Source organism: Lycorma delicatula, chromosome 4, assembly GCF_047948215.1.
Source record: "Lycorma delicatula isolate Av1 chromosome 4, ASM4794821v1, whole genome shotgun sequence".
Classification (NCBI taxonomy): domain Eukaryota; kingdom Metazoa; phylum Arthropoda; class Insecta; order Hemiptera; family Fulgoridae; genus Lycorma; species Lycorma delicatula.
The window spans coordinates 109,733,592-109,871,596 of record NC_134458.1 but is presented as its reverse complement, the minus strand read 5'-3'; the positions used below and the strand labels follow the sequence as shown (position 1 = coordinate 109,871,596).

At 29.9% G+C, this 138,005-nt stretch overlaps 1 protein-coding gene across 2 annotated transcripts; it reads right to left on the bottom strand.

The window, feature by feature from the left end:
• Window positions 1–38,019: 38,019 nt before the first annotated feature.
• Atg1 (serine/threonine-protein kinase unc-51-like protein Atg1) lies at window positions 38,020–113,472 on the bottom strand. Of its 2 annotated transcripts, none has more exons than XM_075363906.1 (19): window positions 113,177–113,472; window positions 102,458–102,550; window positions 93,682–93,732; window positions 90,641–90,673; window positions 89,174–89,210; window positions 86,072–86,122; window positions 85,718–85,843; window positions 84,029–84,102; window positions 79,207–79,367; window positions 73,346–73,512; window positions 70,344–70,419; window positions 68,955–69,111; window positions 55,837–55,920; window positions 51,541–51,649; window positions 51,093–51,200; window positions 49,090–49,157; window positions 45,449–45,778; window positions 40,280–40,415; window positions 38,020–38,808 (listed from the first exon to the last, which is right to left on the bottom strand). In XM_075363906.1, the coding sequence occupies exons 1-19, from the start codon at window positions 113,276–113,278 to the stop codon at window positions 38,729–38,731; spliced, it is 2,043 nt and encodes a 680-aa protein (XP_075220021.1). In that variant the 5' UTR covers window positions 113,279–113,472; the 3' UTR covers window positions 38,020–38,728. The 2 variants fall into 2 exon arrangements, with proteins under 2 accessions (XP_075220021.1, XP_075220023.1); XM_075363908.1 differs by having other exon boundaries at window positions 68,955–69,102.
• Between the last annotated feature and the right edge of the window lie 24,533 nt (window positions 113,473–138,005).

The following is a 138,005-nucleotide window of genomic DNA, read 5'->3' as shown; positions in this document are numbered from 1 at the left end:
CATCCATTTAATGTTTATTACCATTCATTTTATCTGAATGTAACAAAAAAATGTTTATCTTAATATTATAAAATAATTAATAATTTTAAATAGCTCACATTGAATTGTGATTCTAAACTTTCAGGAGCTGATGTTATTTTTAGTTTTGATGTTTCATCCTCAATTGGTATTAGCCATCTTGAAGTGCCTGGGAAATACTTTTAGTATGTGGTCAGAGTGTATTTCATTGGTATTACATTTGTTTGTTCAGTATACTGTTTTTATGTAATATCATATTTTTCAATTGTATTGAGATTACAGTTTTTATATGCTATGTGTAAAATTTACTCGTGACTATATTTGCATATTTGCTCAAATTTTTTATACCATGACATTATCTATTGACCTCTAGAAACATAAGAACAAATCACTTTGTTCTTATGTTCACTGTGTTCTTACACAACAGGACGCGTCCTGTTGTATAAAGTGATTTGTTCTTATGTTTCTAGAGGTCAATAGATAATGTCATGGTATAAAAAATTTGAGCAAATTTTTCCCTCTCTTAGGACCAGCCTCTACTTCTTCAATTAATGAAAATAAGCAATTTTGCTATTGTAAACAATTCTTTTTTATATCATCCCTTTGGAACTGAATAAAAATGTCAATAGTGCTAAAGCAATCTAGGCCCTTCAGTTATGAAAATCTTTACTTATGGGTTTCCTGATAATCAACATAAAATATTTGACAAGGTTGATTATTCTGAAATTTAAACATACATGATTAATCTTTTATGCATATTCATTACAACATTTTCATGTGTTAGTGTTTAAAAAAAACTTTTGCAAAGAAACCCATTTGTATTGCACCGGATACAGTCATTTTTTTCTGCAGAAATACGGCCAGATTTAAAAAATAAGTAATATAAAATTCACTAATTGTACTAGGTTTTTGGAAAGATAATCTGAAGTGACTACGCTGTTTCATCATCAACCACAAAGCTAACAGTCCCTTCAATCTATTATTTATGTTAGTTTTCTTAAAGTATATTACAATAAAATTATTAAACTAGAGAATGAATTGTTTAAATGTTATTTATTTTTAAAAGTCTGTAATTGGTATGTCTTTTTAAAATATATTAATAATTAGCCTGTATAATTGACATACCTGTGTAGAAACTCATAATTTTCAATAAATAAATAGCATTAGAACAGAAAGTGTCTTCTTTGTATAGAGATTTACTTTATATAATGTTAGTAGAGGTGATTTAAACCAATAAGAATCAAACATGTAATCAGAATGATATCTAAGTCAAAATATAAAGACAATATTTTCTGCAACCGATGATAAAAAGGTAATCAATTATAGAAACAACATGTGTTTAATATTTAATAATAGTAATAATCAATTCTGAATAAGTTAATCAATTGTTAATTACATGAAAAGTAGCTACATATGATTTACTTCATTAGTCAGTTATTGAAGTAACTTCATTATATATAAACAGATTGATCTATTTATTTCTGTCATAAGCATTTATGTTATTGAGCAAAACTCCACATGTACAAGTTCTGTGTTCCCCTACTCGAGCTGAGTTTTAGCAGTAACCTTATTTATCTATTACTACTCTATTGGGATTAATTTTATAAATTGAGCCATGTGTAATGATTACATAGAAACTTCAACCCTCTCCAATTATGTAAGCTAGGTTTTTTCCTAAAACTGCTATTTTGCAAATACATAACAAGAGATTATAGGGAAGATATCAAGTTTAATTTAATTGAAAGGAAAGAAAATTTAATTGTTGGATTTGGAAAAGCCAAATTAGAGTATGTAAAATAACAATTACAGATTAAGGAATTAATATTGCTACAAGAAAGAAAACCTTGAAGGAATAAGTTGTAGATGGCAATATGCAAGACTTCATAGCAGGGTTGCTCAGTAGAGCACCCTAGAATTTCACTTTTGAGAAAGTTTTCAAACCATTTATTGTAGAATACAAATCCCACAAGGTTTTTAATAAAACTTTATTTGCTAAATCAAAAGAGAGCATTGTTAAATTTATAAATTAATTTTATTTGTGACTGTTAGGTTTGTTGGATAAAAATTTAATTTCTTCATTGAAGCCTGGACTAAAAGTATTAGGTTTAAGTGTACAGTTAATAAAATAAGTATATTTGGCTTGGTTGTTTGCAAACAGTAATGGAATTGAATTAGTGTTGATGAAATATCAGTATTAATCCCAAAAAATTTCACTTTCTTCATTTTGATGAGTGCATGACATGGAATAAACATTTACAAGAACTCAAATTTGTTATTTTAAAATGTTAACTATGTTACACAGTAGCATAATAATATTATATATAAAATAGATATTTAGGTATGAAATTAGCAACAATAATTGGGATGTAAATCAGATAAGTGTACTTCACTTCTATACAACTTTGCTAAGATCTTGATTCAATTATGATTCAGTGGTTTACTCCTTTGCCTTTAAAGATGTTGTATCCCTTCTATAAAACTTTCTTCAACTTGGTACCAATGCACTCCTTCCTTTCCAGCAATAAGTAGTTTGCTAAAGAGTGGAAAGTCTGTCTGGTAACAATTAGTCAGCTAATAATGACTTACATGTAAAATGATTACATGTAACTACATGATTTTACAAAGTATCACAATAGAACAATTGCTGTGGGTGTTTGAAAAAAGCATATATTTCCCATATGTGACACACCTCATGAACACCTGCTACATTCTATGAATATACATTGTTAGCATTTCCATTTAAAATTATTATATTAAAATTTCTAAACTTAAATGAAGTATTATAAAACTGATACTACTATCTTCAAGTGTTCTAACAGAAGCTTTACAAATTCTTTATAAACTGAACCCAGATGTAGTGATATACACTGAGTCCTATGTTTTTTGTGGGAACTGCACCTCTACACACAAAACAGTGAAATTATGTTTGTCTATTATCAGCAACCACAATAAAAAACACATATATTGCTTCATTTTGGTTCCTAGCTAGTAGAAATCCCAGGCAACGAAAAACTGATAAAGGTATAGGATGAATACAAAAGTTTCATTTTATATCTGCTATAATACAAATTTCTTCATATGATCGCTAGCATCCTCTGTTCTGTTCTGCTACCGAAGTGGCTAATTTTACATGTCTGGATGTGGCCAATTAGTTTTTATTACAGAAATAAAATAAAAACACATTGAGCATGAGACTATAGTTCAATGTGGTTTACACATTTACTATAAAGGGTGCTGTCAGCAAATCTAAAATTTATGCTTAGCATTATTTTCTTGAGACCAGCTATCTTGTTCAATATGAAATATCAACTGTGGAAGAGGTTAGAGAATATATTCTAGTTTTCTCACACTCCATAGTTAACCAAGAAATATGCTTTCACTTGTAGCTAGATGGTAAATCTATACACTAATGCGCAAAGTCTACGATTTCTTGCATAGGGCAATCAGTTGACTGAGCTGATCCAACAATTTGTTCATGGATTTAACACTACTTGATTTTGTATGGCATTTCATTAAGATACATTTATCTTCAATCTTGCTGACATCAAAAATCAAATCCTGTCACAAAGTGATGTCTGGGTACAGAATTGAGTTTGACAAGAAACTGATTTCAGGTGGGATAACTGCTGTAACATCATTAGCACTCAAATGGTATTGAAGTAACTGTTTTATGAAAAATGTTTGCTGTAAAATCACATCTCAAACAATTTTGAATCTCTATGCCTCCCTAGTTACAAAGTCCTTTTTGAATTACTGTATCACCCAGATGCAAGATGTAAATTAATTTTGCCGTTTCAGTAAATTAGTTTTGAAGTTTTATGTACGTTTTAAAGTTAGAATATCTTAACATTATCAATCAATCAAACATATCTGTACATTGTTATCGTCAGATTTAACAAACACAAAATTAGTGTTTATAGTATTTATATCACCAAACAGTAAACAACAATGTAACAGGTAAACAAGATTTGGTCAATACAATAATATTATTAATCTACTCTACAGTACAAATACCAAACATAAATCAGTACTTAGTTCAAATGTTAAAAAAATTCATGGGATGCAATTATCTTATTAGCATCACATAGTGTATAACGAAAATTGAGAAGAAATTGGGATGGAATAGGTGAATATAATTAAAAACTAAGGAAAAATGTTACTGATATTATTATATAATAATTCCTTTAAATGTAAATTAATTTTGCTGTTTCAGTTTATTTTAATTTTATTCCTGAACATTTCTTCCTTTTTTGTATAGCTACCTTTGCTATTAATTATATTTATAAAAAAAGTTATAATAATGGTTGGAAGAATTAAAGTTAATTATAAGGGATTGTTCAATATCCATGTTGAGTTTATTTCTAAAGTGGTGAGAAAAACATATTTTTCTATGGCTATATTATAACGTTTGAATTATTAGGCTGGAACTTGTATCATAATGAGGGTCAGTATGAAACAGATTTTCATTCTGATACAGTTGATTAACCAATCAAAACCTACTCTTTTCAACCACTGACCAATCAGAAGTGGGTATTGTTTAATGTATCAACAGTTTTTTTTTTTTTTACTTTGAATTTAATCTGTTTTAGTAGTTGGCAAGATTAGGTTAATTTGAAAATACACAAATAGGTAATTAAGTTTCTATATTACACTATTTACAATTTTGTTCATTAGTTCAGATTCTGTGGAAGAAATGTCTTTAACACCGATTGATAATAAAGAAAAGGAGAACTTATGACTAAGTATTGCCACAGAAGTGTATAGTTTTATTTTGAAAAAAAATATTTTGTAAATAGTATATTCTATCTTTGATTTAAATCAATAATCCCAGTATTTTCTCAGCTTTATTAAAAGATATGGTATGCCAACTCTCTATAATGGCCATTAATGCACTCTTGTGAAGTTTATCACATGAGCCTATAATGAAAGCCATTAATGCACAAATGTGAAGCAAGTTACGTTACAAGCTTCGGTGAGTGTTGTAACCTTTGCAAAAATGCATTAATGTCAGTTATAAAGAGTTGCATAATGTACTATTATTTGTTTTTCAGTAATTCCATGTCACTTTACACTATTATTATTAGTGGATGGAATTAGCTTGTTTACCATACACTCAAGTTGATGTAATTAAACAGAATTCACTAAAAATGAATTTATTCTAAACAGCAGGGTCCTTAACAGCAAACTATCATAATCTAACCTGATAAAAGTATTCCTTTGTAGGTTGATTGCCCCTTTTCTTATTCCTCTTCACTGGGTGAATACCAAAGGAATTTATTCAACTTAACTTTGGTTCCATGTCTGATATCATGGTGTTGGCACCTTCTATTAGCTAGCAGGAGAGCCACTGCTTTTTTACTGTAGTCCACACACATAAAAGAAGTAGGGATTCTGAATCCTATCCAGGGATTGTGCAGAAACAAACCAGTGAATTAAGTGCCTGCATGGTTAAGCCTACAAGCTGTAATAAGTGATGTTTGATTACAATTCTCATACTTAGTTTGAAATTACTAATTCAAGGAAGATGTGACATTCTTTTTTTCAGTTATGCTCTTAGGAAACTGAAAACTTGTCTTAATATGACCCCATAAGTAAAATGTCTTTCAGTTGTGTTTCAGTGCCTCTTTGCGTGCGGGAACATTTTCACTGAATAAAACATACACTGTTTTGCTAAAAAAAACATTATTAGAGAAATATTTAACAGATCAAACTAAGTACTGCAATTTTCCATTTAATTTAAAGTGATGACTTGTTTGTTTACTATATAAGGGTGTCCCATAAAGAACGCAACTTTTGAGATGCCTGCCATTTCTGTTCTAGTGAATTGGCAGCACTGAACATTACACGATTTTCAACTGTTGTCTTTGTGGTTAGTAGTCATGGACTGCCAAATAGCGCATGATCATCTGTTTTCTGTACAGGGAAGAATGGAGCGCTTCAAGATGGAACAGCGTGTTGTCATAGTAAATACTTATCACAAATGTGGTGAATGTTGTGCAGAGACTGTTCGCAAACTCCATGGAATATTTGATCAATGTAATGCACCGAATAAGTTGACTGTGATGAGACTGACTGCTAAATTTGAGAAAAACGGTTTGGTTGTGAAGATTATACCCGGCAAACATTAAACGAGGGCGTCCTCGTTTAATGTTTTGTGTTTAGTCATTCTGCGGAAAACATCGTTATCGTGAGTGATAATGTTGCTGTAAGTCCGGTGAAATCTATTTGTCGATGTTCAGAACAATTGAATATTTCCAGAATCAGCATGCAATGAATTCTGAAAGATCTGCACCTTTGGGCCTATAAAATCCAACTGACACAAAAACTGAAGCCAAATGATCATGAAAAGGGCCAAGCATTTGCCAATTGGGTGCTTGCAAAACAAAGTGTAGACAACAATTTCATCAAGAAAGTAATGTTCAGTGGTGAGGTGCACTATCTGTTGAACTGCTTCATGAGTAAACAGAATTCGAGGATTTGGGGCTCAGAAAACCCTCGAGTAATAATGGAGAAGTAATTACATTCACAATGATTGACTCTGTGTGTGGCATTTGGGCTGAGGGTGTAATTGTGCCAGACTTCTTCGAAGATGGCGCCGGAAACGCATTAACAGTGAATGGCAAATGCTACTGCAATATGTTAAGAGAGTTTTCATCAATAAATTTGTATGTTATTATGCACTCAAAAGTTGCATTCTTTATGGGACACCTTACTTATATATTATATTAACACTAACTTCATAACCAAATATATGATTTTCACAAGCATGCAATGAGAAATAGCAGAGGTTGTGTAAGATGGTTGTTTATAATTTTGAACATTAATCAAAAAACCTGGTATACATGAAAAATAAAGCAGTATATTTAACATTCTTAGTAGCAAGTACTGTTAATTTAAAGTAAGTTATATGACTGACTAGTTGATTTTAGATTTATTTTTAATATCAGAAATAACAATGTATTAATACTTGTTTGAAAAAAAAGAAAAGAAAAATAATGGGTCAACTTAAAATTCTGTTTACTGTGATCTTTCTTTATGTTCATTTTAATGCTTAACTTCTGCTCATAACTGTTAATTTCTAATTTAAGATAAACTAATCAAGTACAAACTTTACACGATTGTATAATTTGACAGATGTGTAGTACTTGAATACACATACAACTGTTGAACTTGAACAATGAGCAAATTGTTCAAGTATGTATCACATATAAACCTATGTAGTTTACGTATGTTATGTGTCTTTTGACAACTATCTACATTAGTTTATTTTATACAAACAAATAGCAGCATAAATAAAATTGGTACTATTATTTTATTTAATTTTTGAACTTATATGTATCTTTCTTTTGCTGGCAACATTACAATATACTGTAAGATTTATTGATGAAAAAAACTAATACTGCATATAAATGTTGCACAACTCATTCATTGCAATATCAAGTAATTTGTTTTTTTATGCTTAGTCAAAAGAAAAGAAAACAAAGTATTAAAACAAGGAAGAATTTTTTTAGTCGTCTGTAAGTTGATTAACTTGATCCTATCCCCAATTCTTTTCTGTTCTGTAATAATGTTTTAAACAAGACATAGTTTATTACATCCTCAGTTGGTTACCTGTTTTGTATGTTCTAATCTTTCTCTTCTATAATTTTTGCTATATTGCATAAAGTCAAGCTCGTGTGTTAGTTATGTAATGCTAATTTTGCCATGTTTAATAAGAGTATAATGGTTACAAAAGTTTGAAACAAAAGCGCTTTTTGTATTAAGTTGAGAAAGAAATATTTTTGATTGAAATTGAAATTATGATTATTGCATTAATTTTTTCACAGCAGTAATTTTACAATCTTTTTGTGAGTTCCAAGTGATAATGATGGCTACTACTCATTTATTTATTGAACTTTTGATAAATTGTTTTAAAATTACATCATAAATAATAATCTGCTATAAGACATATTTCCTTGTTTATGTCTAATGTAAGAAGGAGGAACTAATGGTACAAAAATTATATAGACTAATTGAAAACTGATTTTTTTAAATTTTGTATTGTTTTTTAAAACTAGATGAAGTTGATTTTTCAAAATAACAATTTTTAAGTAAATTGTGCTTCTAATTTTTCCTAGAATTTTAACAAAATTTTTAGAAAATCTAATAACCTTGAAAGTTCTCACATGCTAAAAAGCTTCTAAAGCCTATATGGCTGAACGTGACTTTGCCAGTTCAGAAACTGGAATCTATTATTTCTGATTCAATGATGGGCAAGCACAAAAGGTTTGTCAGTTGAAAAATAATGATGAAACTACCATTTGTCTTTAAGTAGCATTTTATTCTGCATAAGTAGGTTCTTTGTGGTCAGATTATATAAATGGAACAATTTGTGATCAACATAGTAAATCTGATATCTCAAAAACTTTTTAAAGAAATTAATAGTCAATATAATACTTATGCCGCACAAATTCAACAGCCAGATAGAGGTAAGGTTCTCACGTGTTTTCAGGAAGTTATATACCATAATGAACATTTTTTTATTTGAAAGGGACGTTTAATTTCCTTAACTGCTAAATTAATTAAATAATGACAAGGAGTAAACCAAACCATGACAGTTCCAGTATCTTCTGTAAATTGTTTTTTTTTTTGGAAAATTTTTTTTTTTTTGGAAAAACTTGTGGTTAAAGTAAATGCAATGAAAAATTCCCTCAAACTACTAAGTATCTCCAACCATAGTATGCAACCATTAATCAGTACTGAAGACATACCTTTATTCTTTAACCCAGTTTTCAGAATCACAAGGCAGTGAAATCATATGTGACATTTATTATGCAACCTTTTCAATACGCGAATGTGGAGGAGATTCTCAACTCGTTAACTGAACTTGAAATTTTAATAATCAGAGTTTGAAACGATTTAGCATTAAGAACAGAATTTAAAGAAGCAAACTTTTGGAGTTTAATCAATGTGAAAAATTTATTAAATTGTTCTAGAGTAATAAGTTGAGTTTTTGAACTACCTAAAAATTATTTTTAAAGTAAATAATCACTTTTCATTAGTAATATTAATAAACACTTCCTCTATGAATCATGAGATCTTGCCGTTGGTAAGGGAGTTTGAGTGCTCAGTGATACAGAGTAGCTGGACCGAAGGTGCAACCATATCAGAGAGGTATCTGTGGAGAACCAGACCAGAAAGAGGGTAGCAGCTCTTTCAGTAGTTGTTAAGGGCGTAGGTCAGGACGACTTAAACAGCCATATCAACATCACTCAGTCCACTGAGTACTGTGCAGCTGAAAGCAATGGAAAACTACACCTGCTTTTTTTCCAAGAAAATGTAGCTCTCTGCATTTTCATATAGCAATGATGGAGGCGTCTTCCTTGGTAAAATATTCCAGAGGTTAACTAGTCCCCAGTTCAGATATCCCGGTGAGGACTACTAAGGAAGGAGTCACCAGAAAATTAAAAAATAACATTCTACGAGTGGGAGTGTGGAATGTTAGAAGTATCAAAAAGGTTGGTAGATTAGAAAATTTAAAAAGGGAAATGGATAGGATAAATGTGGATGTAGTAGGAATTAGCAAGGTTCAGTGGGAAGAGGGAAACGACTTTTGGTCAGGTGATTTTAGAATAATTAACTCAGCTTCAAATAACGGGGATACAGGAGTAGGTTTCACAATGAACAAGAAGATAGGGAAGAGAGTAGAGTATTTCAAAATGCACAGCGATAGAATCATTGTAATAAGGATAAAATCAAAACCTAAACTGACAATGATTGTTAACATCTATATGCCTACAAGCGCCCATGATGATGATGAGGTAGAGTGTGTATACAAAGAAATTGACGAAGCAATTAAACACATAAAAAGAGATGAAAATTTAATAATTGGAGATTGGAATGCAAGCATTGGAAAAGGCAAGTAAGGAAATATAGTTGGGTGAATACAAGCTGGGCAAAATGAATGAAAGAAGGGACCGACTTATAGAGTTTTGCATGAAGTATAATTTAGTAATTCCCAACACCCAGTTTAAAAATCATAATAGAAGAATATATACATTGAAAAAGTCAGGTGATACTGCAAGGTATCAGATAGATTATATCATGGTTAAGCAAGATTTAGAAATCAACTCATCGACTACAAAACTTACCCTGGAGCAGATATTGATAGTGACCATAATTCAGTGATAATGAAATGTAGATTGGGGTTTAAAAACCTGAAGAAAAGGTGTCAGATAAATTGGTGAATTTAGAGAAGCTTGATGAAGAGGAGGTAAAGAAGAATTTTGAGGAGGACATCACAAGAGATCTGAGTAAAAAAGATAAAGTAGAAAATGTAGACGAAGAATGGGGAATGTTAAAAAGGAAATTCTTAAATCAGCAGAAGCGAACTTAGGTAGAACAAAGAGAATTGGTAAAAAACCTTGGATATCAGAGGATATATTGCAGCTGAAGGATGAACATAGAAAATATAAGAATGCTAATAATGAAGAAAGTAAAAGGAACTGTCGACAATTAAGAAATACTGTAATCAGGAAGTCCAAACTAGCGAAAGAAGAGTGGATTAAAGAAAAGTGTTCAGAAGCGGAAAGAGAAATTATCATTGGTAAAATAGACAGAACATAAAGAAAAGTTAAGGACAATTTTGGGGTACATAAATTAAAATCTAATAATGTGTTAAACAAAGATGGTACACTGATTTATAATGCAAAAGGAAAGGTCGATAGGTGGGTGGAATATATTGAAGTCATACAGAAGAAATGAATTAGAAACTGGTGTTATAGAGGAAGAAGAGGAAGTCGAAGAGGATGAAAGGAGAGAAACAATACTGAGATCTGAATTTAAGAGAGCATTAAAAGATTTGAATGGCACAGAGACTCCTGGAATAGACGGAATACATGTAGAATTACTGTGCTGTGCAGGTGAGGAAGCAATTGATAAATTATACAAACTGGTGTGTAATGTTTATGAAAAAGGAAAAGTTCCGTCAGACTTCAAAAAGAGTGTTATAATCATGATACCAAAGAAATCAGGAGCAGATAAATGTGAAGAATACAGAACAATTAGCTTAACTAGCCATGCATCAAAAATCTTAACTATATTTCTGTACAGAATAATTGAGAGGAGAGTGGAAGAAGAGAGGAGAAGACCAATTAGGTTTCAGAAAAAGTATAGGGACAAGGGAAGCAATTTTAGGCCTCAGATTAATAGTATAAGGAAGATTAAAGAAAAACAAACCAACATACCTGGCATTTATAGACCTAGAAAAGGCATTCGATAATGTATACTGGAATAAAATGTTCAGCATTTTAAATAAATTAGGGTTCAAATACAGAGATAGAAGAACGATTGCTAACATTTACAGGAAACAAACAGCAACAGTAATAATTGAAGAATATAAGAAAGAAGCCGTAATAAGAAAGGGAGTCCGACAAGGATGTTCCCTATCCCCATTACTTTTGAATCTTTACATAGAACTAGCAGTTAATGATGTTAAAGAACAATTTAGATCCGGAGTAACAGTACAAGGTGAAAAGGATTTAGAAGAAACAATGAACGGCATGGATGAAGTCCTACGCAAAAAATACCGCATGAAAATAAACAAGAACAAAATGAAAGTAATGAAATGTAGTAGAAATACTAAAGATGGACTAAGCAGGAATGATATAAAATGCCGAATAGCACAGGCGAAACAAGCTTTCAGTCAGAAATATAATTTGTTTACATCAAAAATTAATTTAAATGTCAGGAAAAGATTTTTGAAAGTATATGTTTGGAGCATTGCTTTATATGGAAGTGAAACTTTGACAATTAGAGTACCTGAGAAGAAAAAATTAGAAGCTTTTGAAATGTGGTGCTATAGGAAAATGTTAAAAATCGGGTGGGTGGGTGGATAAAGTGACAAATGAAGAGGTGTTATGGCAAATCGATGAAGAAAGAAGCATTTGGAAAAATAAACTAAAAGAAGAGACAGACTTATAGGCCACATATTAAGGCATCCTGGAATAGTCGCTTTAATATTAGAGGGTCAGGTAGAAGGAAAAAATTGTGTAGACAGGCAACGTTTGGAATATGTAAAACAAATTGTTAGGGATGTAGGATGTGGGGGTATACTGAAATGAAATAGATAGGGAATCTTGGAGAGCTGCATCAAACCAGTCAAATGACTGAAGACAAAAAAAAAAATTAATAAATAGAACTACAGAAACATATATTCTGATTCTGCCTTACAAACTATTTACCAAATTTATGGAATTTTCTGAACAGATGCAAACCCAACCAGTTCATTATATTTATATTAGTATTAAAAAAAAAATAAATAAAATTAACTTTATAAACACTAATTAGTGTTTCATCAATTTTGTGAAAAATAAAACTTTTTTTGTGCAAGTTTCTTTTATACATCTGTTCCTACATTAAATATTATTATGTTAAGCTAATGTCAAAAAATGCTGTGAAGAGTTTACTTTTTTTGTAGATAATATTAAAGATATAGATAGCCTTGCTGATTTAATCTTCAGATGGATTTCAGCAGTAGAGCTTTTAAGAAGTTATATTACACCACTGACATAAATATAAGATAATATTATTTTATACTTTATAATAAAATATTTTTGTAATATATTAAGACCTAACTTGTAAAAAAGAAAAGGATGAATTGAAGACGCAAGAACAACTTAGTACAATATTTTATGCTATTTTATTTAAATACTTAAAGGGAAAAAGAAATACTGGAGTACAATTCAAGAACTAATTTAAGCAAAATTTTTTTATTAAACCTTACATATAATTTGTTTATTAAGTGGCATTTCCCAACTCGCAGCAGCAATCAGTTATTCAGTTGCTTTGGCAATTAATTACCCCAGGCTTTTTTTATGAACAAATTAAAATTTTACCTATAGCTATAATTTTTTCATGTAGCTAGTTAGAAATTTGGTAAACACACTGATACTACAATAAAAACAAACATATCATATGTGTTAAGAGTATCTGTTTACTACAGAGCATACAGTGTAATATGTGTTTCACAATTTTTTTGGTTTCATTACATGCCTGGAAAGAGTATTTGTTTCTGGTGCAAATATGTTTTACAAGTGATTAAAGAATAGAAAACAAGAGTTTTTAAAAAGATAAAAATGTTCTTTTTCTTAATATATAATTTATATCATCCACATTAAAAGTATGTGGTTACAATATAGAACTAATACCAGTCAGTATATGTGTTAGTATAGGAATAAGTGGAAGCAGGAGGAAAGAAAATTATAATAAACATAGTTATTACATCATAAAAATTTATCATTCATATCTGTAATAATTGTAATTATAACATTAAAAGCAAAAGAATAAACATACAAGTTGCATATTATTTTAATAAAATGCAGGATGTACAAGCTCGCTTACATTATATCAGGTCCCAGACATAAAACAATGAATTATATTTTACAAATACATAAAATAACATCACTACACATCAAATAATAATTATTACAATACTGTCATATCTTATGGAACAACATAGTTCATTTTTAAAGCTTCATTAATGAAAATTAATGTGAAATAATTCTGTAGAGACCCTTCAAGTTCTGAATTCATAATAAAAAAAATCTCATATGACCAACATAAGAAAGATGTACTCAAACAATAACATAGTATACCAATCCATTTTTTGTGTGTAAAAAAGACCACCTGTAATTGAGCTCTAGTTACCATATTTTTGATTATCCTTTTAGTTAACTTTCTATTCTGAATAAAATGAGATAAATCTGAGGTAAGGAAATTTCAAAATGAAGCAACTCAATAAAAAATATGCAACTTTAATGAAGTTGAAAAGTTGTGCTGAAACGTTCTCAGCCAGACTCATTTCTCTAAATCTAAGAGCAAGTTTGTCACTAGAGCTAGAAATAGTGTAATTGTAAATAAAATATAAAATATTTGTAAACTAAAAAATATATCAGTGATAAGTGTGGAATATGTAAGAATTTAATTTTCAAAGTAACTCCAAAGAACGTCCATGAGTGCATTATGTGGATATTGAATAACAAGTGCCCATCATGTTTAATTATGAAAACTGGTACTTTGACTTTCAGCATGAAAATTTTGTGGTCAAAGGTATAGCAAGATTTAAAAGGCCCTACACAAAATTAAATCTTGAAGCTGTTAATGTTTGATAAAATAGAAAATCTCAGCTAAAAAAATTGATTTTCCAGGAATGCAATAGGTTTATGTTTCATGAAGAGACTGTTGGCCAGAAGGGTTACATTTGAAGCTGACTAGAAGGGAAACATTTGAATGCAGACAAGGAACAAAAGCAAGAACATACCTCTAAATTTTGAAGTGTTTTGAGCAGTATAATCTGTTTCAATGACTACTTTCTATTAATAAAACATAGTTACGCTAATGTCATCTAACGGTTAATGAAGCAGTGTTAGCACTGGGTCAAAGCTGAAGGACGTTTAGGTCCATAATTCAGTAGGGAAAGGTCTTGCCAAATGCTTCTGGAATGCTTAGTGATTCTTTCCTAGTTATGGCCAAGTAATGAGTTGGCATACTACTCATTAATTTAATGTGTTAATTACAGGAGTTACTGAAACAAGAATAATGAGAGAAACTACTGAGATGTTCTTTTTGTAGAATGTAGTTTGAAAGACATGAAGTACAATAATATTTTTAAACTTAAACTTAATTCAGTTTTATAATTCTAGGTCATTAACTTCTGGGATACCTGAGAACTTTTTGCATCTCCTCATACTGCATTATTATTTCACAATTTTGTAATAAGGTTACAGGTACAGAAATTTTTAATAATGAAAAGTAGAAAGAGGAAAATAAAGAATTAGCTCCATTAATTCTAACAGGAAAAATTTCAAGTGTTCTGTTAATTAGAGCGCAAGATTAATACTGAAATAACATTTTATTCTAAATGAAACCCCATGTTAAAAAACTTCATTTTCAGTTAAAATCAACAGTATCAATAAATTCTAAATAATTACTAAACTATATCAAGGGAGAGAAAGGGAAGAAATTTAATACTAAAACAAAATGTAAATTACACATAATAAGTAAAAATAATGAACATAAATGCTAATGGCTTAGGGAATAACATAAAATTTTAAGCGTAATTGTACAATATATAACAATGGAAAAAATTATGAAAATTTATAGCTGCAGTTTCTGTATTTACTACTTTTAGTTTTCAGTATATTTTCTAATAATCTTGAAGTTGTAAATATTTCCTCTCAATCATTGCTTTCTTGATTTGATGAATCAGCAGACTTCTTTTAATTTTAAAAATATAAAAAATAAAAGAATTGGATATCATCTGCTTATTTTTTTAATGGTAAAATTCTTTATTATTTTAAAAATACCTTTAAATTTTTAATATAATTAATTAAGTATATAAATATACATAATAAACTTTCTGGATCTTGAAATAAATTATCCATTGAAAAAAATAAAAATAATCAATTTTATAATAATTTAAGCCATCTTTTACTTAATAACCCGAAGTTCTTTTTTCAAAAAATCAACTAAAAACATCTGCAAACAAAACTAGTGTAACTGGACCAGTATAATGAACTAGGGTAATGGATTTCTTCCAATTAAGAAGAAAGAATGAGAAAATAATAATGAAAAGAACCCAGAAGGAACTAAAAGGGATCCTTTTCTCAGACTAACAGGTTTGTTTAACAATCTGTTCTTTATAATACAGACAATGGCACCTCCAGAAGCTGTTGTTCGACCAGAAGGGTTCCAGAGCGGAATAAGAACTTATGGGAAAACGTAAGTGCACAGACAATGAATATTATTATGCTTTAACAGTTAAGGGATAAGGCAGGTACTGGAGACAGGCCAGGATATAGAAATACTGCCAAGAACCAGTGGAGAGAGTCAGTAGTTCTGCGAGGCAGTGTTTAATGCGGTTGCAGATAGTGATATCAGTAACCATGTGGTAACAGCAAATGAAGAGTACGTCATGAACATTCCATTGTGGACAGTGGATTAATGCAGGAAGTTGTTTGGCTTGTTATTGGTAAACAATAGTGGAAGTTGTCAGTAGAAGAATACATATATTTTCAGTTAACATGAGTAGAATATGACAGTATTCTACTCATTCATAAAGTGTACAGTAGTTCCATTATAAACAGTCTACAAATAATAATATTTGCAGAAAATTGAATTATATGAACTTTAGACTGTTCTAGTGTTATCTACTGTTCTATTGTTTTGTTGTTGTTAATGCAATATTAGGTATTAATGTTACACTAACATTAATCATTATAATGTCTTTAGTAAATTGACTCTATTCTAATTTTTTTAATTTACCTATCTTTAAACAAATTTTGTCCTTATTTGAATATTATTGTAATATATTCATTATTCATCATTATTATTTTCTGTTTTTAGAGTAATAAATTTATCTATAAAAAATTTTTAGTTTGTTAATCTCTTAATATCCTAGTCTAACTGTGAACATGCAACACTATTATAAACTGGATGTACAATTTTGATTTCATCAATTCTATACTCATTAGTTACATCGAAGTAATGGGTGGATTGTATTACAAATAATTATTAAAGAAAAATTTTTCATGTTTTAATTCTTCTGTTAATAAAAAAATGTCACGTTTATATTTACTACAAAAAGAAAAAAATATAACCGTGATTCAAATAAAACCAGAAATTTTCATACCCAGATTTAAAAATGATTGGACAAAACAATGAAATTTCATGATATAAACAATTCATATTTTAATTAAGTTCATTTTTTCATTTAAGCATTAAAGTATCTGTAAACTAAAATTTTCTAAAACATTTCACAAAAACAAAGTTAGAGTAAGCATTATAATTTTAAAAATTTAACTTACTCTTTCTCAAGAGTTGAAGGAATAAGACAAATTGAAAAATTCCATGTATGAACATCAAATTAAATTTTTTTAATTTTTAATAATATAGTGTTCAACTTAAAAGAGGCCCCCAAAACTTGGTTTAGTTTATAAATAGTGGTTTATTAGCAAATACATAATTTACAGGAGTTGAAAATGAAGTCCATACATTTCTATGCACTTGTCAACACATTTGACCATGTTCCTGGCTACTCTTTATTAGCTGTACCCTGTCTATTTCCTGGATGGCATTAGTAATGTTCGTTTTCAATTCCTCCATAGTGTGTGGTTGCTCCTATAAAAAATTTATCTTAAGTAACCCTACAGAAAGAAATCTGAACTAGTCAGATCAGGGGATCTTGGTGGCTAAAATCCTTTAGAAATGATTCTTCCACTGAAAACATCTGTAGCATCTCCATAGTAGAGCGAGTTGTATGGAAAATGGTGCTGTCCTGTTGCAACAGCAGTCAAGCTCATCCTCTTGCAGTAAGGGTATGAACTGTTGGATAATTTCTTGGTAGACAGCAGCTCCACAGTTTTTTCAAAAAACATGGGTGATGTTTTTTCAAAAAAACAAGTTATTCATCACCTTGAAACTGCACATCTTACTACTTTTTATGGATGTAGGGGAGATTCAAAGAAATGTCGACCTGAGACTGTACAAGACTACACTTCATTTACATTCATACATATCATCCTAAGTAATACCTTATGGTGGTTTTGGAGGCTAAACAGAAGAGAGAGAGAGAGAGAGAGAGAGAGAGAGAGTGGTTGGGTAGTTCTTAATATTAAAATACCCACAAAGGTGAAACTACACTTTATCTGTAAAAGACACTTGATCTAAAATGCCAATGTTGCTTCTACTGAAGTTGTCTAACCACTGACAATAGTGAACCCTTTTACATCAGTATTAGATCATGGAAGATGATCATTCAATATGGATAACATTTCAGCATTCTCCTTATTGCAGAAAGAGCTGAATCTAGTGAAATGTTCTTTTACCGGCTTAGTCTCCTCAAAGATTTATGAGGAGATCTTGTAACTGCTGCTTTAATGTCCTGTATGACCTGCCTCATCAAAACTGTCCTTTATCAGGCACATTTCTGGTCTAACATCAACCTTTTTTATAAAATTTTTTAACTAACTTCTGAATAACACTTTTCACTGGTGCTTTTTTTCAAAATTCCATGACAATTAACATGAGAGTTTGTCTGTAAATAAGTTTTCATTACAAATACACATTCTTCTACAATTAACCGCAATTTAGCAAACAACACAATATTATGCAACCATTTTCAAACAGCAATGCTCGACACAGACTGGCTATAATCAAATGGACCAGCAATAGTCTTTCCCAATCCAGCTCTAGTTGTACAAACATCTACATTATTTTACCCATCTCACACCAATATATGCATTTAGTATAAACTACTCCCGCACCTTACAGTTTTATCGATTTTACAGGAACCACTTGTTTTAAAATCATTTCTTCTTCTAAGCTATGTGTCGAAAACAGTTCTCTTATGCGGAAAAGGTAAAAAAAAAGAAGAAAAATGCACATTTTTACATGTGTCAGATAGAAAAGTTACAAGCAGGCTCTTGGACCCCGCCACAATTGGTAATCGGTGTGACAACTTTTTAGGCCTAAGAATGTCAACATGTCTTAAAACACTAGTTATTTTGTTTCATTCAAGAGGATTATTTCTTTAAAAATTCATTTTTAACTTTGTACAAACAATATTTTTTTATTTATAACTGCCCAGGAGTAGAGGTCAATGTTACATATGCACAAAGGAAGCATCATCAAAAAGAGCAAAGGATAATGTGGGCAGGCAATTTCAATATTATCATTCCTGGAACAGACATGCGTGCAAGAAGCATTCAGAAACTGCATCCAATGTGTTCCCTCATGTGACTCAGAATGAATGTGTTTCAATTTACAAAACAATCTCTTTAAAAACAAATACATAAAGTAAAACCTTTTTTTAAAGTAAACTCTATTAATTGTAATTGTGCAAGCCCTAAAAAGGCATATTTTAATAATATGTAGATTAATTAGTGCCATAACTAGGTTAGTTTATATTTTATTGATACCAATGACTGCTGTGGACTCTAGGAACCCCCGTTGGTAAACATTGTAACAACAAAAAAGCTTGGTAGTCTAAGGGTTAATGACCATTGTATGATGTTTGAACTTAAATGTACTCTCAACATAGAATTAGTAATGTAATTTGGTAAATTAATAAAAAGAACATCTTTTAATTCATGAATGAATATGTATTACTGACGTTTACTAAGGATTTTTACAGACTGAATTATTATATGACAAATATTTAATATTGTTTGGCTGTTTTATTTAAAATTTTTATTTTAGTGTATTTTGTATTTATATTATAGTCAGTACTTCTGTGGAAGCAATTAATTAAAAGATTTTACAGTATAATAGGCTATAACTCATAACTAAGGTTAGTAATTACAGAATGGTTTACAAATCTTAACAATAAATAAATAAAAGAAATAATAACAAAAAAACGCAATCTGATTTTAATAAACACCTCATACCAAAAAACTATATATATTCTGGAAGGTGTAACGCATTATGAAAACACAACGTGAAATTCCATTTTACAACTGAAAGTACTGTCATAAATTTCTCAAATTAGGTTAGAACATACAAATATGACTGATGATATATGTTTGTCCTTGAGTACTTGAGGAATGTTTGGGATGTTGTGACCAATTGCTATTTTTTTACTGTCTTTAGATAGAGTTTTCCATTTTAGTATAAAGTACAATAACTGCACGTCTAGATAGTGATTATAAGGTGTTCTAACTTAATGTTATAACATTAATCCTTTACATGCACTGTTGTATGTATGTAAACCTCTTTTATAAACAAAAAGTGTTCATACAACGCTGCTTTTAAATGTAACACAATCAAATATGCTAAACAGCTTGGTAATAGGGCAACAGAAAGGCTAACTATAACCTCCAGCAGAAAAAAATTATACAATAAGAGTAAGAATTAAAGTATTTTATAAGAAAAGAAATTTATCTAAACCTGAACTGTAAAGTGGCTTGAACTAGAAATTAAAAAAAATTCATTTTTGCTTTTTCAAAGAAAATGATCATGCAAAAAGCTAAAACACAAACTGTAATTCTTTTTCTGACTGGAAGAACTTCCCGGTGCTACTAATTCATTAAACTATATAATTTAATTTAAGTCTCAAAATTTCGAGTTGTCTTCCATGGAAAGGACTGATAGATTCAGAAATGGTTATTAGAAAAATAACAAAATTACAATAATTGTGTTTTAATTCTGTAACACAAAAGTCAACCCCCCCCACCCCCTTCCAAAAATCGTCGTTCCTCAAACTCCATGTACCTTCAGTGCATGGCTGGACATTGAAGGTCACAGATTGTTGCCATTGTGCGTGCTACTGTTCTGCATCATTTTTAAATTGGATCGTCTGGTGGACTACCGCCTTTGTATTTACGTTTCTAGACGAAGCTTTTTTAATTATGTCAGGGATATTTTCAGCCTGATTGATGTTATATTGGCAATTATTATAAGTATGTATATAAACTCTTTGCACTTTATATTTTAAGTTCTATTTTTAACATTTGGCAAGCAAAATGCACCTTCAAGATAATCACATTTTAAAGTAGAATGTGACAATGACAATATTTCTGACTCTGACAATTGCACAAGTGAAATTTCTGACCATGAAGAAGAAATTCATGAAAATGCAGATGACATGACACCAAGCCAGACTTCAATCCTGATAAAGAAGGTGTGACTCAACCTCTACTTAAATTTCCTATTCTGAGGCATGAATTTAGATATTTAGAAGAGGAAGAGGAAGAAAGTCATTTAGAAAATACTGAGCTCTAAGTTGAAAAGAGATCAAGGGAAGGAAAGTAGCAGACTGCTACTAAGAGAAAACGAAAAGATACTCTTACTGATGATTGAAATGAAAATCCAACAAGAAAAAAGAAAAGAAATAACACAGCATTGCCTATAACATTTCAATGATCAGAAAACAATCCTCATATTGTTGAATATACTAAAGATATTTTGAAGAGACAAGGTAAAAAACAACAACACAAACATGGTCCACAAAATCTATTCAATCTTCCAACAGACCAATACGTCATGTGGCCAGAGATATAGTTCACATACAGAGGTATCAAAAGAAGCAGCTATGAATTTGACTAATCCAAAAGAAATATTTACCTTGAATTTCACTGATAAAAACTAGCATGCCATGAAATCTACAGGGTATGCACCATAAAACCAAATCGATAATGTAACCACTGCAGAATTGGTAGGTTATGTTGGAATGAAATTTTATGAATATGGATAAATTAAATAAAAAAAAACATAAAACATAATTTAAATGTTGAATTTATTTACCTTATTGTTACAAAAGATGCTCAAAATTACCACCCTGGTAATTGATGCACTTTTGTGCTAAACTGATCATATTGAGTTGTCTTGACACAAAATGTTGTCAATTGCATTGATTTCTCGTTGAATGTTCACCTTCAGTTCATCAATATTGTGGGGATTAGATGCATAAACTTTCTCCTTTAAGTAACCACAAAGGAAAAAATCGCAAGTAGACAACTCTGGAGGTCATCATCCTCTGCTTACAACTCGTTCATTTGTGAAAGCAGCATGAACACGATTCAGTGAAATGTTTGATATGTAACACACTCCGTTGTTGGAAGAAGCTGTATTCTTTTTCATTATCAGTCAATTGCGCATAGAATTCTTTGAAAATGGCATCTTCTGAACTGGCAGTAACTCTCCTTTCAATATCAGCAATGGCTTTTGGGGTCCTAATGAAAGGTTGCCTATTTCATTTTACATTTGAAACCGAACCTGTTGTACACCATTTTTTAACTAAATTGTGTATACTACTCTTCATTGGAATACAGGCATTTAGAAATTCTTTACTTGACATGATTCAGAACGAATATAGGCCTCAACTCTAGATATCCTCTCCTGGATTGAATAAGGCATTTTTCTTTTTCTGTAGAACCACTGTAAGGTATTATTTCAGAGGATGAATTGTATGGATGTAAATGAAGTGTAGTCTTGTACAGTCTCAGGTCGACCATTCCTGAGAAGTATCGTTAATTGAAACCCAACCACCAAAGAACACCGGTATCCACAATCTAGTATTCAAATCCATATAAAAGTAACTGTCTACTAGGATTTGAACATTAGAACATTCGACTTCGAAATCATCCGATTTGTGATGAGTTAACCACTAGACTAGCCCAGTGGGCTGAATAAGGCATTTTACACAAACACAACTGCACTGACGCATAAAACCACCTGACAAATGACAGCAACAATCAGTAGTAACATATACTTCTACTAGTTGTGTCAAGAGTGTTTGATAAATAGTGTTGGGTAGCGTTTTCATTATGGGTTTGGTTTTATGCGGTTCACCATGTAGAATAATTGAATATGCTAATATAACCGTAAGGAAAAAACATCTAGAATATAGTGAAAAAACTTTGACTGTATCAGACTTAACAGAACTCGAATTCCATGCATTTCTTTGGTTGCTTGTCCTATCAGCAGTACAGAAAAACAATCACCTGAACATTAGAGAAATGTTTGAATATTGTGGTGACAGGTACACGGCGCAATGAGTTCTGAAAGATTCAGTTTTATTTTGGAATGTTTTTGATTTGACAACCCTGGAATCAGGGACAAAGGATAAAAGAAGATCATTTCACCACCATCAGAAAAATCTTGGACATGTTTGTTGAGCTGTAAGAATCTGTACAAGTCAGGAAGCTATGTAACCATCAATGAGCAGCGAGTTGCCTTTAGAGGACACTGTCCTGAATGAATAGGGTTTATTCAGATGTACATGCCACAGAAACCCAATAAATATGGCATAAAAATAGTAATATTTGTGATACCCAAACACAATATAAGATAGATGCTATACCACATATTGTGATACCCAAACAAAATATATAGTATATATTTAGATGCTATACCAGTTTACTACTTATAAATGCCTAAACACAGTAGTTTGTCTATAAATGTCTACACACTGGTAAAGCAATGTGAAGAGGGCCTTTGCCCATGGCTCAGTATTTTGTCATGAAACTGTCACAAACCATATGAGGATCAAACAAGAACATCACATGTGACAATTAGTTCACATTTATAACATTGGCTAATGAACTTTAAAACCAGAAAATAAGCTAACTTTGATAGAAGCAATGCAGAGACAAACCTGAGCCTCCTAAGGAAGCTATAGACTTCAAATCTAGAGAGGTTGGTACAAATGTGTTTTGCTTTGACAGGGCTAAAACACTTTGTCCTATCAAATAAAAGTGAATAGATCAGTTGTTCTGCTTTCAACTAGCCACAAAAATCTTACAATCAATGAATGCTGCAAGAAACCTGATCTAATAGAAAGTTATAATGCAACAAAGGGTGCTGTGGACGCTTTGGACCAGATGTGCAATAACATATGCAGCTGCAAGACATGAAGGTGGCCCTTGTGTATATTCAACAACCTTGTGAACATAACACTAGTAAACTCAAACATATTACATGTATTGAATTGTGTTACAGCAAACTCTAAGCCTCTAAATAGAAGATCGTACTTAAAAGAAAAGCACAATGACTTACTAAAGTCGTCGCTCCAAAGAAGAATCCTAATGACAAACTTACCTACAGTTCTGTGTCGATCTAGTGCAACAAATCTCCAGGTGGATGTTCCAAATGCAGTTCAAGAACTTCCCCAACAACAAGGAAGGAAGATTTGTGGTGCATTCTGCCCCTCAAGACTTAGGCATATGACAAAATATTTTTTTCAGTTGCTGCTCAAAAGCCATGTGTGGAAAGCATCAAGCCAGTATCTGCTCGAGTGTTTGAAAACCTTGTAAATGTGATTTGTAATAACAATAATATATGTTAGATTCATTAAAAAAAATTTTCACAGTAAAAGTTTTTTCTTTTTTCCTCAAAGCAGTCTGTCAGACTAGACCTTTTTAATAACGCTTGGTACAAACCACTTTTGTAATCTAGGGTTAAATGGAAAACTAAACATACTGATGTTTCAGCGGAGTTTTTGTTCATCTACACATTAAAGGATTACAGTTATTCTTTATAATATTTTCTCACTTATATACATGATACTTCTGATATTATTAACGGATTTAGAATATAATAATTTGTAGGGATAAATGTAAGCAAGAAATATTCCTTGCGTGAAAAAGGAAGAAGTGAATTTCCTTTCACCAACTAAAAACTATAATTTGCAGTATGTGATGCTCGACTAGGATTAGAATTCAGCACCTTCTGGAAAAAATGCTATCATTCTACACAAAGCTTGCATGTATTCCTTTACATCTAAATAAATATAAATACAATAAACTAAAGTTTCATGTGAAAGTATTGAAAAATCCAGATAATGGTTTCTTAAAGAACAGCAAAATTACAGTTGAAATTTAGCTGAAACTAGGAGCCACCTGAAGAAATAAATTATTTCTAATTAAAATAGATTACAACTTCAATCCAAATTTTCATGTTGTCTCCCATGGAAAGGATTAATAAACCTAAAAAATGAATTTCTGAAGGATAACAAAATTAAAATTATAGATTAAAGGACGAAAGGTGTTATCTAAAGAAATAAATTATTTCTAATTACAATAGCTGACAACCATCAAAATTTTACATGGTATATATTAGAAACATTAACAAATCCAGATAATGGTACTTGAGGATAAGAGAAATTACAATTGAAAATTAGATGAATTAAGACACAATGTAAAGAAATACATTACAGTAATTTTGCACTAATCCGGACTGACTTAAAAACGTACTACTAATACCAGTAAGATTTCAGACCTATAAATGCCTTAATAAAAATTAAGTAAAGATAAATGCTATAAATAATTGCAGTAGTAATTAAATGTATGTAGGTGGTAGGTCATACAGATCTTAATAAGATAACTAATGACTTTGTTTACTATCATACATAACTTAATGACTGATACAGTAGTACAGCAACAGAATTCTGTACTGATGGAAGAGAATTACAATTTATTAAAATAAACATTTCATGTTTATCTACTAATGCACTGTTTTCAACAAATAATTTTAGACTTCAGTCGAATTCAATCATTCATTTCAATTCATTCAAATTGTAATAGATGACCTTGGGAAATAGAATTACTCTAAAGAAAACCAAACATGGGCATCTGGATGAGGCTTTGTACATGTGGTTTTGTCAGAAATGCAACCAAGGGGGTCCAACCTCTGGGTCGATTCTACAGTCAAAAGTTCTAAGTTGCAATAAAAAAATTAGGAGGTGAATTGGTTATTTACCACTAGTGATGGTTGACTAGCAAGGTGGAAAGAATGACATAGTAAACACCTACCAAAAATCTATGGTGAAAGTCTTTCTAGTGACAATGCAGCAGAAGTTTAAAAACAAATCTATTAAGTTTATTGGTGAAGAAAATTTAACTCCTGCTTAAATATTTAATGCAGATGAGACTGGTTTTATTTTTTTTAAATGTTACAAACTAAAACAATGGTTTCAAAACCTGAATCTTTGGCAAAACGCCATACGTCTAGTAAAGAAAGAGTGAGACTTTTAGTCAGCAATAACACATCAACAAGATTAAACTTGCCATTTTTACTTATAGGGAAGTCTATTAGACCATGCACACTAAAACATTAAATAAATGATAAGTACATGTACAAAAAAACAGCTTGGATGAGTTAAGGTATTTTTAAAAAACTGAATTAAGGGAACACATATGTTCCCTTAATCATCAAACATATAAGAGAAAAAGGATTAGAAGGTGGTTTTATTCATTGACAATGCTTCAATTTATCCAGCAGAACAGATGAGATATGTCTACATCAAATTTCAGCCTTCAAATTTAAGTGTTCTCATACAACTGCTCAATGAAGGAATCTTTGAAGAGGCAATATAGAAAAAAATTTTGTACCACAGCTTGGAATGAAACTGATAAGATAACCCTAAACAAAAAATGGAATAACGTTTGACCAGTTGTCAAAATGGAAGAATCATGCACTGGATCAAATTTGGAGCAGATCAAGGCTCGTCAGGTGTATCCACCTGATTCTGTATCCAACCTGAGTAAGCATATATATACACGCACAAAAAGGAGTTAACCATTTTTAATGGTCTGAGAGAGCTGACGGAAATGTCGCAACCGTTGGAAGTCATCACGCAGACCATTCAGACCGAGCCTTTCAAAGAACCCGAGATGACATCCTAAGGGCGGATTTGACAGACGAGGAATTGGCAGATCTGTTGCCACAACATCCGAGTGCAATGGCAGAGTAAATCAACTGAAGAGCCTCCCAGTTGAACCCGGCAATATTTGTAGTTTTGCCAGTTTGGGGTGTGCACAGAACATTGAATAAGAGAAAAACACGACACTGTACTGAAGCCTGGTGAGCTGGTATGTGATGTCACATCAATTATGGGCAAAGAATCTGCTTCCTTAGACATAAGTTTAAGGGTACATTATAGATCTGTCGCTGGTGATCAAGCTATGGCAATGGTAATTCTGAAGGCGGCAGGTGCTACAGAAATCAGAGGCACTGGTATTTATCATATCCACAGGATACTTAGGTAATCATATAAGGAAGCTATTGGTATTTTTATTTAGAGATCGGGCAGAACCGCTGAGCATTGTGGTGTCAAGGCTGTGGGCACTGTGGGCCAGGCTCAAGTGGGTGGCCTGAAGAAAGCAACTATTTTGTCAAAGGTGAGTGTACTTTAGTTACCATAATTATTACTATTCTGTCTTTTGTAATTTAGTTTCTTTTTCAGGTTTCTATAAAGCATGGATATTTTTACTGTTATTTATCAGTATTATTCAACAACCATGAGGGTCACAATCAGGGGTCCAGGAGGTGGAGCCCTATGGCTACACAGGAACAATGAACAAAGCAGTGAGCTCTGCAGAACTGGGGTAGGCTCCATGGACTCTGTGAATCAGTTCTGGGTTCATCTAGACCTGGGCCCTGAGGGTGGTGCCCCCTGGATAGTCGGTCAGGTGAGCAAAGGAAGCCCTGACCAGCTAGAATACATACTTTTTTTTTTGTTTAATTTTACATATGTGTCTTGTACAGAAGACTTCCACTAATATTTGCTGGTCAACAAGAAAATTCCTCAGCGCACAATTTTCTACATCATGAGCAACAATAGATTACAAGCAATATAATTCAACTTCCACTTAAACAACAATTAAACATCCTAAGAAAGAACCTAATAGTGATCCTTTACACAAAATCTGCCCATACTTCAATTTCCTAGTCAGAAATTCTCCTCTAATCACATCGCACCACACAGTTGAAAGTTGATAAAGGCGTATGTAGTTTTGGTGGAAGAATCCTCTTCAGAATTTATTTGAAGAATAACTGGACAACAGCATAAAAATGTTTTTTATTTGTGAGGCACAGCGTGAACATGTACTGCATGTGTTAAGCTTTGCATAAGGAGAAGACAGAATTGTGGCTTTTTTTTTTTACAAAGATTTATCCAGAATTACTTAGGAAAGGACTGTTTACATGGACCGGTAGAGCTCTCCTTAAGTGTTTCATAATGTGAAAGAAGTTGATGATGATTGTGGAGACTGTCTAATACAAAAAGCCTTCCAAAAAAAAAACTGTTATAAATAAAAAACTACAAAAGTATTTATGCATAAACAAATGCTTAATTGAAGGGATCTTTCTCTCTACAACCTATGATGCTAGCACAAGTATTACTATTTGCAGTTAAGGCAGGCCTATTGAAAAAAATAAGTTCAACATATTTCATTTAACAGATACAATGTTGGGGTGAATAGTCAGACCAAATGATGGCTTGCTATTCCTTCACGAGCATGCATCCAGTATTGGAACCAATTAAGGCACCAATTCATAGAAAACTTTCTTCCAACAGACCAGTAAAGTAAGACCTACAAGATGTGGTCTGACACTACAAAAACAGCAAAAGATAAGTGAAAAAGAAAACACCTTGGTACTGTACAGATTGTAATTTTGGCTTTGTATTCCAGTGTTATAAGGTCTAACATACTTTATTGTTGACGTTTTATTTTTTTGGCACACACTCACTGGCATAAACACTATTATTTACTATAATTTTCTAGAGATAAATTTTAATTTTATGTATTTACATCTGCTTTATACAAACAGATGTTTCATAATGTGACTATTTTTTTAAGAAAGTGGGTTTGTGAATACATAAAAATAATAGGAAGAGGTACAGAAAACGTAAAATTAAAAAAAAAGCAAAAATCTTCCTCTCAGATTTTTTCAACAGTTAAGGTGCATATGGATAGGCAAATACTACTTTATTAGATTGTGCAAAAAAAAACTCTCTTGAATATCAAGCCATGAGTGTATTCCACAGGGTGGTAGTGAATGCTTTAATATAAATTTAAAGAGGCCCAAAAAAGGATTGTAAATTGTTTTAGCAGGCAATGAGAAACAGACTAACAGTAAAATTCATTATGAGCTTAAAATGGTTTGCCTATTCATACCTAATATATAATTCCTCCACCTAGTTTTTAAGAAAAAAAAAAATAGAAAATTAGACAAATTAAAAAAAGTACCTGATATAATTTTAACCACCATCTACTTTGAAGAGTCCATTAGTGCTGCAATGCTCCACTCCCAGAAGTTCTTCCAGTGCTAGAATTCTTCGACTGTATCAAGTACTTTTTACGACTAATACATTTTCTGTACAGAATCAAAAAACAAACCCTTTGACTTGAGTTTCATCTTGTGTAAAAGGAAGAAGTTTAAAGTAGGTGGAAGCAATGATGTGAGTAGCTAATAATTTACATTCCAGAATTCATGTCATATATGTTGAATGACCTACCTAAGATAATTTAGAATGTTAAATAAGAATTTTACATTTCTCCTAACTAGTCTTCTTCAATATTAGGGAGCAACAGTTCTTCCATGCCATAGAACTAAATCCCATGATCAGTGATGATTCTTGTGAGTATGGGTCATCCCAGGCTTGGTAAAAAATTTTGATATGGCAATCATTCTGCTCAGGGGATTAGAACCACTGCACAAACACAGTAAGTATGTGATGCATGTTTAAAAATGCCTGAGAGAATTGTCTATACTATTGTAAATGACACATTGAAGATTTTGGACTCCTTCAGAAATTTTTTTGTTTTTTGTAATCTAACAGTCCTCTTGCACATGCTACCTAATTTTGTTTACAAAGTTTTGCTTGTATAAGGATTTTAACCAATCAAAACGACTTCTCCAGCTCTTTCCTTTATAGCCATAAACCAATTGGATCATTTCAAAGATTTTCAATTTCTGCATTAGATACAGAATTTAATATTACTTTTGCTCCAAAATAAAATCTACAATGGAATTGTATATGCCCTCACACATATGGGCATAAAAATGCCTTTAAATACTGATTTTGATGAATAAAGAATGACATCATTAATCATGCTGACACATGAAGGGCACTGACTACCAATGCTGCACAAATGATCGTTCTGAACTCTGTATACTTTTTATAGGCCTAATCTCAGAATTTATCACACCTTATAAAAATTTACAGTTAATTATTAAGTATATTTTATTTTTTCTTTATAATATAAAGAAAAAAATGATAAAACAATGATCACAATGATCTTTTTATTAATTATTTAGAGATTAAAAAAATTAATGCTGTTATTCACAATTTGCTTATAGGGTTTAAAATCCTTTTATTATTACACGTTCAACCAGTGCTTGATGTATACTGATGTAACTAAGATGTCTTTAAAGAATTATACTATTAATCTAACCTAACTTTTACTATTACAAAAATTATAATAACATCACAATTCATATTCTAAAAGAAATATTAAGACAAAAAACAAAGAAAAGAAAAATTTACTAGTAAATTTAATAGAAAATTCAATTACATATAAAAACAACTATTCTTCTCATAAAACAAATGACAATGAGATTAAACATTGCAAAAACCAAATAAAAATTACTTTAAATTTATTAAAGATAAAAATAAAGAAGAGAAAGAATAAGTATTTGGTACAAATCATGATATTAGTCAAAACGAAAATAATTACAAATAAAAAAACTTATGATCTAGATTAAAAATAATGTTGACAATAAAAAAATACACAATATATTTAGGAATACATTCATGCATATAACAATATTTTTATAATTGTATTATTATAATAATAATATAATCTATCATACTTATTACTATGGTATATTGATTATTTACATGATATAACAATATATATAATATATATATATATATAGTAATATATACAGTAGAAAACATTGAACATGAAAAGACAGGACCAAGAGTTTTTACTTACAGACATGATGAAACATAACACACTAAAATTATTAAAGTTATTTTGAAATGTTTTTTAAAAGTAAACTACAGTATACTTTATTTGGATGTGAAAGTTGTAAAAACTTTACTTCTGTATAAACTAGTTTTTACTCCTTAGTTTGTTGAGTGTTCATTTAGATTTAGAATTTGTTTTAATGTATTTGCACATTTAAAGTTATTCAAGAATGTTTAATTTAAAATCTTTGTTGTTTATGTGTAAGATTACGTTCAAAATTTAAGACACATATACATTAACTTCAACAATAACATCAAAATTTTATACAGAATTAGTAAAAGATATTTTAAACCATACATTCTTGACCAATCAATGATACATAGAAAAACACTAAATGAACAAATACAATTTACATTTCTCTCTCTCTTCCTCTTCTCACTCACTCATACACATACACTTCTGACATATTACAATAAAAAAATTTTCAAAATTCAGTTTAAACACCAGGTCTACAACTAAAAGCACTCCAATATTTAGTGCTCCTATAAAAAATATCTGAATAAGCTTTAACAAGAGTGAAAACTAGCTCACACACAGGTAAAGTTTTGGTATTAAAAATAACAACCTTTAAAATCTTAAACCTTAAAATGAAGTGTATTGTAGATTATTTCTAAAACCTTGATCTTTTTCAGCCAGTAATTCATGCACATCAAAATTCTACGTAATTCCTCTTAAAGCAATAATTTCCTTGATATTTTAAAAGTAGGGGTTATTACTTTTAATTATTTAAAATTTGAACAGTTATTTCTTTCATGTTAACCAAATTTTGTGCTAAAGAAACAAAGAGAAAATAGAGTGAAATAAGGTAAGAGAAAAGAGTGCATGAAACATATATTTTATTAATAATTGTACTAAATAGCACAGTAATAAATAATATGTATTTTGTACCCGTAAACTTAGATAAAAAATAATTATCTTCTGGTTTAATTTTATCATTGTATACATAATTTTTTTTAAAGTCTGAAATGCTTTTTTCTATGCAACTATTCATTATTTTATTTTACGTAAATTGTAATAATTTATCACAATCCAAATTGGCATAGACAGATTGTTGAACATTGCTTTATAATGTAAGCAAACCATTGACAGCAGCAATCAGTAAAATTTTACAATTATGAATTTCAATATACGGTTTAAGCCAAAATAAATTCTCTTTCATACATAGTCCCATACTTTTGAGAAATTAAAAAAATTAATGCAAAACTGACACAATAAAACATTTGAAGAAGCATAAGCCTAATTTTGTTTCTATTGTTTTTAGATTTTTTAACTGTCAAGCCAATCTATCTGGATTGGGTGAAAAACTATTTAATTACAAATGGCATACAGTTCTGTGCTGTTTGTAAAGAGTTGCATGCATCCAGAACATTTTAACACAAACTTTTTTTGGCAAAACTTATCAACCATAATATTGAATGAGATGCTTACATTACATAATAAGTTTGAGGATCTACCACATAAGAAAAAATTAATACTTATAAGAAAAAAGCAATAATTTCTTAGTTATAAGAAAAAAGCAATAATTTCTTCAAATAACCAAGCAGAAAGTTTATAAAGACAAAATAGTAACCAAATGATTCTACTTTCTCTCTTTAACATAGAGTAACAGAGTCCTAATATAAAAATAATTATTTTAAACATATATTGTTTGCATTAATTAAAATATTATTAGTAGAACTTTTAAATTAACCGTAAAAATTTTAACTGCAAACATACCAGCGTGACTGGGCAGAAGCTGAATAATGTTCTGTGTCAAACCATTATTCTGTATTTTCAGGTTAAATGTTTTCAACAAAATAATTTTTCTAATTATTTACTGATAATACTTATTTCAAACAATTTTTTGATTTCATTCTTAATAACATTACCACTATGTACAAATGGTATCACTTGCACACAATTATGAAAATTCATGAAAAAAAACAAAAAAAAAACCTGACAAAAACAATGATTTTTTTTTATAATTACTTAAAATAATTATTACATTACTTGTCATATTATACATTTTTACAGTTGTATTAAAATATTCACCACTTTAGGACAGTAACTAAATTTAATAATAATCATTATAATTAAAAACTATTTATGTATACATATGCATTATTAAAAAAAGCTGCAATAATCAATTAAAAAGAAAAATCAAACACTAACCATCTAACTACCTTGTACATTAATTACTTTATTTTAAAAAAATGTAAAATAAATTTAAAATTAACTGCACCCTACTTAATTATTATTAATATATATATATATATATACACAATGATACTTTTTATATACACACATTAATGAATGATATACTATAATTTGATATAAAAACTCGTACTTCTAATAATTATTACAACATATATAAATTATTATGAATACTGGTCTTAATATCTTATGTTTTCATGTTTTATTTTTCGTTATATGTAAGTGCGTATACACAGTTTGTCCAGAAACTTGTTTATAAAAACTTTCCAAGAGATCAAAATAAGTAACTGAACATTATTAACTAGTAGGAACTTTTTCTTTCGCTTATTTCCACTGTTTACAAATGACAGTTGAAAAATTTCTGAAATTATCCATTACTGGTTAAAATAAAGCTACAGTTTAATAATAATTAACAGATTAGTTATATAACAAGCACATTAAGATAATGTAAATCTGAACATTGCATAATGGTTACTTTACAATGCTTGAAAAACAATATAAAGAAGTCATTAATCAAATGCAAAATGTACTCAATAATAAAAAAATTACTTTAATAATATTCATACTCTTTTTTGCACAATATTATATCATGTACTTAACTGAATGACAAAAATACTGTGCCAGCAACTGCTCAACTAATTAAATTATAATTATCTAACATTTCTCAAAACTGGAAAAAATTGTCCAAAAAGTGGATATTCTTTACTTACTGAAACTGAAAATTTGCCTAAGGAATATTTTATAAGTTTTTGCCAGAGATCAATGACATTACTTGAGAACCATAATGGAAAATAATTCTGTCAGGATTTTCTTTAATTTCTAATGTCAAAAAAATGAGGAATTAAAATCCAATTTTTTCTAAAAAAACTTTTCTTGAAAATTTCTAGACAAACTTGCATAAACGTACTTGTGTAATATGTAAAAATCTGTTCTATAGCAAGGCTTGTCATCAATGGTTAAATGACCTTCGTCACTCCACAGTAACTGTTGAAACTTATAATGTGAATTATTATACTACGTAGTAAACATAGTTTATATTATCTGTAAAAAAATTTACTGATTAGCTGGCATTTCTCTTTTATATCTACTATAATCTAGCTTGTCAAGCTGACCACCTATATTCAAACTTTACCATAAAATAGGCGGTTTCTCTCTCTAACTGTACGTCTGTGTATATGTTTGTACATCAACTTCATATAAAATCAATACACATTGGCAAGAAAAAATAAGGCATAGATGTATATATACATATTCTAATACTAAATAAGTTTTAAAATATTTCATTACACAGAAATGAAAGAAGAATTATTTTAGTTTTAAAAAAAATATGTATATTTAAAGAACTTTTATTAATATTTAAAGAACTAAAATAATTTAATTTTTTAAAATTATTCATACTACTTTAAATTAAAACAAGATGTGAAAAAAGAATCTAAATGATATGAATATATCTATATATATATATATATATATAGACAAATTCATTTTTCATAATTTCTGACCTAAGATTCATTAAATAAGGTCTTCTGTATATTTATTAAAAAATAAAACTTAAAGAAAAATACATTTTAATTTAAAATCATAAAAAAAATTATAAAATTTATATTGTATATAAATGAAAATATGTACTAATTGAGAAGATTATAAGTTGTTTTTAATGAATCAAAGCTGAAGTCAAGGCATGGTGAGCCAAAGAGCTTATATTCCTTATACTTACAAGATGGTTTTTATTGAATAGTCTCTGATGTGTATAAAGGGTTTTATTTGTATAAATCTTACACTGAAGTGAAATTTGGAACAAATATTATTTGTATTTTTTTTTTTTTTATTTTAACCATAAAACCTTAATTACACAGACACATAATAAAGTATTTTTAAGGCAAGTATAAAAGATATGATTTGGTACTGATAAATATTTAGTACTGTAATCTGGGATTAGAAATAAAATTCAATTTGAAAGAAAAAATTCATATAGTGCAGATACCTTCATGCAATATCTTTCTAAAGACTTGGAATTTGAAAATATAGATCTTTCTACAGACTTCACCTATAGGTAAAGAGGTAGAATCTGCCTTCAAGAAAACTTCTCATAAACAAACATAAATCAGCTCTAGTAACAAAATGATAATAACTAAATTAAAAATAAAGAATAAAAAAATCATATTTTATCCTATGATACTTAAAAAACAAATGATAAATCACAATAACTGAAAAGTTCATGAACTGCTTCTAAATATTTACTTGTCAGAATTCTTGATAATAGAATTATTATAAACATTAAGTACCCAACTTAAAAGCTTCATTTTTACAAAAATTACATATAATTACTAATTAGAATTTAATAACTAGAAATTAAGGATCTTAGACAAGATGCAGACAGGTAAAAAATGGATAATTTTATAAAAATCCTGAACAGGGGAAATAAAATTGCTTAATATCATCACCCACCAAAAGTTAATTTTGCATCCATAGAAAATTAGCTACCCTACTGGAATCATGGTTATACTTGCACACATTTTAATAAACAGCTATCGTGTAATACTTATAAAACAGCTTTAACATAAAGATCATGGAAAATGAAAAAGTGACTAAATTTATAATAATTTATTTTGTATAACATATCCAAGACATCTAATTAATGACGTGGAACATATGCTAAGTACATTGAATTTTTCAGTAGTACCATACAGAAGAGGTTTTTATTTTCCTTTCTTGGATTTTATTAGTTATTATATACCTTTCTTTCTTTTTTCCTGCTTAGACTCTGGTAATTACCTTTCAGATAATACTTCAGAGGATGAATGAGGATGATATGTATGAGTGTAGTGTAAATGAAGTGTAGTCTTGTAGTCTCAGTTCGACCATTCCTGAGATATGTGGTTAATTGAAACCCAACCACCAAACACCGGTATCCACAATCTAGTATTCAAATCCATGTAAAAATAACTGACTTTACTAGGACTTGAATACTGGAACTCTCGACTTCCAAGTCAGCGGATTTGGGAAGATGCATTCACTACTAGACCAACCCAGTGGGGTTAATTATTATATACCTGAGAAATGATTATTTTTCATAACTGAAAAGTAATAGTGGTATACAAGAGCAATCAAGAAAGACAAACAATAAACTATGCTGTGTGATAGGCAGAAGAGTACTTGATCATGTCTAGTGAAAGACATTAAAAAAAACAAAAAAACATAGCAGTTATTGTGAAATGTTGCAACTAAAATAAAATTTATATAATTTGATGTAAATCAAATAGTACAGTTGAACAAGGGGATTGTCGTGCTGTGCTTCATGAAAACCTGTTCTGTCTGCCTGTGAAATAATACCATTACTGAACCCAGATGAGAAAATATGGACCACTAGTCTACAGCCAAGGTTTAGTTATAAGAAATATATATGTTCCAAATCAGAGCAGATTTTTTTTTGGAGGTAAAATTTATAATGGTCAGTGTATAAGGAGGAAGTTAAGAGATCACCCAATTCATAAGCAGCTGAATCCTAGAGAAGGGAGTTCTTGAAGCAAGAAATGAAAACACAAGAAATGCTCAACAACAACAAAATTTTACTTACTTTCCTAGGAATATTATGTATAGATATACAACAAAACATTATTATCCATTTACCCACCTTGAAATGTTTTGGGATGATACTAAAACGAAAAAGTTCATGTCTTTTATCAAGGCATGATTAACTGCCCTAATTCACGAAACACATCAGCTTTTAATTCTATGCCAATATCTAACAGTTCCATTAAAGACTATAGTAAAAAGGTTATAAACTAAGTTAATAAGACTTCTACGGAAATTTATTATAATTGACCTGAATATCAGTTGTTTTTCACATTTATAAACAAGCCTAACCATATCTACACATAGGTGAACTAATTAAATAAAATGAATCCTCCAAATTCCATTATTTCTATGTAAAAAAAAAAAAATATTGTAAAAATATACTATAACTGATTATTAAAAAATAAATATAGTACTGAATATTAAAAAAAATAATAATTTTCATACTTGACATCACATCCTATGAATTTATTTAAAAAATGAAAGTAAAAATGTTAAGTTGGATTAAACTACATTTCATTTTATAGAAATTTTTATCTAAACTGCAGAATGACAATGAATTAGAAATGACAGTATGTATAATGATATGTAGGATCAAATCTATGTCAATCAATGGTAGGCAGGAGTAAAAGACAAACTCTTAATGTTACATTATAGAAAAAAAGATCGTTCAGGCAACTCAAAGTTAGCAAAGATAATGTAGATGTCATTTATGTATTGTGCATGAAAATTTCAGGAAAATCTCTTACTTGCCAAAGTTTGACACTTGACAGTCCCAAGACTGCTATGTGAAAACTTTATAATAGATTATAATTATTTACTACAAAATTCAGCTGGTTGATAAAATTCAATCAGAGAACCATAAAAAAACATTAAGATCTTTATATAAATAAAAATAATATGATTGATTAAGATAATATTTCTAGAAACATATTTTTATCTGATAAAGCTGCATATCAATTGGCATTTGTGTTAACTACTGAATTTGGAAGTCAACTGCTTAACATATATAATTTTGACTGTTACCTGCGAGTCATTATGAGAACTAAACTGAAATTTAATATCAATCTGATGACTGTTACACTGACTCAGATACAACAAAAGTATTTTTTTTTATTATAAAAATACTATACTCCTCCATTAAAAAATGTATGAACATTCTTAACACTGTCCTTCATTAAAGGACAAATAACAATTTTTTTATGAATAATTCTTTTATAGATGTCTGAAAGTGAATAATAATTATTCATTGACTTCTCAACATAAATAAGGAATAACTCCTATGATTAATGTAAACAAAAAAATTCAAATGAAACAGTGAGATTTAAAGCAAAAACTTATTTTTTTAAAGTAATGTAACTGGCTGATTACCATATTTTTTTCTATACATTAGAAAGTGTACGGTTTTACATGGTAAACAACCGTACATATTTTTTACTATTAATTATTGCACAAATATGGTAACTTACATTATTGTCAATGGTAACAACAGATAACCTAACTAGTACAGTGAACAATGAACAAACAAAATCATAATTTTAGCTTTAAATTTTTCAACAATAAATTATACTTTTAAGAAATAGGCATACTAAGAAATTCTGAGAGTAGGAAAAAATGGTGAAAGTTGTCAGCAATAAATATAAAAGAATTAACAATATTTAAAAAAAAAAACATCAAATAGAATTATTAACAAAATATTTGTCACATCTTTAATTAATTATATGTTACTGGTTAACATACGATCATAAATCAGACTTACTATACAACTATGCACTGAAACTTGTATGATCAAGCAGCAGAAAATTATCTAAGCTGAAGAATAATAATCATAGCTGAACAGTATATAAATAATTTCTTAGGAAATTAAATCTATTCCAGGTACCTTCCAAGAAGTCCATACGCGACAATAAATCATATATATATATATATATATATATATATATATATATATATATATATTCAAACCATTAAATAACAAAGAACTAATTTATTTTTTAAATCATATGTTTAATTAGAGCATTTCTTATTTAAAAACACAAAAAATTAAACAGTAACCTTTTTCACAACTTTTAACACTTTTCCATTAAGAAAAAAACCCATTGCCAATAATATCTAATAATCATACCTAAATATGTATTTTATATAATAAATAAAATTCTACTTTAATTTAACAAAAACTATTAATTTTAAAAATTAAGGCAAGTGATGAACATTGCAACAGATAAGAAAACTTTAAAGACAGTTCCTATTAGAAGTTTTAATAAAATCAGTCATAATAATCTGTATAAATTTAAATTGGTGTACTGAAATGGTAGCACATTACATTAATTAATTATTATAGCTTACATACTCTTCTAAGAACCAAAAGGAATTTCATAGAAAATAACCCAATATAACAAAATAAAAAACAAATTTGTTATTTTATCTGACTTATGCATTGACTTATGTATAGTAGTATTGCAAAGACTGGTGGGGAAGGGGCAAGCAGGAATAACAATAATTATTATTATTACTTTTCAAACAAAATTATAGAAAATTTTTTGGTCTTGATGCAGAAAGATAAACTGACAATTAACAACCTACTTCACCTATAAATGTAGACTTATGTATACATTCATCATAAATGTACAACAATAATAAAAACAATTTCAATTTGTTGATGTATTATTTGAATAAACATAACCTTGTTGTTGTAATACACTGAGTCTTTTTTCCACAGCATCTTTGTCTGTAAAAAGACATAAAAAACTAAAGTAACAATAAAAAATATACAAATTTTTTACATATCCAACATAAAGTACTTTTCAAAATTTATCTAAAAAATTAACCCTTATCAATTTATTTTTATCTTAATAAAACTACTTACTTATATGTATGCAGATTGTTTTTTTGTATACAACTCGACATAGACCTCTTTGTATACATTCTTTCACATCTCAAATTTTAATTAAAAAAATACATTAAATTAAGAAAGTTTGAAAAATGCTGTTTGATAATATCAAGACAATTCTTTTTGCCAAAAATTGTTATGGAAAGAGTCACTGTATTGTATTGTATTTTCCATATGTTTATTACTCGATTCTGGTTAATTATCTGTCAATAGTTTTAAAATTCATTTAAAATATGACATCTACAGTAAAATTTGGTACTAGTTTTTTATCACACAGATCTTTAAATAAACAGGCAATTTTATGAGAATTTATACAAACTGTATTGCATTAATGTATTCCAACTTCATTGTTTAATGATTAGAATTTTTTTTAATGAATATTATTAATTTAAAAGGTTTTTTAATTATTCATCATAAACATAATTGTATCATCATGGAAAATACAATCATGATATATGAAATATATAATAGCTTTCTAAATTTTAACACATGTGTAGAATACATAATGAAAATATTTAAATATATTGTGATTGCTTATCTAATTGAAAAATTTCTTCAAAAAGGATTTCTAATCCTATAAAATAAAATTAATAAATATTTATTAGTTATTTATAAATGTAGTTGAACAACATGCAGACTAATGAAATAGTCTGTCCAAATAATAGTTCAAGTGTAGAATATTGAAATAAAAGTATGAGACTGTCTAATTACATTACATTATGTGCATCACTGAAAATAATATTTTTTGGGAGGATACCAATTTATATAAGTTGATGACAATCATTTAACTATGCATTAAATTATGAGGGAAGATTGATAAATAATGAACAGTAAGTAACAGAAGAACAAAATATCACATAATAGCAGGTGCTATCTTGTAGCTACAGCATTTAGAAGCAGTTTATGTGGATGAACTGTGAACAGGTAGGAAAATTTCATGCATTGGAAGGTAACAGAACACTGTGAGTGGACTTCACAGTGATTCATCAGTTTCAGTGACCAATGTGAAATGAAATTAATGAGAAACATTAAAATACTTGAGAAGACATGAATGCATATCATGTTTGAAAATCCTGCAGCATAATAATGCTCAGACACCATAATTGTGTACTACCTTGAGAAGTTGGAAAATTGAAATTAAAAGCCATTCCACACCCTCCTTACTAAGTGGATATGAAGTTCTTGTTAATGACAAACTAAATAAACTTTCAACTGCTTAATACCTTACAAAAAATGTTATAATTTAAAAAAAACTTCTAAACCCATAATAAAATTTTAATTGGCTAATCTGATTAAAATTATTACTCACATTTAGTTAATAATGCTCTATCTTGATGATGACTAACTTGCTGACTTAAGCTATGCAACAATATCTGAGCTGTCTGATACCTCTGAAAACATTCTGCTGGATTACCAAACAATTCATCAAGTGCTGCAGACTGACACTGAAATGTTAAGCATAACATTGTTTTTAAACACAACAAAAATAAACTTGTTGATTATGGCGTTTACTACTGCATTTCAAAATTTAAGAGAACAATAATAGTCTGATATAGTTTTCTATATAGAATAAAACCATTAAATACTGTACAAGTTTCAATTAATGAAATTTACAATCTTCAGTGGGTCTGGCTGAACTGTTTGTATTCTAGTAGATTATACAGGTCATAGAACCTGGGTTGGAAATGTTATTCTTTCAGGAATCCTGTATCTTTTCTTGGGTAAGTCTTGAATTTCTGGAGGAAAAAGTAATTTTTGAGTAGACAGCTGGTTCCCACCAAATTAAAAATGTCCCCAATCTCCTGACAGGTTGAGGGTGAGATGGGGATCTATTGTCTGGATAAGAGCTTGAGCTTTCCTTAAGGTAATAATAATACCCAACAGTAAATGGAAGATTAATTAGAAATAAGGACAGAATTATGTCTGCTAGACAATAATGGGAGGTTAAATTTGTTTTATAATTACTGAATAAATATATTTTTAAATTTATTTAATAAGATTTTTTTTTTAATAAAACATTTAATTGATTGTAACTTAATACACAATTAAAAAAACAAAATTATTTATTTACACATTTTCATTACAAAAATAAATAATTTAATGAAATGTGAGATAGAAAATTTGGTTGCAAAGGTAAAAAGCACTTTTATGCCAAATAATAAAATTAAAATTTTAATCAGAAAATTATTATTCCAAGTAAACAAACATCTGACTGAACTGAGTATGCATGAAAATATATGTTACCGGATATGATCACACTGTAAAATACAAAAATTATACTAAATCAAAATTCTTACAAATATGCTTTATATTTGAGACACAAATTTTGAGAAATTTCAGTATTTAAAAAAAAAAATATCATTTTTTAATGATTAATTCACTCTATAAGCTTACAGCTTATGTATGACAATATGGAGTTAAAGGTAATGTATGAAAAATGCTATGCCTCAGGATAAAAGGTTGAGATACTACCATTATCCTAGTATTTGGCAGAATGGAAGTAGATTTGATTATACAAATTGAGCAACATAAAACCGAACCCATAACAAAACTGCTATCCCACACTATTTATGAAAAACTCTTATACAATTAGTGCGACTAGTGGATATATATGTTATTACTGATTGTTGCTGCTGTTTGTCAGGTGATTATGTGTCAATGCAGCATAAATTTTGTTGCAGTGCAGTATTGTGAGTGCAGTTGTGTTTGTGTAAAATGCCTTATTCAATACAGGAGAGGATAAATATAGTTGAGGCCCATATTCATTTTTGTTTGAAGAATCACGTCAAGTATTCATAGAAAAATTTCCGAATGCCTGTATCCTAGCGAAGAGTAGCATACATGATTTAGTGAAAAAATGGCATACAATAAGTGTGAATTTAAAAGCAAAACGAAATAGGTAACCTTCTGTTAGGACTCCACAGGCTATAGCCAATACTGAAAGAATTACTGCCAGTCTAAAAGAATCACTATGCAAGTTATCCCAACAATCTGGTGTTAAATACATATCTTGTCGTATTGTCATCATGTCATCTTGGCATGAATTAAAATTGAAACCATACCGCATTACAACTGGTGAAACAACTGAAAGAAACAGGCAAACCGAAATGACTTGGATATTGCAACTGGCTTCTCAAAAACATTGTTTTTGAGACAGATAGACCCGATGTCATACTTCATGTCAGATGGTTTCATTTATCCAGCCACGTGACAGGTATTGGATGGTGAGGAATCAATCATACACGATATTTGAATGACCACTTCACGATGAGAAAATTGGTTTTTGGTGTGCTGTTTCTGGTAATTGTATAGGGGACCAATATTTTTTGACCAGACTGTCAATACACAAGTTTGCCTCAATTTTCAAAGAATTTTCTGCGTAATTAATTTATAATGAAAAAAAATACAGCTTCTTCCAACAAGACAGAACAACATGTCACATGTCAAACATTTCACTGAATCATGTTCATGCAGCTTTCACAAATGAAGGAGCTGTCAGCAGAGGACGTTGGCCTCCACGTCCCCAGAGTTGTCTACTTGCGATTTTTTCCTTTGTGACTAGTTGAAGGAGAGAGTTTATGCATCCAATCCCCCACAATATTGATGGGCTGAAGGTGGATATCCAATGAGACAAAGAAATTGACAACAACGTTTTGCGTTAGACAACATTCAATATGATCAGTTGAGCACGAAAGGGCATCGACGCCCAGGGTGGTCATTTTGAACGTCTTTTGTACCAATAAGGTAAATAAATGCATCATTTAGATTACATTTTATGTTTTTCTTATTTAATTTATCTCTATCATTCATAAAATTTCATTCCAACATAATCTACCGATTCAGCAGCGATTAGTTTTTTATGTTACTCACCTTGTACATTAAAAAAATTTTTCTTTAACGTAAAAAAGCAGCAGTGCCAAATAAAAAAGGGTTATTTTTGAGAGGGGTTTAAAATCCTTTCACAATTATATTTTTGGGTCTCATTAGAAGAAAATTTGACAAACTAAGGTGAAACATTTGACTAAAACTTTTAGAATTTAAATTAATTATATTTTTGATAATCATGATATTTTTTATTCTTTTTCAATAAATAAGGCAATACATTTGTGTATATATATATATATATATATATATTGATTCTATAACTACTATGCTGAAATCAAATAGAACAGAGCAAAGATATAATATGATTTAATATATAATAAATATATAATATGGAATATGATTTCTGCTTATAGTCTGACCTGTACGGAACTTTTTTTTTACACATTATCTAGGAATTTAAGAAGTATTCATCATATTCAAGTACACTATAATTGCAAATATTTATTATGACTTGATGAGTAGCAAAAAAACACTAATCAACATGACATAAATCATTCTCAAAATAATAAGTATTTTTATTTTAAGCAAAATAATAAGGGTTATAATGGAAAATAAAATGAAAAATACAAGTTATATCAATAAATTTTGCAAACTAATGCTAAAAATCATTTACTGAAAAAAGCCTTCAAAGTAATCTCCCTGACCTGTAAAGTACTTCTCTATTTGTCTTTTCATCTTTTCTCCATGGAAGCAATCATGAAATTGTCCCTCTGTTACCCCTGACAGTGCCTCTGATGTTGATTCTTTAATGGCCACACAGTCTGAAAATTATGCCCTTTCAAATCTTGGAAATACAAAAAAAATTACAGGGGGCCAAATACAGTGAGTAGGGAGGGTGTTCCAAGGACTTTGATGACCGTTTTGGCTAAAAACTGCTTAACAACAATGACTGTGTGAGGATGTGTTGTCATGATGAAGTACCCATGACTGGTCTTGCCCCAAATTTGTTCTTTTCTGCAACTCTTTCACTGACCCTGGGGAAACCCATTCTTAGAGCACAGTTCCAAGCAAGTCAAAAAAAAAAAAAAATCAGCATTGCCTTGATTTTTTATTTTGACTTCCTGTTTTTTTTTTGCCTGTAGCTCATCTGGTTTTTTCTATTCCATGCTCTGTTTCTTTATCTCAGGACTGTACTCGTAAATCCAAATTTTATCCCCCATAATCACATTTTGAAAGATGTCTCAAAACTATCTTGGCAAACATGTAAAAGATTTTCCATTAGTTTATCTGACAAGTTTTTTAGAACAATCTTTGCACAATAAAGCATTGTGCAAAGATTGTTCTAAAAAAAAAGAAGATTGTTCTAAGATTGTTGTTGAGGATGTCAAAGCGACATCCTCAACTCTTGCGTGAGAATGAGGCGACAGTTTGGAGTTGATGGCTTGCTCTCCCTTCCTAAACCTCACCACCCACTTGAACAAACTTCCCTTCATCACAAGATGGTCTCTGTAAATAGGGTTCATCATTCAAACATTTCCGAGTTTGTTTTACTGCTTTTACAAGGACTTTCATCATAACTCACTGCTCTTCAAATAATGATTGATTTCCATCATCACAAGAGCAAAACACATATGCATAAAAACAATAGCTATGCTCAACACAATGTAGAGAACTGAAAAAAATTGCATGACTGCATTAAATGTTAACAATCGCTGTGTCATTGCTGCCACCAACCTTCCAGTCTTGCCATCATGCTTACAATAAAATGAGTCTACAAATTTAATTGTCATATGTTGAGTAGTTTTCGGCTACCTTCTTCAGTAAACAAATATTTACAGCATATCAACATACCAAGCCTACTAAATTATAAATAAATTTGAGTCCTATAAAACACCTACATTTTGTTAATTACAAGCATTGGCTGTATTGTGAAAATCAAAACTTTTAGTAAAGCAATTCTGACTTCTGACTGATGTCTCTTAGACTGATTGCTTTACTTGTGTTATAACTCTAAAACAAAATGGAGTCAATAGTGTAAAATAATAGATCATACACATATTAGATTTTTATTAATTTAATAGAAATAATGTATTTATTTGTAAAATTTACAATGAATTACACTGAAGATATTACGGAAAATAAAAACTCATTTTCAAATATAGAAAATAAAGTAAATTGAAAGTATAGCAACAAATTAAATCCCTTGCTCTCAAGAAAATATTTAGTAAAAAAAAAAAATGAAAAAATAAAATTTGAACTTAATATTTAAAATTAACTTAAATTTCAACTTATATTTAAACTATATAAAAATATTATAGAACTAAAAATCAGTTTTGTTATCTGCCACAGGTTGTAATTTTATTTATTCTCCACAATTTGAATACTTTAAATAATTATTTTTCATTCAATTTCACAAGGAAATGTTCTGATGAAGCAAAAATCTCTGTGAAAGTAATAAATGCAAAAGAATACACAAATAGTCAGTAGAAAAATTAGTTGTATAAATAATTATATTTTGTTGCTTGGGTAAAATTTCCCATAAATCAACAAAATCTAACAGTAATGAAAAGAAAAGACCATGGACATACAGAAACTAAACTTATTTAATAAATAATAAAATATTTATTAAGTAAATTCATGAACAAAAACTCACCATATGTATTGCATGATTATACAAGATTTTATCAGCAGTAGCACTAGCATTTTGTAATAGACCTGGAGAATTTAACTGTTTACATTCATTTAAACATTGTCTAAACCTGGTATTTAGCTGACTAACAACATTTTTAACTGATGAAGATGGTTGTAAAGTTTTTGATCTAAGTTTAGTTGTAGCCAATGTCAAACCAGAACTAAGTAATTGTAATGCACGTACTAATAGCACCAAACATTCACTTCTTGATCGACCAGTCGCTACTTCAATAACACACTCACTTACAGCCAAAACAAAATTAAGTTTAGCTAATGTCTCATTATGCTCTCTCTGCAACAAAAATAGATAAATTTTTTTTTTAAGCTATTACTTAATGATGAATGAACTTTTATAAAAATAACAAAGTACATCATGCACACTGTGAAAAATTATAAATATACATTAGAATGTGCATATATATGCACACGCATATATATGCACACACACACACACACACACACACACACACACACACACACACACACACGCGCGCGCGCGCGCGCGCGCACACACACACACACACACACACACACACATACATACATACATATATATATAAATTATTTGACAGCATTAATAACTAAAAGTCATTATACTGATGAGAAAGGTAATGCAGAGTGGAAATTTTTCATAGTTGTTGAACAAAGGAATATAATTCTAAAACTCTGTAAAAACACCAAAAATTAAAAAAAAACTCTAATAATGATTTATATGATTAGAGGGAACCCACTGGATTTTGTTATTTTGAAATGAAAATTTATAATAAATTTTCTTTTATTACATTATTGTTACATTCAATTATTTACGCACTAATAGTTGAGTAATATAATTATGTAACAGTATGTTGTTGATGGGAAATTTACGAAAAACAAATCTTCTAGTTAGTTTTATTTGCTAATTAGGAAGTAAATAGGTAGATACTGTCTAATTGATTATTTTTTCTTTCTATTCCTAATGTGTAAATTGCAATCTATTTAACTTCTAAACAATCATCAATCCTCATAGCCCAATAGGACTAGGAAGATTTGTATAACATGTAAATAAAGTGTTGTCCTGCAGAGACTCCTTTCCTGAAATGTGTGGTTAATTCCAATCACTAGTAGTGTACTCCACTTTCTAGTACTCAAATCTATATAAAAGTTAACTTATCTTTACTAGGATATGAATTTCGGAACTTTGACTTCAAAAATTAATAGTTAAATAGCTGATCTGTGATGATCTTTACTTCAACTACCAACCCAGTGGGTTGATTATTATTAAAACAATTTTTACAGGTAATTTTCCTGGAGGTATTCAAAAAACAGTTTGTTTCTCATGAGAAATTTATTTTCCAAAATGTCTTTTGTTCATTCCATCTAATGTATTTAATGTACAAAACAAGAATTAAACGGACATAATAAAATTAGTCAGTTTTTTCTTCTTGGAAAAAAGTAAGGTAAGAATGTTCTTGAATTCTGTACTTTGTGGAGTGGCTGAATAAGTTTATATTTTATATATATATACAAATGTTCCACTAGCTGCTAAATCTCGATTTAAGTCTACAGCAGATAATTTTAGATAAATTTACATTTTTTCATTAACTAATCTTGTGCTGGAGTAGTTTTCTTTTACAGCCACATTTGCCTTTCCAGTTTCTTTAAATCAATTTAAAATTTCATTCATCCCTAATCCAACACCATACCCAGAAGCTATTTGTTGTTGAGTCATACTGGTATGCTCAGAAAGAGAAACAATTTTGTACACTTTCTTGGAATTATGTACATTATTATAGTAGTGAAAAAATTAATCCAAAGGAAATTTTGTTCTGTTGTAGAGAATTTCATTCTGTGGCAGACTTCTTACTGTTTGGTGTTTCAGGTTATGTTGTTGGTCCATATACAAACACAATTAGTGGTTTTAGTTTTTTATAATTCATTGTCAATTAGTTTTTTGTGACTTTGTGAGTTTCTGCTATAAGTTTGTTATTTGTTTCTAGTTAATACAATGGATATAACCTCACAAAAGCAGTCAAATATTGTTGCTCTGTCCCTACACACACAAATAACTCAAAGACATATTGCCAGTGAGTGTAGTATGGGGTTAGGTACTGTAAATGAAATGGTGAAAAGGTTTAAGGAAACAGGTTCCATCTCTCCAAAGAAAAAAGGAAAATGTGGATGGAAAAAGAAAACTACGCCTACACAGGATCAATTATTAATAAGAAAACACAAAATTAATCCATGATTTTCAGCTGTTGGCCTTAATAGGGACTTGAGAGTCAATGGGACTAATGTTTCTGATATGACAGTTCGTAGATGATTGCTGGCAGGGGGAACGATTGCTCGGAAACCTAAAAAGAAGCAGTTACTGACACAAATTATGAAGACAAAAACGCTTAAATGGGCAAAGGAACATAAATAATGAACATGTTACACGTCAAAAAAAGCAAGAGTTCTTCAAAAACAGAAAATTTGAGTGCTCTGTAGCCAGGGAACTCCCTTGACCTGAATCCCATTGAAAATTTATGGGCCATACTAAGAAAAAGACTTGGAAAAATGAATTGTAGCACAAAAACTTACCTTAGTTCAGTGATACAGGTTTGGTTTTGAGATGGACTATTTGATTACTAACAATATTACTATTGTACTATTTGATGTGTGTATATATATATTATATATATATATATATATATTATACATATATAATAATAATAATTTATAATATATACATATATTATATTATATATATTATATATATATATATTCATCATATATATATATATATATATATATATATATATATGATGAATATTATACATTACATAAGCAATTAAATTTTAGACTTTTTTCAAATTATAAATTAAAGAATTGTGGAGAGCCATGCTTCATGATTAGAAGCATAAACAAAGGTATGAAAACTTTGAACACATTCATGAAGAAAACATTACCAGAGAACTCAAGAAATGTATTTTATTTATCTATTCGTCTACATAACTGCAGGTCTTATTCCAATTAATTACCATTAATGATGAAAGATCAATTTTTGTAGCATTGAAAAACACAAAGTCTGACCAAAATTCGAACCCACTTTTAGATTCTGGTACTAAGATATTAAATAGTGTTTAAAATATTAAGGGACTTCTGTTAATAACATCCAGATATATATATAATGATCCATGAAATTCAGCAACATTTTTATATAATTGAGTTTACATTTCTCATTTTAATAATGTTTTGTAAAGACGTGAACATAGATTTATTTTTAGGATGGAAGTATTAAGGTAAGACTATCTTCCTTGAACTATACTAATTAAAATTGAATGATTTAAATGCTAGTTTATATGCATACATTTACTTGTAAGTATTTACCAAGGAGAAACCAGAACGACAATATATACATTTGCGAGAAAGAAAGCATAAATTAGGATGCTATTGGATCAAGTATGCCAGATAGAAGCACTGATTTTTTTTCAGCTACAAAGCAATTTTGTTTTTAATACAAAATACTGTTAAAATTATAAAGTATCAACATGTAAAAGGGAGTAATTCATCTATCTTTTTTTCGTAAGTAACTAGCAGTAAGTGTATTAATAGAATTCTTTAATATACATTTAAAAATATCACCTCTAAAATTGTTTCTTGAGGAAGTTCAGGAAACACAAATGTCATAGGAGCTTCCATAGTACCAATATCTGAAAAAATAAACATAACATTAATATTATTTTATTTATATATAATTAAAAAAGATCACAATAACATTATGTCCAAACAGATTTAACACTTTGACTGCAGGCTGGAAATTGTTAGAAATTAATAATTTTTTGGTTAAAATAAATTTTATAACTTTTAATTTTTTATTAAATCTTCTTCTTCATCTTTTCATCAGGGTATACGCGAATCGCCTGTTCTGTTCTCAAAGAAATTCACTTTTATACATCCAAATTTAACTAGCGATGATGTCTAGTGATGATATTTATGAAATACTACATTACTTCACACCATATACACTTATTTATATAGATTCATTATTGTTTCATTTATGAAAATAAATGTATCCTTGGGACTGTTTTTTCACCACCATTTCCTTAGTCTTTTATTTATTTTTGTTCAATTTTATAATATAGGTTTATGTACTATTTGATGTACATTATATATATATACATATATATATATATATATACACAACATGTGTGATTGGAAAGTTTTGAGACTGGGCTTGTAATTTTAAAATGGCTTATAGGCTACTGTGATGGATCTCCTTCAAATTAGTTCCATTCTGACTGAACACAGAGACTCTAACAGTGTTTCCACTTTTGGAAGCACTCCAGAAATTTTCTTTCTTAAGTTGTTAGACCCTCTCCGTACTTCTCTGGATGTCTTCAATTGAGTCAAATCGGTTCCCTTTCAGCAAAATTTCAATTTAGGAAACATGTAGAAATCAGCAGGGGCTAAATCAGCAGAATAGAAAAGTTGCAGGAGCACAGGAATTTGGAATTTAGCAAAAAATTCTATGATCAAGAATTACATTTATTATGCTGGTGCATTGTTGTGATGAAGGACCCAATTCTTCTTTCGCCAGAGTTAGATAAACCTAATTTATTATTTTTGTAATTTCTCTGATGTTCAAGAAATCTAGTTTTAAATAAAACACAATAAAGAAATACTTAAACTAGCATGCAAACCTAATAAGTATATTCTATTATATAGTTTACTATAGTTCTATTATATTAATAAAATATTTTAAAGACAAAATAATAATAAAATAAACTATCTGTGTAGAATTTATAAAATTAAATGTAACGATTGTGTTGGTATTTAATAAGAAAAACAAATAGGTCCTTAAATATAGCCGACGATCTAATAAACAACAAATGTTCTATTTCTGATATTAATACAAATTTTGAAATATTAGAAATTAAATAACATAAAATTATATACATTAGAAAAATATTACATATATAAATACAAACAAAAGTTTGATATGATAAAAATCAGACAGTGTTTGAGGAAGACGGTCTTATAAAAACTGTAACAAATAACAGCACTTGTGAAAATTAATACACAATTTCATTATTTTAGTATTTTTATTTTTAAACTTTAATATGCATTAACAAAATTATTTCAATCATGACTGAGGATGTGGAATCCCATGAAAGTACTTTTATGAAAAAACAAGATAAAATATGTGTTATCTAAATATTCTGTACTAGGTGATTTTTTTAACAGAATTTAAATATATATATATATATATATTGGCTACTATATATAGCAGAGTTAATATGATGGAAAATTACTAATGTATAGTACACTGGAAGAGAAAAATGAATGGTCTACCATCAACTTAAGAATTTTTCGTTTCAATTACTGTGACCTAATTTAACAAAATAAAGTTAATTTTTTCATGATCTTCAGCAATATTTCATTTAGTCAACATACACAATTGTATCACATATAAAAACAAGTAGAATTTTCAATACACTTGCAGCTCATTACTTATTGCTTCAGTTTGCTCAGTTAGGTTTACTTATAAAATAATAAAATAATACTTATAAAATAATTCTAGTGATCCCAGCATTAAGTCTGCAAGTAATAAAATATTTATAATGATATAAAACATTAAAACATACCTGGTAATGTTATTGCTCTTGAACTGAATGGTACGAGTGGTAACATATTATTTGTATTTATTGTATTAAGCGTAGCCAAAGGTCCAGTTAATAAAGGAGAACTAACAACTGAAAGAGAAAAAACACCAAGCCAACTTAGTACCAATAATGTGTCCTAATATTTAATATGTTATGCAAATATAAAATGCAGAAAACTAACATTTTATAAATGTATTTAACAATAAAATTATTTAATTAAAACATCAAAACGTATTTTAATACACATTGCATTAAAAAAAAAATTAGCCTAATAATGATGCAACTGTGTTACACATATACTGTAAAACATATTCAATAAACCGTATATTTATAAAATATAAAAGATAATTAATTAAAATCAGAACAAAAACATTATAAAAAAAATTCCAGATAAATATATATTTTTTAAATACACAGTATATTAACCAACCAGATCTTCTTAGAGGAGAATTTGTTGGTGTAACTGTCCATGTATTTACAGGTGGTGGTGTTTCTGAAGGTCGCCTACCTCCAGGAGGTGTTCCTAATACAAATTGAACCTGAAAACAAAATATATTCATAAATATAATATATATCACATTTAATTATAAAAAAAACATCACTTAACTAATTAGAATTAATAATTTAAAATTAAACAGAATATTTTAATGAAAATGAAGTATAGGTAAAAAAGATACCAACCCAAACCCTTCATGAGAATAGAATTGATACTTAGTTAGGGCAGTCGTGTTCACATATGTGCTCAGAATAACAATCATTACAAAATTTCTTCAGAGATAAATATTTAACTGAATATAAGGATTAAGACTAAATATTAAGTACTGGATAAGACCACAAACGTTCATTTAGCTGTTCTTTAGAAACTCTTGGCTACATTCCTGACAATCAAATTTTTCAATAGTTAAACGTAATATGTTTTAATCTCTTATTAGGAAATTAAGATGGCCCTGCAGTGCTAAGGCAATTTTTTTCTATCATTAATCAGTATTGATTTAATATATTTTACAGTAATTATTTTTAGTTTTTTAACTTAGAAAACCACTTTAAATTAGTTAAAAGGGCTCTTTTTGTGTTACATGATATATACTGTGTATTTGAGGTATTCCTGATGAAAAGAAATTCATTACAGAATAAAATTCAGTTTTTTTATTTTTCAATTAAAACAACTTTAAACTTTTTCTGAGAATGTTTTTATTGCAAGTACTGTCATAATATACTAATTTTTTTATGAACTTTGGTTTGAAATTAATAGATCACATTTAATATAGTTCAATGGACTTTAACAAACATGCTTGTTCCATTTGTACTATCATACATGAGTGTCTAGATTAGAAAAAAAATAACTTGTTGCTTTATAAATAAACTAGTAAAAACTTTTATTAATTTTTATTTTTAAAGCAAAAGGTAGCTTAAAATCTGCAGTATTCAACATCAAAATAAAATGAACATTTCTAACAAATTTTTAATAATATTTTAAAGTTAAAATGAGCAATATAATATATCCTTCTACTGTTAGATGTATTAATAATAACAGCCGATACATATACTTCCAACCAACCACAGAAAAGCACAGAAGCATTAAGCATTACACAGTGTGGTAAGAATGCTATATTACATTATCTGTAATAGATACAACGATTAATTAACAAATTCTGTATAGATTAAGAAAAGAATAAACACGTTTAAGCCTCTGAATGAGGCCACAAATCACCAGTAACTGATTAGAATGTAATACCCATAACAGAAGACAATTGTTTTGAATTGTCATACAAGTATGGCAATAAAAAGGAGTAGGCACAAGAAGGGAAATCCTCTTTTTCATTTCTTAACATAAATTATTTGTAAACAGCTGTATACATACTATGGGTTCTATTTTAGTGCTGTACAGTTTATCATCAACCTCCAATGCAAAATAGATTTTTCATGAATGTGAGTCCAGAAGTAACAGGAGAACATTAATTTTTTTCATTATTTTGAACCCTGCCTTTTTGAGATATAAAGATTTATTATCCCACTGAAAAAGTTCTGGTACATTTATTAGACATACAGAACTATATGGACTAGCTGTTTTCTTTCAGACTGGATAATACAACTTCAGCCCAAAATTCAGGGCAGCCTCAATTTCACATTTTACTGGCATTCTTAGTGGAAATCTATTTTTTTCTAGAAGGTAAGTCACACACATCTTTAGCAATATTTTTTTAGGTGCAACCACTATCTATTTATATGCAACATTTACACCTAATAATCTAAAAAAAAAAAATTGTTTATTAGTAGCCAGTTTAATAGAAATTCTCAACTGATTTGATCACATTTTTAGTTTTTGAAACACATTTGAACATTTTTTTTATTAGAGCCTTGTAGTTAATATTTAATAACCGGCAACGTAAAGTAATGCAGAGCACCACCATACATTGAAAGTCGTGAATTTTTCCATATTTTTTTGGCAAAACAGGTGCTTTCAATAAAAGAAATAATTAAATGTCTTATATAAAAATATTAAAACTTAACAGTTTTTTTCTAAATAAAAACTTATTTAAATAAAAAATAAAATATTAACAATCACTTAAAAAGATGCTTTAAAGATTTTTTCCTTTTTTTTTCATTAATGATAGTAGTTTATTATTTCCCAAAAAGTGTAAACACTGTTTACCACATAAACAGTTGACCACCCAATTGTGCCAGTTCCAATTGCCAGTAATAGGCACAACTTCCCAGTTTTTATTTCATCCATGTTACATAATAATTCTTACTCCTATTATAAAAACTCAGTTTTTTTAAAATAAAATTGATTGAAGAATGATGCAATAGGACACATGCTGCCAATTAATTGGTTCCTAGATTCCTGTATGGCTCAGTTTACGTGGCAGAATTACAGAATTATTTGTTAATGCTAAACTAATAATCTTTAATAGCAGTGATTGAGATCATAATATTCAAAATTAGGGACAAAATTATCAAGTAAGTAGGAATGAAACAATGGTTTAATGAAGAAGCACAATACATAACATTTTTCAAATTACGAGGGTTGTCAGAAACGTTTTGAGCCTAATATAGAAAGACGTATTTTTCCGTCAAATATAATTTTACTTTTCAACAAAGTCTCCTTTCAAGTTGATAAACTTTTTTCAGTGATGCTCTAAACTCTTTAACTCTTCCAAACAGTAGTTGGCAACTTTCTCTGCAAAATAGGCATTTACATATTCAATAACCTTCCCGTCCAATGAAAATCTCTTTCCTCCAAGCAAAACTTTAAGGTTAGGAAACAAGAAAAAGTCACTTGGGGCCACATCTGGTGAAAAATGGTGAGTGGTCAACCAATTCAAAATGCAATTCGTGAATTTTAGCCATGATGACTGTCGAAGTGTGAGCAGGGTCATTGCCCTGATGGAAAAGCATTTTTTTCTTATTCAAATGTGGTGACTTTTTGCAATTTCTGCCTTCAGCTTGTCAAGTAATGATGCGTAATACTGTCCCGTTATTGTTTTACCTCTTTGAAGATAATCGATAAACAAAATTCTGTTATTAGCCCAAAAAACAGTCACAATCACCTCCCCAGCCAATGGAACCATTTTCCCCTTTTTTGGAGCAGGTTCACCCTTTGCAGTCCAATGTTTTGATAGTTGTTTTGTCTCAGGAGTGTAGTGGTGGATTCTCTATCTCTGACAGCCTCTGCTACCTCTCTAACCTAATTCGTCGGTTGTCTGGTACCATTTGGTGAATTTTTCCGAAGATATCGGTGGTGGTTGCAGTTTTTGCCATCCCAAATGCTCATCATCAACCAAGCTGGTATGACTATGATTAAATTCAGCTGCCCATCTTTTCACAGAGGCAAATGATGGGATAGAGTCCCTGTAAACAGGGACATGCCTAATTTGCATAGGCATATTGCCTTTCAAATGCAAGTATTTAATCGCAGCATGACATTCAATTTTTTCCATTTTCACAAAAACACTCACAATGACTAACACACACAATTATCAAACAAAAACCGAATGTCCAAAATGGCTGAAATTTTAGTGAGTACCTTTAATACATGCACGAATACATTCCCTAACTTTTGTTGACAAGTGCTGCCATCTTCATGTTGAGGCTCAACACTTTCAGACAACCCTCATATTTAAGATAACAAAATATGAAGTGAGTAAGCTGCCTAAGAAATTATAGCTCAACAAAATATAAAAAACTATTTATTAATTTATTCAATAATTTTTTTTATTTACCTTTAATTAAAAAAAATTATAATAGAGATGTAATGGTAGTGCCTGTCATTTAGAGTAAATTATGTTTGGTCTAATATATATATATATATATATATATAAATCATGGTGCTTATATCTAATTTAAATAATAAAGTTGCAACTATTTAGATTTAACTGTTAACATTAGATTTTATAAACAAAATAATTTTTTTTTGTATATTATAAATATAAAGATTAAAACACTTTTCCTCTTTACTAATATAAGCAATAAACATTCATCAGAGTTTGTCAATTTCTCTTTATTCATCTCTGAACAAACATCTGTTTGTTTAAAATTAAAATTTTATAATTATTCTTATGGAAGCACTATAAATAAATAAAAAAATATATTGTCAATATAATTATTTATTTCTCTTTACTTCGCAATAATAATAATAAATTAAAATTCAGTTTAACACCTACATATCATAAAGAATTTATGATAACAATTGATTAAAAATAAACATAATAAAATTAAAACTTACAGATGGTGGAGATAATGAGCTGAGATCAGGTGAGGGCATTCTAGTACGCTGCATATTAATTGGCTGAGACCTTGGCACAGTACTCTGTTTAAAAAATAAAAAAAGTAAAATTAACAAACATTAAAAATAGACACAATAATTATTTAAAAACAAAATACTCAACAAAAATTATCAACACTTTGTTTCATTAAACAAAATAAATTTTATTATTATTAAAATTAAAAATTATAAGAAATGCAATATTTTATTATCTTTTACTATATAATGTCATAGAAACGAATGATTATTTATTTTTTATTTAAACCTTATTATTGAATTATGTAATCCCTAAAAAAGCATTATATATATATATATATATTTTTTTTTTTTTTTAAAAACAATTCTTTTAATAACCATAATCCTCTCTACCAATACAAATTAATTTATGGATCAACCCTAAGTACAGTACTTAGAGTTCATCTATTAAATATAAATTAATTAATTTTAATTAATTATATATCAACTCAATCCACCCAAGTACAGAAAGAAGACAACTCTTACCTTATTTGAATTTTTCATAATTTTTTAAGAAAGCACTTTAGCAGGATCCTACATCATCAGTCGTATATAATATTTATATAAAATTGCATATCAAACATAAAATTAAAAATTAAAATTACAGTTACATATACAAAAACATATGAAGTCAATTAAATAAAATAAAATAAAATAAAAACAAAAATATATAGACATGTATATGGCTAGCCAAATACTACAGTACTGTACTATTTAAATAAATATTTAATGTAATATCTATAAAGGTGCTGCTATCTACTGCAGCTTTTATGAGTATATCTCCTTCAAATTCCGTCTGAGTTGATTAAGTTGAATCTTTGTTTATACATAAAATATTTAACTAGATTTTTATTTATATCTCCTTTTTTAATTTCTAATATTTCCAAATTAGTATTAACATCAGAAATAGAATCTTCATAGTTTATGAGGTGATCCACAATATTAGAGAAGCCCAATTTTTTATTTTTATAGTACCATAATACCTAGAACGTTCATAAAATCTGGCTTTAAATGATTTATTAGTTTTACCTATATAAAATCCTCAAAATCATTACACTTTATCTTAAACCCACCATAAATTGTATAAATCAGTATTATTGTTTTTTTAGATATTTTATTATGTGGTTGTTAGTTTTATATGCAGATTTAAATTTATCCTTGTCATAAACTTTGGTTACATGTTCAACGACACTGTTAATTTATTTTAAGTAAACAATATCAATCTTCTGTGTGTTATGTATTGGTTTTAGTTATTGTACTATTAAGTTTTTATATTAGTTTATTAAGTTTTTCAAATGTCAAACAAAAATAATGAAATTGTATCTTCAGTATATAGGAAACCTACAGCCAATAAATAACAATTCATAGAAAATCAAATCATCCTTGGTCTCATAAAATTAACATATATGCAAATATGATTAATAGAGCTATCCGTACATAAAATAATAAAGGAAAATTAAACAGAAATGAGTACTACAAAATAAACTGAAATTCAAAATGGATAGAGTACTTCATTAATTGATAATATATATATAAAAAACAAACATCAAAACCTAATAGTACAATAACTTTAAAACCAATAAATAACACACAGATGACTGATAAAGTTTACTTTATGACAAGGATAAATTTAAACCTGCATATGAAACTAACAACCACAAAAAAAAATATTTAAAAAAATAATACTGATTTATACAATTTATGTGGGGTTTATAAGATAAAGTGTAATGATTGTGAGGATATTTATACAGGTGAAGCTAATAGAGCGTTAAAGCAAAATTTTATGAACATTTTAGGTATTATAAAAATAAAAAATTGGGCTTCTCTAATGTTGTGGATCACCTCATAAACTATAAAGATTCTATTTCTAATGTTAATAGTAATTTGAAAATATTAGGAATTAAAAAAGTAAATATAAAGGTACTTTTCAAGAAGATGCCCGCAGCCGATCTGTAGTTAGTCCGTTGTCATAGTTAGTTAGTAAGTTAAGTTAGTTTTAGATGGTGCCACTGAAAGGAGAAAATAAATAAATTAAAATTATTATCTAACTTTATATAATAAATAAATATAATTATAAATATAATCTAACCAAACTTAACCTTTGCTCGCTAACCTTGAGTAGCAAGCAAAGGTTAGCGAGCATAGGTTTAATTTGGTTCAATTATATTTATACATTTAGATGTATTTATTATATAAATTTACATATATATTTATTTATTTAGTTAGTTATTTATATACATTTATTATACAGTGCACCTTCAATTTACACGGATATTACATTCCGGAAAATTTCCGCATATAATGAAATCATGTAAATTGAGACTCACATTTAATGCACAAATAAAGGTTAGTTTCTCATTAAGTTATACATTAAATTATATAGTAAATTACTGTACTCAAAAAATACTGTACCTTATTTTACTATTTTATTATTACAGTATCATTGCATTATTTTAATGAAGAAATACAGGTTAGGTTCTTGTTAAGTTAAACAGTAAATTACTGTACTCAAAAAATACTGTACTTTATTTTACTATTTTATTATTACAGTATAATTGTATTATTTTAATGATATTACAGTACAATGTATGTACTGTAATAAAAAGAAAAAGAAAAAAAAGAAAAAAGAAAAAGAAAAAAAAAGAAAAAAGAAAAAGAAAAAAAAGAACTATTTACTTATTTTCTCCTTTCAGTGTGCCATCTAACAACTAACTATAAGAATAACTGAGTAACTACAGATCGGCTGCGGGCATCTTCTTGAAAAGTACCGATATAAATAAAAATTTAGATATTTTAGAAAAATATTATATATATAAATATAAATAAAGATTCAACTTGATCAACTCACACATTGAATTTGAAGGAGACACAGTCATACAAGGTGCAATAGATAGCAGCACCTTTATAAACATTACATGAAATATTAATTTAAATAGTACAAGTACTATGGTATTTGGCTAGCCATCTACATGTCATTATATATTTTTGTTTTTATTTTATTTTACTTAATTAACTTCATATGTTTTTGTATATGTAAATATAATTTTAATTTTAATTTTATGTTTGATATGTAATTTTAATTTAATATTACATACAACTGATTATGCAAGATTCTGCAAAAGTGCTTTTGTAAAAAAAAGATTTTACATTCAATAACAATATTTTATTGCATTTCTGAAATTAACATATCTTAATTAGGTGTGGAAAATAATGTCAATTATATGACGGCCTTCTTGTTGGACGCAAATTCAGAGCCTCTCCTCAAAGCTCGGCATGGCTTTCTCCAACATTTCATTCGACACAGCTTCAATTTCTTGACAAATGGAAATTTTCAGGTCTTCGACTGTGTGTGGCTTTTCACGGACACTCTTGATTTCAGGTAGTCCCACAAAAAGAAGTCGGAAATCGATAGAACGAGAGAGCGTGGGGGCCAAGAAACATCACCAAATTGTGAAATGACATGTCCAGAAAACATTTGTCAAACCAGTTCAATCAATGCTCTCACCATGTGAGCTACGGCACTATCTTGTTGGAACCACATTTCTCTCATGTTCTTTCGATGCCTTTCTAGTTCTGGATGCAGGAAGTTGTTTAACATGTCGATATAGCAAGCTGATGTCACTATAACTGCAGTTTCTCCACTCTTCAAAAAAGTAAGGACTAACTATCACTATTTTGAGACACCGCACCATACTGAGACTTTTGTACTGTGGAGAGGTTTCTGGTGTAGTTCACATGGGTTCTAAGACACCCAGTACCGACAGTTCTGCACATTAGCATAGCCATCCAGATGGAAATGGGTTTTATCACTCATTATTATTAGGGTGTTTGCATCTTCTGTAAGAATGGAGTTCATTATGTCAAAAAATTACTTGATTGCACAAAATCCCTTTCAGTTAGCTGCTGGACGATCATTATTTTGTATGTGTGAAATCTGAGATCACTGTGTAAGATGCGATGAAGTGAATGACGTGACACACTCAGCGCTACAGTCTGTCACCTAGTGGATTGTTTTGGACTAGCAAGAACTGCCCTTCTCACTCTGTCTACGTTTTCTAGAGTTCAGACTGAACGGGGAAGGCCAGGTGGTTTTTTCCTTCATAACAGACTTTTTCTCCTTTCAGTTTTTTTTTTTTACTTCTAAACAGCTCAACCAATTGGAGAATGGTGTTTCGATCTGGAACTCCACCTCGATGTTCGACTTAACAATTTTGATGGAAAAGACATTGAACTGTGACCACAGAATCACTGTTTCTAAAAAAACTCCTCGACAGCAAACACATGATGTTCTATGCTCCATCACTCCTCCATAGCAACAGAAACTGCATAATCTGAGCTGTCCACCAGAGGTCGCCAAAGGTTAATACCTCTACTTGTCCCTGAGTACTAGCGGTTTAAAAAACATGTGTTTCATCTGCTGCATATATATATATATATATATATGCAGCATATATATATATATATATAAACCCCTATATATAAGAGGGGTTTATATATATATATATATATAAACCCCTATATATAAGAGGGGTTTAAACATTTTAGAGAGCCTTTATATAGATAAATATAAAAATGGATTCAGCTTGATCAACCAACAGAGTATGAGATGACACGATTATAAAGGCTGCAATAAATAGCAGCACTTTATCAAATATTGTTAATTTTTAATTTAATCTATTTAAAATCCTATACAGTAATATAATATTGGCTAGCCAAACCACACACATACACTCATTTTTTTAACATATTTATCATTTTAACTTTAAATTAATATTTTTTATTATTTGACGACATATTTTTATATATGGAATTTTTACTTTTAACTTTAACTTTAAAGTTTATATCCAAAGTTTTAACAAATTTCGTTTTCCTAATGTTGTGTATTTATATGTTATTTTACATGAACAATTAAAAGTTTGGTTCAACTGAAGATGCAAGAAAATCGTGAAAGTACTCTTATGAATATAATGATATAAGGTAAGCGTCATCCTACTAATTTAATTTTATTCTGTACTTGATTGATCAAGTTATTTATATATATATATATATATATATATATATATATATATGTGTGTGTGTGTGTGTGTGTGTGTGTGTGTGTGTGTGTGTGTGTGTGTGTGTGTGTAAAATCTTTTGAAAATTCAAATAATTCATCAACAAATTGACTACTGTGCTAATCAATTTCAAACAACAATAATTTAACCACCAAACACAGTAACAGAAAAACCTAAAAAAAAATTAATACCAATAGTCGACTTTTGCATGATCCCACATCATCAGTCAGTACACAATTCTATAATTACATCACAAAATCATCACAAAAAAGAAATAAAAACGTAAAAATTTAGAAAACATAAACACCCTAACAACCACAAAATAACACAACTCCACTGCCATTACTAGAATGAAATTTTTTAGGTTTTGCTGTTACTGCGTTTGGTGGTTAAGGTAGAAGTTCATACATACGTGTTGTGATACAACTGAGATGTTAGTTTGTATTGATCAATAGTAAGTGAGCTTCAATACTAACAGTAGTAAAAAACAAACCAATAAAAAAAAAATGCACGTAGTAAATGTTAATGTTTGTTGTCAATGTATTTATTTAAAGCACTCTGTTCAATATGGAACCACCACTTATATGTTTTAGGATAGTAATATTTATATTCATTTGCCATTTCCATTTTATTTACTATTACTTTCAAAGATAAAACATTTTATTCTAATGCAAATGTATCAATGATTTATTTAAGGCAATAGTTCTTAATATACAACTATTTGAAAATGTACTTTTTTACTATATTAAGAGGCTCTTGCTGAACAAAGTAATACTCAAACTTAATAAAATCAATCAAAAATCTTATTTGCTTTGCAATTTCTAATACTTAAGTAACAGAATAACTATGTGATAAAATTTATCAACCATCTTCTAACTACGCCTATCTACAAATGCAGAAAAAAATTTGGCAGTTTTACAAGTAGATTATGTTTTAAACCTGATAATTTCTTTCAAAGTTCATCAAATGAAAATACTTTAAATTTTGACTACATACTCACATTTTTCTGAAATTATCTAGCTATAAAAAAAAATTAATAAAATAACATTAACAAATTATTAATTAATACACAGACAGCTCAGTAAAAGAAAAACTGACTATATATATATATATATATATATATATATATATATATATATATATATATATATACTGCCTTAACTAATTCACTTTTATTCATCTATAAATTCTTTTAAAAATATATTTAAACTATTGATGATGCATACAAAAATTTTCTTAATATTAAATTTCTACTAATATATTATTCATTCTGTAATGCTTTTTTAAAAGTTGTAAATCAATCAAATTTATCTATATGTACACATTATTATCTTAATGTACATTATCTTAATGTATTAATTTATTTAAGCACAGACTGTAATTATTGTAAACTAACAACTGACAATTTTTTCAGAATATTTTCTTTAATTTACTTTTTATACATAACATACACAGGCTACTTATACATAAAACTTCTGGTTGGGCATTACAAAAAAATAAATAGTTATGACAAGAAGTCATTAGCTAAACTTAAATATTGTCACGGCAGACATTCAGTTATCATTTTCATGTTCTCCAGAATAAAGGTATCACTTGTAGGGCTTAATATGATTGGCACTGAGATTAAAAACACATTCAATTTTTTAATTTTTGCAAATAATCATCTCTGGTCAAAACAATATTACTTGTAAAGTGGTAAATTGCTGAAAAATGGCCAAAATTCGGAAAGACAAACAAGAAAAGATTATTTATTAATATATAGTAACATGTTAATGAGTAGTAACTTATTTTCTATCTAATAGGCAACAATAGTAGAATTTTTTTTCTATATTTCACAGGGTCTTATAAAGTTAAACAATGTTAAAATCCAGATAAAACCGTGCTACTTTTTATTTCTTCTTTGAAGAAAAATTTCAGTAATCAAATGAAACAAGAAAGGTTAACAGAAATAAAATAATATGACCAATGATTTTTTTTTTAGCATTGTTATAAAGCAAGTATTGTCCAGAAGCGACTTCAGATTTTGGATTTAAGCCATTCACCAAAACTCTAAGCTGAGAACTCAAGATTGTAACCTCCAAGTGGTCCAGATGGATAGCTGGAAAAATTGTGGTAAATTTCTATAGTGAACTACATCAAAATCTCTTTCCTGCTTACAGCTGGGATAGCAACTCAAGATTTCAATCTCCTACCAATCAAGGTAGCACATTTGACAGTTAAAATATGGAAAATCTTCTGGGAAAAAAATTCCATTGTCAGCAGGAATAACATTGCCAAGAAGTTGCCACTCGGATCCAGTGAGGGCAACACTCAAAAGACAGTGACAGATTCGATCATCTGGAGGCCCACCTAAAAACCATACAACACAAAAGTCTCATAAATTAAAACACAACAAAATGTCCTACTTCGCCACCCACAATATTAAGTCTATTGCACCGACAGGTAAACTGAAGATTCTAACTGACATTTGTGACAAACAAAATTTTTATCATGGCTCTTCAAGACCTTAAAAATTGCAACCAGACTCCTCTACAAAGTCAAGGGTATTGGCTCTAGAAGGGCATTTTCAGGAAAAATGTCATAAAGAATTGTCTACAGTTTGCCTGCAGTTTTTTGGTAAACTGAAAACAACTGACTCATTCCTTGAGTTTGAATCACAATCTCCCTGCAGAGGAATTTTAACCTTCAAGACTATGAATAAAACTTACAAGATTATTAATGCACATGACCCCATAAATGAGAAAAATAACATAAGCAAGAATTCTGAGATCTCCTAGACCAAACTTTAATTAAGACCCCCTTCAAAACATGTTAAAATTCTAGTTAGCGACTTTAACTCAGCTTGGCAGGGAAAAGAAGTATAGACATTACTGGGAAATGGCCAGCACAAAACAATGTTAATAAAAATGGTTTTAGAAAAAAAAAAATTTTCAGAAACAACAGCTTCATCTCAAAATCTACATGTTTTAAAAGATTACCTTATAAATTTAAAATCTGAATGTATCCTAACTACAAAAGAGGAGTGGCAAATAAACCACGGTTTTATAGACAAAAATTAAGTTCTAAGAGGAACAGACTTCGAATCTGATCATTACATTGTAAGGATTAAGTTAAAACTAATCCCCCTTAAAAAGAAGAAACCAACAAATAAAGACCAGAGGAGTTCAATCCAACTACCCCCATAAACAATGATTCTTATCTTACAACAACAAAGAAAGAAATCACAACACTGATAACTCGAAAGAACTTTTCTTTAAAATAAAATCAATAACTGAAGAACTTGCTCCACTACAACTTAGGAAAACACCAATGGTGGAACTTGGACCACAGTCCAAGATCACAATCTTACCATCAAAAAAAAAACATCACACCTGGATAAATCACCAAGCCCAAAAATTTCAAGAAACCAATTCACCTTTATGTCTCTTTTTCTCTGTCTGTGTGTGTGTGTGCGTGTGTGTGTGTGTTCGCGCGCGCGCGCGCGCGCGTGCACGCACACCAAGCATCCAACAAAAATTAGCCAGTAAAATTATCAGGAATACTAAACAAAATTTCCATAAAAACACTCTTGCACAAATCTAAGAAACTTTCAGCAAAAATAAATCCCATGACTACAGTAAAACCTTCAGCAGGCACCTACAAAAATATGAACCTCCCACCTTAATGTTAAAGGATGGAAATGGAAAACTGAGCCATACTAACTATGAGAATGCTAAAATTCTAGCTGAAGCCTTTAGCAAACTTTTGAATTGTAATGATCCCGTGAAACTACTTCAAGTTGAAATCAACACATCAATTCTCTCCAAATCACACAAAATTAACCCCCTACTTTTTAAAAAATGACCCAAGAAATAAAAGAACTTGAAAATTAAAAGGCCAGCAGGGACGATCAAGTCTTCACAGAAATTTGGAAAAACACTAGCCAAAACTCCCTCATTGAATTACAAAAACACATGGTCAAGATTTGGATTAATGAAAAATTACCAGAACACTGGACCATGGGAACAAGCCACCTGCTTTTTAAGAAAGGGGACAAAGCAAACCCAGATAACTACAGAGGGATAACCCTGTTGGATTGTACCTACAAAATTCTTTCCCACATAATTCTAAACAAAATTAAAAACACATTGAAACTTCAGCTGGACGAATACCAAGGAGGATTTCAACCCTACAGAAGCTGTGCAGACAAAACTCTAAGTCTTAAATAAAATATGGAAAATTACAAACTTGTCCACAAGAAATTTTTTATTACCTTCATCAACTTTAAAAAAGTCTATCATTGCATTCACATGCCAATCCTACTTAAGATCATCAGGTATAAGCTATACCTGAAACTAGAAAAATTATCAAACTGACGTCAATAAAAACCCAATCCAAGGTGAAATTCTGAGGAAAAATGTTAGACCCCTTCACCATTAAAACTGGACTAAGACAGAGGGGACAGACTCTCCCCTTTACTTTTTAACATTGCCCTGAACTATATAATGAAAATCTGGCAGGATAAGAATCCTCTGAAAACCAAAATCAGAAGAGGAAGGCAAATTATTAAAATAAACTACTTAGGATTTGCCAACGACTTGGCCCTCCTGACTTTGAATATGAACGAATTTCACTCACAAATTTCTAGATAAAGAATCTCTTATGGAAAAACAAAATTTTTGGCCACTGACCCTCTCTGCACAAATAAAGTTAAAATTAATGGGAATGAAATTAGAGTAGCTCAGCAGTTTAAATATCTAGGGAATCAGGGAAATCATTGACTGCACATTAAAAGAAAGGTTCACTTGGCAAAACAGAATCTCAAAAATTAGAGAAGAACAAATTTTAACCTGGCAGACCTACAATAAAAAATGTCTTCAATGCATTTAAAAATTCGCAACTACAAGATAGTTGTTTTCCCAGAAGCACTGTACACCAGTGAAACTATTTTTCAAATTAATTAAAAGAAAATGTAGGATCATCAGAATCTATTTAAACAAAATTTGACCAGAAAAATGGGGTCTGGTGAATTCCCATTAACAAAACCGTATATAAATAAATTGACCTGCTTATCAGCATGATGAAGCAGAGGATTTATCATTTTTTCCACACCTTAAAAATGCCTGAAGGCCAAATTCTGAAACTTTTTCTCAGAAATTTGGAAAAGAAAATTAATGGAAAATACATCAGAGAAATTAAGAAGGATTTTGAAGAAACTGGACTGTGGATCGAGAACACTTTCAAGACAAAAATAAACAACACTCTCAAAGCATATAGATTCTCTACAGAAAAGATCTAAAGATGCACAGTGGAGATTACAAATGAAATACAGAAACAAACAACAGACAGTCTTAAAAATTAATGGCAGAATGGAAGGTTGAAGCAGTGCACTCAACAATGGAATCTGATTGACTATACTATATTCAGTTAGCTTATAGCGTGTAGAATAAACAAACATTGCCTTTGTGCGAGTGAGTTTGTCATGATTCCGCCGAGTCACAATCCTTGCATCAGAGCCAATTCACAATGCAGCCATATATTCAACACTATAATTATTACTCATATACGGTTACCATATAACTAATTTGTCATGTAGTAGTCAATGTAATCAAAAGTTTATTACATAACATTATGTCTTCACAGTCCTATTAAAACCCTTGATCTTTTCATATGATCACTGTTTTGTTCTCGGGTTCAATTTTTGTGTTTCTGTTACTTATTTATTTACTCTAATGTAATTTAAAGTTAATATAATGACATTTTTTAAGTTTACTGGAACGTGACTGCAGTGTATTCTTAGATTTGTGTCTGTATGAATTAAGTTATACCATTATTTTGACATCATTTCAGATACCGATTCAACTGATAACAGAGCACATTACTGATATTCCCTTTGAAATAAGGCCACAAAAAAAAGCCCTCAAGTCATACAGAAAAACATATCCTTTTAAATGCTTACAAATAAGAATTGCAGACTAATCCAACAGCATTTCAGACGTCGTTAATAAACCTGCTAATATAAATGGAAGCTGTCCTGCTTCAGTGTACAATGAGATTCACAAGTATGAACCTACTAATTTCTTTATGAAAAACCTGGTTACAGAGTAACAGCACAATGACATGATATCAACAGTATTCTGCAGAGATAACAAGGCATCTGTGCACAGTCTGGTGTATAAAAGTACCGGTAAATGTGTACTCTTGAACAGACTAAGGCTGACCACTCCTGAGATATGTGGTTAATTGAAACCCAACTACCAAAGAACATTAGTATCCAGAGACTAGCATTCAAATCCATATAAAAACTGCATTTACAGGTATAAGGACTCCAACATTAGAACTCTCGACTTTGGAAATCAGCTCATTATGTGATGATAAGTTTAACCACTAGATAAATCTGGGGGGTTAAAAACTAATGAATTATAGTTAAAAAAAACAAAACCCTGCAGACCAATTGAAGAAAAAAATGACAATTTCGATAAAAACAGAATTAAAAAAAAAGTACAAGAATTTTATTTATTGAAAAATGGTTTAGCGATATGTTATTTCTTCTGGAATAATTCAGTTATTGTCTTGGACAACACCCCTTATCATTCAAGTAAAATGGAAAGAACTCCAGCCATGTCTTGGAAAAAGAATGACATCAAAATGTGGCTTAGTTCAAAGGGAGTGAATTTTCAAGAGGATGAACTTACGGTTCAATTATTGCAAAGGGTTTCACATATTAAAAATAATTTTCATGTGTATAAAACTGATGAATTAAGAAGATCCAGTGGCAAAACTATGCTTTGATTACCTCCCTATCATTGTGTACTCAACCCAACTGAGTTAATTTGGGGACAAATCAAAAGTTATGTAGCATCAAAAAATATTGCTTTTAAAATATCTGATGTTAAAAATTTATGTTTAAAAGCCATTGATAAAACAGGCCAGTAGGAATGGAAAAACTGTATAAAGCATACAATGGATACTACTGAACCAGTTATTGGGAATTGGATAATATAATGTAAAACAAAACTGAGCCTCCCATTCTATCTCTTAATACTGACAGCACTACGGATTTCTCACAATCAGATGACAAACTGAATTGAATTTATTATTTATTTATTATCAAAGAAATTTAATCTACGATATTAGTGAAATTTTACTGTTTGTGGATAATTGACAATTTCATAACTCTTAAAAAACTCAAATAAAATGTCTTAATTTATTTAAATTTAAAATATATTAGCACATAGTTATTGAATATTAACGTCGCATAGTTTCTTTTACATGCATCAGGATTTACAGAGGATGCTTGTGAATCGGCCACCTGAACACTCGTATGTGCAGTTTGTTTACTTGTACTGAATAAGATATAAGTGGTCCAATGTGGCCTCAAAGAGGAAAAAAAGAGCAAGTTATTAAATTTCAAAAACATCAGCAAAAATTTAATCAAATTAGTAAGTTCTGGCTTTTGAGTTCTATTGGACAGGGCAAAGAAAAGTGAAAAGTTGGATGAGTAATCCACATGTTTGAAACAGCTCATGCTAGTTAAACTTCTATGATATACTGTTAACTTTCTGTTTTCATTTTCTAATGAACATGCTGTAGAGGGCTCTAGAAAAATTAAGTAGTAAAATAAATATAAATAAGTTTAAGCATGGTAGCTGAATATACTTTACAGTGAATATTTTACATGTTTGACCATCACAATAAAAACATTGCCTTACATCAAAATGTGTTCTAATGAGGAAAACTAACAGACTGCTTATTCATATCACTGGATTTATCATTGTAGTAACAATTTTTGATAGTTATATGTATGGGGTGGGAGGGAATTTAATATTAAATAGGAAAGACATTTTCTGGCATCTGAAAAAAAAGTATTTTAAAGAAGTTTCTTTCCTCCTAAAATGGATTTCTCATTATTTCCTCAATAACTGGGTTCACAGCACTAGATTTTAAGATAAAATAAAGCATAAGAAAACTGTTATTTTAAACAAAAAAATATTAAAAACAATAGTGTTTTTCCATAATTTTTTTCCTTACCTCATCTGGAGATGATTGCTGATTATTTTGTTGCTGAATGAATAGCTGTGTTGGCACAGGTATGGGAAGAAAGCTAGGTCGAGGTGGACTGGCACTTACATCACGTTCTCTATCACTTCTTTCACGTTCACGTTCTCTCTCACGAGCCCTAAAAACACTTATAGTTTACAGAATATTACACCACATGAAACACATATTAATATGACAAAGTTTATTTGGGCATCTTAGCCACCAATCTTTATTAAACTAATTTTTATTATAAAAAAATTATTATTATTAGGTAAATGAGATAAAAGCTAAATATTTAGTACCTTTTAAAATCACATTTTTATACAAAACAGATACAAGATACTTTTCATGCAATGTACTATTAAAATCTTAATTTCCTAATTTAATATAATAGTTATTGTTAAAATACCACCTAGTTTATCCAGTACTGTTTAATTTTGTATTTTTTAATTATAGAATGTATGGAAGTTGACATTTTATGGATGTGTCAAGAAAGAAAAGTTAAAAAGAAAAATTCTACTTTATTTACAAATCTGAAGCTTGATTTGTGTAGTATAAACATCTTTTTATTTTGAAACATTAGCAATATTACTTAATAATTTGATTTTTTTACTATTAATTATTCTAACTAATACTACACTATACTCAGTTTCGCTACAAAACAGGTTAGATTGTTATTGTATCTATTTCCTTCAAAAATGTATAATTAATAAACAAAATTTCTGGTGCTATCAGAAATTGTTTTTATAGCACATGGAATGTATACTGCATATTTATTAACAGTAAATTACTAATAAAGCAATTCTCCAATTGCCTTAAAAAAGGATGAGAGAAACTAAGGTTTATATCTTACTCTTAATATAAAAAGAATATGTGTGTAAAAATTAAAAATATTAACATTACAACATTTAACTTTATACTGCAGTCAGTAGAAATGGGATTAAAAGGAAAGAAGAACAACTTTGGAAATTAGTATTATACAATGGGTAAAAAATAGAAGAATAATACGACACACATGAGTAAATAAATAAAAGAAGAGTTTTGTGCTGAGATGTTAGTAGGAACATTGCTTGTTCCACGTGCTAAAAACTAGGTTTATCAAATTTCACAGTAGAATGACTAAGGTTATTATGAATTAAGATCAAAGTGTGGATTTATGTTGCATAATTTCCATTTCAGTGAAACTGTATCCTACTTACTCTCATATGTGCAGTTTTTTTTTTTTTTTTAAATTTAAAGAAAAAATAAAATAAGACTTTCAAGTAATTCACCTCAAAAGAATTTTGGTTAATTTCTTTCTAGTAATAGATTACTAATAATAGCACAGATTATGCAGCTAAAATTATACAAACTTATTAGTAAATTTAGTATAATACTTACTGTCTATCAGTAGGCAAATTAGAAGGAACAAGAACAAAATCATCTGAATCCTCTGGACTAAGACAGACGGGAAAACCTATAAAGTAAATAAATGTATACAATATTAGTTTTGTTTCTTTAATTATTTTAAAATTATCTCATCTATACTACTATACAAACAGGAAGAGGGTTTTTGTTTCTTCGGGATAAACAAAAAACTACTTTATCAATCACAACCAAAATTTTACCCACGTTTCTTAACATAACTGAGAAGGTTTTTAGATAAAATAACAGAATTAAATTTATGTTAAATAAAGTAGTATTATAGTTAAAAAATTTCTGTTTAACAATAATGGGCTTCCCATGGGGATTGCGTGTGAGGCTAGAGCAATGAGGTATGTGAGCCTCATGGGAGGGAGGCTAGATCAATCATCACCATCAACCAGTAACAATCGGGGTTCCCCTGGGGCGCTGTTTTGGGAGGTGTAATGGGGTGCTCTTATAATATCTCTGCAAATAATTATATGATTTTCAAAATTCAAACGAGGTATTTGTTAGAAGGTTAAAGGCTAACTACTGCATGCATCAGGTACACACGCGATCTAACAGATCGTGATAATTTCAAAATGTTTTTATGTCTTCATAATCAATTTTCCAATCTTCAAAATTCAAAAGGAGTGATTGCTAGGGGTGTTGGCAATCAAATTGAAACAGGGTGTTGGCACTAGGCGGCGGACATGTTGTGGTACGCTTTACACAACAATTTTTTTCACAGTTCAGTCTACTGAATCACGAGAGCGTATGCTGCTCATCATCTGTTAATTATTGAATATCAGAAAATTTTAGTTTGTTTCTTTGTTATATATATATAGTAGTTAGGTTAAATACAGTTGTATTTGAATTCTTAGGTAATATGGTATATTGGTTCTGTGATAGGCGATAAATATTTGATTATTCATTTGACAATATTTTTCACTTTATTGAATAGCATTTAGATCTTAATAAATAAAGAGGAAATGTTTGTTTATAGGTTAGCAAAATTTAGGAACAGCTAAACTAATCACTACCAAATTTTAACATTAACTTCATTATGTAATCCAGAGTGTCATAGGCTATATTAAGATGAAAAACTATTTATTTAAACTCGTAAATAATAAATAATTCAATACGATGCTGCACTTCTTATTCAGGTTGCTCCTTTCTTATGGTGAGCCGCACCTAAGAGGTGCAGCTTATATATTTATTACGATATTTTTCAATAGAGGTCTTATTGAAACTGAAGACAAGGTTATAAATCTTGGTGAAAAGTATTTATGTGATTTCAGTTTACCATCACCAATTCATGATGAACATGATAATGAAAATCCCTGACACAATGTTCTGAAATTTTTTTAATATCAATGAACTTCAAGAGTACACAAATATTAACCTTTCTAAATTAGAACCAGATCAGTGTCAAACATATGACTGCATAACTCACATTATCCATACTGACAGAAAAAAGTATTTTTTTAAAAATGCTTCTAAAGGAACTAGGAAAACCTTTTTGATTAATCTACTTCAAGCATATGTTTGATGGACAGATAGTTTGGCTCTCAGTGCAGTATCATCACGCATCGCTGTGACGGTCCTTGGTGATGGTAGGACTGCTCATTCAACTTTTAAATTGTTGTTAAATGTATCATGTGGACAACAGTAGGTTTGCTCCATGCGTAAAAATTGTCCTCTTTGTAAAATTTTCCAAAATAAAACTTATTGTAACGAATGAATGCACCATGATTCATCCAGCTCATGTTGAAGCGATTTACTGTACTCTCAGAGACCTTACATCACATGATAAGTTAATGGGAGAAATAACTTTTGTTTTTGCTGGAGATTTTTGACAAAATTTGCCAATGCGTGTGAAGCCGCAACGGGAGATGCTAGCAATTCTAAAAATCTAATATTAAAATAATTACTTTCAAAAATAATCTATACCACAAAATATCAAATATGAACAGTATAAATTAAAAAAAAAAAAAAAAAAAAAAAAAAAAAAAAAACTAAAAATAAGTAATACTAAAATATACAAGGTCTGTCTGAAAAGTATGTCATACATTTTATTGTGAAGCGACTGTATGTTGCAATGCACTCTATCATCTGCCGGGATTAATGGTGGTAAGTCAACTACCGAGCAAGTGCTTGCTCAGTTGTCTCTGAGCTCTCAGATGTGAAGGACGGACAATTTCATAAACCTCTATTTTGTCTCTTATGTAAGTCGCAATGTAGCGATCACTGGTAATGTGCATTTTGGAAATATGTGAAAATTATCTTCACTTTTTGAACAATATTATCATGGGTGATGAAACATGGTTATTCCAGTATGTCCCCGAAATGAAGAGGCAAAGTGCCAAGTGGCACACCTTGGCCTCCCCTCACCCCAAGAAGGCTCGAATGAACAAATCAAATATTAAGACAATGCTCATTGTGTTTTTTGACATCAGCGAGATTGTCTATTGTGAAGTTTGTACCTCCCAGGACAACCGTTAACTCTAAATTTGATGTAGAAGTCCTAAAGAAACATGACCAGCTACCTTGCCAAATCCAACGTGGCAACGCTGCTCCAGCCACCCTACAGACCCGACTTGGCTCTCACAGACTTCTTTTTGTTTCCCAGTTTGAAATTCACCCTGAAAGAACATCGTTACAGAAGAATTCATAATGTGAAAGCAGCTGTGAAATGGCTTTAAACGCACTTCTTGAACAGGCCTTTCAGGATGTCTTCACAGATTGGAAATGCCGCTGGCAAGGATGTATCAACGCAGGAGGGCAATATTTTGAAAAAATTTAATATACAGTTATCATTCTTATTATTATATAAATAAATGTTTGCTTTTTTTTCATTCTTGTAGACTTGGTGACATTACTTTTCAGACAGACCTTGTGTGTGTGTGTGTGTGTGTGTGTGTGTGTGTGTGTGTGTGTGTGTGTGTATGTGCATTAATATATAAAACCTCTACAACTATAAATAAAAATATGATTACCTGGATCTGGTGCAGGGCTAGATGACAGTTGTGTAGGTGGAGATGGAGGAGGAGGTTGTAAGAAAGCATGATTAAAAAAAGCATCAAATTCCAAACGTTCTGATGCATTGCGTCTTAATAAACTCATTAATAAATCTTTTAATTCAGGTGATGTACCATTTGGTATTCTGAAAAAAAACCCAAGACAACATAATTATCTTACATCATGTATGCTATACATAATGAAGGAGATATATGTTAACTTTATATGAAAAAGAAAACAATTAACAAAAAACTTTCAAAAATAATTTAAAACTAGATATAATTTTGATAATTAATCATGTATATATATATATATATATATATATAAATAATATATAGGAGAACTAATAAAAGAAATTCAAAAACTGACTGTCTTTTTGACTCAATCAGTAGTATCACTGTTTGTGAAACAGAAAGTCCTGAGTTTAATGCCTACCAAGGGCCTGGACTTTCATGATGAAATAGAATTACTTTTCAGGATCACCCTATGCGTTAAAATATATAACACATATAAAATAATTAAAACAAATCTGACAATAAAAAATAAATAAACAATATACACAAAACACAGGAAAGAAAGTATTTCATTTATTAAAAAATATACAGTTTCCAGTTGATTCTTCTTATGTTTATAAACCAGAATAAAAAATAATATAACTGATTACAGTTTAGAAAAGTGAACAATGTAATTTTAGTCATTCTACATCAAAACTAGAAAGTTAACTTAAATTCAGTCTAAACTAGTTAAGCTCATCACTTTATCTGAAACCTGGATTTAACTGTGGATAAGGGCATAATGGCCAATCCGTATAAGATTTTAACTAATCTATATTGTATTAATTATTGGACTGTCTAAAACAATATTAAATAATTTTGTAATCATTAGCTTTCATAATTTCATTATCTTATGCGTAAATGTGAAAGTTTATCTTTTTGTTTGTTTGCCTGTAACAGCATCACATGACAACCAACTGACCGATTGCTTTCAAATGTTCAGGATACATTCCTAAAAATTTCCTCTTGTTATCCCAGGGAAGGTTTTACGCCATAGATTAAGGTCCTAGTCCCCTAGGGAGAGAGTTGTGAATTAGAGATATTCATTAAAGAAAAAAGTAATTAATCCTTTTACTTCATTATTATGTCTGTTACCATAGCAACAGAAATATAATGAAGTAAAAGGATTAATCTTTTTTTCTTTAATGAATATCTGTGTAGTATTTAATATTCTCACAACTATGAGGATAACGAATGTGTCAGGAGTTGGAGCTCCCCGGCTAGATAGTCGGGCGAGCAAGATAGCCCTAACTGGTTAGTTATTTATAATAAACACAGGCGCTAGAGAATATTTATAGAAATATTGTTTTTTGTAAGATTTCTTAAATATTAGTAATAACAACAGCCTTTACTGAGATTATCTTTGGCCTAGAAGTAAAGCATGTTAACACATATTTACTCAATTTTTCAGGAGGTAAAAACAAAAAAATTACTAAATAATCTGAATTAAAAGGAAAACTAAGGCAGGTGAAAAGCTGAAATTTTCACCATATCTTTCTTTTAGTGAACAGATTCCAAATAAATAATCTTAAGGTTAACCTTTTTTGAAACTCCCCCACCAGGGACTTAACATTATTTACTTCTACTACGTAATATTTTCATCACAATTTTGCCCTCTGAAATTTGAATGTTAACTCCATGAAATAAATAAAAATTGCATTAATATTCCTTTCATACTATCATTATTTTTTACACTGACGATGACAATCAACTATTTCAGCGTTGTCATCAAGAGTCGAGTCTTATTCTTGGTGAAATAATTACTACCATGAGATTTCATAGCATCAAAAGAACTTAAAATCATGAAAGTTATTAAAATACTTTATTAAACAACATTCAAAGGTTAATTAATTATAAAAGCATTCAATATTACAGAGATAAAAATAATAGGATATCCCCCCTTAACATACAAAAAAAATCTGATGTGGACACCATATGACTTCCTTGTACGCCTCTTACATTACATATACACATTTTTTTCAAGTAAAAAGTACATAAAATTTTATTTAATTAACAACTTCTGATATTTTTTCATACTTTTTTTTTTACTGTTATTATTGAATATTTATTGTTATTATTGAATTATTATTTATTGTAAAAAATTTGTACAATCACCGGTTAATAACTATTATAAATCAATATATCTAAATTAAAAAAAAAAGAGATGAAGTTGGATTCGAACTGATGTGCCTTCCCCTTGTAAGATCCAAATATTTCATTAATTAAAATTTTATTTGGCTATAACTTTGGAACCAATGAAAATAAGTCCCGCTTATGATATACCGTTGAAAAGCTCTCAATGAGGGCTTATAACTGCAGTTAGGAAAAAGTTCAAAATCAAGATTTTTTTGGATTTTGAGCTTCTTTGGACATTTTTGGTACAGCTGATTTTAATCAAAAAGGGAGGTGCACAACTACATATTACAACAGTCCTAAATCCAAAATTTCATCATCCTACAGCTTATCATTTTTTAGTTATGCAAGATACATACGTACATACACATATACATACGTACGTAGAGATGTCATGCTGAAACTAGTCAAAATGGATTCAGGGATGGTCAAAATGAATATTCATGTTGAAATCTGAAAACCGAAATTTTTCACGATCTCAATACTTCCTTTACTTCGTAAAAGGAAGTAAAAATAGCAATTATCAGTTGTTTCACATTTAATCATATGTAGAATTTAAGTAGCTGTTGCAAAAGATTCAAAACAAAAAATAATTTTATGAATAATTTGTTAACAACACATTGAAAAATCAGTACCAGTTAAAAAAGAAAATACACAAATTATAAAAAATAATGATAAAAATAAAACACATTTCTAAAGGACAAGTTAACTCAATAAATTGCACCAACTGTAAAAGCTTGTTTCTAAAAAAATAAAACACAATAAATGTATAAAAAAGTAATCAAGGTAACAATAAAAAAAATGTTCACAAACTAAATGTCTACCAGTGGATCATCGACGAAGTCCAACCCCTCCTTTGATTTAAATGATTTATAGAAATGATGGCACTTGCTGGGTAAAAATTGCAATGATGCTTGAAAGTCTTTATATATTTATACACTAATCATTAACAGTTCAGTATTAACAGGATTTAAATGATGTGGAATAGAGCTTCTATGAGCTTCTATGACACGTGTTTTTTTTAAAATACTTTTCCTTGAAAGATGTTTTTAAGACTATCTGGTTTTTATCGCCTTACTTGAAAATAAACAACTAGTGAAATGTAAAAATCATCACCTTCAACATCTTTCTTTCTGAAAAATGTTTTTTCGTACAAAGTACGATCTTAAAGATGTAAAAAGAATTACGAATATCAGCCTTTTATGCTTTACATGGACTGCTTTAACTTTAGAAGCTATAAATTGGCATTTAAGGTCAAGACCCCAGTAAGATTTATGTATTTCTGTTCTATTTTCATGATTTATTTTAATAAAACATTTAAGTCTGCAATTACAACATGGTGGCTGCAAAACCTTTCCAAGTTAATGTTACCTAATTTGATTATGCACAGTAAGTCGTCACCAGCAAGATTACTCTTTCTGATATTTGATTACTACTTTTTTCACCGTGAACAATTTTTCTGCTGAGCCACTTCTTTTTAGTGATGCCCTTCTTATTTTCAACAATAATTACCCCAGTATTTTCAGCAGTGATGCCCTCAGCAAAGATGGCCGCAGCACCTTCAGCAAATCACGCATAAAATACTTTCCATTTTCACTTGTGATGTTGTATTTTACTAAATACAACAAATATTCTCCACTAATAGTAATGTTCTCTTTTTTATCTTTATCCATTGCAGTTAAGAAATTCGGAATAAAACACATTATCAAAAGTATCATTCACGGGTACTTATTTATAGATTAGGACAGCTTTAGCCTATTGCCACTGCCACCTCAATTTACAATATTGAACATGTAAAAACATTTTGCTACATTTCAATTTTATTTAATAATTGTTATTAATCTTGTTTTTTTCTTATTAGCATTAATAGTGTTTTTAAATTGGTAATTTTTTTCATTTTTTACGTTTGAAGATTAATTAGAAGTAAATAGTGTTAAGTGGGAGTTAACACATTTCCATTCAAACTGTTATCAGAGGTAAGCAAAGTTAAATTGGAGTAAACATTTTTGCACAAAGACTCTTCTAGAGGTGTCACATTGAATTAACATTTTTAACCTCTAAGAAATTGGAAAATAATACTATTTTTGAACTAGCTATCCTGACAACCACTGACTAGTAGATAACTGATTCTAACTTAGATAGCTCTTCAAACACTGATTCTTACAGTAGTAATAACTCCATTTCACTAAAAGTTGGAGTTAACACCCTTTACCACTAGGCTACAGATATTTATAAACAAACTTAAAATATTTGACAAAAGACAATATACTCTTTGGTCTACATCTGTCAGAGGGATAAATATTAAGATTATTTTTTTTTCTATCGAGTAATAATTTACCTCTGAAAGCTGCAAGGCTTCTAAATGGGAATATGAGATATGAAATTTGTAATATATAAAAAATGATAGCAAATTGATTTCAGAACCTTTCAGATGAAAGAGTATTTTTTTAAATAGTAAATATTTATATAGCTTTTTGATGACAAATATATCTGTTATTTTACTTACAAAAGACCTTTTACTTAAACTTCAGCAAATAAGTCATGTACTGATATAGATTTTTATGGGAAAACATGCTAAAGTATGAAACTTGATTTTAAGAAATATAACTACCATCAGAAAGTACATTATATAAAAATAAATTACCACACTGAAACATTAATTCACCCTTGTGTCAATATACTTTTTCAAAAATTAACATTTTTAATGATATTAGCTGTATACCAGTAGTTATTAGCCACTGCATACCAACAGCATATTACTTTTTTTAAACAGAAACCTACATCCATATCCAACCTTCCTTTATTGAGTATAACCAAGAGAATCATTTCATTTAACATGGTAATACTGATATTTATGTAACATTTCTTTTTTTACTCCAAGATGCTATTAACCAAGATCAATTTACAGAATATAGAATCATCAACAGGAAGTAAGGATATAAAGTTCAGCATCTTGCACAGGATATAATCTATCAAGCAGTTCATGGTGATATTAGCCTAAGTTAGAAAATAAATCTGACAGCATAAAAAAATTAGAAATACAAGATAGTCAATAAAAAATATAAAATCATTTTTTTTTAAATTTAAATAATTAGCACATTTAAACTACTAAATACATCTCACTAAATATATTTTTTGTACAGTGCCTGCCCCTCAATTTCTTTAAAAGACAATTTTTTACCATTCTTGCAACACTCACACAGTTCTCAAGGTCACTTAAAAAATGATTCTTTAAGCTCCTAATTTATACATGAAGAATATAAAGAAATAATAATTCCAGTATTCCAATATTTATTTTTGAGAACCAAGATTTAAAGAGAGAGTTTCCAAGGTGTAAAAAACCATTGCAATAAGGAAGATACTTCCTAGTAAATTTTCTAAACATTTCTGGAAGTTATTTGAAGCGATACTGTATTATTCAAAATTTTCTCTCCTAACTTAATAATTCCATAGAACAGTAATATAACTATTCAGAATTTCTTAACATGTACGATTTAACATTAACTATAAACTGCATGAAAACTTTAAATCATTCAAACTTTAATGCACAGATACAAATACAAAATTCTCAATTATTAAAGTTGATCTGTATATGTAAATGTGCAAGCATATGTGCATGAATGTAACTAAAAACAAATTAATAAAAAACATACTTAGGTGCTAAATTAGCATTTTTTTCATAAAATTGTTTGAGAGCCTGAGGAGTTTGAGCTTGAAATGGAGCTTTCCCTGTCAAACATTGGAAGACTATTGTACCAAGACTCCATAAATCAGCCTTTGCATCATATTGTAGAGACATTATTACTTCAGGGGCCTGAAAATAAATTTTAAGCACAATAAAAAAATAAATATGCAAAATAATTATATAAATAATGACATGATAAATGGTATAGTCATTTCATAGACAGTTCTTAAAAACAAGCATTAATGTTATTTTACTTTACTGAAATTAATTTTTTAGGATTCATATTATTTCTCTGTACTGTCACATTATACTTAAATTCTATTACATAAATCACCTAGTAGAGAATATTGAGGTAAGATATATCTTACCTCAATATTCTGTACTAGGAAAATATTCAGTAGAATTAGAATATAATATTACTTTATCCAAATAAAAATGACTGCATTGTAAAATCACAAATACACTTGTATAACTACCAAACAATCATCAATTTATACAAACTATTTTGGTTGAATATTAATCAACAAAATATAAAAACTAAATACAATAATCCTTTGGAGTCATGCAATTTGATTTATACATAGTAATTCAAATTACACAACAAATAAAATAGAAATCACCCAAAGAGACACATGTAGTAAATGTCAAAGAACTTGATTTTTTTTCTTTTCAAATTGTTAGTAATTGATTCTATTCATGGGTGTACAAAGATTTATCTAGGATATCAAAAATCACAAACAGCATTAAACTTCATAATAGTCAGAGATTTAAGTCATTTTTATCTACTTATAAAATAAGTCTACTTATTTCTACTTATTTTCTATATATATATATATATATATATATATATATATATTATACAATAAAGTTTAATAAACAGATTATATGCAATAAAGCATTGCAAATATTAAAAACACAGAAACAATAGTATACATTTGATTCTCAATAATTAATGCATAAACTTCTACAGATTACTGCAATTCACACATTAACTACAAAATTTGTTTACACAAAAGTTTAAAATTCAGAAAGAAGTATTTGGCAACTTTAATAAAAAAAATTTAAAAAAATTATATTGGAATACAGTTGAATTTTCTCAGCTCCTTAGTGATGTTGGTAAGATTTATACTGGTAACTTGAACATTTTTACCAAAAGATAAAAATGTATATTTTAGCAAATATATGTATATATAACAAAAATTTGTATATTTTTGTAAATATACAAAATGCATGTTAAACATAACTTTCTTTTTTTCTATTAATGTAACTTTCCAATGAAATCAATGAATATTTGCTTTATTTTTACATCAGAAAAATTCATTTTTTTGTTTAAGTAAAAAAAGTCAGTAGAAAAGACCCAAACCTATACAAATATAAATAAGAAACCCTTCACTCATTATCATGTGTAGTTCATAATATACAAAAACAATAAAATATCTAATCTGAATTACTTACACAGTACAAATAGCAGACGTCAGACAAGAAAGACACTCTTAAGTTTCTGGATACGTATTAATTTTTACCAACATCAAGCAACAATACTGTTAACAATTCTTATTTGTTTTACTCTTGTTAGAGTTTATAAAGTGAACTTCCTAAACAAACTAAATGTATACTTTATGAAATATTTCATAAGCATCTCCATCATATTTTATTTTTTATAGATGATTAATTCACTACTTAAACTTAAATCTAGTGTATTAGAAAATTTTGTAGAAATCTTTTAGAGATGTGAAAGCTCAACACTGAACAGAATTCAAACCCAGAATCTAACAGGTTAAAACCTGAGATGATGTTATCACAAACTCAGCATTGTATTTTATATTTCATTTTTCAAAATAAGTAGATGACTGTTGTCAAGAATGTCACTGCAGATTTATCTTTTAAGTACCACTGACTGGTTATTCAATATAAAGTATAGGTAAGTCAAAACTCAAAGTTAATCTTATCCTAAACCAACATCTTGCTTACTACTTAAAAATGCAATAAAGAACCAAAACAAAGAATCAAAAATTTAATCCTAACTGTCCTAAATTTGAAAAAGCAATAATTTTCCTTAAATTATTTTAAACTTAAAACTAAATTTAAAAGCAGAGATATCAAACATCTTTAATTTAAAAAAAAAGTAAAGGAACAATAAAAGAATTACTAGTAATATTATAGAAAGGCATTTCACAAGTTAAAACCCCCTTATCATTAAGAGAAAAAGCAATTAATGGAGAGAAAACTGTAACATCGTAGAAATAGTAAACTGCGAAGATGCCAACAAAAAAATGCTGTAAAAAAGGTAAAATAATGATTGTGATGATTTGTCTGTTCCTACATAAAATGATATGGTTCTGTTGCTAGAGTTGTATTCATCAATATTTAAATACTTATGGAGAAAGTGAAATAAATAACCACATAGAAAAATAAGAACACAACAAAAGTTATGTATAACAGTAGTTCTTCACAGTTCCAGTGACTACTGTTATTTACATTAAAATCATTTAAAGATCTATCATACAATTAAAATGAAATGCAGTTTTATACAAAACAAAATTGTTAGATAACATTGATTTATTTTACTATATTTCATATTTTATTGCAGTCCATGCAATATCTACACTTTTTTCTTACTGTAATATAAGTAAAACAAGTGGCAAACAAATAACACAGGAATTTCTGTACACTCTTAATTGGTTTATTTTGATTAATCTGATTAATGAAAGGGTAAATATTTATCACTTTTGCAAAGTTACCAGTAAGCATATGGTTATATGAACAGCTGATTTATATTAGGTATTAATATTTTTAGTCTATTGTTTCCACATGAGACGTAAACAAACTTTTTGTGAAACAAGTTTTTGTTGTGCATTACAAAAATGATTGATACCAATTATGAGCAACATTGTGCAATCAAGTTTTATGTTAAACTCTGTGGGAATAATACTGAAACGTTTTCAAAATTGAAAAGAACATATGGAGACGACACTCTGTCACGAACCTAAGTTTTTAGGTGGTTTAACGCATTTTTAGATGGCTGGGAATCAGTTGCGAATGATCCATGCTCTGGAAGACTGTTAAAATTAAAAAATGACAACAATGTTAAGTGAATCAGAGACTTGATATGGTATGATCAGCCATTAAATGTCAGAATTATTGCAGAACAACTGAATTTGAACCATACCATCAAATTCTGACAAACTAATTGGACATTAAAAAAGTTTGTGCAAAATTGGTGCCAAAAACCCTCACCGTTGAATAGAAAAACAGAGTGAAAGTGTCCCACAATCTTCTAGGGTGAACTGAAACTGATCCTGATTTTCTAAAAAAATGTTATTACTGGTGATGAATCTTGGATATTTGAGTACAACCCAAAAACAAAACGCCAGAACAAGGAGTGGCACACTTCAAACTCACCACGTCCCAAAAAAGCAAAAATGAGCAAATCAAAAATCAAAGCCATGCTAATTTTTTTCTTTGATAGTAATGGCATTGTCCAAAGAGAGTTTTTGCCTGCAGGACAGACTATAAATCAATATGTTTACATATTGAAAGATTGTGGAAAAGAATTGCCTGGGTGAGACCAGCCATCAAAGACAACTGGATGCTGCATCATGACAATGCACCTTGTCACACTGAACTCTCAATTAATGAGTTTTTAGCAAAGAGAAATATTCCTGTGGTTCCTCAACCACTTTATTCACCTGACTTGAGTCTCTGCAACTTTTTCCTGTTCCCAACTTTAAAAAAACACCTCAAAGGACAACAGTTTTGAACAGTAGAAAACATTAAAAAAATGTAAGTGACCATCTGAAGGATATTCCGGTTTCTGAGTTCCAACACTGCTATGAAGAGTGGGAAAACCATTTCAAATGTTGCGTGGCTTCCCAAGGAAACTAATTCAAAGGTGATAAGAGTTCATGTATAATTGTATTATAAATAAAAAGTATTTCTGAACCAATTTCATTACTTTACTAACAGACCTAATAAATGTTTTAAACTGGATTTATAAGTTGTTTCTATTTATTATATGTTCAGAGTGGGTGTTCCGCATGATAATCTAGGATGTACAATGCAGAAAGATACGTAAGTAAAAGTAGATACAAAAAAAAACAATCATTAGACAATATTATAAATATATTTCTATACATACATATTTTCTTCTCAAAAGTGCACATTTTATTCCTTATATTGTTTTGATCAACAGGAATCACACATATGACGACCAAATTATGAGCAGTAAGTGAGGAATACACTTTTAAAGGTATTTATCCAAAATATAATATCATTAGTAAAGATTAATTTAAACCATAAACCTTATATCTGACAGTAGTTAATGATTGGTGCTCATTTTATTTTAAACGTTTCGTAATGAAATATGAAAAATTTGTTTTGAAAAAATTATCATAAAATAAGATCTGTTATATTTAAAAATGTTCTTTTTTAACATATACTGTAGAAAAACAAAAACCAATATTAAAAATCAATAAGTGTAATAAAAAAGAAAACAAGATAAATTTAAATATATTACTTTAGGTCCTTTCCCAGTCAACTTTACAGGAAAAGATGATTTCTAGATACCGTAATGTGAGGGGAATGAGATTTTGTGAGTTGATATGAGTTAATAGATAGTTAAACATTAAACATTAAGAGTGAGAAGAGAAAGTGGGAGGGTGAAAGAGAGGGGTGAGAAACAGAAATTATAAAAAACTGTCTAATAGATCATCTAAAAAAATTTCTTTTTAAATTATCATATTTTTTAAGTGAATTAATTTTAAAAAGTCCTGGATTTTAATCATATTTACCATATACATGGGGGATCCGCATAATGTGGCAGCCATTACACCATCTTGTAAAAATCGAGCAAAACCAAAGTCAGCTGAAATGGAAAGAAAAATGTTTATTCAATATTATTTTTAACTACATTAACCAGGATTATCATTTTTATAACATTATAAATATGCATTTAAATATTATATTCAATTTATTATAATAACATTTCTTGAATCAAGATAATATGTTATCAACCAAACATTCATTCATCTTTTAAATATGTCCAACAAAGACTATGGAATGCATAAAAAAAAAGTTGTTTTTTTTGTCTTCAAGTAAAACATTTACTTCTCGTTAAATGTTTAAGAACTGAGAGCTCAGGACCACACTATTATGAAAAAAGATTTTTAAATTCCTTTTAATAAGTAATCTGGAAAATTGAAAAATTAAATGAAAGTTATGCTTACAAAAGAATAATATTGCACACATTTTGAGTAATTTTTGGAATCTACGAGTAATACTTCTTCAAAGACAATGACACTATTGCAGTTATGGTAACAATAGGCCAAATTATGACCACAATAGGATGGATCCAGTGCTCAAAGAGCATGGAAAAACAACGGCTTTGTTAAGTGAAAACACTACCTAGATCCATTGTGTCCTAATTTGTAGACCAATCCATGTGGCTAACTCATTCTCAATTTAAACTGAATATGACTGATTACTTTCTTCAGAGCTATTGTAAAAAAACTTTCACCACAGAGATAATAAACAATGCTGAAAAGAACATATGATAAAAGATGAGATAGCAGACATTCCTAAAAATATTTTTATAAATAATGTTACAGACATAAAAAAAAAAGTTAAAGTATTAACTCTATTTAAGAATAATTTAATGTACTCAGGAAAAAGTTTCTATTTAACTTTTAAAATAATTCAGTAACTGTGGGAAGTTCATTACTTATCCATTCAGCTGTTTCACTATAAAGCAATGGGAAACAACTATATTTTTCTCTAACTATATTTTTTCCAGCAATTTGAATCAAACTCTTCATTGTCTTTCAATCCTTTTTTCCAACTAATAAACTACAATTATCAAACTATTTATAAACCATAAAGTGAGAAAAACATTTTCTGCTTTTCATAAAAGCTGAAGTAGCATTTCTTAAAGAGCCACAATGTTGAAACCAACCACCAAACAAATTTTTTTAAATGGTTAAACAATAAGTAAAACTCTTCTTAAATATCTTTAAACACTAATTTTTTTTTCGTATAATCTCTTAACAAAGTTATGAACACACAAACGAATCTACAGGGGAAGTGAGATAAAAAAAGGAAGAACATTTTATGGATAAACTGCCATCTACTATTTTTTTCCAAATAAATTAAAACTTTCAAAATCAAAAAATATTAAGATTATAGAACTCAATTTTTTCCACCAAAATTTTTCAAATTGATACATTAAAGCTTTTCATGGAAATACTACTGTATACCATTATAAAAAAAAAATTAAAGAATGAAAAATTTTTAAAAATATCATATAAAGAATTTTTTCAAAGAATTAAGATTTGTTGTAACAGTAAACTTCAAGATTTGACAAATTAAAATTAAAATTTAAACAAATTAAAATTTAACTAATTAATTAAAATAAATACATACAAAAAAAATTTATAATTTAATAATTTAATTTAATAGTCAATTTAATAATAATAAATCCATACCAATTTTCAAACGGATATGTTGTGGTTGTGGTGAAGGTCGTTGACCCGAGTGACTGAGTAAAATATTTTGAGGCTTCAGGTCCCTGTGAACAACTCCCTTTGCATGCAGTGCCTTCATTGCACCAGCTGTAAAAAAATTTAAATAACAAAAACTGAAAAAAAAAAATTTTAGTAAATACTATCATATTGAGAACACTCATAAAGACTAAATTAAATTCATAAGTACTTTTGCATATTCTATTATCTTACACATCTAACACTCATTTATGTTATCACTATAAAGATAATCATGGTCTTTTAATAAGTTTTCAGTTTTTTTAAATACTTTTAATGATGATAAATTAAAAAACTGACCAAGCTGACGAAGAAACAGTCTAATGGTGTCTTCACTAAGTGTTCCTTTAACTAGAACCAAAAAGAAAGATGATATTTTTAGAATAAAACAAAAAAATCACAAAGAACACCACATAGAAATCTTAATATTAAGATAAACTAAGTAGAAAATAAGAACCAACTTAAAAAACAACATACTAAAAAATGTTTAAAAAAATTATATATTTTCAATTTTTTAATTAGAATTCTTGAAATCAGTAAAATGTAAAAACAAATGAAAAGTTGAAAATTGAAATTTTAAAAAGTTTAAAGTTGAAATTTTAAAAAGCAAAGATATTAGTTAATGTTTTTCAGTATGGTTTTTTAAGCAAGTTATGTTATATTTTTTTATTCTTTTTATTTAAAATATGGGCAAGCCTATAAAAACAGGCTGCCTGTATGGAAAAGCCACCTACAGGAAACATAAAGCCAAGAACCTTGAGAAAGTGATGATATCACCAAGCACCTGACTAAATCATCTTAATGATTTTTATAATGATGGAATAGAGAAAATAGTGCCAAAATAAAATAAATATTTAAATTTAAACAATGACTATGTAGAAAGACAAAGTGATTTTTATCATATGAATTAATAATTAGAACATTTATTTTAAATAAATTACAGACAAAAATTCTTTACTTCCTGGATGATAGTCAAAATTCATTCGTGTAATAAAAATTTCTCATTCTCTGCTGAAACAGTATACATACAGTAGCATGCAAATTGATCCGAACACAGGGAATTTTTTTTTATTTCTATGTTACAGCTATACTGCTTGACCACACCAATTTCTAAGTTGTCTGTGTAATGTGAGGTTATTGTTCTTTGGTTATTTAGCAATCTTTATGTTATAAATATTGTTTTGTGAAAGTTTATTTCATTTTTTATTACAAAATCATAATTTTTATATTTTTTGTTCTGTGTGTCTTGAATATAAAATAATGGACGTAACCCCAAAGCAGATTTTGAAAAGTGTTTCTCTTTCCGAGCATACCAATATAAAACAATGACAAATAGTTCCTGAGCATGATGTTGGACTAGGGACTGTGAATGCTATTTTAAAACAATTTAAACAAACTGATTCCTTTCCATCTCAAAGGAAATACAAATGTGACCATAGAAGAAAAACTATTTCACCACAGGATTTATTATTAGTGAAAAAAGTAAACTTGATCCAAGTTGTCTGCTGTGGTCTTAAACTGAGAATTAGCAGTCAGTGGAACAGATTTACACATGACAACTGTTAGATGCTGACTTATTGCAGATGGATGGAAAGCTCATTGGCCAGCTAAAAAGCAATTTTTTAACATCAGCAACGTGCAAAAGAGAGGTTCTTGTGGGTGAAAACAAATGCTAACTGGAAAAAAGAAGACTGGGAGAATGTTATATTCCCAAACGCGTTACATTTTTATTTTAAGGGGCAAAGGGTTCCAAATGTTAGAATAACATCAGATCAAAAGACATCACTGGCTCATATCTAACAATCAGTAAAACATCCCCAGAAAAAAAATACATTGAAGTTGTTTCATATTTGAAGGCCTTGTTCATTACTTCCAGTAGATGGTATGCTGAAAAGTGATGGATATATCATAATTCTGAAGGAAAGGGTTGTGACACAACTTCAAAACAAATTCCCACAAGGCAACGGAGTGTTTCAACAAAATTTGGTGGCATGCCATATTACCAAAAAAGTAGTAAAACCTTTTGAAAAAGGAAATATTAAAGTGCTCTCATTGCCAGGCGACTTCCCAGACTTAAACCCAATAGAAGATCTTTGGACAATAGTCAAAAAAATTACTATGAAAAATGAATTGTACAACAAAAGTTTGCCACATTAAAGCAATAATATTGGTGTGGTTTCATGATGAAGAGATGAAAAAAATGTGTAGTACATTTGCTGAATTGATTCCAAATCATGTATGTAAAGTGATAAGAATAAAGGAGGACACATTAGTTACCAGATATTCACAAATTGTCAAGGTATGATTTTTTTTTAAATATTACTTTTTATTAAATAACACCTGTGTCGGATTAATTTTCATGCTGATCATGCGGATCAATTTTCATCATAATCCGTTATTTTACTTCAGAAAGGGCAACATCAACCTGCAGCATCTTTTTCATGGCTGACACATGTAAAGCACTTGAGGTACAAGTAGCAACAATCAGGGTTGCTGACTGGGTGAGCAACCCTAATTGACCACACCCATTGCCAATCCCTATGGTAAATGACATCTACATTGCCAATCCCTATGGTTGCCAATCCTTAGAGTGAAGATGCCACTCTAAGAATTGGATATAACCTCCACTTCGGTGGGCTTGATATGCTGATATACAACAACCAAATATTTGATTCTGTGAAGAAGAGGCTTCATTCCTCACTCCCTATTCTATTCAAGGAGGTCTACATCATTTTTGGGAGTGAGTTTTAACTTGTTTTAACCTGACACATCACAACTATTATGTCAAACATACAGATAATTTTTCACAAAATCAAAAAAAAAAAAAATTCAATTTATACTTTGATAAGTTTTATTAAGTTAATAATAAAAAATAACGAAAACTGCTAAACTGCTTAAAATAAAAACACTGCTAAATTGTTCTATGTAAAGCATTCTTTGTTCAATACGCAACTTTATTTATTAAAGACTATGTTGAAACAATGATTCGTTAAAAACAAATTAAACAGATAGGATTTTTTTATTTTACACACAAAATAACATTAATTATAATAAACAAAATTTATCAATGCCAAATTGTTGTTTACTACTTATATTTTTACATATTAAACATATGAACTTAATGCCTGAATTTTGATGAACTGTATCAATAAAATGACATATTCCTACTATATTGCAAACAAAAGATACATCTGTCAGTATATAAAATAAAACAAATATTAGTAATTAATAAGAATAAGACAAAAATAATTATTACACATCACTATATTCAGGTTTAGTTAATAATTAGAACACATTATACTATAGAGTAGGTATATATGCATGCATATATAATTAAATTAATGATTATTGTAATACCTCTTGTATTAATTAATAATAAGTAAAGCAAACACAGGTGCTCACCTCCTAAATAATCTGCTAAGTCTCCTCCATTGCAATACTGTAACAATAAAAAGTACCGATAAGTAATTAAAAAATAAGCTCTAATTAATAATAAAACTGTTTTTACAATTTTGTTAATAACCCTTATACATCTAATGCCTTTTGATATTTTTATGGAACAAAATATAAAACATTAGTCTAATATGTTTCATCAAAATCCACTACAAAAAAAAAATCACATATAGTATAACAACATGGAGTTACAATTGGTAGAAACAGTCATGGTATAGTAGGATGTAGTGGTATAGTAGGATGCCATTATTTAGCTTGATTTTTGCCTGGCTATAAATAAATTTATAGATAAGTACAAATAAGGATAACTGGATAATATTAATTTCTTACATAATAGAATTATTTTTCAAATATTAGATACATAATATAATATCTAAAAACATTTTTAAAAATGTGGAATCTAAAAAATAAATTTATTACAACAGAATTTAAAAATTGCAATACAAAACAAAAAAAATATAATACTATCAAAACATGTGGTACCTATGATTGTCGGAATCATAGATAATCCATTCATTGATTGACAATTCATTTGTAAGACAAAATCAAAACAAGATTGTATTTTTTCATTCTTCCTTTTATTTCTAATATCTTCACAATGTGTTTCTTCAGAATTGTTTATGCATTACTTTTGAATGATCATTTTATTATTCTATTTATAGCAAAATATACAAAGGCCAACAACATTGCCCTGCTATCATATGTTGATGTTAAATATAAATAATGAAACAAGAGAAAGTAAAAATCACTTCTGATCTCTAGAGAAAAAATAGGATATGGGGCTACACAAATACTAAGAAATATTTTGATGAGTTTAAAGTGATAATGTTTCTGTCGCAAAAGTGTTGTAATATATTGTTATCCCTAAAGAGATAGTGTTTAAAGTTTTCTTAAAACCCATTACTATAATTATTTATTTCCTGTAATTTTATATTTACAAAATTTTTCCTAAGTATCAATTTTGAAATATAACAATTTAAGTTAAATTTATCATAACTTTCACCTTAAATGTTTTTTGACATGAATTTATTAAATCATAGTAATTAATAAATTTTAAAATAATTTCAAAAGTATTTTTCACTTGCATAAGAACTTATTAAATTGTTTTTATTTCATAATTTATTATCACAATCAATATTACAGAATCATGATAAAAAGTATATAAGTTTTGATTTTTTAAATTTTCCTTCAAATACTTCTATCTGATATCAAACTAAAATAAAATTTTCAAATTGGTACCTACCACCACCAATTCATTAGGTTTTTCAAATAACTTATGCTATGAGTACCATTAAAATGGATCATTTGGTACCAATTTCAAGGACCTACTCACAGCAAACGTATAGATAATTATTATATAAAAAAATTATTTAAAACTAAAATAAACAAAAACAATAATAATCAAGGACTGCTCACCTCCATAACAAGAAAAACATTAAGTGTTGATTCCTGAAAATTATAAAAAAAATATACATTATTTTCTAATATACAAAAAAATAGATATACAAAAAAACTAAATCTCCTTCAAAAATCATTTGCTGTATGTAGTAAACTACTTCTGGCCACAAATTACAAGGAATTCTATAATGAAAAATATCTTAAATAAATATTTGAACAATATTTAAAATTTATGAACATTATTATTAACTTAATCACAAATGATAAGTAATAATTTTACAAATGAGTGATCAAATTACAAATTTTTACTAGGAATAAAATTTTATGATTAATTATAAAATTGGCAGAAATTAACTAATGAAAATTTAATGAAGATATTATACCAAAAAATAACAAAAATAAGTCAAAATATTTATAATAGTACATTTTTATAAAGAACTGGATTTGGAAACTGGGCACATCATACAGTAAAAAAAATATACTGTTCATCAACTTACACAGATTGTTACTAATTGTAGCACAAATGATTATTTTACGTAAACAAAATTAAATAAGTAGATAAAGTCACAGCAATGAGAAAAAGTGGATTAGCTTATAATATGGATAGTAAAAACAGAAGCAATTTGTATATGGAATATGAATACACTTTTCTTCTGTTGTAAAGCTGTTCTAGCTAATTACTTGTAAATCAAATTATTATTACCCACCTTCTAAATATCAAAGTTTTTAAATATACAGAGTGTACCACAAAGTTCTCCTGGGACTTTCACAACCCAATCTACTAGTGAAAATAATGGAAAAAGTTCATATGTCCTAAAATACTTTGGTTGTGAGTTACAGATAGTAAACAATTTCGCTTGGATTTCAGCTACCCCGGTGTAATGAGATCGTACTGAAAATTTTTAGGACATTAATTAAGCCTTTAAGCATCATGTGCATCAATTTAACTTTTCCATCAGGCTAAAGCACTTTTTGAGATTTTTCATGTTCGTTCAAAAAAATTGCACTTATTTTAAATAATTATCATGTATTGGTGCATAATTAGTTGATTTCTTGTTTTAATTAACTCAATTTTGAATACACATAGCCCCTTGTAAAGCAAATGTGCTTTTTTACTTTTCTACAGGCCACATATATCAAAATGATACACACTGAAATGAAACTGGTGACACTAAAAAAATAATTTCTTTTAAAATTTACTGAAAAAATCTTTAATTTAAAAAACAATACTAATACTGTAAACTAAATAAACATATGCATTAATAAGCCATAATACAATACAAAAAACAATACTAATACTAAAATGGTATAAGCTGTTATAGTAATAAAATTAAACTTATAATGAAAAACATTAAACTGGTAAACAAAAATAAAACTTGTGAAATTAATATAATATATAAGATATTTATACAAAAAAGGTATGCAAAAAAAAAGGAAGGCAAAAGAGGTAAATAAAAGGTGCAGAAAATATACTGATAAAAAAAATTGTAAAGTTATGGTTTATCCTTAATTTTGGTTGAATGAATAGAAAAAAAAGTCCATATACATTAATTTCACAGAACATCCATTACAATTACTTGAAACTTGTTTTGAGTACTTCATTGCATGTGCTCTTCCAGATCTTGTAGTTCTTTATCATAATAAGAGGAACACCTACTTCTCTTTGAGCCAGTATTAACTATTATATGTTTTTCTTCAAATGAAGTATCTAAGGAATTAGTTTTATTATCACCAAAGAGAATTTGTATAAAGTTTTTCATGTAATTTTGTGATACTGATTTTGGTTTTGATTACAGTTATGTATAATTTGAAGGCATATTACAAACAGTAATATTCATTAAAAGTTCAATGGCCACTTTGTTGTACCACTTAACAGACTTTCTTACTGGAGATGAGAATCATCCAATTTGAAGTGATACATCAACATTAGATTTTGCTTCATTATACTCGAGAATAGTTGTAGGTTTTCGAAAAATACCATGCTTTGATGGTATGTCAGTCATAACTGGAGTACTTTCTGTTGTAAGAAATAAGACATCCTGCTTGTCTTTCCAATTTCCTATTATCACCTTTGTTTTACTCTCCTGACAAAACACTTCACCTTTTTTCAGTTTTAAATTAACCAAATGCCATGGAACATGCAATCTATTACGACGTAAAGTTCCAATTAGATATGTTTTGGTCCTATAACTTGCATGCCAAATATATGCTAGTATAAAAATTATCAGTTACCAATGTACGCCCAGAATTGAATAATGGGGAAACTACTTCCAAAGCAACCCAAGAAGAAAGTGCTTAACAAGTTGGATTAGCTTCTTTTCCATCATAAATTTTGATGGACCATGTGTACCTACCACCAGTACAAACTTTAAACAATTTAACACCATACTTGTATCTTTTTCCAGGTATGTATTGATGAAATCTCAGTCAACCCCTACCTAAATAGCGCCATTGTTTCATATAAACAAATTATACATCTGGTCTATACATTTTTGGAAATTTTTTATTCATTAACTTAACCAAAGCAAATATTTTGTATAATTTATCACTGTCATTGTTTGCTTCATTATCAGCAAAATGTATCATATTAAGTAATAACTCAAATCGATTCCTACACATAACCTTAATATTACATAACTGGAACATGATCAGTTGAATGAAGAACTAAGGCAGTGAACTAGATGATAGTATAGTGTGTCTGATTTTTGGCACTAAAGATGAGCCATAAGAAGAAAGCAGTCAATTTATCCTTAAAAAATCTTTAAACACTCTCTAATGTTCTAAAACTGAAATAAAATTATCTAAATTTTATTAGTTTTTTTAGAAATGATTACTTTCTAATATTTATGAAATGCAGCATTGTAATTAATATTAAGTAAAACTAAACTGAATAATGTGCTTAACTGAATCACTTGAAACACTTTGAACAGAAATTCAGAAAACACAAAAAATCTATTGATATTTCTGTAACAACAAAAATCAAATACATTTTTACATGAATCAAAAATGAAAAAATACTATTAAAAAAACGATGAATATGGAAAAATTGTAAACATTACCTTGCAATCCAATAATGCAACAACATTTTCATGGTGGAGTTCAGTTAGTTCCTGAAACAAAATGTAAGAGAGAACATTAAGTAGATTATTAAACCTACCTTAAATGTTTACCTCATCTTAACTATCTATACTCATTACTGAGTTTTAGCTTCTTCAATGACCTTCTTTCAGGCATACTATCACTTGCCTGTAACCCCTCACACTGGTTGCTGTCAAGTCTCCAGTGACATTATCTGCCTATCTTTTTCCAGATTGACACCTTTCTTCTCTCCACATAAAATCTTTATGAAAATGTTTTAATCATGTTATTTTAATTTAATCTCCCAAAGCAACCTAACTTATTCTTTGTATATTTATAGATCTTGCAATAACTTTGCATCTTATAAGGGTGTTCTCAGTTTTAAACTTTCTTACACTTTCCAATTATCTCCTCTGCTTTTTTGAATTAGAAGGCTCAATCTTACGTGACAGACGCCTCAGCCTATAGGCTAATTATGCATCCACTGGACAGGAAGTAAAAGTCCCTGAGTCAACCCATTAGCCATTCTCCTCCTCCAACTGAATACCAAGAATGCACTGGCCTTTCAAGCGCTGACCTTTCTCAACACAGTGAACCTAGCAGGATTAGATCTGCACTTATAGAACTAAAAATGGGGAAGAAGAGATCAAGGATAAGGAAAAGAGATGAATGATGAGAGAGGAAGATCTGGTAATCAGGATAGATCTACTGTAGTTTACTGCATTGCTCAGCACCTAAATTCTATAACTGGAAACTCCTTTATTTGATCCCTAACTTAACTGACACAAAGATTCTTTTCAAAATTTGTTAAATATGCATTTATCAGATTCTGTCAACGGTTCCCTTTTTTAAGAACATATGTCAACAGGAAATAAGTGAAATATATTAAAACAGTTATAAATATTTCTATAGAAATTAAAATTAACTTAATTACAAGTGAAGATATAAAATAATGTATATGTAATTGTAGTCAGAAAGATGTAGACCTTACTTACATTACATTTGTAACAACTAAATGAAAATACAGTTTTCACCAGATTAAGATTTAGTATTTTTCGATACAAATAACACATTTAGAGAAAAAGAACTAACTGAGTTTACAAGAATTATGATTAAGATCATACAGTTTGGTGGTTTTAAAATTTCAACTCAAAATGTCCTGTACAGAAAGAGCGTTTCAATTGTGGATTAAAGGTTCTATTATCAAGTTAATAAAATTACAATAATACTAATTTACAACTGTATTGTTAACTAGTTCAAAAAAGACTTTTGTAAAGAGCTGATAACCTACTGTAGATATTTCTAAACTTATACATGAGATTGTTGTCTGATTATGTAACAAAGAAAACTATAGTATTGTTATATTATAACATAATTCATCAATAAAAAGCTTTTCATCCTAGAGTTATATGGAATGTTAAACTTAAAAGAAGCCCCATCACACAGTAGTTTATCTAAATGCGTATTTTTGTAAAAATGCATATTCTGGTATGAGATGGGTAAAATAATGGTATGACTGGAGTTGGAGTTGGGAGCAGTGTATATTGTGAGCACATTCAACTATTGCCAGTCTATGTCTAGCATTAGCTTTTGAACAAGATTGCAAGAATGTGTATTCGTGTTGGAAATTTATTTAAAAATGAAATCTAATGTTGTGCGTCAGCTAAAGTTCAAGGAGAAAGTTGAAAAGAAACACCAGCAAAAAGTGATATTCAGAAGTTAGTTAAAAAATTTTGTAAAACAGTTTCAGTGTTAGACCAGAAATGCGTGCCTGACACAGTTGTTTTAATAACACAGGTATTACAGGTCATTAAACAGCAGTAACAAGATCTCCTCATAAATTTTTTCAGAACCTAAAAGAGGAAAAGAGCATTTCACTAGGTTAAGCCCACACTGTAGTGAGTAGAATGCTGAAATGTTATCTGTATTGAATGCAGGTTTTCCATGACCTAACTAATGCTGAATATGCCAAAAGGGTTCACAACTATCAATGGTTCAAGAACTTCATTAGAGGTAACCGTGGCACTTCAGATCAAGTGTTTTTCACAGATGAAGTGTGGTTTCACCTTGGTGGGTATGTTAATAGTCAGAACTACTGGAGTACTGAAAACCTGCATATTTTCTTTGAACCTCCCCAAACCCACAAAAAATAAGTGTTTGGTGTGCAGTTTCAAGGCGAATAATAGGACCCTTGTTTTTTTTAAAACAATGTGGCTGCTACTCTACCAAGAAATTATCCAACAGTTCTTAGTCTTACTGCAAGAGGATGAGGGTGACTGATGGTTACAGCAGGACAGTGCCACTTGCCATACAGCTCATCTACTATGAAGATGCTACAGATTTTTTGGTGGAAAAGATTGTGACCACCAAAGATCCCCTAATTTGATTAGTCCTGACTTCTTTCTATGGCAGTTACTTAAAAGAAATTGTTTCTAGGAGCAGCCACACATCCTGCAGGAATTGAAGACAAACATTACCAATTCCATTTAGGAAATATACAGGGTACAGCTAATAAGAATTGTCAGGAACACTGTCAAACATATTGACAAGTATACAGAAAGTATGTACATCATTTCCAACAACACCTTCTGTAAATTATTATGTAAATGTTTACTGATGAACTATTATTTATAGACTAAACCAAGTGATGGGGACTCTTTTAAGTTGATTTTTCTGAATTTTATTAACTACTACATAGGAAAACTGAATTTTTAAAACTCTTCTTTTCTACATTCTTGTTTTGAATTGTAATTTATCTGAAGAAAAACTTGTAAGAATTTTGATGAATTATATATAAAAAGTATTCTATTCTTTTTCCCACTTGTGAAATTTCTACATTCTATAAATTTACTAAAAGTAATATAAAACTTACTATTAAAATATATTTAATTTATGTTTTAAAAAATATTTCTGATAGATAGTTTTAATTTAAAAAAACTTTGATATTCTGGAAATTTAACTCATTAAGATAGCTTCTTTTTGTTTCCCTCCCTACCAAGAATAAGAATGTTAGAGAGTTTTGGATATCATTAGGAAAGAGTGCAGATGTCTATTCACATGGGTGAAACAGAAAACAGAGAGAGAGAGAGAGAGAGAGGAGGGTCCACAGCAAAAAAGTAAATGCAAGTATGATGATGTACGAGGTATATTCAAAGAATAACAAGAATTTTTGTTTTTTGGAAAGAATTTTATTTACTCATCTACATTAACATTATCCCCTTCAATATAGTACCCATTAGATATTTTACACTTACGCCAGTGCTTTTTCCAATCCCTGAAACACTTCTGGAACTCGATCTTTAGAATAGTGTTTAGCTATCTCATCTATGCTTGTAAAACGACAGCCCTTTAAGGTTTTCTTTACTTTTGGGAATAGAAAAAAGTTACACGAGGCCATGTCTGATGAATGTGGTGGCTGGGATATCCTTACAGTGTTGTTTTTGACTAAAACCTGACAAACAAGCAATGAAGCGCATGTAGGCCCATTATCATGGATCAAAGGCCATGAATTGCATGCAGGCACATTATCATGGTGCAAAAGCCATGAATTGTTTCACCACAAATTGTTTGCTTCACAAAAACGGTATTGAACTTGTAGGTAATACTCCTCATTGATCGTTTTACCTTGTGGCAAGAACTCATGATGCACTATGCTGTTAAAATTGAAGAACACTATGAGCATAACCTTCACATTTGACCGTACTTGTTGAGCTTTTTTCAGTCTTGGTAATCCAGGATGCCTCCACTGGGACGATTGAGCCTTAGTTTCGACATCATATCCATAAACCTATGTTTCATCCCTGTTATGACACATTTCAGTAGTTCTCCATCATTATTGACTTCATTTAGTAACACCTGAGCAACTTCCATTCACTGCTTTTTTTGTCACAAATTTTAACAATTTTGGAACAGATTTTGCTGTTACACGTTTCATACCCAAAACATCCAAAAAAATTTCATGGCATGAGTCAATTAATATCCCAACATCATCAGCGACTTCTCTGATTGTGATTCGGTGATCATTCATAATCATTTCTTTCACTTTTTCCACGTTTTCATCGGCTGTTGATTTGCTAGGGTGTCCAGGGTGCTTGTCATGTTCAACGTCTTCACAACCTTCTTGAAAATGCTTATACACCACTTGTAAACTCTTGCTTTACTCATAGCAGACTCACCAAAAGCAATATTTAACATTTCTAAAACACTGCTACACGTTACTCCATTCTTACAGCAAGATTTAATACAAATTCTCTGATCCATTATTTATACAAATAAAAAATCACCGATCATACCAAAACATGTGTTATCCTTTTGACAGCTGACAACAGACTAAACATCCAATATGGCTAAAAATGTACAGATACTTCTCAGACATGTTTACCAGTACAACAAAAAAATCCTGAGAGTCGGACTAACACAATCCACAAAATTTCAAAATTTTTGTTACTTTTTGAACACACCTCATATGTACTGTACTCTACACTTAAAAATGACTGAATTATTTTCCAATAAGCAGCTAAAACTGTCAGCAGTTCTTTCTTCCTTCAAATTCCTGTTTACAGCCCATTGTAAAGTTATATACAAAACATAGCTGTTAAAGTACATACTTGGGAGGAAAAAGTGTTCCTACCTTTATTAAAAGCCATAATACAAAAAATTGTCACCAACCATTAAAAAATTTAAAGAAATATAATTTAATAATAAATAGCCTCTGTCTTTGAACATTTAATCTTTTATTTAGCCAATTAAAAATGGTATGGAAAATTAAAATTACACCATCAAGAAAAAACAATAAAAATTAGCTAATTTTTATGTGTAATTTCAATAAATTTTTTTCAGATTAACAGCAACTCATAAAAATAATTTAGAAAGGAATAAATGTTACTAATGTATGAAATTCAACTCTTTCCATTACGGTAAAAAAAATTCTTTTCATGGAGCGGTTTTAAAGATTTAAAGTGGTTTAATTCTTTAAAGTAATTATTTTTTCTTCAATGGCATATACTTAAGTCAATTAATATAATTTTGAGAAATAAAATATTTAAGTGTGAATGTAACGATAAAATCAAATAAAATTCTTTTTAAAAATTAATAAAGATATTTAATTTCTTTCTAAATTTTTGAAAATCAAGTAAACAATAAACAAATTTCATTAAAATCAAAGACGGTTACCCAAAATAGGAAGGCAATTAAATCAAATAGGAAGGGGGCAATTACAGATAAAGGATTATTTGACTAATTCTAAAGTGTAACAAAATTTAATTTAATTTTTTTCTCTACGTGAATGTCAAGACTGGATTGGGTGGTCTAAAGTAAAATAGATAATTAAATTTTCCTTTGAAAAGACTAACCACATATACTGGTAAAGTGATAGACACTTTTCCCAGTTTTAATTATGTATTTATGTATTTTTTGATGACAGAATAAAGATTACTATTATCATCAGATTGACTACTGTTATTATTAAACTATGCAGTCACCTAGGAAACATTTAAAATAAAATCAGTGCAAAGTGATTTAACCCTTCACGGGCAGAAACCCACATAAGAGTTACCTGTACATACGCCGGAGGGCAGAAACCCATATATGGGTCTCTGAATGTGACCAGCTATATTTGTCTTCACGAAGTTACATATAAATTCTAAGAGATGGCAAGAGATGTTCTTTCAATCATTTTGAGACGGGAATTCCAGATACAACGTGATTGGGAACCATTTTACTTCAGCTATCAGGTGAGTTCAATGACTATGCATATGTAACATGACGCGTGCATAGTTTTTTTCGGGTTTTTCACTCATTTTTAAGTAATTTGTTTACAAACTGTTCCTTCCAAAACTTTATTTTTGACTTGCTTTGTTTGAATTCAAACAAAATTTTCAAGAGAAAAATTCAGAAGGAAATGAATAAAAATATTTATATTATTATTATAATAAAATCATATTATACTATTCTCTGTCTACGTGAAATACTTCTTCAAAACTGCTGTTTTTATATTACCATCAACGTTACTACTGTTACTATTATTATTACTCAGTGTCATTTACATGAAAAGAATTCAATGTAAAGCATAACCAAAATCATTACCTATAGTTTGCAAATTCTAATGTTCTCAGTGAGATTTGTTCCATTTTCACATAAGCTCTTTCTCGCATGATAATTAAACAGTGTTTCTTAACCAGATTAGTTGCAGAATTCAGCAAAAATACTATGTATATGTTGTTTTTATGCATGAATGCATGTTTTCAGTTACTTTAAATAGTTTTTGCATGGACTTTTTTTTTTGAAAGCGTCTTCCACCTACAACCATAAAACATCTGCGAAGGGTTAAGTTTAGAATATAAGTCAGGTTAGGTATTGTCATTGTTTGTAATATAACAATAATTATTTTATGCTAATTTACTGGGAAGGTAACCAAGTTAATCATTAAAATATTTTGCAGAAAACTCTATATTACTTTTGTATTATAACTTCAGATATTAATAACTGAGTTTTAAACATTAACAAGATGAGTTTTTAAAGAAATTTCTTTTAAACACAATTTTATTACACAGAAACTACATATGATTTATTTATATCCACATTATTAAAGTAATTACACAACCAAAATTTAATTAACAAGGGCAAATAAATGAAAAATCTTTTTTCAATAAACGATACTAGTAAATATTAAAGAAAAAAATTTTTTTTTTCTCAAAACCTAATTATTTTTATGTTATGTTATTTATTATTTTTTATGTTATAACCTTATTATTCATATATATTAGCATAACTAATTATAGTAAATTATTGTAAACAACTGAATACAAAAGATCTTTTTACATAAACAAAATACAATAAAAGTGAAAATTTCATCATCCACACAAATCAAAGTCTGAAAATAAAAATATATCACACAAACAGTACAAATGTACAAAAAACATTTTATTAAATTACTTTTATAATCATAATAATGCAAAATATAGAACATGATAAAAAATAAGCCCAACAACTCAATTATTTTAGCTTAAGATTATAGCTAGGATATTATAATATTACTAATAAATAATAATTATAATAAATTGTAATTAAGACTATGCTTGTTGTCATTGTAAAAAATAAATAAACTTATTCATTTACAGTCTTGCATTATGTTCATTGCAGCTTTTATATATATATTTTTTCTTGTTTTAATGTTTTATAAGATACACTTTTATACATCAGCCACTTAATCTTTTATTAGTATCCTACTTATAAATTTACAGGTAACTTTTTTCTATGAATTTAATATTTTACATATTATTCAAGGTCAAATTTAAAACGTTTTAGGGATTACTATTTTACACAGTCCTGTTACTAAATAATATTAATATTTAAAAATTAATATAATGGATATTTTTACAATTACTATATGTAATAGAAACAACTAAATTAAAAAGAAAAGCTGATAAATGTATCTCCCAGCATTTATATAAAACTTACAATTTTATTTAAAACAAATTTTAACTCTTTTTTTCTTTTTCTCCCTTTTCCAGTAGCAAAAATTCATAATTTATATTCTTATTTTCATGTTTATTAATTATGTTTCTTTCATATTTTATCAGTGGTCAACATTAATTTGATAAAACATTATGTTTGCATACATACAAATGTTGAATTAGTACAAATTTGTAAAACTCCAAATCATAAAATCTGGTTAAAATTAAATAAGATAATAACAATTTGGAATAATTGATCAGAAAATTACAAATGAAAACAATGTAATGATAATTTATAAATTATGAAAATGAAATTCATTATCCTCATGATGATAATACCTCACTTAGGAAAAGTAATAAAGATTATTTTTTAATCTATTATTGTTCATACATTAAAACTGTTAAAAATTAAACAAATGCTTTAAAACTTCTATTTTTAGCAGCAGACATTTTTTACAAAAAGAAATTTAAAGGTGCTATTTCAATAGATTTATACATTGATGAACTAAAATGTGTACTTATGTAAAATTTTCATGCAGCCAACTCCCTTCAGGGCAAAGCAGTCTATCAGTACCTCTGCATCCTGATTTATTTATTTATTTTAATGGAAACAATACTCTAATGCATGAGGGATTGTTGAATAAATATATATTCAACTATGCATATAAAAGCATTTAGACAACATTCATAACAAGTTAAATCACTCCTGAAATAAAAAACAAATCATCTCAATGCACATCATCTACACATAAATCATTTTGCAAAAAATATTTTTTGGACTGAGGGGATCTCAACACATAAGGAATTACAAAATTCCACCTTAATCAGTTTTATACACTAGAAGCGTGAATAACAGATTTTAACTGCAACAAATTATCATAAAAGCTTTCAAGAGAAAAATATATATTCTATGTAATTTAATTTAATTAGCCATAAAACACAAAATTCAAGATTAAATTTACATATACATTAAGCTGTCAACTTTTATCATGTCTAGAAGAAACAATACAGATGAAGAAGTGATAAAAGAACTGATAAAAGTTAAAATACAAACAGAATTTTTACACTGAATGTAGTTCATGGCAAACATTTATCAATAATTAATATTAGAATTGCAACCATTATAATAACTAAATTCTTTAATATTAATTAGTAGTAAAAAATAATAATCTTATTATTTTACTTACTAACATCAATTTATCCAAAGAAAATATTTATCAATAAGAATAAATTTATTGAAAAAATAATAAAAGAATGAAAATAAAAATAATGTAAACACCTTCAAATTAAAATACGCGCTTACCTTTAAAATTTTTATTTCCTTCCCAAGTAAATTTTGTGATTTAGCCAAATTCTTTTTTGTTATACTCTTTATTGCCACAACCACTCTTGGATTCTGAAATATGAATAAAGAATAATTAATACAAACAGGAAGAATATTTATTACATCCCAATAAACTTATTTAAATAAATATAAAAACATAAAAAAATTATAAATAAAATTAAAATAAAAAAATAATTTTACTTCAGATTATGTGAAGTGTGAAAAATGCCACAACAATGACTTCAAGCATGGGTAAAGACAAAATATATTTTTATTTTTAATATGTTAATAAAACAATAATTATGTTTACATACATCATATGTAAATATCACACCCAACCAGAAAGCAAAGAAGACTTAGCAATCAAGCAAATGATTTCTTGCCAATGAGAGTTTAGAGATCATTCGTGTATTAACTCAGTCTGAACCAAGTTCTATTACAGTTTTTCAGATCATCTAAAATTTGTAAAAAAAAGAAGAAAAAACATATATATATATATATATATATATATATATATATATATATAATTTTTTTAGAATTTTCAATATATAGAAAATCCTGTAAAATATGAAATTTAAAGTATGATCTGGGTTTAAAATATCAGAAAGGTTTGCCCTATAGAAATTTACAGACAAATAAAAGGAAGTGTAAAACGATTAGTATATGAATAAATCAGGAGTAACAGAATTATTTATCATGATTATTGATGTTAAGATTTACATTAAATGTCATTATCTCTAAATAATGAAAAACTGAAAAAAAAAAAAAAATCACCAATGGAATGTCAAAAGGTAGATAATTCTTTATTGAAATATACAGCTCATATCTTCAGGTTGAAAGGGTCTCTTCTGGATAAAATTGTAGGCGAATTTCTTGTGCATAAAAGTAAAATTGTTAAAAATTGAACCTCAACAAGTGTCTGGATAAGACAAGAAAAAATGGGAACAACCTTGAAATTCTCATTAATACGTGTGAAAGGATGATGAAAATTAGATGTTGACAAGTCAATCTATAGATGTGATCAAGATTTGTTGATGCAACTGACAGGTCAATCACATTGTTATTGGTGATTAAACATGAATCTATCATAAAACTACTGAACGTTAAACCCAATCAATGGAGTAGCATTATTCAAATACTCCTTCAAAACTAAATAAATTCTTAATATAAGGAAAGTATAGCAAGACCAGAAAGGCCTTCTAATCACTGATTTCATTTCAAGTGGATGAAGAATCAATTTAAAAGCTTACAGTAAGGTATATAAAACTGGTGGTGAAATACAAAATAAATTACCAACATTGTTTGGTTTCATAAAAATGCTCATCCACATTTGGCTTTTATTATTTCAAATGAAGCTTCAGAAATTTGTCTGTGAAGTATTTCTGCATTCACTATACAATTCAGATCTGGCCTCCAGTTATTTTTATTCGTTACCAATGTTACTCTTAAAAGAATTTATAGGCAGCAAGCTTGTTTGGAAGTTATGAGATAAATAAAGCTACCACAAGAAAAAATTATTATTTATAAAACTACCAGCACATTTCTACACTGATGCAATAGAAAAACTAATTAGATATGTTTTTATAACAACTACATAGAAAAATAAATAAGTTCTATAGTAAGTACATATTGTTAAATATTATTTTACATTTATTTGAGCAAAATTTACTTTCTGAATGATCTTTTTCTACATACAAATCTATCTGTAATAAACATAAATGAATAAATCTTTTATTCAGATAAATAAATTATTATAGATCATTATTCTTTCTTTTCCTGTTTAGCCTCTGGAACCACCATAAGGTATTACTTCAGAGGAATAAAGATGATACGTATGAATGTAAATGAAGTGTAGTCTTGTATAGTCTCAGGTTAACCATTCCTGAGATGTATGGTTAATTGAAAACCAACCACCAAAGAATACCGGTATACCTTATCTAGTATTAAAATCCATATATAGATTATAGATCATTCAGGAATGAATAAGTAAGAAACTAAATGAATAAAAAAAAAGAACTTAGATGGGTTTATCTAGATTAATCAAGAGGAATCATGATAAAAATTTTATCAGAGCAGCACCACAAGAGACAATTATAAAATAAAAACAGGGGAACGTTAAGTTAACATTAAAATATTAACTGATGAATAATATTAAAATAATTATGAAAAGATACTAAATGTATAAAATTACTACAAAATAAATCACAATTTAGAAGAGATTAATGATTTGAGCATATTTATATGTTAATGGAGGTACAGAAAATTCAGAATTTAATTTTTCAAATAAATATGTATTATTCAAAAATTCATTGATATAAATAATTTTTTTTTTTTGTAAAAGAAACCTTTTAATTTTATTTAAATAAATTGTTGAGAAGATCTTTTAAATGGTTCAGTATTTATTAAAAATGGTAGCAGAAGTAAAAGAATCATTTTCGTAAATCGAACTTTACTATTAGTTATACAACAATCCTGTGGTCTGATTTGATAAAGGTAGACACTTTTACATTTTATAAATAAGGGGCTATTTTGGCAAGATCGCACATTTATAAATATAAGCAAATGGATATATTAACTTTTAATTTACTAAATATCAGTCTACAATTTACATTCATAACAATAATTTGATAGTCCATTTTGTATTGTTATGTTTACCTGTCAAGGACATATACTCTAAATAACCTCATTATCATTATTCCAAATAATCATTACTTATGATTAAAATTGATAGCAATGGAATTTAAGAGGTTATCCAAGTTTAAGTAATTATTTAAAGGTGGTTTATTTGGTATGGATAGCAGCAATAAAGATAAATACACAGTAAAAAATTTGTAATCTGGACTTGAAAGTAGTCAGTAATTCAAGGTTGACTACTCTGAATTAATGAAAGTCCACTTACTTCTAAATTATTAATGTTCCAATTTGTATTTAAAGTTTTCAAACTTTAAACTTTACTATTTTTTTATGTGATTATTTTATGTCCAATCTAGATTAATCTTGTCTTACATAGACCAGAGGAATGAGTAATTCTCAAAATCTGTTATCATCCATTAACTGACAACATGTAAAAAGCACTAGAACCCAAACTTTTAATTATTAAACTGAGTAAGGATTATTTCAATTTATCTAAATTACTTTCCTAAAAATATCACGAGTCTGAACCAATTCAGATGTACTGAAAGTCCAGTACTTAAATCTGGATCAATTTGTTCAAACTTAACTAAAATAATAAATTCTGTACACACTAAAACTAAATTTTATTGCTGTATAGTTATAACAATAACAACATGTGCATTTACTCAAACTCACCAGCTAACTTTCATTCATGTCTATCAATGGTAATTACAAAAAGCTAACAAAGTTGCATTTGTTTCCTGGCTTTGATTACTTATTCTTATATAGTAGAAAAATAAATATGGGTAAAAAATTTACCCAATATCTCTTTTTTGAGTAGGGATGGGGTAATGTATGATGAAGTTTTATTGTAAATTATCATTGTTTAAAAAATCAAAAATAGTTTTAAAAACTGTATAGTTTTATTTTTTTCTGTTCCCCCACCTCTATATTATGGTGAATTATGATGAAATTTTATTGTAATATTTTTACTTAAATAAGTTTATTATTTAAACTTTCAATAATATTAAAATTTCAAATATACAAAAAATTTTTTTTGAAGAATTAAAAAAAATCTACATTTTTAAACTTTAATCGGCTTCTTCACTCCCATTATTGTCCCAAAGTGTTTCTTCTAGGTCGTTTTCACTACTACTATACCTAGGAAGACATAAAAAATTGGTTAAAAAAATGGAATAAAAAGATAGCTTTTTTTCAATTTTTGGGGAAGAAAGAATTTGGAGGTAAACTATTTTTTAAAATAGTAAGATAAGCATGCACCCATGTACTGAGCTAATATTAAGCTAGTTATGTGTGAAACATTTTGAGAAAATTTACCCCAAAAAGCCCCTGTAGATATATATTGACCACAAAATTTCATCAAGAAATTACCCCCTATACAAGAGTCTGTACAAAATTTCATCAAAATCAAGATATCTAGTTAAAAGTTATCAAGCTTCAAACACACCAACACATGTCATATGTACCTAAGTATGAACATTACACCCTTACTTTTGGGGTCCCTGGGTCGTGAAATGTTGAAAAATGCAAAAAAACCCATATCCCATTTTTTGACTAATTACCATACTTTCCTTCTTACAGCATAGCTCTAGAGCTATGGAAAGAGCTATAGATATCTACATATAGATATATAGAGCTATAGAGCTCTACATGCTAGATTTATTTGACAGGTCTGATGTAATTCTCCATTAATTTCTGTCCCCTGCTAATCTTTAAAATGCTAAATCCTCCATTTTGCACTGCACTGCTTCTAAAATTGCACTGAACTGCAATGCAATTTTTACTGTTACTAAAATGTAGAAGTACATTTGCTTCTAAAATCCACTTCCTAAAATTGCACTACTTCTAAAATTTGTAATTTATATCTGTCCTTGATTTTTTAATCCCCAGAAGTAACTCAAAATTTAATCAACTACTCCTGTACATTGTAATAAGGTATGATCCACATATCTAGTAGTTTTCTGTTAATTTTTTTTTTTCAATTTTTCTGACCTGCACTCAACCCAGCTAAATTAGGTCAAGTTAAGAGAGTCTGAATGGATATTACATGAATTATTTACACAGAATAAAATTATAATATTTTATTTAATACAGAAAAAGTATAAAGTAATAAAACCTAAATAATAGATCATTTTTAAAGATCAAAATAGAGATCAAATAAAGATCATCATAACAGATCAAAATTACCAAACTATGTTCATATACTCCAATAAATTGTTTTTTATAAGTAATGATTGAATAAACCAGATATTTTAATAAAAAAAAAAAAAAAAACATAATTTTACTTCAGTTTTAATTAAATTATCAGAATAAAAATTGTTATCTAGTTATTAAATTTAACTGTAAAAAAGACTTATAAAATCCAAACACTCTGCTAGCAATAACACAACAGGTTTGACAAAAAAAAAAAAAAAAAAGGTTAAACAAATGTTAAGAAAATTAATTTATTTTACTTTAAGATGATTTATTAAGAAGCGTTTATAATTCTACTCAAAGTGGTTGACAAGTAATGAAGCCATCAAAACCGCTAAAAACATTGTTCCTTCTAACTGTCAGCTATGTATCCAAAAAATTCACAAGATGTCTTTTTTTCAGATAATAATGTAGATCTACTAAACTAAATATTTGATATGTCTATAATGAGATAGCTTATATTCTGGATAGTTTCTTACTTAAAATATGACTCGTACACAAACTCATGTTTAAGCATGAAAGTGAATAGACATACATGAACAAGAGTGTTTGCATAATCCTGAATGTAAACATTGTAGAAGGCTCAGTTACTGTTTTGATTTCAATATGATTTGTTGTATTCTTGCTAGTGTTAATACTGTGGTTAGGTAATGTACACTTGTTTATAAAGTAATTTTATTAGCAGTGAGCTTCTCTTTTATGCGATATCTTTAATTTTTAATTTTATTAATTAGAGAAATTTTTATTTTAGCTGTGGAGAAACCTGGATAAAACAAAATGAGGTGCAATTAGTAGTTTTATAATTTATACAGCTGTATTGTTATAAGAACCCTTGCATTTTATAAAAAGGATTATGGAATGTTCAACTGACATTCACGCTGAAAGAGAATGTCACAAATTGACTTACAATAGATGTTCATACTGCACATATTCTACAGTTTACTGAACAGCAAGCAAATAATATTGATATCTTTAAGAAGTGGATCAACTGAAACAAAAAATATCTGTACTTTACATAAAACCAAATATTTAGATAAATATTTTCATATTAATGGGAAAAGTTGCTCTGACTCATTTAGCTGTCACACTAAACCGGTTAAGAAATCTCTTCAAGAAATATCTTTGACACTTTCAACAAGCAATCCAAATTTAAAATTAATTCCAGGCAGAGCACTGTGTACAAAATGCTTAAACAAAATATAAAAACCACAAGATGATACAGTAAGCGAACCAGAATGTCAAGATATATTTGAGCCTCAATGTGTTATAGTAGAGTCTGTGAATGAAGCTTGTTCAGCACTTGGCATTTCCCCCATTACAGTTCAAAAATTATAAAGTAGCACAAAGGCCAATTTAAAAAAATAAAGTTAAAAAAATAGCCGAGTCAGTTACCAGTAAACGATTCCTTTGATTTAAATATTTCTGCAGAAGAAACCAGTTAAGTACCACAAAATTATGTTGATTTGGAGAGGGAATATGAAGAATTAATCATTAAATTAAAGGATAAAATGAAAACAGTTACATCAACCCAGGAAAAAATTAATTTTTTAAGTTTATTACCAAGCAGCTGGAGCATTCAAAAAATTCAAAATGAGTTTTATGTTAGTCAGTATTTAGCCCATTAATCCAAACAATTAGTTAAAACACGTGGAATTTTGCCACAAATCGGCAAAAAGAAACCCAGTCACATAATTGATGAAAATGTTATTGTCTCCAAGATTTTTACCACAATGATGAGCACAGTCGAATGATGCCAGGCAAGGATTGTGTCTGTAAGACAGATTGATGGGAAGAAAATTAATATTCAAAAGAGGCTATCTAATGTAACTTAAAAAAATTGTACACAGCCTTCAAAGAAAAACATAATTTAAAAATTGGTTTTTCACAATTTGCTGATTTAAGACCTAAATTTTGTGTTCTGGCTGGTGGGTCAGGCACTCACTCTGTTTGTGTGTGTCACCCACCAAAATGTAAAACTCATGTTAACTGCTCTAAAAATGAAATTTGATTATAAAATTCTTCTTTTAACCATGGTATGTGATACAGAAAATGAAACGTGCATACTATCACAGTGTGAAAAATGTCCAGGCACTAATGAAGTGCTCAGATTACTGCAAGAGAGCTGGGATGATTTTGATTCTGAAATGATCTTCAAACAATGGGTTTCTGTTGACAATTGTGACTAATTATTCAAATTCTTCCATTTCAAGAGTACTTAGATAAACTTACTGAAAATTTAAATAATCTAAAAAGGCACGATTTTGTTGCAAAGAAACTTGCTAATTTCCTCAACATAAAAAAGGAAAACTTGTTGGAGGGTGAATGCATTGTAATGGGAGACTACTCTCAAAATTTTCCTTTTGTGATACAGGATGTATTTGTCCAGTCATATCACTGGTCAAAAACTTTTGCCACAGTACATCCATTAATCATATATTTTAAAAAAGAAGGAAAATTACAAAGCCAAAGCTACTTATGTGATTAGCGAGTACTTGAAGCAAAATACTACATCGTTCTTCTACTTCCAAAAGAAAGTTTAAGTAAAAACACAGTTACCACAAGTTAAACAATTTTTTTTTTTTTTCTGATCGCTCCTCAGCCCAGTAAAAAAAAACGAAAAAAAATTCATAAATTTTTGCTACCATCAAGCAGATTTTGAAATCGCAGCTGAATGGCATTTTTTTGCCTTATACTATGGAAAAGGACCATATGATGGTATTGATGGAACTGTAAAAAGGACTGTGACTAAAGCAAGCCTTCACAGGACAGCCAACAATCAAACTGTTACACCTTCTGAAATGTAATATTATTGCAAAGACAATATTAAAAATATAACAATTATTTTCTGCTCATAAAGATATTCAGAGACTGAAGAATACGTCAGTTCTCATTATCAGATAATCACAACAGTCCCAGAAACAAGAATCTTTCACAGTTATGTTCCAAGTCAGAAGTGTATTCTGAAATTCCAGGCGACCTCTGTATCAGAAACATTTATATTGGTATCGGTACACAAGGACATTTAGTGTTTCGGATTGCTTTATAGGTTCACCAAAGCCAAAATGTAAAAATTATGTCTGATGCGTATACGATGGCAGGTAGTGGTTAGGCAATGTCACTGAAGTCAAAATACATGAAAATGAAGACACTTTATCATATACACTTTATCTTATTGAATACACTTTTTCATCTGCAGAGTCCTGGTACTACATTTAAGAAATCGTTGATGAATAATCAAACATGGGTTCAACTGGAAAATATTTTAAAGACTCTCACGCCTTCAGAGCTTTTTCTATCAATTACTGGAAGAGGACAAAACATTACACCAAAGATGAATGAGGACATATCAGTTCTACTCAATAAAAAATAAATGGCAGGAGCACTAGGTTATGTTAATTAAGTCTGTTATCAACAAAAAGTGCAAGATTTATTCATAACTTCCATTAACAGGAGTAAAATAAGGTAAAAGCGAAATGAACAACTTGTCAATGTATCTGAATTGTATATCATTTTGTAATTATTATTTATTATTCTGTAATTGACTATTTATTATCAATTTATTCACTTTAATGAGTTTAGTTGTAATTTTTATAATTTGAAAAAAATACATAACATCAGTATTTTTGTATTCGTTGCTTACGATTAGAAAGTACGTTGTTTTTAATGATTTTGTTGGCTTCATTACTTGTCAACCACTTTGAGTAACAAAATAAATTTTATATAATTTTGAAGTATATAAAAAGTACTTATTGCTGTAAACATTTCAGATTTTAGCCACCTGTCCCACATGTGGTTTTCAAGCCCCAAAAATGAGACATTTTCAAAATCTTATGATTTGGCGGCCATTTTTTTTTAATGAAGTAACGGTCCAATTTTTTTTTTTTTAATTACTACTATTACCTAAGAGTTAAAAGGTTAAAAACAAGCCTGTCACCTTAAACCCTTCATTATTTACTTTGGGCTTAAAATTTGAAAAAACAACAATTTGTAAACGTATATTCAGTACACATTACAAGATTTGGTTATGTAACAAAGCCCACTTTGAATTAACTAATATTCATTGCAGTCTTGTTATAAAACTAATTAGAAATTTAAAAAAAAGTAGATTTTGCTAAAACATTGATACACATCTTATTTTTTTATCTCCTGATCCCAAAGCAGTCCCAGTTTAAAATTTTCTCAACTGCTTGAGAGTATAATGAAGAATAACATATATTTTTTATTAAAATAATGAACTGTTTTTTTTTAATTCAAGGTCAAAGGTGGTGACCTTGAATAAAAATTTATGTAAACGTAGGCTTGTTGCATATCTCATAAAAGAGCATTAAATAAGCTTTAAAATGAAACCATGTTTATCATTTTACCTTGATAAATAACAAAGTTATTTTGACCTAACACTACTGCCACTAGTCAAAATTTGCCATTTTCCAGCGAATTTCAAGGGGTCTTTAAATAAAACTGTTTATGATAGAGATCTGAAAGTCAGTATTTTCACATAACTCTATCGACAGTTAATTCATAATTAATTTCATGAAAAACCCAGTTGGTAAGGTTGTGGGCCTTGTTGATTTAACATGGAATGACCACCCTGACTGTTGAACATGATTATCCCATGATTTTACATAAATTTATTGCTGCACATATAACAAAATCTATAACTCAAGTTCATGTTCATTCCTGTCTGTCTAAGACAGATGTAAAGTAACCATTTAAGATTTTTTTAAATATTTTTCCTGAAATGCTAGTGAATATTCCTGGCAGAAATACACACAAAATAAATGGGGGTGAAAAATAAAAGAAAACCAAAGATTGTGTTTAAATAAACTAATTTATTTTTAAAATACCACTTTATTTGATCAATTACATTGAGCTTTTACATATTTCTTCTTTTAAAGATGAGATACATTCCACACCATGTTAAAGGACTAGTAGACCAATGAGAAAATAAATAATAAAATAATATGAAAAATTTGTTTAAAAAATTAAATATATTAAGTTAAGTATAATAAAAAAATACTTTTAAAATATTCTTCCTTCGCAATGCTATCAATGATAAAAAAAAATTTTCCTAAAAGATACATAATAAAATATTTATCCGACGTTCTCATTAAAAAACATAGAAATGCACTGATACAAACAAACTAAACGCAGCAGTTACAAAAAATAAATATTTAATCTAATAAAATTTTTAAAAAACATAACTTTTATCTAAATGAAATATTTTTCAAAAATAAAACAATGTAAAAACAGTTCAACTATAAGAATTTGACATTGTTTCATTGACCATTTTAATAAAATGGTTAATAAAAGCAATCATAGGGAACACTAAATCATGTTGACACAACAAAAATCTAACATCCTTCTAAAACCTTATGAGAGGATTTTTTTTTTAACAAGTGGACCAGTGTAATATTATAATTAGTATTAGTTTTGTGAAGCAACCTAACCTTGCATTAAAATAAGTCCCCCAAATAAGGAAGACAGTCATTAAATTTCTCCTTAATTACAAGTTAACATAACTATATTACTGCTCTGGAGACATATATAACGGCTTTAGACGAGAAATTTGTTACACATGATCTATCAAATAAGTTGGTCATATTTTAATTTTAAGGTATTAACATAATACCTTAAGAAAGTTGTTCTGATTAATTAACCACTAAAATTAAATAATAAAATTTAACAACATAATACGGAACTTATTTAATTCTACACAATGTCATTTAAATAAATAACCAGGTTAATAAAAACGAATTGTTTTGAATGACGTATTAAGGTAATAAGTTGATTATAAAGGCAACTTGTATACGAACAGTTCTAATATCTTTAACTAATATAAACTGAAACAGACAAAAAAATATCTATTCATACCTTTCGAAGTCTTCCTTTATACACAACAGCGAAAGCACCGTGCCCTATTAAATCTCTGCTGTTATATTCATAATCTCCTACAATCTCCATTTTAGAATTCATAAAAATATATAAAATTTGTAGGAAATTGCTGACTAGAAAAAAACGTTCACATTTTTGAGATTAGAGTGCTTGCAGAAACTACGCCATTGTTATTTAATACATATAAATCAGTAACTAAAATAATTTTAAAAGTTAAAATCTAAGTGCAATGAAGAAAACAACGTAGATGCACCGGAGCCATTTATAGACGTACTTATTTCAGTACCAGCTGATTTGTTTCAATCAATAACAACAACCTCTACCAACACAAAAAAAATTAAAAACACTCTGCCGACGTGGCACTGTGTTTCTTTAATACATTCGACAGATCCTTAAATTGAAAGAACTCTTTAAATATAATTTATTTCTTTTTCGATCTATATTCAAAAATATCGCATATCTCTATGGTGAAAGTTTTCTTACAAAAAAAAAATAACATTAAAGGCGATGATCACATGCAGAGCATGATAGATTTAAAGACGAAGTAACTGAAAACGCTGAGCGTTCGTCAGTGACCAAATATTTCATGATATGTAACGAATTTATTAAATAAAAAAATCAACTAAAATTTTCATACATGATTTTTTTTTACGAGAAGCCGTTTGTAATAACAGCTATTTACAAATTAAGTTCAAAAGTCCTTTTAATCATTTAAATTGCTGAAGATGAAAAACGTTGGTCTTTGTAGCACTTACTATGCCATAAATTATATTCTCATCTAATAAACAATCTCCCCGGTTTCTTGGGTGTGCAGCAGGAAATAAACTCAATATTTTAAATGTAAACATAGGGCATATGGCACATTTTTGAAAGCTATTTAAAGAAAAAAAGTAATAGTTCTAATTGGAGGTTAATAAACTTAACGCATTAAAAAAATAGTAACCAATTAAATTTTTAAAAGATATATATCATAGTTTTAAAAACTTAAGAATGAATATGAGTAAGATATTGGCAAACTTGCTCGTATTCCACAATTTATTGGGATATTTTGATGATTAAGAGAAGAAACATTGAAAACACCACTAAAAATCAACTGATAAATAATAATAAGAATTAAAATGCTAATGATCAACTACCATTAAAAAACCTACACATTAAAAAAAAACTTAAAAAAATGTTGTACTTATTTTTAAAAAAATAAATAATTTATTGAAAGACTAATAAAATAATATTTTTAATGATGAATAAACATTTTGGTAATTATTTAGTTTTGGTGCGTCACCCTGAAATCACAAGAAAACATATCAAATTCATTCAGAATTAATATTTATTCATTTAATGAGGTATTTTGGGGTCGGAAAATAGAATATTTTTAAAAAATTTAGATAGTGATACAAATAACACAATGAAAATCGAAAAAAATACTTATATCATAGTGAAACATTATATTTAAAGATACAAACATGAAAATAAATTAGAAATTGTTAATCTGAATCAGACTGCGATGATACTTCTGCAAAATCATCACACACGCGATTTGCCGAATCAATGTGTATCTCACTTATAATTCGCCATAAATGGTGAAATCGTGTTTTATAATCACAATACTTCCTTTTAATTAAAAATTCGGCCATATGTCCGCGGAAATGGTGTTTGGAATTTCCACAACGCGGCATATTGCTCGGTACTTCCCTCCATTGACGTTCGATTGTCTCCGTATGTACCCCAGTGCCCGGATCTATAAAATTGTATGTATGATTCACAGTTAAGTGTTGGAGGTCTCCTGTTTGTAAACAATCATAAGATTTCCAACAGTCGCTAATAATTGTAGTACCTGGGTGTATATAGTCCTTTATAATGCGGAGCAAAGTTTCCTTATCACGTGTTGGTACTGGAACCATGAAAACTTCTTTTGTGTCTCATTGTATTTCACCAAATATCCAATTTCCATTTATAATTCTGCCGCGATTATATTATCATTTGCCGATTTTTGCTATATCGATTTCTACAACTTCGCCTACTTCTCCAACCTTTTTCGAATTAGTACACAAATATTCAAAACAAATTTCCCGAAAATAATTGCTCCAATCTACCACAGTACTAAACGATAAACTTAGCTCACTACACAACATATCTTGCCGAGGTGGCTTTATTACACACCATATTATGGAAAAACGTAATATAACGGGTAATTCTAACCTTTTTTTTTTTTTTTAAAGAGGTGGAGGAACCCCATTTACGGACGCCTAAGCAGTGTCGGGCCCGCTAACAGGTTCCGCCAGTTATAACCAAAGGGGTATGTATACCTGGGCACTACCGACTAAACCTCCACCCCTGGCTTCCCCCTTCCTGGAACTGCTTGTAAAAACATTTCATCAGAAGAAGGGGGAACTGCCCACACACACAGTCATAACAATCCAACAATGTCACACACCACACAAACAACTCTACTGGAAGCAACAAATACAGCACGTCAAATACATGCGCCGACAACAACAACACACAAGAACCTGCAGAAAACAGGACACGCTACTAGCATCCACAACACCCACCACGCGTTACACACTCACACAGCCGTGGACCTGTCCGCCCCCGCGCCATCCGGCGCCATTCTCCTCTGCTGGATTCCTCATATTATCGGAGCTTCCTAATGACCGTCCTCACGAATCTTTCCACAGTCTTCCACTGTACCTCACCTTGTAATAGGACTTGTAGGGTATCTTCAGGGCGAAACATATGCTCACGTCTCAGGTTGCCGAGCATCTCTCTACGCTCTATGGAGAATCGCGGACACAAAAAGAAAACATGTTGGGGGATCTCTTCCACCTCGCATCCGGACAATTTTCAGATTGATCGAGCCCGAATCTATACAAATAAGACCTGAATCCTCATGACCCGCCAGGAATTGCGTTAACTCAAAACTCAGCGTGCCATGGGTCCTCCGGCACCACGCCCTGATTTCCCCAATAAGGCGGTGGGTCCACCTACCCTTCGTGGCCCGATCCCACCGCTCCTGCCATGTTTGTGCGATCTCTTCTTTTAGTTCTTCAGCAAACGCTTCCTTACCTCTAATGGGAGTGTTCTCAGTTTCCTAGTTCTGCTACGCCAAATTATCATCAAGTCTACAGGCGGGAATCCAGCAATCACCTCAACCACCTCCCTGGACACCGTCCTATAGGCGGCCGCTACTCTGATGCAACACCTCCTATGGATGGATTCCAATTTACCCCTGTACTTGGCAAATCTAACAACGCCCGCCCACAACTCGGCGTCATATACAGGGCTGAATAGACCACACCAGTAAGCAATTGCCTCCTATGTTGGGAGGGCCCTCTTGTATTTGGAAGAAGGCTAGCAATAAGCCTCCTTGTTTTCTCCGCCTTCTCAGAAGCCCGGAGTACGTGAGTACTAAATCTTAGTCTTGAGTCAACCCAGATTCCCAAGTATTTTATAGCCACCTGAGACACAATTTCTCTGCGATCAAGGATCAGATATAAAGTTGCCCTCTTCCTGGTGGCAGTGATCACCACCATCTCCGTCTTTTCAGGAGCCAACTCCAGTCCTACCCTAGCCATTCACTCACTAATCCTTGTATACGACTCAGTTATTTTGCCTACAGCCTCATACCTTGTTTTAGCCTCCACTAGCAACGCTATATCATCTGCGTAGCCAAATAATGTAACCGTTTGTGGGAGAACAATCCGAAATACTCCATTATAATCCATGTTCCAGAGGGTCAGTCCAAGGACCGATCCCTGTGGCACCCCTCTATTGAGGCTCTTCTCAACATACTCATCATACAGTCTAAAGGACATTTGACGCCCAATGAGGTAATTTCGCACCATCTGTCGCAGGTAAGAAGGGACACAAAGGTCCTCCTTTGCTCCCATTATTGGTGAGTGACAAATGCAATTAAACGCGTTTCGTACGTCCAGTGTAACTAGGACGCAAATCCTCCCATCAACTCTCCTCAAGACTCTTCCCGCCAAGTCGCAGACAGCAGCCACAGCGTCGAGGGCGGACTTACCCCGGCAAAATCCATACTGACTCACAGAGAGCCCGCCCTGCTCTTCCAGTACACCAACTATCCTTTGCTGGAGCATATGTTCCAGTACCTTTGCTAGCGCATCAATCATCAGCAGCGGCCGGTACGAGGAGGAAAGTGCCAAATCCCTCCCCGGTTTAGGAACCAGCACTAGCCGCTGACGCTTCCATCTGCCAGGAAAAACTGTCTCGTTAAGACAGGCGTTGTATGTCTCTAAAAACGCCTTTGACTCAGCTCGAGGTGCCACCTTGATAACCATATTAGGCAGGAGATCCAGGCCAGGCGCCCTGGCCGACGATATTTGTGTGATCGCGGCCTCCATTTCTGCATCGTTAAACAACGGTGAGGTCCCAGCCGCGCGCCTTATCTCTGGGAGTAATTCGTCCCCCGAGGGGAAGTGCCCATCAACTATGTTCAGCACTTCTTACGGACACCTCATAACTGTAGCCCTAGGTCTTACTGCTTTCTTTACTAGAACCGCATAGGGCCTCCCCCACGGGTCCGTCTCCACCTCCTCAATTAATTGAGCCCAACATTTTCTCTTTGACTGTACGATGAGCTTAGCAAGCTCTGTCCTTTTTTCCTTATACAGCTCAGCGTACACGACTTTAACCGAATGCAAGTACACCCTTGTCATACGCCTTCTAGCCCGGTGGCATTCTTCTCTCTTCCTTGCCATATCGGCAGTCCACCAATGGACAACCCCTGCAGACGTACTTACGTGGGAGAACTTCGCAGGCTTCTTCAAGACAATCCGGTAAGACATGTGGCCTTCCCCTCCGGCGTGGAGACCCGACGTACTGCACGTAGGTCAAGCCGTTTGGTAAAAATACCAGGGTCGAAGTCCCTGGTGCTCCAGCCCGTGAATATAGGTGGCCCATCACTACCAGCTCCGAGGTAATTCTAACCTCGGTGGCTAACCATGTATCAGCGTATTGCGATATGGCTACGTTACACTGTTTACTTTCATATTTCTTATATTTGTTAAGTATACAAAGGAGTTTTCTACAACAGAAAATATGTCGATCTTCATTCAGTTTCATTTCGTTATTACACGATGGACATTGTCTATGTTTCGGCAAAATGCCATGATTGTAAAAAAATTGTCTCACGTTATCAACAGACTGAGAAATTCAATAAGTGTAATAAATGTAAATTCACAATTTTTACATATACATTTCAGGTCCAGCAGATTTTTTCTTCATCCATTGTAGTTCACTCTATTTACTTACTGAACACTAAATTCTATAAAGAAAACTCAGAAAACTTAGATGCCGTATGAGAATAGCAGACAACAATGTAATGTAATGAAAAAGTTATAAATAATAAAAGTAGTATAGTGAATAAGAAAGAATTCTACATTACCTGGAGGTGAGAATCTGCATTATCAAGTGTATCAATATTCAAATATCTACTTTCCAACATTTCATTTCCATCATAAAATACATTTCAAAAGATTTTACAATGATTTGATAGGTTTCTTTGTGATTTCAGGGTGAGGCACCTTAACTAAATAATTACCAAAGTTTTTTATTTCACCAACATCTAGTGTTCTGCCTGGTAGCAGGTCCCTTACATCGCTGCTGTCTCCATTCATCTCTGTCCCTCTCTTTTTTCTGTGTAGCCTGTGGAACCACTGTAAGATATTACTTCAGAGGATGATATGTATGAATGTAAATGAAATGTAGTCTTGTTCAGTCTCAGATCAACTATTCCTGAGGTGTGTGGTTAATTGAAACCCAACCACCAAAGAACAACGGTATTCATGACCTAGAATTCAAAACCATATAAAAGCAACTGCCTTTAATAGTATTTGAACTTCGAAATCAGCTGATTTGCCATGATGAGTTAACTTCTGACCAGCTCAGTGGCATTCAGACATCTCTGTTCCTAGCTTTCTCTTTCATCCCCTTGTAGTTTCCAATCTTCACATCATCTACTAACATTATCCTTCTTTTTCCTTGCTTCCTTTCTTCTTCTGCTGACCCTTGCAATGTAGTTGTCAAGATTTCACTCCTAATCAGTTAACTAACTGTGACTTAATCAGTCTGCTGTTAGTGCACTTTCTGCATAAGTGCTCTTTCTGCATAAGTGCTCTTTCTTCTTTAATCCTGTTCATTACTTCCTTATTCTTCACTGTAAACATCTATCTTACTTTTTCCATTCTTCTCCATATCCCCACCTCAAATACATCAAATAATTTTGTAACTCTTCCAATTTTTACTAATTAAAACTTTTATTTAATTTTGTATTAATTTAAATTATAAACAAGAAAAATTAACATTTCTTTCATGTATGATTTAGTATTAATTCCATTAACTTGATCCATTCTGAAATATACTTGATCCATACATCATTCTTCATTTTCATTCAGTCTTATAGTATGGTTTTCTTTGCACGAAAAATGAATTATTTTAATGAAAATAATATGATATTCCTGCATCATCAAGCTCTTAGAAATTGTTCTCATATAATTCATTTGCTCAGTGAATCATATCCAACTGACAGACATCAATTGCTTACTTGTCAGGCTTAGATAAGACATTTTCAAACACTTTAAATTTAAAAGATGGTCCTTGCACAGCCTCAATTGCAGTGACAAAATATAAAGTATGTTCTCAGAAAAGTTACAATAGACCACATAGAATTGGAATTCATAAGATTAGAGTTAAAAGTGGTATATCTGTTGGGTTAGTACACAAAATATTCAAAACAAGTGAATTTCATACGTATAAAATACAATTACTTCACGAGTTCATTGACAATAAATAACTGTAGAAAGCTACAATTTTGTAAACATATGTTAAATATGTGGGATGAAATTCCAGTGGTTATCTGCAACACATTTTTGTGACAAATGTATGTTATCTGTGTGTTGCTTAATTAATCATCATAACAGCTGGTATTGTTTAAGTATAATGGTTTTATGAAAATCATTCTCAACATCTACAAACTATAAATTCCAACAGCATAACTTCATTATTACCTTTCTTTGGAAGAGGGTGATTTTGAATATTCAGTTTGAAGGAAGTTTGATTGTTAGATGAAAAAGTATTCAATGGTTCATTCACCAAATTTCTCTGCTTTAGATTATTTTCTTCAGAAACATGTGAAATGTGACATCTACAAATCTAAGCCTACACATTTTGAACAACTGGGATAGAGGATGAATCTATGGTGGTATTACATTATGTATACATACTGTGTAATGTTCAGAGCGCTTTTCAGTTGAATATCTACTATTGTTTAGAAAACACAGGTGCACAGTTTGAACGTTTACTTTAAGAGAGATTAGACCATCTATTATCCTACTTATTTTATTTATTTATTTTTTTTAAAGATTGATTTAAGATGTTATTAAAAAATAATAAATAAATTAATAAATTTATTTATTTTTTATCTTTTAGTCTTTTGAAGTTTGTTGTCAGGTGATTTAAGTTATTGGTTCCTTTATAATCATTATTGTTGTATTAGCTAACTATTAAAACACCCCATACAATTTTGGACCTCAAATAATCTACTAATTTTTTTTAAACTGTAACAAATAGTTTTACTTCAGACTTTGACTGGCTACCATTTTTTAATGGATCAATTTACTGTGTGAATTCTAGTTTGCACCATTTTGTAGCACATGCCATCATACCTTTACATTTAACATTTTTGAGTCCCTGACCCTTGAAGCCCCACAAAAACAAAGAGTTTGGATATTCAGTAAAAAATAGTTATTATGAACTAAAAGTAAGTGCAAAAAAAAAATAAAATTTCCATCTTCATCAATTAAAATTCTAAGGATTGTTAAAAAGATTTTGAATATTATTCATATGTTGCTTTCTTTCTACCAGAACTAAATTGTTTTCCAGATTTAATACATTACAATAATTCCTTTCAAATGATGTAATAAAAAAAACATTAAAGGTTTTTTTCTCTACTTAATTGTTTTATTGAAAGCCGTTAAATGGAAAGTGTTTTATTAAAAGGGATTAAATAGCATTACTTTACTGTGTCTGTATTTTAAATAAATAATAGGAAAAAACTCCATAATTAACTCTGAAAGCTCATCTGAAAGAACAATTTCATCTAATCTGAAAGAAAGTCATTTATAACTTTTAATAAGTGTAGTTTTAATAATATGGGACATACTTAGTTATTGGTAAATGTTATGATGAAGTACAAGGAAATATTATTTTAAAAAAGGTTTTATTTTATGAATTTACTTATGATATGGAATACTTAAAAAACACTAAAGAAAAGACTAAAACACAGTAAAAGGTTATTAAAAATAATCTTTTGCTGACTTTTAATCCCCTATAAATGATGTACAAAAAAAGAAAATATATTTATTTTTCTTCAAAACTACATTTAAACAACCCTTTTACAATATATGTTTTTAAGTTCAATTATATATTATCGAAATGTCAAGATGACAAGAAATTAAATAACAATTCAATAAGCAACAAGGCGTTGTTTCAATTCATCACCTATGCATCTACAGTTCATACTCGATCTGAAACCTACCATAAAGGTTTAATGGTGCTCCACATCGCAAAAGATCTAACATATTTTTTATAGTCCTCCGGGTCAGATAGTTAAGTCGCCGGATTGTCAAGTTCTCGAGTCGAGGAATAAGACTCAACACCGGATAGTTAAGTCGCTGGATTCTACCATCTTTTTATGGTCCTTCGTCACCAGATTCAAGAGCCAGATTTCGCCGCTACAACATCTACCCATGGTCAAGCCACCGGATTAAGCGGTATTTATAATTTATTTATAAACAATGTATTTAAAACATAAAAGTGTACATTAAAAGTGCATTAATGATACAATTAACATTAGTGAAATATTCAGATTAAATATTTCAATGTTTTGCAATACAGTTAAGTTTGTTGTTATAGATATAGCAGGTATACGAAGTAAACTTATTTCCATACCGGTTTGGGTAAGATTCGCTTGTTAAAGCTGTACTGAGCGCGCACACTCGCGCTCACAGTTAAAATTTCACATTGTTCGTTGATCTGGACAGGCAGATGTTAGCTGATATAATCCTATTAAATATACGTACAAGTTCATTTATTTTGTTTCAATTCATCACCTATGCATCTACAATTCATACTCGCTCTAAAATCTACCATAAAGGTTTTATGGTCCTCCACATCACAAAGGATCTAACACATTGATGTACCTCTTTGGGTTTGAAAGTATCTAAAATTCTCATTACCTACATCCTTCTTAAAAAAATTCTATTTTCATTTTAAAACTTTTGTTAAGCAAAGATAACATTAAGTGTCTTACCAGAGTCCTGTAAATTAATATTTAATTCATTTAAATGTTCACAAAAATCTGATAAAAACAAAAGTTTACAAAACCCACATGATGTCTGACAATTTTTGGTCATTAACTCTTGCGGATGAGATAAAACAAGCTTTATCTCATCCAGGCATTCAACAAATCATTTCAGAACCAAACCTTGGCTAAGCCAAAGACATTGTTGCACATTTTCATTCCAGTATACTTAGAATTTATCCGTCAGTAGAATTTTTTATTGTCTTTTATTTAAAGCCCAAGCAGAAATGTAATTAATAACCTTGGTAACTGTTTACATCACTTTGTGAAGTTCTTAAAGGCCAGCTTTGGCACATAAAGCCTCCTCATGCATGATGCAATGAAAACCTATCAATGGATGACCAACATCTTTTGAAAACAGATTTACAAATCCTACTTTCACACTAATCATACTGGGAGCACCATCTGTTGTGGATACTATGTTTTGAAATATCAATTTGTCAAGTATAAATTCATTCACAACTGCTTTACATATTTCAGCGCTGGTAGTACACTCAAGAAATGTTACAAGAGCAACCACCTTCACATACTTCATCACCCTTACAAAACTGAGAAAATATGGCTAGCCTATCTGAGATGTAATATCCTTACTTTCATCAACACAAATAGGAAAAAGCTTACATGAAAACAATCTTTTGTTAATTATTCAGCTGTATCCTTTTCCAACTTAAGTATCCTATCCTTAACTGTTTTCCTACTCAGAGTCAAGATTCGATGCACTCCTATTGCTTGCAGGGTGGCTGAAATCCTAGCCCTCTCACTTAAAGATCTCCGTGCTTTTGGGGAGATTTTTGTTTTTCTAAGTCTTCTTTTTTTAATGTTTTTACCTCTATCTTCTCAGTTCCCTGCATAAGGATTTTTTCAATCTCAACTTTGGCTTTAAGCTTCTTCTCTTTTCTGCATTCACTGTCCTTTGCCTTGGAACTGGTCAAAGGTTCATTTCAACAAAAAAAACTGTTTTGTTTAACAGCTGCTGTTTTCTTCTCCTTTTTGGGCTATCTTCTCTGATAGATTTCCACATTTTTTGTTCACGATACGTTCAACAATACTTGCTAACGCCGGTGCTAATTCCGCAACTACATCCTTTGCTTTGAAAGAAGACGCAGGATATGACACAGCCTGTGTATATGACATTAACTTCGACGATCTATTTTTGACGATTTTCTTCGCTTCAGAAGCAGCTCACCTTTTGAGTGATCTTAATCTTTTGGAATGCTACATCTTCTTTGTACCTTAGACAATTTCTGGATCTTGCTGAATGATTTCCTTGACTATTAACGCAGACAGGTACGAGTCATTCTGATGACCCGTACGGATAACACTGTACAGGTTATCAGAATGGAACGGTTCAGCACAAACGCAGACCTGTTTCCTAGTGCAATATATCACTGTGTCACCAAACCTCTGAAATCCAAAGCTTCGCCTTAGTGTAGGGAAGAAGGGCGGACGTCTAGTCAAAGTAAGCTAGCCTTTATATTTTCTGGGCACTTTGGCTTGTAGAATTTTAATTCGTGCGACGCGGAGGGTTATTATTTTTTTCAGGGTTATGTGCATTGACTACTTTGGTCATTAGCCTTTTTCCCAAACAAAAAAAGAAAAAAGAATAAAATACTTTCAGTCTTTGATTTAAAAAAATTGGAGACTATTAAATGATTCTCGATAATAATAAAAAAAAATATTACAAAATTCTAAAATCTTGATTAGTAAACATATTACATTTTTTACGGCCTCCGCCTCTGATGACAGGGTGTCTGAGGCCTAGAACATAATATCTTATTCCTTTTGAAAAGCAACAATGTTCTCAGCCGGCACCAGGTACCGACCTAGATGGAGCAGTTAACGTGGTTGTTAAAGAGCCCAAGCTTGATGCACTCTCCAATAACAAATTTGGTGTGGCAGAAGTACTTTCCTCCTCCTTAGGTGTTCTGTGGGCTTTAGGAGGTTTCATAACTGCGTGTTGAACAATTTCTTCTGTATCTGTTGCTTTCTCTATTGTTATTTGCACCTGCATCGCATCAAGCTCAGACTTTTTCTGCACCCTTGCCACACCTTCCTTTGCCTTGTGACTGGTCAAAGGAATGACATTTTTGGCTTTTTCAAATGTGTCCTTATCCTTATGTACAACGTCCATCTGTGGCTACATCTTCGCGGGTTTTAGTGGTTCTTCTTGTTAAGTAGATTCCATCTTAGTATCAATAATTTTCTTTATCATAGTAGCAAGACTAGAAAGCAACTGTTCCATGTTTACTTTGGATGAAGAAGGGCCAGCAGCTGCTTCTGCATAAGTCGTTGTCGGATGAGGTGTTTGACTGCTAACAATTTTCCTCACTTCAGGGTAATTTATTTTTTGCAGCATTTTAACTTCCTGAATCGCCGTTTCCAATTTGTACACCGGACAGTGTCTTGAACAACAGTTGTGATGGCAGTTGACACAAACTTGAGGATGTTTACACAGATTGCCTTCATGAGTTTTCATTCCACATACCCAGATTTCTTGCCATTCACATCTGATCGCAGTGTCTCCGAAACGTTAACACTTGAAACATCACATAGATTGCGGTATGAATGCGCGTACATCTAGATGATGTGTGACAGCACGTACTTCCTCAGGCAGATAAGGCATGTTGAACGTTAACACATGCGATGCAGAAGGAAGAACCTCACCATTTCTTCTCATGGTTAACCTGCGGCATTGAATCACTCCTTGATTTGACATTTCCTCCACTATTTCTTCTTCGGTACAGTTTAGAAGATCATGGCAAACAATGATTCCTTTCGATGAGTTATGTGTACTATGTGGTTGTACAGACACAGGGAACTCACCAATCTTTTTTAAAGATTGAACATTTTGGCTTTAAGTATCGTTTACAGCATTGATTCCCAAAATGGTCCAGGTGGACCCCCAGGGATCCACAGGAGACTCGACGGGGGTATACGTTGACGTGACAAAAAAATGGGGGTTCACAATTCGTAAGCGGGGATCCACGAAAATTCATTTGGTTTCAATAGTGAAGAACTAAAATGTTGGCTTGACTTTGCGTATCAATCTAGGCAGATAATGTTTTGAGAAGCAAAATTGTAACTATTTTGTGATTGTCATAGTAGAAGTTACATTACGTTATTAATGTTTAATTTTAATTATATTACGACAATTTTATTATATTACATTGCAATATGATAACAATAATAATTAATAATGTAATGATTACATATTTGAATAAATGCAACACAAAAAATATACTATTTTTCTTTTGCTTTTTACTACTCTGAATGGGAAGTTTTCTAAATAAAATAAGTGAGAATTGATTGCTTTCTTGTGCTGTGAGTAGATGTAAAGTTGGATGAAAGCATTTTTTTTGATTGGCCAACTTTACTTTTTTGACATCCACTCACAGCACAGTCAATCAAAAATTAACCAATTAATTCTCACTTTTTTTTCGGAAGCTGTTAATTCGTAGAACTCAGCCGTAACGCAAATTTTCACAGTTAGATCTAATCTTCACATTTTCCGTCGACTGGAAATATGTTAGAAATGTAGCTGCAGGTGGTCCACCGGAACCAGCAAAATTTTGAAAGTGATCTATTGGTCTATGAGAAAAATAAGTTTGGGAACCTCTGGTTTACAGTTTTGATATACAAACCATTGAAGGTCTTGCAAATTTCCTTGACAGGACCTCCAGCACAATTTGTAATCTCTCGAACAATTAAAAATGGACTGATTTTCGGGAAGTTTCCATTCTCTCTTGTAACCACTTAGATTCTAGATCTCATCCAAGATTCTGCATGATATTTGATCTCTTCTATAGCAAGGCCAGCCGCCGGGGTACAGCCCCACTCCTTGGGCTACTAACCTTGGAGGTCTGACCTGATATCCACTGGAACCGGCATATGTCCTGGCAGAGAGCGGATGCGCAATCTCTGCACTGACTTCAGGCCCCTATTCACCAAAGCTTTCAGTGCTCCCGTGCACCAACATACATGGGCACCATAGCAACATGCTTGCCATTGCGGGGGGCATTGGACGACGGAAGAGTCTCCGTTACACCTGCAATAACACCGACCCTGGCCGCCACATCGCTAGCTCAAATGTAGTGTAAGTCCATTTTCAAAGTACAGAGTGATTCAAAGAAACGGGAAATTTTAAAAATTAAATAACGTTAATGAAATATTTTTTTAGAAAATGAATTTTATTTCATGTAATTGTACAAATGTTGCCATTTTAGGGTACATACATTTTAGTTTATTTTTTAAGATGACATCTTGCAGGTGACCTCCTCTTCTACGTAAACACTCACGTAGTCTCTTCGTTAAATTGTTCATAGTTTGACGTAACATCTCAAATGGAATTTCCGCAATTGCTTCTCGGATCTTTGCCTTCAGTTCTTCCGTTGTAGCAGATCTACTGTGGAACACTTTGCTTTTAACGTGACCCCACAAAAAGTAATCGCAAGCTGAGAGATCAGGCGATCTGAGAGGCCATCTAATGTCACCATTTCGTGAAATGACACGTTGTCCAAACAATCGGCGAACAGCTGCCATCGATATTCGTGTAGTATGTGACGTTGTTCCGTCTTGTTGAAACCAGGCTATGTTAAGAATCGGTGGAAATCTATTTTGTTGTTCTACAACAAAGGTTTCAAGCACGGCTACGTAACGAGCCGACGTCACTGTAATCGCAAGACCGTTGCAATCCTCAAAAAAAATAAGGGCCTATAACACCGTAAGATGACATAGCACACCACACGGTCACTTTCTGGCTATGCAACGGACGCTGGTGTAGCTGCGTAGGATTTTCTTGTGCCCAGTATCTGAAATTTTGCTTGTTAACAAATCCACTGAGGTGGAAATGCGCTTCGTCTGACATCCACAGTTCGTGAACAAACTCTTCGTTATCATTTATCTTCTGAAGCATTACATTACATAATTGTGCTCGCACAACTGCATCGTTCGGTTTCAGTTCCTGGACGATCTGCAATTTGTATGGGTGGAATTGCAAGTCATTCACTAACATTCTTCGAACACTTGAACTATGCAATTGTAAAGATGCTGAGAGACGACGGATTGACCGATGTGGACTTCCTTGACAGCATCTTGTAAAGCTTGAACATTCTGTGGTGTACGGACGGTTCGCTCACGGCCTGGAGGTTTATTTTTCATTGCCGAACCAGTTTCCTCAAAATTAGATATCCATGTTTTAATTGCATATGCTGATGGAACACGGTCGTGCCGTCCCAGATTAAAATGACGGCGAAATTTTCTACGCGCTCCCTCCACACTGTCATTGTTTTTGTAAAACGGTTTGGTAACAAATGCACGTTGCGCACCACTCCAAGGATCCATGATAACTAAATGGCAGGTTAGGTTAGAGAGGCTGGCGCCACTTATCAAGTGGTACCAATCGCCCACGGCTACCAACACAACTTTCAAAATTTCCCGTTTCTTTGAATCACTCTGTACATGATCTGCAGATCACCGAAAAAATCCAATCCAAAATAGTGACCTGGAGTTGAAAGAGAGGTCAAAAATGATCACTTTCCGAGGAAAATATATGGAGTCCCGTTAAATAGCTATGTGTATTGTACTTATGTACAGCTGTTGCCACTCTGGACATGGAACGTGGTGTTATGTCCCAGATGTGGAGATTGTCTACCTCAGGGCATTATTATTAATGTTATTTTATTACTACTACTAGTCGTGTTGTTTATTATAGTGAAGTATATTATTATTAATGTTTGGGGCATTAAATTCAACATTAACTGTTTAAAGTTTGTTATGGTTTTAATACGAAAACAAGTAAATACGGTACTAGTAAAAGTTACATTTTACTTTATTTTATTATTATCCGATTTTTTTTCGTTTTTGCAAATTTATCGCTTAAAACTTGAAAACGAAGGTATTTATCGAGAAATGGTTTTTGCCATTGCTTTTATCTTAAAATGTTACATTAAAGTCATGTATCACACATTTCTCTATTAAAAAAAAAAAAATGTTTGATTCAATATGGCGGATCCAAGATGGATCAAATACACCATACATCATCAAATACAAACATTTCAAATACACCATAAGGTTGTAATTTTGTAACTATATAGATCCATACTTCTTTCTAAATCCAAATACATATCAGCTTTGAAATATGAAGTTGTTTCCATATCATAATATCACTCTGTGTAAATCATACATGTGAAAATTCTTTAATTTTAAATTACAGTTTCCACTATTTTTTTGATTATAATTTACATCAGTTTCAATTCTGAAATTGGCTTTGAAAATATTAATTTCAGCTACAAATGTAATGTTCTAATTACTTGCTTATGAATTTATTTTATATTCTTAGATATTATAATGCACATTCATTGCTTTTTCTCTTTTTAAGCAACATAATGCTAATGCCCAACTACAGCTGGTGTTGATGAATTTTATACCATGTGAAGTCATAATGACTTTATTTTTACAAGATCTTAAACTATCAGTAAATATTCTGTATTTTATTAATTACTCTAACTACACTATACGAATTTAGCCACGTAATGTATTTAATTTTGTTCTATACAATAAAATTATTGTTCTTAGTCACATTGAAATAGAATTTTTTTTTTATTAATATGGTGTATTTTAAAATAATGTTATTTGTTACCTGTTTCTTATCCTTTATTTCTGGACAGTAAATATACAAGGTGTGATTTGAAAGGTTTATTAAATACTGAAGCTTCAGTAAGAAGAATCAAACTGTTAAAAGTAGTAACAGTTTTCAGTGAAAACGTTTTGGCTACCATCTTGTTTTGTAGGAAAAATGTATCTAATTCTAAACAGATTTATCAGTTTTTCAAAACTTTTGAAAATTATACCAGGTAACTGAAAATTTTTAAAATCGAATTTTATAAGAAAATGTTGTAAAAAAATTAATTAATTTATTACATTTTAATTCACATTTGTGATCATCCATAGTGACTGGTGATGCTTTCACGCTGATGTTACTTTTGGCAGTTTTCTTAATTATGCAGACACTTAACAATGTGATTTAAAAATATTGTGATTTGAATTGTGTCTTTATTTAGTGTATTGTTGATGAGGACTTTTGTAAGTATATGTATTTTATAATGCTCATATGCATTAAAATAAGTGACTACATCCATTAAAAAAAAGTTCACTTTTTAGTGAGTCAATGCAGATGGACACAAAGACAACTCAACAAATTTTGAAGATTTTTTTTTTTTAAATGTTTTATTATAAAACTTTACTTGGTTTGTCATTATAACAATTTAATATTCATATTAAAACCATCACAGACATACCTGTGATTAGAACATAGCAAATATTAAATCTCCAAAAAAAGATTTAAAAGCATTTTGGAAAAATTTAATAAATATGATACTTTAATCTTTAGTATAACTAATGAACAGAACTTTAAACTAGATTAAATAAGTTAATTGCAAACCTTACAAAGTACTCTGCAGATAAATGAGCAACCTGTAATTATTTTCATTTCTAGATATTTTAGGATAAAGTGTCTTAATTATATTCTGTATTCGGATACAATGAAGTGAATACAGTTAATGTAAAAAATTATTTTAATATAAAATATATGTTAGTATTAATTAAAATGTAAGTACAATAAATTTTTTATACAATTTACCAAACATGTTATTCAAGACATGATCTATATAATATATACTTGTAATTATGTTATGATTTGAATGAAATATTTATTTATTTGATTCAAAATCATGTTTTATTATACAGATTTTCTTTTTTTCACTTTTATATACATTACAAGAAAGTTCTAATTAAGAAATGTGTAGGTTATTTTGTATAAGCATACATAACAAACATAGTCTAACTAAGCATTGTTTTGCTTGTACAAGCTTGTTTGAGGAATATGATATGGAAATCTTTTACTATGTAAAACTTATAAGCCTTATAAGGATTTGAATATGGAACATTTTGTATGAAGGCTGAGATATTACCTTTCTACCAGATTTAAAAAAACTATCATTTGTCTTACTTTTTTGTTGTACTTAGTTACATCCTTTGAATTTCTATCTCACTTTCCATTTCCTCTGTTTTCTTCATCTCTAACTTCCTCCTTACTATTACCTTTAATTCACTCCCAACATCTATTTTTGTTTGAAGAAATTCCAGATGTTTCAGAGTTATTCTCCATTTTTTAATTCTACTTGTATTATTGTATTTTATTATCGAAACGTAATCTAAAAGATATTTTTTTTACGTACAAATAATTTATTATCAAAAATTTAATTTTTTAATTAAAGGAGTCTTACATTAAGAAAATTATTTAATTACCCACAAAGTACAGCATAGCTTGCTCAAACATCATCATATAAGAGTGTAAATATATATGCATGTGTGTGTAAACTTAATATAAAAAAACTGTCTAGTCAGCATTTATGATGAGCTTATGAATAGCATAGAAAAATAATATAATACAATTGTGTATAGATCTGATAGAGAAATTTAATTTGTTATTGTAAAGAACATACTGGTGTGCGGTGCGTCTGTTAATATAAACTATTCATATACATAAGCATTCATGAATATAGTTTTGCATACATACACAAGCAAATACCGATAACCTGTTTATTACTCACTATACAAAGTGTTACTAAGCCTTTGATTTAAAGAATATAATTAATGTTTCATTAGGTACATTATTGTATCAATTAAAAAAAAATTAGAATTGCAATTACTGTGACTAAAATAAAAGTAATATGAAAGAAAGATATGATTAGGATTTCAAGCTAAACAAAGTTCTGAAAAAAAAAACAGGTTTACAAAGCTGAAATTCAGAACAATTCCTGGTGCATCATTGTTACGAGCATTTTATATATAAAAAAAGTATCCAAAATATCTAATTTATAATCTACTCATCTCAAAATAATTGTAGTTACAATGCATCAAAATCCAAAATAAAAATTCAGATTAATTATAAAACAACGATGACTTCATTGTGTCTTCTCTCAGTAATCAGTATAATAGAACATATATATAATTATACTAGCTCTACCCGCCACGCTTCGCTGTGGCACCTGGAGTTTGGTTGCATGGATGAGAAATGAGAAACAAAACAAAGCATACGTTTCATAGAAGTTTAATTTTGCAATACTTGTGGATATACAATATTTTTTGTTTTTCCACTGTCTGCGTAGATATAAAGGCTATCTGGTTTGCCGACTCGGGTACACACAGCATACAGTTGCCCATGTGAGAAACAATCCGCATCTAAATCTAAACCACATAATTCTAAAGATTGACCTTGAGTTTTAATGATTGTGATTGCAAATGCCAATCAAATTGGAAATTGCAATCTTTTAAATTAAAATGGTGTATCGGTCGGGATTATGGGTATTCGAGGAATGAGGACATCTTCACCTTTGAAAGGCCCCGTTAAAATCGTTGCTTTCACTACGTTATTCATCAATTTCTTAACTGCAAGTCGCGTGCCGTTGCAGAGTTTTGGCTGATTAATATTTTGCAACAGGATAATTGTCATTTTTTGATCGAACCGTTGCTAGAATCAATCTAATGAGGAATGTTTTCCCAGTTCCTCCTGGCGCATCCAAGAAGAAGGTCCCCTCAACTCCGTCATTTATCATTTGCATTATGCGATCATAAATGCCTTTCTGTTCAGGCGTTAATTTGGGAATGTTTGATTGGACATATGACTGAAGATCACCAATGTTGTAACTCTGTTCACGGCGTAAATCCACATCAAATGAAGCAATCGCAGCTCGGGTGGGTGCTGGCATTCCCAATTGACTAAGAACTTTATTTGCAATAGCTAAGCACTTGTCTTCAATATTTATCAATACTTCGTTGTAAATGCCTTTTGTAAATTCCTTGGTCTTATTGGTATTTTCTAGGCGTACTCTATGCAAAATATCCTCAGCCATATGCGAAAGATATCTTTCCCATAACTCTGTGGAAGATGAAGGGAAGCAAGCGGTCAATATAATTGCGAATAATGCGCGAATTTGGCTTGGATGTGCAGTGTTGCACGCGTCATTAATACATATATCCCACTGTTGGCCGTTTTCTAATAAATTCAGAACTTGGTGAAAGGCGCAGCTCAATCACGACACGATCACACAAAAGTACCTCGATTAAAGTGAATATTTAATTCAGATTGTATACTAATCTGAATCAGATGCAAGGGGATACGTTTTTTTTTTTTTTTTTTGTTAATAAACAATGTAATTGGGAACAGGTATTGTTTCATATGTGACTGCGGTTGTCGTTAGCTAGTATGGCGAGTGTTCCCCTCGCTTCCAGCAGATGGCGTGGTCACTGGTACACAGCTGACCGTTAAAAAAACTGTTTTCTCGCGGTCGCGGGTATGTGACTGATACGAAAAATAGATAAAAACAATCTTTGATGCGGGTTATATATCGTGCTAAAATTTGAGCTCAATCGGTGCAAAACATTTTGAGGTTTTGAAGCATACACAAACGAACTTAACATTTTTATATATAAAGATTTGTGGGCTGCGAAAAAAAGCCCTTAAGTCGTGCGAAAAAAAATCATTTTAAATGCTTACAAAAGCAGAGTAATGCTTACAAATTACAGAATAATCAAACGGCGTTGATTTCAGATGTTAATAAACTGCTAACGTAAGTAGAAGATGTGATGCTTCAGTGTACAACGTGATTCTCGAGTATGAATCTACTAATGAATTACGGTCTCCAAAGAAAACAAAACCAGGTCAATTGAGAAAAAGGTGAGATTTTGATAAAAACGTGATTCGTAAAAAAATTACACGAATTTGAATTATTTAGAAATAGTTTAGCGGTGTATTATGTCCTTTGGAAGAGAATTCGGTTATTGTCTTCGACAACGCTTCTTATCATTAAACGAAAAGAATTCCAGTCGTGTTATAGAAAAACAATGATATCAAAATGTGGCTTAGTTCAAAAGGAATCATTTTTGAAGAGGTTTAAGTTAATTTTCAATCATTGCAAAGGGTTTCGCGTATTAAAAGTAATTATAGTTCGTATAAAATTGGTTTGACACACAACGCCATATTGGTAAGTAAGGTGTTTTTATTCGGCTCCTAACGAATATGTTTGCCGGCCTCCGTGGTGCGAGTGGTAACTTCTCGGACTTTAATCCGGTGGTTCCGAGTTGGAATCCCGGTCAGGCATGGCATTTTCATACGCTATAAATCATTCATATCATCATCTGAAGCAATGCATAACGGTGGTTTCGGAGGTTAGAAAAAACCAAAAAAAAAACCAATACTTAGTTGTGTGGTTTCAGTGTTACTATTTGTGAATTTTGTTCTTTGCTTTTACATAGCAAAGAACGCTAAATGACCAAAAAACGATTGTTTGGTCATATATATGTAAAAAAATAACCTAGCAAAGGATTTTTTGGTCATTATGTAGGGATATTATTTTCTGTGTATTTGTTTATTTCGCCTTTTTTTGTTTGCATAGTCTTAAGTCTATCTGGGCTATAAGAAAGTTGGGTGTTTTAATTTATTTACTGTAAGTCATCCTTCTTGGTGGCTTTTCTTTTTGTTTTGGTGTTTTTTTTTTTTTTTTTTTAATGAAATACAGATGTTTTAGCTGTTAAATATAATTCAAAGAAATTTGTTACTTAATCAGTTGTGATTTTGTTTACATTGGCGACGGCCATACGGGCTCTTTGTGTTTGACAGCGGCCATCTTGCATTGATCTGATTGGTTTTCCTTTGTTTACATTTTCATCTGATTTATTAGCCTCTTATTTATTAAAAAACTGTACAAATTAAAACTAGATAGATAGATTTATTAAAAATAGATGAAAACAATCTTGGATGCGGGTTATATATCGTGCTAACATTTTTTTTATCGTTTTTTTTTTTTTAATAAAATACAGATGTTTTAGCTGTTAAATATAATTCAAAGAAATTTGGTCGTTGTGTTTGACAGCGGCCATCTTGCATTGATCTGATTGGTTTACCTTTGTTTACATTTTCAAATTAAAAATAGATAGATTTATTAAAAATAGTTGAAACAATCTTTGATGCGGGTTATATATCGTGATAAAATTTGAGCTCAATCGGTGCAGAACATTTTGAGTTTTTGAAGCCGTACACAAACGAACTTAACATTTATATATATATATACATTTTTGTTTTAGTCACTTGGATGTCTTAATGCATGACCCCACCAACCTAGTTTGTCTCTTTACAAGATTTTACCACAAATTTCTTTCCAGTATGTTCATTTCAATTTTATTAATCTACCTAAATATTAACATCCTTTTGCAATATCACATTTCAAAGGCTTCTCTTCTTTTTCTTTCTATTTTTCTTAGTGTCCATATTTTACTACTGTACTCCACACAAATATTTTCAAAAATAAAAACAAAATATATATATATATATATATATTATATAAATTTATGTAATGTATTTTATAAACAATGTAAAAAATATATTGCTAATAGATACAAAGAAAAAAAAATTCCATTAAACATGTATCTAAAAATGCTTTGCTTTTCTTGTATATGATCTGATTTTTTTTTTCTTAAATTTTGATGTTTCTTATCTAGTTAGGTATATTGAAGTTGAGCTTGGCGTACATAACATTTGAATAATTATTAAAAATAAAACAATTTTTTTTTAATGGTGGCATTTCAGATAATCTTAAATGTCTTTTTTTTAAGTAAGTTACTTTATATAAATAAAAGAAAAAAACGAAAGCACTGATTATTAATTATTAAAAAAAATTATACTTCATTTATTTTTATAGCTTAAATAATAAATGGAGATGTTATTTGACTTTTCATAATAACGAGGAATCATTTTCTAAGCATTAAAATTTCAGTATCCTTATAAATATCTACATGCAGTGCTCCTTAAGGAAGATTACAAGAATTAGTGTAAATCAAATTAGAGATAAGAGATAAGATTTTAGGGTAGTATATTCAGCTTAAAGAAGACTCGCTGAACATATGAAACAGTTCAATTTTAGGCTGGAAACTGGAACAGAAATGACTGTTACAGAAGATCTTAGAGAGTTTATGATAAGAAATATTTTTAATTCTTAGAAAGATCTGGATTGTGAAATGTTATTTCTAAAAGAGGAAAGTAATCTTAGAAGGTATTAATTTCACTACATGAAAGTTCCACATTAAGGGATATCCACAGGAAAGTGTGTTTCATCCTTGTTTGTGATAAACTTTTTTAAATTACAAAATTTCTGAAGGCTGTAAGCAGTTACAATTGCTGATGACATGTTGATGCTGATTGGAATGATTTTAGGGAAGGAAGTAATTTGTGCAAAGCCTGAAAATAAGAATTTCATGCAAATCAAATGGGTCATATTACGCAAGCTGATATGATGTTTAATATTACAAAATGTGGGGTCTTGTTACAGTATGTTCCAGCTCAGTGAGGGTTTCATTGGAACACAAGATGTATTCTGACAATAGAGGTATTTGGTCATAAGTTTTGATAATAAAATAGCACCTAACCCTATTTTGCAGATGGTTTCCATGAGGGGGCTGGATTCATTTAGAAAATGATTGTAAGTATGGAATGGAGATTCAGTTGTTTTAACTTATAAACACTAATATGGATTCTGCTAACTAATATTGTTTAATGGCATATCCAATTAAACTAATAGGCTAAATTTTATTAGTTATAATAAGATTTTATTTGCATACAAAGAAGACCAACACAAATTTTGGCTGTAGACCCTAGTATAGTTTCTCCATGTACCACGTATTTTGTTAGGATATTCCCAGTTGATCTCAAGGTTTTATTCCAAAGATTTTTCAGAAATATTGGAACTGTTCTGATTTTATTGTTGCAAGTACCAGTTAAAGTTCCCATTGACACAACTACTGGATGGATTCCTGGACATCCTACTTTATGGTTCATTAATTTCAGGTGTACATTTGTGCATGGTTCAAAAAATTTATCTGTAACTAACCTAAATGCTTTTACATTAGAAGGAAAATGATATTCAAGAAAGAAAAATAACAACCAATATCACTGGTTGGCTACACGCAGTAAGGGAGGTTAGGGTATGACTTGGCTGTTTCTTATGTTGAGCATTTCCTACCTCGGTCATTAACAACATACCTTCTTTAGATTGCTTCCATCTATTTGAATGTATGTCATTTATTTAATATACTGAGGCATTTTGAACCATACAGTTCATTGTTAGATTATAAATTGTAGAAACCTGAAAAACATCAATCAGTGAACATAACAATATTTATTAAACCAGTACTTTTAACAAAATGTACTGATACTGAAAACTGTTTCCTATTTGGTGAAGGAACCTCCTTAGAAATAAGTTTAAAATAAAAAAATAAATCAAATTAATTTAAAAAATTGAATTAAGTAGTTATAAATCAAACTGAAAATTTTTGAAATATAAAATTATATTAAGCAGTGACATGAACATTTTTCTTACTGTCATCGTCTCTTAGTATTCGATTATTCTAGTGTAATGCCCTTGCATTGGCATAGTATTTATGCTGTTGATGTGTTATATATTAATGTAAATAGTATAGCATTGTTGGAACAATTGAAGGAGGTTATTACGACCAAACGTCCTCATTTGGTAAAGAAAAAGGTGTTTTTTTACCATGACATAAACCCCTGCACACATCTTCTGTTGTTGTTGCTAAAATTCACGAACTGCGTTTCGAATTGCTTCCACATGCACCATATTCGCCAGATTTAGCTCCGAGCGATTATTTCCTACTGAAGAACTGAAGAATTTAAAGAAATGGCTTGGTGGGCAAAGGTTTACCTCAAATGTTTAAGTCATAGTTGTGACAGACGCCTATTTTGCAGAGCTTGGGAAATCGTATTTTACTAAAGAAATAAATAAGCTGTAAAAGCGATGGACTAAGTGTATTACTTTAAAAGGTGACTATGTTGAAAAATAAAAAAAAAAATTGGTAAGAAATTTTGTTTCTTTTCTTTTCCGCGAACTTTCCGAACCGCCCTCGTATTTTTATGACAAATTTAAAAAAAATTTGTGGGAAAATTTGAATCATTGTATTCTAATGTAAAAAGGAGATTTATAAATTTCTTTGAAAAAACATCTATATTGACGTTATATTTAAAAAAATTAAATAAAAAAAAAGTGCATACACTGTTACATACCAGAGAGTTTTAGTTTATACTCCTCTGCAAGATCCTCTTTATATTTTCAATCTCATCATTGTGTTTTGTATCTATTAAAACATATTTTTTATCTTTTGAGTTTCTTGCAAATTGCTTTTATTCATACGGACAGTGTATTTTTTATAGGCCTACTCATATACTACATAACAAAACAAAAAAAACGAAAATAGGATAAACTTAAAAACAAATAATAAAACTGATTTTGAGAAATGCACAAACACGTAATAATTTTTCAATTTCTGAATCTTGAGGTTTTGAAGCTTGGGTCAAGT

Bases quoted from the DNA above. Each gene is read 5' to 3' on its own strand.
- Atg1 (XM_075363906.1), bottom strand. From the start codon at position 113,278: ATGAATTCTAAAATGGAGATTGTAGGAGATTATGAATATAACAGCAGA. The intron at 73,513-79,206 runs GTATGTTTTTTA...GTTTTTTTTCAG, and splicing joins AATGCTAATTTAGCACCTAA to AATACCAAATGGTACATCAC. The intron at 51,650-55,836 runs GTAAGTTTTAAT...TTTTGTTTTCAG, and splicing joins GCTCATTATCTCCACCATCT to GTTCAATTTGTATTAGGAAC.